General features: G+C 41.4%; 6 protein-coding genes and 1 long non-coding RNA gene across 12 annotated transcripts; 4 read left to right on the forward strand and 3 right to left on the reverse strand.

Annotated features, from left to right (window-relative positions):
* Window positions 1-20,791: 20,791 nt before the first annotated feature.
* insb (preproinsulin b) lies at window positions 20,792-23,350 on the forward strand. The gene is made up of 3 exons (XM_061048961.1): window positions 20,792-20,899; window positions 22,249-22,446; window positions 23,101-23,350. Exons 2-3 carry the CDS (start codon window positions 22,257-22,259, stop codon window positions 23,238-23,240), a joined length of 330 nt encoding a protein of 109 aa, XP_060904944.1. The 5' UTR covers window positions 20,792-20,899; window positions 22,249-22,256; the 3' UTR covers window positions 23,241-23,350.
* A 233-nt stretch (window positions 23,351-23,583) lies between these two features.
* Window positions 23,584-32,645, reverse strand: hmmr (hyaluronan-mediated motility receptor (RHAMM)). Of its 4 annotated transcripts, none has more exons than XM_061048958.1 (21): window positions 32,513-32,645; window positions 32,244-32,342; window positions 32,083-32,156; window positions 31,902-31,979; window positions 31,542-31,730; window positions 31,330-31,416; window positions 30,716-30,827; window positions 30,560-30,625; window positions 29,030-29,103; window positions 28,880-28,950; window positions 28,432-28,799; window positions 28,184-28,332; window positions 27,886-28,100; window positions 26,642-26,758; window positions 26,336-26,536; window positions 25,552-26,241; window positions 25,398-25,470; window positions 24,413-24,589; window positions 24,169-24,331; window positions 23,807-24,014; window positions 23,584-23,744 (listed from the first exon to the last, which is right to left on the reverse strand). In XM_061048958.1, exons 1-20 carry the CDS (start codon window positions 32,556-32,558, stop codon window positions 24,001-24,003), a joined length of 3,063 nt encoding a protein of 1,020 aa, XP_060904941.1. In that variant the 5' UTR covers window positions 32,559-32,645; the 3' UTR covers window positions 23,584-23,744; window positions 23,807-24,000. The 4 variants fall into 4 exon arrangements, with proteins under 4 accessions (XP_060904941.1, XP_060904942.1, XP_060904943.1 ...); XM_061048959.1 differs by having other exon boundaries at window positions 23,584-23,732; window positions 23,799-24,014; XM_061048960.1 differs by having other exon boundaries at window positions 23,799-24,014.
* Window positions 32,646-33,334: 689 nt separating this feature from the next.
* Window positions 33,335-63,271, reverse strand: cyfip2 (cytoplasmic FMR1 interacting protein 2). 3 transcript variants are annotated; one of them, XM_061048964.1, is made up of 30 exons: window positions 62,982-63,214; window positions 55,282-55,431; window positions 55,079-55,168; window positions 53,874-53,951; window positions 51,664-51,765; window positions 51,303-51,484; window positions 51,110-51,206; window positions 48,531-48,659; window positions 48,329-48,433; window positions 48,139-48,227; window positions 47,780-48,017; window positions 46,990-47,142; window positions 45,603-45,742; window positions 44,562-44,709; window positions 43,460-43,613; window positions 43,200-43,356; window positions 43,018-43,114; window positions 42,856-42,932; window positions 42,657-42,765; window positions 42,440-42,559; window positions 42,139-42,338; window positions 41,969-42,056; window positions 41,193-41,336; window positions 40,948-41,038; window positions 38,702-38,832; window positions 37,013-37,085; window positions 36,828-36,922; window positions 36,467-36,705; window positions 35,335-35,482; window positions 33,335-35,237 (listed from the first exon to the last, which is right to left on the reverse strand). In XM_061048964.1, exons 2-30 carry the CDS (start codon window positions 55,396-55,398, stop codon window positions 35,070-35,072), a joined length of 3,759 nt encoding a protein of 1,252 aa, XP_060904947.1. In that variant the 5' UTR covers window positions 55,399-55,431; window positions 62,982-63,214; the 3' UTR covers window positions 33,335-35,069. The 3 variants fall into 3 exon arrangements, with proteins under 3 accessions (XP_060904947.1, XP_060904945.1, XP_060904946.1); XM_061048962.1 differs by lacking the exon at window positions 33,335-35,237 and having other exon boundaries at window positions 35,342-35,478; window positions 36,463-36,705; window positions 62,982-63,260; XM_061048963.1 differs by lacking the exons at window positions 33,335-35,237; window positions 35,335-35,482; window positions 36,467-36,705; window positions 36,828-36,922; window positions 37,013-37,085 and adding an exon at window positions 37,193-38,289 and having other exon boundaries at window positions 62,982-63,271.
* Window positions 63,272-65,460: 2,189 nt separating this feature from the next.
* itk (IL2 inducible T cell kinase) lies at window positions 65,461-72,390 on the reverse strand. The gene is made up of 17 exons (XM_061048965.1): window positions 72,184-72,390; window positions 71,931-72,035; window positions 71,711-71,792; window positions 71,472-71,597; window positions 71,165-71,202; window positions 70,481-70,632; window positions 70,335-70,400; window positions 70,181-70,235; window positions 69,613-69,692; window positions 69,279-69,421; window positions 69,085-69,159; window positions 68,596-68,767; window positions 68,300-68,516; window positions 68,157-68,221; window positions 67,945-68,063; window positions 66,306-66,463; window positions 65,461-66,208 (listed from the first exon to the last, which is right to left on the reverse strand). The coding sequence occupies exons 1-17, from the start codon at window positions 72,319-72,321 to the stop codon at window positions 66,143-66,145; spliced, it is 1,857 nt and encodes a 618-aa protein (XP_060904948.1). The 5' UTR covers window positions 72,322-72,390; the 3' UTR covers window positions 65,461-66,142.
* Window positions 72,391-74,249: 1,859 nt separating this feature from the next.
* On the forward strand, window positions 74,250-75,834 carry med7 (mediator complex subunit 7). The gene is made up of 2 exons (XM_061048968.1): window positions 74,250-74,401; window positions 74,785-75,834. The coding sequence occupies exon 2, from the start codon at window positions 74,794-74,796 to the stop codon at window positions 75,550-75,552; it is 759 nt and encodes a 252-aa protein (XP_060904951.1). The 5' UTR covers window positions 74,250-74,401; window positions 74,785-74,793; the 3' UTR covers window positions 75,553-75,834.
* Window positions 75,835-77,033: 1,199 nt separating this feature from the next.
* Window positions 77,034-91,931, forward strand: lonrf1 (LON peptidase N-terminal domain and ring finger 1). Its single transcript, XM_061048966.1, has 12 exons — window positions 77,034-77,853; window positions 79,418-79,536; window positions 80,152-80,274; window positions 81,445-81,633; window positions 81,754-81,880; window positions 83,061-83,136; window positions 83,426-83,540; window positions 83,904-84,025; window positions 84,148-84,306; window positions 85,515-85,677; window positions 85,803-85,952; window positions 88,526-91,931. The coding sequence occupies exons 1-12, from the start codon at window positions 77,556-77,558 to the stop codon at window positions 88,673-88,675; spliced, it is 1,791 nt and encodes a 596-aa protein (XP_060904949.1). The 5' UTR covers window positions 77,034-77,555; the 3' UTR covers window positions 88,676-91,931.
* Window positions 86,001-87,842, forward strand: LOC132982460 (uncharacterized). Its single transcript, XR_009674709.1, has 2 exons — window positions 86,001-86,827; window positions 86,871-87,842. It is a non-coding gene; the product is annotated as an uncharacterized LOC132982460 (long non-coding RNA).
* Window positions 91,932-117,522: the final 25,591 nt, after the last annotated feature.

The following is a 117,522-nucleotide window of genomic DNA, read 5'->3' on the forward strand; positions in this document are numbered from 1 at the left end:
CATTTTATAACAGTGGATTGATGTGAATCTGAAAGTGAGCGATAACCCCTCAGCTATACAAAATATTATCTCTCAGTTCATTGTTTTGCTCCAATGCTGCCAAACTTGTAATTCAGTCCCATGGCCAAATTTGACCTTTGTTTCACCCAGAAAATAGACTCTTCTGACTACTCCAAGCACTTTTACACCACAGGTCACACCTACACAGGTCACACCTACACATTCACAACGATTCACTCATGGCAGAGGCTGCTGTGTAAAGTGACCATCAGAAGTAACTAACACCATTCATACACAGTTATATACGACGTCGACGAAGCAGCGTGAGCAACATGGGGTTAAGTGTCTTGCCCAGGGACACATTGGATGTGTGGCTGCAGGAGCTGGGGATCGAACCCCCTGACCTTCCGGTTGGGAGACAACCGACTCCCAACCGGAAGTACCGAAGTAGGCATGTGTTTGCAACTGAAAATCTCCGACTTTTCTACTGGTAGCAAACACAAAACTGTAAACTATCTTTGAGTGACAATCAGGGAGTTTAAGAACCAGAGAGCCATTTTTTCCCAGGGCTTGGTGGAGACCAAAACAGAGATTAAAGGAGAGTGAATTTTGGAGTAATTTGGGCAGTGTTGGACACAAATAAGACTCTAGATTGAGTTCAATGTACATCATTTTGAATTTATGTGTAAATAAATAAGTTTTTATGGTGCAACTGGATTCAGTGTCACTTTGGTCTTAAAAGTATGGTGGCCCTGAGAGCTCAATAGTGTGCAATTTGAACAAAATGATCAAAAAACCTCCAACATTTGATAACAAATGTGACGAGATGAGATGTGCAAATATAAAACAATGCCACCAAATACTGCAACACCACCAAATACACAAACATGCTGCAAGCGGCACAAACAGAGAAAGTGTTACCCGGAGACACTTTGAAGTGATGAACATGCTGGGACAAGTATGAGGCCTTGTTGTTGTCATGGTTTGTTACTCAATTATCCATCAGTCGTGTCAGATATGTGCTGAAATCTATTTCTGGGGCTTATTTTAACCGCGTTATCACATGAGTAAGATGCTTTTTAAGACATCTGCTGTTAAACATGATCAAGCCTTATACTGTAACAAGACATCTACATATCTGACAAAACTTCACACCTGTCACTAAATGTGAAACAAGCTACAATCATGTGCTATTCTTTCCTTCAGCAGCTAAGTAAGTGTTCAAGGAAAAAAGATGAATATGTTTTTTTAAGTATTTGTTTTACAACAAGCCCCATCCCATGAGGGAGATCAAACTTCATGATGGTTTCCAAAGAGTCTGATGCAACCCAGTTTCAGTCTACAGTGACTGCTCCGCGCTACCTGTTGTTAATACAGCTTTACAACACCTTCTGGTACGTTCTTCAAGGACAGTAATGGCAGTGCTTTATAGCAATCATTGTCCCGTGTCCCAGTGGGTGACACAGAAACCCTCAAGACTGATTCTGGAGCTCCCATGGCCAGTTTGACCCTTTCATTTCCCCTTGCCCGGGGCACTAGTGTGTAAGTACAGTATAAATGTTCGTCTCATACCTTTGCCCAGCAGTAAGCTGAAGCTCCTTTGACCAAAACACTTCATGCTCTCCCCTGGTTCCCCACAGGCTGCAAAAACTATATTCAAGAAATGCATCCTGTTTTAGAAGCAGACCATCATCTAGCTCTGTAACATAGACAACAACTGGGTTTGTGTTTGTGTGTGTGTGTGTGTGTGTGTGTGTGTGTGTGTGTGTGTGTGTGTGTGTGTGTGTGTGTGTGTGTGTGTGTGTGAATGGTCTATATTGGGGACAAAAAAGCCTGTTTTGCAAGCTTTGGATTAAAAGTGGTTTGCACAAGTGAGTTTTCTTGTTTCTCTGTGGTTATTTGTCAGAAACAACAGAGTGACATTGTGAGTAAGGAAGCAAGAAATTAACCACCACTTGACAGAGAATTACTGTCGTGCCTGTTCGGACGTAAATAAAAAAAAGGTCACAGCAGCCAGATATTTAGCTTCCATTAAGAGGCTGCTACCACTGCCTGACACTTCCTTATGAGGATGAATGGGGGCCGTAAGTGAACACACACACTCCCCAACACTCAGGTTTCCACTCCTCAGTTATAACTGTAGTGAGGCACATAGACTAATATGTTATCGGACATTGCCATGTATTCAGGGCGATTGGATTCTTATACAAAAGCAAAACAGTTCATTTTTAGAAAATGAACAAAAATTCACAGAGACCAAATAATCACAACAACTTGCATTTACATCCCCTTATTTTTAAAAACGTTTATAGGATACAGTAGAGATAAAGTTGAGATAACTGAGCACCGATTAACTTTGATTGAGGAGGTTGTCACTCCTGATTGTGTTCTTTCTTTTTAAGTGCTGCTGAGAGCCACTCAGCTTTGGATGGCGTGCTCCGCGAGTGCCAGCCCGCCTGCTGCAGGAGTCAATGTGGATGCTGTAAGTGGCTAGGTGTGACTTTTTTTTTTTCACCTGTTCACATTTTAACTCATTTTAAAACACTCCTGTTATTTACATAATTTTTTGGGGGGGGGTTCTGTATTTGTAACAAGTCTAAATGCTCCTCAACTGAATAAATAAAATACCAATGGTTCATCCTGTAGTTGTGACATTTCTATATAGCAAGGCTGCTGTACCTGTCATCCTGAATGGCTTCTGATAGACAACACTCAATCCAGGAGGTCTTGTCCCGGCAGCAGAAGCCATGCTCTCGAGTAGGAGCTCCCCCAACCTTCAGCGAGGTGATCTGGCACTACTACCACCCGGGCCTTCCCAAACCACCACCAGACGGTCAGCCTCCACCATCAGACTGTGTCGTCCCAACCACCACCGCCGTCTTCATACAGTACATACTGTGACAAAGTGGGTGAGATGCTCTTTTGTTATTCATCACTTGTCACTTAAATCTTCATTTAATATCAAATCAGTTTATTCTTTACAGTTGTGTATTTTGCTATAATGTATTTTTTGCTTGTGTAACATTGCAGCACTTACTATCCCAGGTTTGTTTGTGTTAGCATTAAGTTACAGGTCACATCAAAGTATAAATCGGCTTAAAGCAAACACACAGTCTTGATTTAGTTCAGTCATTTCTATTTAGTTTCTGCAGTATATCATTGTTTGTCTGTTTTCCATACTTACTTTTATTTGTTCTGTCCAGTTCTTCATGTGGTCCCATGCAGTTAAAGGGGCTGGCCCAGCACTTCCTGGGTATTCATAGGGTTAATGATGTCATCGCTGACATCACTGGGGCAGACCATCTGAAATAAATGTTTTCTGTCTTATCATTTCTTTCTTATGTAAGTTACAGGTAAAATATAATTGAAGTATTTGAAGTTCATGTAGTTGAGTAAATGATCTGATGTTAAAGGTTTAAAGGGTTTATTTGTATTTCTTTGTGGTAAGAGAAAAGTTAAACTCCCTATGTGAGTTGTGCTTAACCCAAGTGCGGCCATTTTTTTAATGGGGCAGTCTATAAAACCAGGAGACATTTGTTCCTGCGGGGGAGAAGAGGTGAGGACGTGCTGCCTTTAACACGGTCCTTTATCTGATTTAGGTATGCGTTAATTTACCTGATTTTTCATTGAACTTTTGTTGTTTTATGAAGTTAACATGTGTTTGGATTATCACTGTAAATAAATGCTCACCTCTGGAAAACCGTCATCTGCTGAGTTTGCCTTCCTAGACACTTGTGTCAAACTACTTTACACATACACGGCCTCCTCTGAACTCCACCTCAAGGAAGTGTGGACAACAGGAACACGGGGAATACAAAGGTATTCCTCGTGATCGGTGGCACAATGCAAAATTTCTCGTCCCTGAACATAAAGGCGTTGTATATTTCAGCTTTCACCACAAAGGCCTGCATGATTATGAAACTACCAAAAGAAAGTGTGATGAGATGAGCTGTGAACATTGTTTCTGTATGTAATTCTCAGTGCAATCAAGTTGTATCACAAGTATCAAGTAGCCATTTAATTTAAGCGGTTCACTTTGTATCAATTACATCATAAGTAATATCAATACACTGATAACAATATTTTTAGAAAGTGTCCACCATGTAGCATTTACTGAAAGTTAGCACAGCAGAAATCAAAATATTAGAACTCTAATTAAGCATATCTCTTAGCAGGTCACCAGAAGCTGCAGAGGTTTGTGTGTAGGCAGAGGTGCTGGTATTCTACCGTCTTTGCGAGTAGCCGGGTGTAATGAATCGCATGCCATTTAGAGAGATGCTGTTTATGAGCGTCTGGATTGACGTTGGAGGCGACAAGGCAATGTGGAGAATTAAGGAAGGAGTGTGAGCTACACTTAACAGAATGTGACAGGCACAAAATGACAGGATTTGGCCCAAGAATCGGGCTGCAATGTTGTCCAAGCACACACACGCCTAAGCCTCACACACACACACATGCACGCTCTGCTATGGAAAAGTGGGTATGAGCACAAGGGGACAATTTGATCTGTTCCACCAAACACAAATCAATGTCCATGTGGCGCTATTTTTATGACACACACACAGACGCACACACAGTCCCAATCAGTGGGGCTTTCTCAGACAGGGACAAAACAAAGTCATTTGAGCCTGCGAGTGTCGTCTCAGCCTGGTTGTGACAGCCAGGATAGTTGCTATCAGACAGATTAACCTGAGGGATTCCTGCCCATCCCCGACTGCCAAACAGGGACTCAACATTCAGTGTCCCTTTACATATTTTAGCACAAAAGTGAAGGTTATAACTCCAGTAGGAGAGCATTGTGAGGCGTGTCTGTGACTCAGTGGAAGAGTGGGTCTCCCCTTAGTTGGAAGGTTTGACAGTTGGTTTACAGATTTCTTATTACAACGTGTCCTTGGGCAAGACACTTAAAATTGACTTATTCAGAACAGACATCTTTTCTTTAATTACTTTTTGGGCATTTTGGCCGTAATTAGATAGGACAGCTGAAGAGAGACAGCGAGTGTTGGCAAGTGAGAATGGGGATGACATGCACCGAATGGTTGCTGATTGGGAGTCAAACCAGCGACCAATGTACCCATGGGACTACAGACCTCTGTCCATAGGATTACAGACCTCTGTTCATAGGACTACAGACCTCTGTCCATAGGACTACAAACCTCTGCCCATAGGACTACAGACCTCTGCTCATGGAACTACAGACCTCTGCCCATAGGACTACAGACCTCTGCCCACAGGACTACAGACCTCTGGTCATAGGAATACAGACCTCTACTCATGGGACTACAGACCTCTGTCCATAGGATTACAGACCTCTGTTCATAGGACTACAGACCTCTGTCCATAGGACTACAGACCTCTGCCCATAGGACTACAGACCTCTGCTCATGGAACTACAGACCTCTGCCCATAGGACTACAGACCTCTGCCCATAGGACTACAGACCTCTACTCATGGGACTACAGACCTCTGCCCATAGGACTACAGACCTCTACTCATGGGACTACAGACCTCTGTCCATAGGACTACAGACCTCTGTCCATAGGAATACAGACCTCTACTCATGGGACTACAGACCTCTGTCCATAGGACTACAGACCTCTGCCCATAGGACTACAGACCTCTGCCTATAGAACTACAGACCTCTGCCCATAGGACTACAGACCTCTGCCCATAGGACTACAGACCTCTGCCCATAGGACTACAGACCTCTGCCCATGGAACTACAGACCTCTGCCCATAGGACTACAGACCTCTGCCTATAGAACTACAGACCTCTGCCTATAGAACTACAGACCTCTGCCTATAGAACTACAGACCTCTGCCCATGGAACTACAGACCTCTGCCTATAGAACTACAGACCTCTGCCCATGGAACTACAGACCTCTGCCTATAGAACTACAGACCTCTGCCCATAGGACTACAGACCTCTGCCCATGGAACTACAGACCTCTGCCTATAGAACTACAGACCTCTGCCCATAGGACTACAGACCTCTGCCCATAGGACTACAGACCTCTGCCCATGGAACTACAGACCTCTGCCTATAGAACTACAGACCTCTGCCCATAGGACTACAGACCTCTGCCCATGGAACTACAGACCTCTGCCCATAGGACTACAGACCTCTGCCCATAGAACTACAGACCTCTGCCCATAGGACTACAGACCTCTGCCCATGGAACTACAGACCTCTGCCTATAGAACTACAGACCTCTGCCCATAGGACTACAGACCTCTGCCTATAGAACTACAGACCTCTGCCCATAGGACTACAGACCTCTGCCCATGGAACTACAGACCTCTGCCCATGGGACTACAGACCTCTGCCCATGGAACTACAGACCTCTGCCTATAGAACTACAGACCTCTGCCCATAGGACTACAGACCTCTGCCCATGGGGCGCCTGCTCAAAACACTATTTCAAACCAGCTGTCCAGATGTTAACTTCTTTTTAATTATACAACATATAATGCCAGCTGCATATTAACATTAGTTATATCAATCATGGTTTGTAGAGACCAAACATATGTTAGCATTACTGGGGCAAATATTTTTCTGCTTATTTAAACGAAACATGATCTCTTTCTGAAACATAACCAAGGAATTTAATAAGTTATAAAATGTGACATTTTTGTTAGCGAGCCTTGTTTTGGACTTTTTTTTTCAGTTTAGTTTTGGATACTTTTTATAGCTGGTTTGGTTATTTTTTTTAATTTAATGTTTTAGTTTTATTAGTTTTAGTGTTTTTTTGTTCTATTATGGGATTATTGTCAGGGGCACAACCCAAAAGGCCCAGACAACATGTATTCATGTACAAAAGTTAACAGCTAATGTGGTGTAAAACAACTATTAAAATAAAAAATATATTAAAAAGGAAAACAAACTGGAAGATGGATTGAATAACTTTATTCATAGAGCTCTTCTCAAATTCAAGTTATGAAATGTTTTTCATGCTTATTAATCAAACCCCGAAAATACCAAAATGTATAATTTGTTGATATAACACTAGCCTTATTCATACTGCTGATTCAAGCCATGATATTTACGCCCTTGTGTCGCTTTGCCTTAAATCTGAATGTCACAGAGGTGTACTGGGGGTGGGGGGACCAAGTGACCCCAACATCTGTACCATCTATGGAGGTAGTAACAGAGGTGTTACAGAGGTGTGAGTAAGTGGCGCTCCCACTGTGCCGTGCCTCCATGATGCTGGAACACAATTTGAATTCACAGAGTGGGACTCCAATATTACGCCATTGCAGAATCAGTATGAATATACATAGCAGTGATGAGCTTAGTTACGGCACTTTTGCAAGAAAAGCAGTCTGAAAATGTCTTTGTACACAGCTTCATTTGCACATTTTTGTGTACAAGGCCATGCTGAGAAAATTCCCAATGAAACACACTTGTTATTTCATCTAATGTTAAAGAATGTAAAAGTAAAGAATGACCACACAGGTTGGGGTAGTCTAAATGATAAAGTGACTTTGGACAAGACACTCCTAAACTGTCCCTGAGAGCGCACAGCATGTACGGAATGAATAGGTATAAATTATTATATCGACACTGATGGGAAGATTGGCACTTTACATAGCAGCCTATGCTTTCAGTGTGCCAAGGAAAGGGAGACATGTAACACAGAAATCCCTTTAAATGGTCTGAAGAATAGCAAAGTGTTCAAGTGCAGCCCATTTATGATTGTTTTCAGCCTAGCTTCATGGTGTTTGAATCATTTTCATTTGTTGTGTTTTTACGGAGGTGGAAACACAAACCCTAAAGAAAAGAGAAGCTGTGCTAGTCGTCATGTCGCTCCTTTGATTTCTAACATCTTCAAACCGCACTACACCCACTCGTACTATAATACACCCAAGATCAAGATGAAGTACTCTGAATCATCTGTTCTCTCTCATCCATGTCACATTATATCCGATCATTGTTTCAAAGAAAGATAAGTGCGTACGGATAAGGCTGCTTTATGCTCGAGCACTCCCCTTACACTTCCAATGGAAGAAATAAAAAAACACTCACAGGACCACTTGTGCAGTGCCTCGTAACTCATGACATAATAGTTTTAAAGGCTAGGGGATAAAGAATTTAAGTTTATGAGCAGGACATCAACGTCTAGGTAGGCTATACTTTACTTAATTCTCACAAATCTGCATGTATCAGCATTTATCACAGCACCAAAAACCTGCTACAGTAAATCATTACTCATCATCTGTGACTCTTATTGTGAAAGAATGTCTAGTATCGACATAGTTTGTAGTTTTCTATCCCTAATCATTGCGGCTAGCAACCACTCTGAACATAATATAACAGAAAATGACATTAAAAACATGTCTTTCTCGTACAAACACAAAGCAGCTTTTATTTGGCAACTGGCAACTGCGGTGGTCTTCAAACGTCGCTGTATGAGTCTGTCAAAACAGTGACTGCAGCTGTGCGTCATTCCCCACGTGCAGGATGATCTGAGTGAGTGTGAGACGTTCGATGTAAATCAGTGTTTTTAAAGAAAGGTAAAGTGAGGGTTTAAGACGTGTGAGAGCAAATATGTGACAGAGGGAGAAAAAAAAAAAAGAATGCACAAAAGTCGGTTAAGGATAAGACGATGCAAAGGAGGTGAAATAAGGAGGGGAGGAGAAAGAAGGTTGAAATGCAGCAGGGTGACAGTGACAGAAGAGAGCCAGAGTTGACAGAGCACTCAGCGATGGCACTCTATCAGCATCTGGTCTGCGGGGTCACTTCAGCTCCTGGACTCCCCTCTCTCATCTATCTCCATCCCACATCTCCTGACCTGACTTTATCTCCCTCTCTCCCTCCATTCCTCCCTTCATGTCTCTCATTCAGGATCTCGACATTCCTGAAACAGCACCAAGAGAAAGACAAGCTAATGTTCCTTTTTTTTCTTTCCTGTATCAACAAAACCACGACAACCACACACCAATTAAGACAGAGAAACACTACTCACAGTGTAACAGTAGTTGTCAATAACCTCGGAGATAGATGAACCAAAGACTTTATTGCTTTGGCATTAACATATTTTAAATGCCATCCCTCCTTGTAGAAGACCAGAAGATTTATGCAGACATCCCCCAGCTGATTGAATGTGATGTTTCAGAATAAAATACCGCCTCAGTGAAAGGAAGATGAGGAAGTCAGGGGAGGCGGGGCTCGCACTGCATGTGTACGACACCTTAATTGCATCAATGATTATCCCTCCACATTACGCTTCCCCCGCTCATATTTATAGTTGTGTCCAATTTTCATTATGCTCTTCATTATAGAGCATAAATAACCCGCATAAATGTGCCGGCACACCTCGGCAAAACCTATAACATTGCCAAGTGAGATCCATCTTGTCCCCCAGTGATCCAACATTACCTGGCTGAATTATGTCTATTAGTGGCGCTTGGCCCCTCCCACTCCATCAGGACAGCAGTGTGCGGATGACAGCATTAACTTCAAAGACTTTATAGCATCTTCTTTACCCAACACATACCATTAATCCTCTTAATGGCCACCATGACCCCTTTCATCGTGTTTCATAAAATAAAAATATGAATAAAGCCCATTACGGTCTCTATTGTGGAGAGTCCCGGTGATAAATCAGAGCGGCTCTATTAGAAGGATTGCCTCTGTGAAGTGTCAGGTTGTTCCACATTAAATCATCAGTGCTGTTTGCTTTATTAAAGCTCTTCTTTTTTTTTGCCCCTCTTAATACTTTAAGCTGGAATCTTTAACTTAACGTCTGGGTCGTATTTTAGTCTCTGTTTGTCCTTTAGCCAGTAGCTACTGCAGGAAACTGAACTAATATTTACCCTTCTTGTCTCTCACTGTTGGGAATCTTTGCTTGTCTTAGATAGATGCTCCTTCTTGTTTACATCTGGTGCAGCAGAATCTATTGAATCCTGCAGCTGCTGCACTAGTAAATGTCATGTGTAGTTGATTTGTAGCCGCTTTATGAAGTTGATATCTACATGTTAGATATCACTTTCAAAGTACAATAATAGAATAGAATAGAATAGAATAGAATTACTTTATTGATCCCAAACTGGGAAATTGTAGCGTTACAGCAGCAGGTTAACACAATATTAGCAAATATACACAATATAATATTAAATACAAAGTAAATAAGCACTAAAAATATAAAAACTAAGAATGAGAATATATACATCCAGGATTTAACTTCTACAATCTACATTTCTCTGGTGTTAAAAACATGTGAATAGTAAGGATTGAACTAGGTAGCACGTCCAGGCACAGTATAAATGCTAGTCTTAAGCCGTTTTCACATGTGCACTCCAGAAAATATCTAGATCATTTCAGGAAGTAGCAACGCAAGACAATATTTGCCTTTATATCAATGCTATGTGTAGTCCAGCGGAATGGCAACATCAACAAAAGAGCGGAGAACAACATACTGACGAACAGAAAACGTAATGCAGCCGTTTGATTAGATCATTTAGATAATTTAATTAGAGATTGTACTGGTTGCGTACAGACACTCTATGAGCAGCAGTCACAGTATAGAAACGTCACTCCCCCTCCTATTGGCTCGAGGTGAATTCTCCGGAGAATAACCTGCGGCGTTCTCACATCAGCCCACTCGGACTTGCTGCGGAGAAAATGCTAGGAGTCTGTCAGGAGAAACTCCAGGTGAAGTCCGAGTGAAAGATTCTGGTGTTTGGGTTCACATATACAGCTCCTCTGGGAAATATCCTGAGTTTTTCAGGAGATTTCTGCTAGTGTGAAAGCCCTATTCATGTGTCTGAAACTAACATATCTAGCTGTAAAAAGCTCTTCTTATCAATATTTTTAACCCATCTACTCCACCCCTTGCCCCTGAACGACCTTTCATAAGCAGCTTTAGCTAATGGATTAAAGGTTCAGCTTTAAAGTAACAATCTCTAAGATAACTGTTTTGTTCTCTTTGGAGGCACCTTTGGCGCTTAGCGATAATTGATTGTGTGTTTTCCGGCGTCTACGTACTCACTTCCCACAGATCTGTATCTGTGTCTGTAAGTATTGCTCATCTATTCGTTTCCCCATGATGAGCATAGCTTATTATTTCTTCAGATACTCTGCACTTTGACTCTTCTTGCTTATTCTATTTTTTAATCTATATATATTCTATATGTCCTACTTCTATATTGTGTTTAAAAGCAACTGCAACAATACAATTCCCCCCTAGGATTAATAAAGTATTTCTGATCAGTTTGTTAATTTAACTCTCTGTCTTTAACTCTCTCTGGGGAAAGTGTCACTAACTTTGAGCTGCTTCATTTTATTTTAGCAAAGATTGAGCAACGACTGAGCTGGAACAATCTGCTTCAGACTTTCAGACAGGTGTTAAACATAAAAAATATCCATGTTTGTTTGTGAGTGTCATCAAGTCTGTGTTGCGTTCTTCTTTGAAAGAGAGTACAACACAAAAAAACAAAAAAAAGTTTTCACTTTTATTTCACTTTTGTCAAAAACTTTACTTCTCCAGACCCAGCAGTGAACTTTTGGCTCAAACACCAGAGACCCGTCAAGTATAATGTAGGGTTGAAAAGGAAGCCCCTTTTTTAACCTTATCAAAGGCAGAGTTGTCACATTCTATTAGCCATGTCTACATTTTGTTCTATTTTGCAGGTTAAATCAAGACCATGATGCTGAATCTGCATTCAGAAGGATTCACATCCCGAGGCAGCCATCTTCTGGGCCAGGTCAAAGGTCATTCACTCAGCGTACAGGGTGAATGTGTGTGTGTGTGTGTGTGTGTGTGTGTGTGTGTGTGTGTGTGTGTGTGTGTGTGTGTGTGTGTGTGTGTGTGTGTGTGTGTGTGTGTGTGTGTGTGTGTGTGTGTGTGTGTGGAAATAGAGTGTGGATGAGAAGCTCAGGTCTGGATCCTACTGAATTATGAAGCAAGTCCTTCTTGGAAAGAATGAAGTATTCTTGCACCGTATATAAAAAAATCCTGTTTTCACCTCTCTGCATTCCCACCCTGCCTCCTGTTCCTTGAAGTTCTTCTTTGTGGAAACTCAGAGGGGAGTTCTCTGCTTTCACTTCAAAGACTTCTCCTCTCCTCTCTCTTTTCCTCTCTAACACTGAGCAGAAATCTACTTCCATTAATGGGTAACAACCCTTGTGATTGAGCGTCACATATGGTTTGTTGTTTGCGCAACACAAGCTAGTTTTGTGCGAGGACACAGTAATGATAAATGGAATTATGCCTAACAAAAACACTATCACTGGCTGTGGTGCAAAAAAAAGAAGCCTTTCAGTAAATTCTCAATTTGAGGATCTAACACTGCCCTTGAATTGTTTGGGAACAAAACTGGGAAAGGAGGAGGAATTAATGTCAGATATTACCAAACAGTAGGATACGCAGCTCCTCGGGCGCCTCGGACAAAATCTTTCATCCCCGTTAAGAGAAAAAATTGAATGGGGGATTTAAGGAGAACACAAGATAATTCAATCTTTATCTGCGGAAAGCCACAATGAAATGTTAGGTTTCCCTGGGCTCATCGTTCCTCAAAGAGGGACGCTGGACTAAAAGGACGAGACATCTGAGGCATCTCCCTCCCTGCTTTTGAGCAAGAGGAGTAAAACACATGCTCCCTAAGACATAAAAGGATCTCATCATCATATCAAAGCTGCAGTGCCTCCTGCTACATGCTATATGTGAACTCAGTGGAAGCCAACAAGGCGACATACATCCCCCTCTGTGCGACTACACACCACTTATATATATATATATATATCGCTCTGACAGCTCCTGCAGATAGCAGACAGTTACAGATCGAGATACCTCTCTCCGGTGTCGGCTCTACACGCACACACCTAACACACAAACAATGTTTGGCATTCTGCTCCACAACCACCACGACACCTCTCTTGCTCACATTCACACCCGTATGAGAGAAAGTTTCTGAGGGGGAGCGAGGGCGCAGGAAGAAGTGAGACGAATAGCTCGGGCTTAGTAACATCCACTCAAACTCCCCGAGATACACCAATAACCACATACAGGCACTCCTACAGAAAAGCTCCACATAGCATTCAAGTTGTCAACATGCATCTAATCCACCAGTTTGGAAGGCGTTACACTGAGTCAATATGCAATTTGAGGCAGGTTGGCAGAGAACATTGGATTGATTGATTGTGACATTTTCCCTGACAGTACCTGATGTACACATTCTCCACAAAATAATGAAAAAGTGTTGAAATCGTTCAATCTGCAGCTTTTTTTTTACCTCTTTTCTTCCCGCAAATAAGCACTTGGTATTAAGCCCACTCGTACGTCTGGCTGTGGGTCTGCTTTCTCTACTTAATCTCCAAGAGCAGGGGGGGGGGGATGGACTCAGGGGGGTGATACCAGCCCTATCGATTTGTGCACACACAGGCAGAGCCACACTGATACACACACTAACACACGCATTCTTACAGCAGGTGGCTGTTCACACTTCAGCTATAATCCTCAAGATTTACCTCCATCAATTCAACCCCATAACTAGAAGGTTATCCATGAAACATTGGAAACCGTTTTTCTATTAGCCAATATGTACACACTGAAACCATATAACCAGCAATATTCTCCAACAGAATGCCCTTTCTTGGAAAGATACTGTTAATATACTGTAAATGGTAGGGTGAAACAGTTAGACTGAAATAACTAGAATTGGGATGTAGTCATGAACAGCCATGTTCCCCTTTAGGATGCATTGTAGCAACTTTGGGGAAACATTACTACCATCATCAGGTTCTATGATTACATGTTTAGGACAAGGGTTTTGACTATGGGGCTCAGTTGGTAGTGTCAGTTGTCTCTCAACTGTAAGGTTGGGGGTTCGAACCCCAGCTCCTGCAGCTACATGTCAGATGTGTCCTTGGGCAAGACACTTAACCCCGAATTGCTCCTGCTGCTTCGATGGCGACGTATAAATGTGTATGAATGGTGTTCGTCACTTCAGATGGTCTCACTACATATCAACCTCTACCATCAGTGTGTAGGTGTGACCTGCAGTGTTAAATAACTTTGAGTAGTCAGAAGAATAGAAAAACACTTTTACCGTCCATTTACTATTTACTAAGTACTAAATACCAACTTGAACAAACTTCCTTTCAAAATGACATTTTCATCAGCCTTAGCTGTGTTAAAAACTCACAAGCAAATGTTCGTGGTTATAGACTCATATTTACATCTCATTTCTAATAGAAATCTGGTTGAGACCATAAGATGATTACAGTAAAAAATACAAATCAAACGCTGAGCTGGGGAAGACATTTGCATATGTATGATGGGAATTTTCACAGTATGGCCTTGAACACAAACATGTGCAAATGAAGCCGTGTACATAGACTAAGTGATTGCTAGCCACCAATGAGTGTATATATATATTTAGCCATGAGTGCAGGAGCTAAAGTTAGATAATCAAAAGCACTGTGTTACACAAAATATCAAACATGGAGCTTGCAAGAGGCCGAATGCATGTAAACGTCACCAATACTGTCCTGTAAAAGTTTTTTGAAACAAGACTTGTTTTGAACATGGATGCAGCCAAAAAGCAGTCAGCACCAACAATTGAAAACTGTATCGTGCCAATCCCAAGCTTGAGTGAATCAACACCTGACTCCATTGAGAAAATGAACGAGATCAAGCACATTTCAAGCTGATACTACTACTCATTGGGGGAATCGAAGGGTTATAATACCCAGATGGGATGGACACAACAATCTCCTCCCGTCAGATATGGTGTGAAAAAAAGAGTGAGTAAGCGAGGAGGCTCTTTCATCAATCCATCACACTGAACAACGGCTCACACAGACTAGAAAAAACGGCAATTCCAAATTGAATCCTCTTGTGACGCGCTGAGCTCGACGGGAAAAAGGGGGCGGTCATATGAGTGTTTAAATAGAAATGTCTGAGAATCAAAGTGGCCGTCATTCTGTCTTGGCTCACCTCTCTCTTGGGGACGTGTCACATTTATAACATGTAGTCATTTTCTTAGCTGTCAAAGCGTGCTCTCACCAGCGTCTGTTCCTGTCAACCTCGTATTCTAATCTGCTCAAGTGTCTCTTATTGGTGCTCTGAATGAAGTGGTTTTAACAGAAAATGTGCTCAGACAAAGAGATTTCCATTATTCATTACTAATGTGTGTGATCTGTAAGGGTCCAGGCAGAGGTGGCGCAGCAGCATATAGGTCGTGACAGAGGTTAGTATTGCATTAGCGACTGTCACTAACCGGACAGGAAGCGCAGACACCAGGGCAGCTCTCTAACTCTCACTCACAGTCATACACACATTTCACACACACACACACAGATGCAGCGAAGGTTTTTTAAACCTCTATGGCGTTCTGTCATGAAGCTGAGCCAGCAGGCCGTGACACACATGGAGGTCAGTGTCTTGAACAGGCGGACATGTCCAGCCTGTCTCTGGTGTCCGCGCACACACATGCAGGAGACAGTGTTTGCATATGACAGGGTTGCTCGACCTGCCACAATCCAAGTTTGCCCTTGCAGAAAAAAAGTTAAAAAAGGAGTTCTCGTCTTTTTTTTAACACTTTGTGTTGGTTTCTCTTGCTGTGATTTTTGGGCATTGTCCAATATTCAAATACTTTTACACTCTTCACAGAGCTCTTGTTTCTGTTACTCAACGTTGACTTATGGAACTCTGTCTCATTACAGTTCAAACTTTCTTATAAAAACATAATGATCCAAGCTGTTTCTGTTGTATACTGCGAAAGTCAACGATTCCCCCCCCCCCCCCCCCCCTTTTTTTCCGAGGTTCTAAGTCTCTTTAGTTTCCATCCTCAGAAAGAGGAGGATAATTATGGGAGTAAAAAGGCTCACTATCAGAGCAGATTAACAACATCTCACTGGGATGAACTCCTCACTCTCTTTTATCTCCTCAAACGCTGCAGAAAGAGAAGACGAGTTATGCAACCCTCCACCTCAGGGACCCAGCTGACTTTCCACCCAACTTCTGTCTGTCTCTGCATGTCTAGGGCGTCTGCTAGTCCTCTGTGCTATTTGATGTGCCCTGTTTGAAGCAGCTGAGCGACCGGGGAGGAGAGGATGTGCCTGTTGTTCGCAGCTCTTTGCCGCTTTGCTCTGCTCCCCCGAGGATAGACTTCTAAAGCGTGGCAAAGTTGGACCTTTCCTGGTTCTCGTTTAACACCTCAAATCGCGGTGTCAAGGTGCTCCATAGCTTTCTCTTACTCTTTCCCTTTTATCATCCCTCCAAAGAGACCCCCCCTCTCATTAGCAAAGACCTGCCCTCCCTCTGCTGTCATTTAGCTCAAACGTGTCATTTAAAGCAAATGAACATCTGCTTCAGTGCCCAAAAGTCATTTGAACACACATATACCCTAATGTAATGTTAATTGTCTTACTTCTTGAAAGACTGTTTGATCATGACAGCTTGACAATATTTTATTACAAAAAAATGCTTTAAAGTTACAAAGGCTTAACTGTCAACTTGTTACAAACAGCTCTTGTTCCCTTCATGGAAAATAAATGAAAAACAAAGTTCAACTTTGGGTTTGTAAGTTCTGGTTTTTTTCTGGCTTGTTTCTGCATCAAATCACCACATATGGGATTTTTTTAGAGACACTTATAATTAAATCATCAGTCAGAAAATTGAAAGCCCAGCTCTCAGTCCATCAGAATGTTTAATGTAAAACTCAAAGATATGGATAAACCCCAATATGTTACAAACGATTTTACCTGTAAACCTGTGTGTAGGTTCTTCAAGAAGGCTGTGTGTGTGTGTATGTGTACGCAGGTTGCCATGTGAAAGACACTGAAGCTTCAGTGTTTAGCCTGCTCTTCTTCGGTCTTGAAGCCTTTCTGCGTTCTAACCTCTCGCCAACATTGATCCTAGTTTGAGCATGTTTCTGCTCGTGGAGCTTATTAGAAACATGCAGAGGCTTTTTAGGTCGGGTACAATCACTTCTATCTGAATCACTTCTATCTGAACCACTTCTCTTGCCCACTTCCATCACTGCAACACCTGTTGGTTTGCTGTTTACCTGGCTGTGTGGGGGGGGGGGGGGCCTTTAAACTGCCTACCTTCTCTGGTCAAAACAAATCCAGACCATTCTGGACCGGATTTGACACTTACAAGGAGGACATACTGGCTGCGAAGTCAGCACTTCAGCATGCATGATTTGATTCAGTAGATATCTTACATATTGGTCCTTTAACCTCTTACGTCCTAACTATATTTCATCATTGATTATGCTTGTAATTTCCACAACAAACATGAGGCTCTTTACATCCTCTATTGTGGAAGCAGAAGTTTGAAGCTCTGAGGTTTAAAACCAGGAAAAGCAAACCCTGTTAGTTAGATTGGAAAGTAAAGCTTCTTCTGCTGCATGAAACTTTATCTTTCTAAAAAAGTGACATTATCCAGCAGTAATAATACAGATTGGAGCTCTCTTTACTCAAAGTAAAATTTGGACTGCTTTGGTGTGAACCTCTTTGATATTTCATTTCTGAAATGTTCAGTACAGATAACATCGAAGAGATCAGAATCCAATTAGCATGTTTCCCTTTCAAAGGGTGTGTACACACACTGAAGGAAAACACACATCAGAAATACGAGTTAAGAAGATTTCTTTCTTAGACAGGCATGCATGACCCTGCTGGCATTCCTACCAGAGAAAAACATACAGTGGATACTTTTGTTGTTAGTGGGCAGCTTCGTATGAAAAATGAGTCAAACAGATTCAACTAAAAGCAGATTTAACTTTTAAACGTACAATAAGTAGAATTTTATTTAGATTTTATTCTAAATGTATTAAAGATGTAGTTAGCTCAAATATTTCCAACAGTTATCAAAGCCTGAGAAATCTGTTATTTTATAGTTGTAACGGGATGTGTCTTGTCGAGACGGTGGCCATGATGAGCCACCATGACAGACAGAATGTTTATCGTTGCCGTCAAAGACCTCTGCATAAGGATAGTGAACTGCTGCTGAAATCTGCCGTACTCTTGATGTATGTGCTGCTGGGATAAAAACATCATGTAAATTATACTTGGATACATCATCGGTAAACATATTCTCTTCCTCAAGCCAGTTTCGCCCGTTCGTCCTTACTACGGTCAACGCGAAGAGAACTCCCATGATTCCCTGCTCACCTCAACATCATCTTTTGTTATTGTAGTATTGAATGAGAGCCCCCTGGTGGAGGAATCTACATATTGTATCTTTAAGTCAAGACAATTTGTACCCTTGAGTGTCTTTACAGAAAGGTACTCTACCCATGTGATCCTTCAAAAACATGTCAGTATGCAAATATAGATCTTCATGTTCATATGATACAGTAAATAAATGTGTCAGGGGAATCGTTATCAGGCCTTTTACAAATGACAGTTTTATCAATTTAAAGACTTTTATGGTTTAAAAGTTCATAGAGAAATCTGTCTCTTTAAACTTTTAATGACCACTGGATGTTTTTTCAAGGTGAGTTGAAGCAAATGGAAGTAGATTTAAGTTCAGTGCTGCAATGACAGCTAAAATGGGAATGTGACACATTTTTTGAAACCACCATTCCTGCCTCCAGGACAGTTCAGCTGAAGAACTCAAGATCATTCTCCTCAATTTTCTGAATTTAAAAAGTGTGAAACTCGACCTCTGAGAGGCAGTGAAAGATAGAATATCAGCCTGAGCTCCACTCACACTGAGTTTGTAGGATTTGTTCCTTTGTGCCCTAAAAGTAAAGTGAATCTTTTACAAATATGTCCCTGATATAAATTATGGTTTAGAGGTTCAGTTCAATTGTGGCCCCATAAAGGATGAATTGTTTCTATAAAATCAGAGCTGCATGTCTGTGGTAGAGAGCTAAATATTCATCACATCCAAGTTTTACAATACAATATTATAAACAATATTTCACATGTCAACCAATTAAGAAACCTGCAGAAAGAAATGAAGCAGATCCATAATCACCAAGCTGTTTACATACATTTGTTCATCTAGATCAGTAACTGTCTCCCAGTGTAATATCTACAGTACTTTCAATTATAAATAATGAAGTGAGTTATACCACAGAGACTTAGAGGTGATAGTACCGAGGTGTGCTTCTTCCTCAGGGCCTGACAGTTGAGTCATCACTTGACATAAAATTATACAGCGTGTCACCTCTCATCTAAATTGGCCCGCCCCCAGATCCTGTCGGTACGCTAGAACTAAAAAGAACAGCTGCTGCACATGACAAAGGGTGCAATAAAACACCGCTAAAACAGAAGGCAAAAAGTCATAAAGAACGCTGTCTTTCATGAAATAAGTTCAAGATGAAATACATTTTGCACACAGAAGAGATTTGTAAAAGTAACTCATGCAGTGACCTTTGAACCCTTTATTATCCAAAAAGGCCAATTTGATCTGCTGGGTTAGGCCTGCTGGATGTCAAGGTGAGTCAAGGTGAAACACAGAGGGGGACCAAATGTTGTCCTTAATGGCACCAATGCTGTGGAGGTCTACCAGTTAGTAGAGGTGGGAAAAAAATCGATTTATATAAAGATCGAGATTCTTATCTTTGAATCTTCCAAAAATCGATTTTTTTTTTTTTGGCTAATCAGTCACTCCCTGCTAAGTGCTAAGGCTAGCTCTTTAACTCAGAAGAATGTGAAATGGAGCAGCAAGAAATTCAGCCAGTCTCACAGATGACTCTTCTTCATAGATCCTGATGTATGTACGCATTCAAAAATAGACTTTGAATCATGAATCCAGAATCATTCTGAATTGAAAATAGATTCTGAATCAGATTTTGACCACATAAATCAAAATTGAATCGTGAGACACCAAAATGATTTCCAGCCCTACCAGGTAGTACTGGATCTGCTGGAAAGTGTCTTACCATAATACAGCTGTTTTTCCAACCACCTCTTCTTAAGCACGTTTAATAACCTCTCCTATTTAGCTTTTGATGATATAAGAATGAATTTCTTTTATAGGTGATTTTACATTGTTTGCTCTGACTTTAAGTGTGTCATTTCTTTTGTGATGTTTATGAGGGGAACTTTGTAATCTTGCTTTAAAAGTGTTTTCCATAATAAAAACTTTATTTTTCTGCTTATTATTATCTTGGTTATTGAAAATTAGCTTGCTTTTACACCGCATGTCACACCTACCCATTCATATCCATTCACACACGCTGATGGCAGAGGTTGCTATGTAAAGTGAACATCAGAAGTAACTAAGCTAATTCATACACATTCAATCACGCTGACGTAGCAGGGGGTAGAAACTTTGGGTTGAGTGTCTTGCTCAAGGACACATTAGCCATGTAGCTGCAAGAGCTGAGGATTGAACCCCTGACCGTCCAGTTGAGAGACGACCAACAACTACCAACTGAGCCACATAAGTACTCAATGCATACAGGAATTTCTAAACATCTCATATAATTCTGAACATAATATTGTTCTGTTTTTTTCCCCTCCTGATTTATGCAACAGATTCATAATAAAAACGGCTTAGTCACATAAGTCACTGTGCACACAGCTTTGTCTTTAACACACCACTAGTGGTCACTGAAAGGCCTGGTTGTCCTCTAATCTACACTTAAATTGCCAGAACGTGACATATGGTGTTTGTCGATCAGTGTGTAAACTGTGTCAGACAGGCCCTCTCACAGCAGGGGTTGAATTGAGATTCTCCCTGGGTGACAGCGTTCTCAACTCTATGTCAACTCTGCTGTTGGTGCACACTCAATTAACTGACTTAGTGCCACTCAAGAGCGGATAAACAGGCTTAATGACCTGTGAGGCTGATACAGGCCAGGTGGAGGTAAGGCGTTACAAAGGGGAAAGGTAGCCAAGTGGAGATGTTCTCTCTACCTGTATAATACTTAAGGCCAAAAATCTCATCAGTGACTACCAGTCGCTCTGCCGCACTGAGGCCTCACACGCAGGTAAGCAAGTTTCTCTGTATACCCTCAAGATTTCAACTTTTTTTTTTTTAATTTATGCGTATAATAACCAGAGATGAAAGTAAAGAGTAGCCTGAGCAGGATATATAATTCAACCAGTCTACCATGCCAAGGAGCCTGGCTTACAGCCAAGAGTGATAGAGGGGTGACAGGCCAGATAGAGTGCTCTGCCAATGTTGTAATGCTGGCACAGGTGCATTGTTAAAGACACGCTTAAAATGATTCATATTGGATCCAATAATCTGCAGTTCACCATAAGATGTCCACAGAAGGTCTGTATAGTTTCTAAATGACTGCTAAATATGTTTTTCACCTTGAAATTGGGGCTGAACTTCCGCCCCAGGAGAACATCCATCAAAAAAAGGGATTTAACTAATAACTCTAATAAAAAAAATTCAATTTTTGAGCACTAGAGCTGCTAAACTTGACAGCAAGGTGAGGACTGACCTTGAGGATACAGCGACAGTATCAACGATGATGATCAGGAACACAAGGCTTTTTCTTTCTCGCCTGGTAAAGATGGTGCTTTGATAAAACCTGCAGGCTCACCGGGGGGATGAAAGTAAAGCAAGAAGGAATCAAAACAAAATCAATTTTCGATTTGCTTCAATCAGAGCTGTAAAGGAGTAACATTAAACATAACCTTGGGGTTGGCAAATCTCTTAAAACTGTTGTGTTTATGATGAACTATAAAATGTCCAACATCAAACAGGGGTCGGTCTTAACTTTTAAAACGATGCGTTCTTACAGGAGTTTAGAGGCATCTTCACTGTAACCCCCTTTAAAGGGTAACCTGAGGACCACCCCCGGTCATCAATACGTACATTTAATACTCATCACTCTTCATAATCATTCTTTGACTTTGCTTGCTTTGGTGCATGATCAGCTTGAAGATTTTTAGAGTTTTTAATCAAATATTACATGACATTATTTCCCAGCTGCTCGTCTCTTGGCCCTCTGATTTACAATGACAGATTGATTTCCTTAGTTTTACTTTAAAGCCCTTATTTTGAGTTGGGGGTATTGCTGCTTACCTTCAGTGTTATTTCTAAGAAACTATTTCCACAAAGCCTCGGGCGATCCAGTCAGGAACATCACAAAATATCTCTATCAAAAGTGATTAAAAGAAAGAGGTCTTGTAATACCCAAGTGTTGTCAAGGAAGGTCTGATCAAATTTGAACATCTCTTCATCCTCTAGCTCTCAACCTGCCGGCCTCGGGGTATTAAGAATTGATGGGTGGATTCAATTTCAGTGTTTGTCTTTGAAAACCAAGTTTAATACTAAATTAATCAGAAGGGTTCCATATTTGTTTTTTGTACTCTGTCATAGAGCGCCCCATGGCCGGAGTATCATGGGCGGTGTCTCTGCTGTTACTACTGGCGCTCCAGCCTCCGATGGTGTCTGCAATCCCTGCCCAACACCTGTGTGGCTCTCGCCTGGTCGATGCCCTCTACTTCGTTTGCGGAGAGCGAGGCTTTTTCTACAGTCGCAACCGACCCTACAAGCGGGATTTAGATCATCTGCTCGGTAAGGCCACACTGACTCTGGGAACAGTTTGACGTCTCTGGTTTGACTTGTGTGCAGAATAAGTTTTTAATTGTCCCCTTGATAGCGGGAGTTCAGAAAAAGGACCAGCATGACATTGCCCCGAGAGCCAGGGCTGGCTTTGTGCTGCTGCCCGCCATGTTCAAAGTTTAAAGTCAGTTTAATGAGAATGCCAATTTGGATACTAGCTGGAGGACAAATGTTTACAGACGACATACTGGAAAACCTCCGGGATGAACCGTTGTATTTGTCCAAGCCATCATTAGTGTGCAAAGCCGGTCTTTGAATCCAATGGTGTGGCCGGCCTTGTGGCGTCCTATTGTTGCTTTCAACATCATGTGACAAATCCAGAGATCACAAATCTTGTGAGATCCCCCCAGCTTCTTTACGTCACTCCCAAAACGCATTATTTGGATCTTCCACCTCAAACAGTCTACTCGGGGTTTTGAAGTGAACTTCAGGCTGCGTTATGCCTCTGCTTGAGCTCCGCCTTATCTCCTCTTGAAGTAGAAAGTCAAAGCATGAAACAGAGTGTGCTGATGAGATTATCTAACTATTAAGTGTGAACGGTATAAATGATAGTTTGACAAACTCAAGACTAAACACATGGCTGTGGAAACTTTCTTCACTTCCAAGGGTTCCTGTCCAAAAGGGCCAGACAGGAGCAGCAGCGGCCGACGGAGGCTCATAACGAGCCCAAGGTGAAGAGAGGCATCGTGGAGCAGTGCTGCCACAGGCCGTGCAGCGTTTACCACCTGGAGGGCTACTGCGACTGACTCGTCCCTCCTCACACACCATCACTCATACCATGTAAAGTCCACTTCCACACTACTAGTCCTGGCTATGTCTGATTAACTGAAGGAAAATAAAGCATCATGACCCATAACCTGGGGCTTCTTTGTGCTTAAGATGTGATATTTGATTTATTTTTTTAAGCTGGTATAAAGAATGGATGAAATGTGGCCTTTTGCTGCGCTCCACATTGTGGCCACAGTCCTTGAGTGCTCTCTACTGGCTGAGGACCGACATGGCCAAGAAGATCTCATAAATGAATAAATAAAAAGGCTTTGTTCAAAGAGTTTTTACACCTGGGAAGTCAATGAATCTCAGCAACACATGTTTAGAAGAATGTTAACATCTGTCTTTATTTACAAAGAAGAAAGGTTCACATGAAAGGGTTACAATGACTAAAACAGATATAAAGATCTAACTCAATGACACATTCAACACTTAAAAGCATCTCATCTTTAATGCTCACTCGACCTTTGCTCTCTTCTGGACTGTGTATTTCAGTATTGCAGCTGTTTCCTAATTATTTTTTCTCAATCCTGTACACACACACACACACACACACACACACCTAATATTTATTAGAAAAATTAAAACAGAAAGTGTAAAACTTTAAGAATGATGACCTAACTGTTTAGTATATAGAAATAAAAAGAGTCACAGTAAAATACTAAATATTCTAAATACCATTCTAATGTAATTTGGGACCCGATTAGTTGTCGGCTCTTGTGAAGACAATGAGCTCCATCACGCATGATTTCCTGACAAAACAAACACAGAATTAGGTTTCCACTCAGATGTCATGAAAAGAAATGAATAACGAAAAGTTATACATCTGTTTTACCTATGTTTATCTCCAAAGTTCAGCCTCTCTTTACACTTTGGTGTCTCAGTGAGGTTGTTGATAGGACTCACCTTCTTTAAGAGGTTGAGTCCGGTCAATTTGCCTATTCTCTTTGTCGTGTTGGAAAGCTTTGCTGGGATCAAACTTGCGGCGGGCGGCTCCAGGAAGGCTCGACTTCAGCTGCTGCAGGTCAGTCTTCTGTCGGCTCACCTGAGACCGCAGCTTAGACAACTCCTACACACACACAGCATGCAATGTGTGGGCGCTTGAGACAAAACATGTGGATTGTTTAAATGTTCTGAATGTGTGTATCACCTGTTTCAGAGAGGTATTCTCATCTTTTAGCTGCATCACGTGTTTGATCTTCTGCTTCTGGTTCTGGTGTCCCAGCAGACGAGCGTAGGCGTCAGACAGCTTGTTTAACTCTTCCTGGTTCGCTCCGTTTTCATTGAGCAGTGCATTGCGCTCCGCTGCAAACGCATTGAGCTGTTCCTGTGGGCCCGCACCATCAAACATTGAAATCATTAAGATTGCATGAATTGATTGTTTTGACTCATTCTGGGGCTTCAAGTGCAGTTAATGAGACCAGACCGAATCAAAACTTTGAAGGTGCAGCCTTTTAAATACAGAAGTCCTGAATGGACATGCATCCATCTATTTCATTAACTGTGTTTTCCTGAGATAGCAAGTCATATCTGGCCGTTTTCTTAAGATCTCAACTTACTTTCACTTATTTCCCCGAGTTGCAAAAACACAGACATAGGCGTACCTCACCGCATTAGAGTGGACAACAGGAGTATCCTCCTGTCAGTGACTAGTCTAGTGTTTTGTAGATTACTAGAAATCAAGTGTTATCCATTTCTCACAAGAAAACAAGCTTTTTTTTTTTTTTTTGAGATAATGAAAAACATTGAATCTGATAGTTGCAGGAAAACCAAATTTGATATCCCCAAATAATATGAAAAATATGTTGAGATCTCAAGAAAACAACTGATAATAAAATGTTATCAGGGGAAACCCACATTTGTTGCCTCGAGATCTATTAAATTGAGATCTTGAGAAAACATCCGGAAGTTACTGGTTATCATAGGAAAGTATGCAGCATGTCCACTTAGGGCTTCCGTAGTTAATCCCAAAGCAGAAACTGAACTAAAATTCTCCATGAAGCAAAGTGCAACTACAGTTACTGCAGATACATATCTGTGGTCTTTGTCACAAATGTTTTCCTAAATGTTACAATAAAAGATATTTGAAAAAGAAGATAAGCTGGAGTATGAGGATCATTCTGGAAATGACTGACCTGGAAGGGCTTGACTTTAGCAAAGAGTTCCTCAAACTGTTTCCTCCAGCGTTCCGCCTCTGAACTTTGTGAGCTGAGAAAAAAAAAGGGATGCTTGTAAATAATAATGTTAAAACTCCTAATAATACACACACACAAAAGAAATGGTGCTCACCTTTTCTCCTGGGCTTCACTTATTTGTTTGTGGAGTTCCTGTCGCTGCTCCTCCATCTCCCACTGAAGTGTGACCTTTTCCTGTGTCAGCACTTCTACCTGCTCCTGTAGAGCCCTTCTGTCATGTTGTTGTTCTTCCAACATAAACTGAAGAGCCTGCGTCTTCTCTTCCATAAGCTCTAATTGGGCCCGGAAGCTTGCACCACCTTGTTCCACCTCACCCAGGCGAGATTGAAGTCGATTCCTCTCCTGCTCTGCCATGTTCAGCGTATTCTGGAGAGCGAGCCTGGCTTGCTCTTTGAGTTCTACTTCAGACAGAAGACGTGTCCTTTCCGCGTCTACTCTCTCAAGCTGGGTTTGTAGTCCGAGCACCTCTGACCTGACCTGCTCGTGCTCTTTCCTTTCAACGTCCAATGCTCCCCTTTCCTCCTGCAGGGCTGTCTTGATCTTCACTTTCTCTTCTCTTTCTTGTCGGAGCTGTTCCATTATTTCCTCTTTTTCCTGGCTGACCTTCTCTAGCAGTTTCTGGGCTCTCACACTCTGACCTTTCTGCAGCTCCAGCTGCTCCACTGCCTCCTCTCTCTCTTTCGTCTGCAGTTGTAGATCACTGATCAGAGCTGTGCGACTCGCCTCCACTGCCTTCATCTCCTCCTCTTTTTGTGCGAGGGATGTCTGCATCTCCAGCAAATGTCTATGAAGTCAAGAAAAAAATAAAGGGAAATATTAAAAGGTGAAAAAGCTGCATCTATTTTAACTCCGAGACAGAGAGTGAATTTTAAGCACACCTTGAATCCTCCTCCCTGGCTTTCCCCTCAGCCGACTGCCTCTCCTGGTGCTCTTCTAAGGCCTCCTTCACTCGGTTGATCTCCTCATCTTTCTGTTGAGCCACTTTAGCCGTCTCCTCTTTCATCTGGTCGGTTACTCTGTCCACCTCTGCTTCCAGCTCTGTCCGTCTCGTCTCGGCTGCCTTCAGAGTCTCTTTAGCGCTGAAAGGTAAGATAAGCCGTCTGTGAACTTTCTATGACAGAATTTTTAGGGTAACCGCCAACACAAAAAAGACTTGACAACAAGAAACACTTAGTACAACTCACCTCTCCAGCTCCGAGACAACGTCTGCCATCTTGCTCAGTGAGTTTGTGAGTGCTTCTTGGAGTTCCCTCTTAGCAGCTAAATGTTCCTCTTTTAAAGCGGTGACATCATTGCTCTTACTAAAAATACCAAGAGCACAGTTTAGATGTGTTGAAAGCAGGTTTCTTGACTTTACTGCAACAAATAATTCATGTTATACTTGTCATGACATGGTGAATGGACTCAAAGCGCGTTTAGACCTCATGTCACACATTCACACCCTGAGGGCAAAAGCTGCTGTGTCAAGTCACACACATTCATATGCCGCCGAGGAAGCAGCGGCAGCAACTTGGGGTTAAGTGTCTCGCCCAAGGACACATCGGCCATGTGGCTGCAGGAGCTTGGGATCAAACCCCTAACCTTACAGTTGAGAGACGGCCAACTCTACCCCTGAGCCACAGCCGCCCCCAAAAAATCACCACTGGAGCTCTTTTTGAATTTGTTTTTCTAAAATGCAAAGACTTTAATTACTTGTAGAGATAATAATTAGGAACATTTTCTGAAAGTTATTATATATTTCAAACATTACAAAATCTGTCTGTCAATGGTGAATTACATAACAGAGCAACTCTTTGACAGGTTTAATTAACAGATTAAATAACAACAGATGAACTGATGGATGGGTTAGAAACAGAAACAATTTATCAAGTATTCTCTTTCGTTTTAGAGAAATTGTGCTTGGCCACTTTTGTGCCTTTATTTTATAGGCAGGACAGTGGATAGTCAGACATCAGGATGAGAGAGAGAGGGGAATGACACGCGGGAAAGGAGCCACAGATCGGATTTGAACCCGGGCTGCCTGCTTGGAGGACCACAACGCACTAACCACTGCTCTACCATCGCCCCTAATTAAAAGTTTTTAATTGCAGCCAGAGCTGTAAGGTGAACATCAAAAGGCCGCCTTTGTTCAAAATTATGACTTCAGTTTAGTCTAGTTCTCATGACTACCACTCTGCACTATTATTTCTCTGTAGGCTAGCTAGAACCTCATTCAAGAAAAAGAACATGCTGGCCTCGTAACTCCAAAGACAAGGTTGAGAGATAACTTGCAAAACTGAAGTTTGTTAGAAACGGACAGCGACCCCGATGTCTGTCAACATTGTGATGTAGCTCTGAGCTCTGCATTCCTGTAAGTCACAGCACAAAGACAGTTCCTTCTTTTCCTTTCCAGTAACACTTGTTATCAGCATGTTTGGTTGTTACTCACCTCTCAGACACTGCCCAGGTGTCACTCAGCTGTTTTTTCAACTCTTCCTTCTCCTCCTGATGCCTCTTCAGAGCCTCTTGCCTCCCCTCCTCCTGCTCCTCCAAGACAGCAAGCTCTCCCAGCACCTCCTCCATCTCCTCCTTGAGCTGTCTGAACCTCTCCTCTGACTCCTCCCGCTCCTGCTCCACCAGCACGGTCAGGGAGTCTACGAGTGCCTGCAGAAAATCAGCAACGGATCAGTTACAGCCAAAGTGATTCAAATTCAATCTAACAAATGAAGACAAAACTTCCGTGCTACCTTTTCTTTCGTCAGCTCCTCAGTTAGAGCGGAGTGTTCTTGCTCGAGCTGAATCAGTCTGTTGCCCTCATCTCTTTTAGCCTCCTTTAGCAAATTAAGCTCCGTCTTCAACTCCTGCACCCTCCTTAGACCCTGCTCTTGAGTCTTGCCTAAAAACAAACAAAAAATCCACAATACATCCATCAAATGACCGTCAACTTACTTTTTCAATTATTTAAAACATTGCAACAGGATGTTGGGGAACTTACATCTCTCTTCCTCACAGAACAGATACCTCTGTTCAAGATGTTCCACCCTCTCATCAAGCTCCTTCTCTGTCCTCCTGAGCACCTCCCTCAGCCTCGCAAGCTCAGTCTCCTGCTGCCGGACCGTTGCTCGAGACTCTTGGACTTCTTGGTTGGCTGTCTTCATTTGCTCCTCCATGTCGCTCACCGACCTCTGTGAAGACTGAAGCTCCAGCTCCTGATCCTCCAACCTCTTCTCCACTTCCACTAAAGCATCCTTTGAAGACTGCAGCTCTTGTTTGAATCTCTGAGCCTCCTCCTCTTTACCTCTCAGCTCCCCTTGAGTGTTGTTTAACTCAGCAGTGCACTGCTCTAGTTCTGTCTCTAGCTCTCTGTAAAAGAAAACAAGTGAAGGAATAGTTTCATGGTATACAGGTGAGATCGTACTTGTTTGAAGGACCCAGTGGCTTACTTTGTTTTCTCCACCTGACAACCAGCGACAGCCTTCTCCCTCGTCTGCTCTTTGAGATTCAAGCGAAGATCCTAGAAAAGCAAACAGGTCAAGCATGTCCCAGAATGAGGTCACATTTCCAAAGATTTTTCTTATAGGCCTAGTAAATACCTGGATCTTGTCATTGGCCGTGTCCAGGTATCCCTGCAGGGCTCTGATCTCCTCTCTCAGCTCCCGAATCACAGCTGGAAAAGAACAGAAACACAATCAGAAAAACACAGTGACATGTATCTTTAATTTTTTACATCAAGGTCATAAATACAGACATACATCCACCTTTACCCACTTTTCTTTTTTAGTATTATCTCTGACCTCTTGTGTCTTGTAATAATGGTAAAAGTCATCTGTTAGCTTAATGCCGTTTAAATCTGCCACATCCACAATTTGTAAAGTAAATAATCCAATGCAAACTATAAACCACATTTAGCCAAACTCAGAGGCTCATGTGATGATTAGTCTGTTATTGATAAGAATATCAATCAAGGTAGAAGGGCTGGGCGATATAAAGTTTTTAAGATCGATATATTTTCGAACAAGATATAGGGTAAGACAACATTGTTTATATGGATAGTTTATGTAGCATTAAAATAATGTTACACGTGTCATCCATAGAGCCTCCAGTTCAGCTACTTTAGTTTATATCAGAATCAGAAATGCTTTATTAATCCCAGAGGGAAATTCATTTGTTATAGTTGCTCTAAAACACAATATAGCAGAAATATATCTGTACAAATATATATAGAAATATAGTTCTATACAATAAAATATTAATCAAAAAGAATAGGAATGTAAGATATCAAGAAATATTTACACAAATAAGAGTAAGTATATAAATATTTCTCTCATTGTTCATGTACATGTTGACATTGTGCAGCCTATTGTTAATCAAACACCAGTGTCAAGTATATATAAAAAAATAAAAAATAAAATTTGTAGAGATAGGATAGTGGATAGAGTCGGAAATCAGGGAAAGAAGTCATTTAAGGATACCTTTCTGATAGAAAAGGACAGCTGTCATTAAAAGTGTGTCGCCGTGTTGGCTTGTCCCCACCCCCCCAACGCTGTAAACCTAGGGGAAACACTGAACACATTTGGCCGTTGGCCCATGTGTTTTTATTTTTAGAATTAAAATATCGATAAATATATCAAGTATTGCTCATTCAGCAAAACAATATTGAGATATACGTTTTGGTCCATATCGACCAGCGCTAGTAGGAAGTGTTTTTTTTTGTTGCAAGTTTTCCCCCTCTGCTTTTCCTGTTTTAGAACAATAAAAGATGGGCTTGCAGTGAGAAAATCATTATTTTTTAGTGACTAATTCAGGTACCTCAAAGAATCGTCTGCAAGTATTAGGTTTAAGCCGATTTTTATTCATGTTAAGAAGCTAATGCAACATTGAGCCTTGACATTATATAGGGAGAACAGTACATGTCAGTAAATATTTTCTGATTCCATGTTAGTGCAACACACAACCGAGGGGGGGTCATTATCTAAATCACATAAGGTCTTAAGGTAACTCTCAACCTGTACAAAAAGGGGTCTGGACATGACACAGACTGAGACCTTGGAAATAGTCCAGACTATGTTTTCAAACAGTTATGGGTAATAATGACTCAATGGGTATCAAAGTGAAAATCTCACCTTGCAGTTTGGCATTCTCATTCTCAAGCTCTTCATTCAGGGTTTTGGTTACATGATGAAGGTCCTCTGTGAAAAGGTGAAAACAGTGCAGTCCGGGTTAATTTATTATCGTTGTTCATCTCACTGGTAGTCCTTTCAGCTGAAGGTTAATCTTACCCAAGTCTTTGTTTCTGTCTTTGAGTGTAGTGACTGTAGCTCTGGCAGCATGCAGGTCAGTTTCTAGCAGCTTCAGTTGGCCTTTGGTGTTAACGTGCAGTACATTTAACTCCTACACAGAAATACATAATAATAATAACATAAGAAACAACTGTTGCTGCAGCTGGAAATGTGCTTATTGACTCATTCACCATTTAGCTTAAAAGCAGGGTTGGTAATTTCCTCCAGATATACTTTTTAAGATTTGGGTTGAAATTGTCTTTAGGTCCTGACAGACATTAATAACTCATGTACTCTGAAAAAAAAAAAAGTCTGTCATCTGTATTAGTTGTAAGTCTGTAAAAACTTCGACCAATGTCTGCCACGCGGTAACAATATGATGAACCAATCACGGCTCCCTGCTCGTTCTCTACCCCTTGCATGCACGAGTCCACACTCAAAGCTATGAGCTGAGGTCCGCTTCTGGGGCTACGGCGCTTGTGCATGTAAGTGAGGGGCGTGGCTTTTGAGGGAGCACAGAGGGAATGCTACTTTCAAAATCATGCTAGTTTTCAGAAATTACCAACCCTGTCTTTAAACCCTAAATAAAGGAAGTATTTGCATATATGTTGTACCTTGTTTTTCAGATCCAATGTGCTCCTGGCCTCCATCAACTCCATTGTGAGAGAATTGATTTTCTTTTTTGTAGTGTCAGCAGACACCTTAAAAAAAAAAAAAAAAAAAACAGCATTCATCCCACAATGCTAAGACAAATTTCATCCAGGTCCTGGTGAATTCAGGAAAATAAAATAAATAGAGAATCATCTGACATTGAGGCCAAGCACACCTTGTTTTTTAAGAACTCGTTGACTTTCTTGAGCTCAGCCCGCTGTCTTTCAAGGGTCGTGACATTCGCAGCAAGGCCCGTCTTCTCCCGAACTGCAGCCAGCAGTTTGGCCTCCACCTTCTTCAGCTCTTCTTCCAGAGCCAGTGAGCGACGATCCTGCTCCCCTCGCTGTTGAACTAGGGACCTTATCTGGAAGCGATAAATGCTGTTGTTATGACTTCTGTAGTTATAGGAACAATACAAAATGTAACATCTGTTGTCATTGGCTCAGTTCTGACTAGATGATACACATGCCACAGATTACAGGGGGATTCAAATGTGGAAATCCTGAAACACAAATGTTCCTTCGATGAAGTGTACCTCTTTCTCCAAGAGTTTCTGTTGTTTCCTCTCCATAGTCATGGCATTCTTGTCTTTTTTTACACTTGACCCTTCGACCTAGGTTTGCACAAGAGAAAAAGAGGGGGGGGGTTAGTCTAGGAACAGCTGTAGGACTACCAGATCTGTTGATGAGTGGCATTTTAACATGCTGAAAACTCACCAGCCCATCAACCGACATAGTTCTGCGAACAGGTGACATTAAAGATTTGGAGGGGGACGGTGGAGGCAGTAGAGCTGGGGACAAGAAGAAGTGTTACAAAACATTATGTTAAAGACAACAAGCTGACTCTCCTTGTTGCACCGTGCCTCACAGTTACTCACCTGTCTTAACAAGTTTGAATCGATCAGACCTGTCGAAGGAAGCAGCTCCCCTCATGTCTCCAGGTTTAACCTCATAGGATCCCGGGGCAGGGGCACAACCTGTTAGCAGAGGGACTGTGTTATTTATTTGTATTTCTTAAATTGTAAAATTTTAAGAAAAAACGTTTTTTTACCATTAGCAATTATCTGTGTTTCAGCTAGCCCAAGCTAACAAACGATGGATAAATTCACCATATAAAACAAGCTACGACGTTGTGGATGAAACTTACCTAAGTGCTCGTTGAACCTTTTCAAAGGGGCTCTTGAAAAAGACATTTTAAAAGCAGCGATATATGAATAACTCTTAACTTCTAACCGTAGCAATAAGGCTGCGGTGCAGCTCCTGACACACAACAACAAACGCTTCACCGCTGAAATTTCAAATTTACGTCATATGCACGTTTACGTACGTTTGACCAATGAGCATCCAGTCCGGATTTACGTCATCCGTCCCTTCATATTTGGATTTTGGAGAATCACTTCTTTTTATTGGTTTCAAAAATACAACGGAGGATTAGGACCACGTTAAAAAAAATTACGAGATTAAAGTCGTAAATTAAAAAGAAAAACGTTTTTTAACGTGGCCCTAATCCTCCGTCGTACAAAAAGTATTCGCTTAAATTCAAATATAAATTCATCATTCATTCTGTTTCCACTTTGTGAAGTTTATCAGTTTTATATATTAACGGTCTTTGAGATATTATACATTTTTTTGAATCTTTAAGTGTCTAATAATCTTTATTCATTACAATTTACGGAAACTATAAAGTAATCGAGATCAACCATGTGATCAATGGTTGCATGCTTTCAAAAATTGTTAGTCCACAGGATGCGACATTAACATTTCAGAGAAAGATGAGATAACTGGACCATACAGACATTTCTGACTAGCTACTCATTTTATTTAACTGCTCAGAAAATGTTATTTTCTGAAACAAGCTCAATATTTCAAAAACAGGACAACGCTGGATCCTTTCAATTTACCTGTAAACTAAGAATAGCATAATTTCCACATTAAATTAAAAAAAAAAATGTAAAAAAATAAAACTTCATTTTTCAGTTAAACATTTTTTTTATTTCATGGAAATACAACTGAATTTTAAATCCTTTGCAGGACCATTGTTGTACATGTTATATTCTTTTTCTCCACTTTTTTTGTACTTCAAAACATGGTCACTTGTACAACAATATCATAAACAAAGCCTCATGTCACAAATGGAGCCATTGTTGACAATAAATTACACTTGCCATGCTAAGGTTTTGAGATGATACATGGATACCTTCATTTTGACTAGATTAACCTTGAAATGAACAATACGTCAGAGTTGAATAAATATGATAAAAAGACACAGGAGTTACAAAAAGAAACGGTCTTCATTCAAAACGGAGCAGAAAAACGATCGCAGGGCTGTTTGATGAGGGTTACGTCATAATTCATTTGTTTCCTTCATAAGAAAAATAAGGACAGATTTTTGCATATTTTGATAACACTGCTATATCTAAAGAAAAATATCCAAGAATAGTAAATACTGACTATATTAAGGAAACTGCCCTTTAATTATAACTGACATTTTAGTTATGTTTTCCTTTATGTGCAGTATAGGTCTGCAAGACCAACATCATCCACTCACACTCAAAACAGGTTAATCTAGTACAGCACTATCTTTATACAACCTAGAGGTATTTTCTAATCTTGTTTCTTTTGTTGTTTTTTTACTCTTGAAAAAGCAAAAACATTTACCCAGATGAAGATGTTTTTTTTTCTCCAAACTGTAAATAATATCACTGTATTCATTTACAGAATATAAAAATCTTTCCAGCAGACAAAAAAAAACAGTTAATGAGGTTTCCAGCCAGTAGTAGAGAGGCAAGTATACCAAGGATGTGTAAATTAAAAATATTAATTATTAAAAACAAGAACAATTACAACACTCAACACTTCACTTAGTTCAACAGTGAAATTTACAGTGGGACTGGTATCGAATTAAAATGTGTTTTAAGGAGGAAGCAAGAAAAAAATCAGATGCAGGGGAGGGTTAAGATAAATAAAAGCAAATCAAGAACGCTATGCATCTTCATTCCTGTGAAAGCAAGCAGGTGAAGAAAAGGACGAAGAAGAAGTACTGAAATGCATCATGATAAGACGTTATGCTTCATGGACATGGGCAAGCCGGATTATGATCAACATGAGTGAAGAGGCTGAAATGAATCATAAGAAACAGGTTTGGGTCATAACAGATGGCATGTATGACAGTATGTAGGTGTACTGGTGCCTGTGCTAGTACTGTTGAGAGCACCATGTTTCCCTCTTTATATGACTTTAAGAATCGGTTATTTATCTTGTTATTTAGTAGTTTATTATGATTTAGTTTAATTTGTTTGTCTCAGCGTTTCATTGTGAATTCTGAAAGGCATTTAGGCTGTGAATTCAAACAAGTTGCTTCAGATTCAATGAGAGTTACACTTTTGGCAATTGAGTCAGTGGTCCACAGGTGTGCAGCAGAAGGAGGAAGCAAAGGCATGCATGAGTTTGAGTGAGAGCCACACAGAGAGTTAAATAAAAAAAGGAAAAGGTGTGAGTTTACACTTCTGCCTCTGGCCTGGCCCACTGTTAGGCGGCTTTGAGAATTAAAAGACAGTCACGTTTTAGATATAGGAACAGCTTAAGATTTGTCCTTGAATTCTAAAAGCCTAATCTTAACCTCTATGAGACCAATGAGAGGCAGAAATCAGTTTCACAGCTCTGTGTGTTCGCCTGTGTTTGTGCACTATGCATGAAGGCTCTTTTCAACAGGTGGTAGCCAGGGATTGGTGTATAGGAGGCTGGAAACAGCGGACATGCTCCACAGTAGAACTGTCCGTCTCCACTGCCTTCATGTACTTGTTCAGGATTGCAAAGATCTCGTTGTTTAGGATCTGGTACTTCCTAATGCGGTCGGCCATCTTTTTCAGGGGCTGCCAAGGAAAAAAGACAAAGTAGAAGAAATGATTAGTGGGACGATATGGAGAACTGCTTTTGTGCTCGGACATGTAACACATGCAGTCTACCCACCACGTTCTTGATGATCTCATCCTTGCCGTCCTGCCTTTGGACTTTGAGCAGATGGTAACAGAAGTCAAAGAGGTCAAAGCGGCGCTGCTGTCCCAACAGCACGATGATGGCACAGCCGGCCCAGTTCAGGCCGTCCCCAAAGCACTGCCTGGAAAGAGAGGCACAATGACGCATGAGTTGTGCTTCCATATAATAAAAATAATAATATTACATTAGACTTACCTAGCGCTTTTCTGAATACTCACAGACACTCAACAAACAACATCAAGAAAACAAAACAATGAAAACAATACAAAGATGTGTATGAGAACAGAGTTTGTTAGTGTTGTAGATGATGTAGAAGGTGGAGAGTTTGGGAGGGAGTTCCTGAGGGTGGGAGCGGCATTGGAGAAGGCCCTGTCCCCCCAGGACCGATGGTTAGTCCTGCAGTGGGGGGCAGGAGGTTTGCATCAGCAGACCTGAGAGTGCAGGTGGGAGTGTGCCGATGGAGGTAGGGGGGCAGGGTATGAAGGGCTTTGCATGTGATAATATGGAAGTTTGAAGTGGATACACTGGGGGATGGGGAGCCAGTGGAGGTGATGAAGGACGGGGCTGATGGGATCACGGGTGCAGGAGTGTGTGAGAAGACGAGCATCTCGTCTCTTCTGATCTCAGTGTAGCCCATCCATAGTACTTCATTATCTTTTTTTTTCTGGTATAATGTTCCTTGTCTGGATTTGAACCAAGATGTGGTCACATATACCACCTACAGCTTCCCCCCCCTTTTTTTTATTTGACTTTAAGGCTCTCCTTCTGCAACAGGGCTAGTCATACACGTGCTTGAAATGCTTTGTCTTGTGCAGAGGGAGCAGAAGCCCACACTGCAACATCAAAGTCTACTGAAGAAGTCGGCTTCCCTTGTGCTTTTTTCACATCTTCTCTTTCTACTCATATCAACTTTTCCACATAAGCAAAGTTTTTGCAATATTTTGCATTTCTTTTTTGGATCAGAAGAAGTCTGCTTCCCCCTGATAGAAAAGATATAGGAAACGCTCCTTCTGGGAAAAAGAAGCCAGGCTGTGATATGTATGTTTCTCAGAGTTCATTTGCATTCGATTTTAGACATTTTATAAAACTATCCTGTGCTACTTACTCTGCCGTGAACTCGTGCGTGCCCACGGGGATGCAGTACACAAACTGCATGGCACTCCACAGGCGGTGGAACTCCATACACTCGTCGACGTGCATCACCCCGTTGGTGGGAGGGGGCCCGCGCCACACCCCGTCCTGCAGGAAACTACGGATGCGCGTCAAGATGACCTCGAACATGGAGAGGCCACAGCACAGACGCTCTTTGGTCAGCAGGTCCCCCTCGCGGGCAATGGCAATTTGCTGGTATGAAAAAAACGGCAACAATACTTTTAGCATTAAGATTTGAAGAAAAAAAAAGTGGATTATGGATAAAATATACAGAAAATCAAAGTTGGGCAAACATAGGATTCAGTTGGTCTCACCTGGGGGGTTCCCAACCTCTCAATTAGAGGCACAAGGTGGAGAGGGGCGTACTTTGCTTCCAGCCGTTTCATCCTCACCTCCAGACGCTCTCCCTCTATAAACCCACAAACACAAGCAGGGAAATTACATCAGTAGGTACATGACTTCACTTTTCAAGCTTCCTGCCTGTAATGCTTTCGTTTACCTTTGATGTAAACTCGAGGCAGAATGTTCTGGAAGGGCGCAGCGTGGAGCAGGTCACACACTTCCTCCTGCGACTAAGATTCAAACACATTACAACAAAGGGTCACTCAAAGTTCAGCACCCACTTTGCACCGTGGACATCCTTTTACAGAGCATGCTGGTGGCCATGACGGGATGGTGATAAAAAAAAAAAAAGATGCTGCTCGATAGTTTTTAGATGAGTTCCTTTAACTCTGTCACAAAACGTTTGAAGAGTTGTGCTTTTATAAAAGGAGCGACATCATCTAAAGCTAAATGTTATTCCAAAGACAGACATGGGATGGATTGATGGATTAGTCAACACGATAGTCAGCTTATGCGCAGACTGAGATAAGTGTATTTGTCCGTTGCTATGTTTATCAGGGCGCGATGACAAGCCACAGTTAGCAGGTGATCATTTGTCACACTCTTTAAGTACAACATCCCATGTAATCTCTTTTAGCAGCAAGAGGTCATGTTTACATCGCAATAAACGCTGATCCGTCTTTGTGAGACGTTAGTGTGTTAGTGTATATATCTGCCACGTGAAGTCAACGTGCTAAGGGATTGGCATGGCAACTGTTAGTCAACACATGCTGTGAATCAGACTCAACTACAGGTAAAGGTGATGGAAAACAGAGGCATGCAATGATTTAAGAAGGTAGAGACACACACACACACACACACACACACACACACGGAACCAACATTATGCACACCTGCCTGCACGCAGACACACACACACACACACACACACACACACACACACACACACACACACACACAAGTGCAGTGAGAAAGACATGGTAGAGAAAGTGACAGCTGAGTAGTGTTATCTAGACAGGTAGACAGGCAGTCTCAGGTGCCCAGAACCAGAAGAGTTCAGCACAACACTGTACCAACAACCAACCACATGAGTTCTATCAGCTGTCTATCGACTTACAAATATTAAAACACAGGAGCAAAATCTGTGCTTTGGGTAAGAAAATAGTTTGGATTCAAACATCTGATCCCAATGTCAGACATTTCTTGAGTCTTTAGGGTCCAAGAAGTGACATTTCACTAATCTGTGTCAAACAAAAGGACTCGTCTCAGTCCTTTGTCTTTTGTGGCCGGTTGAAGATAAACTGTGTGTGCCGAACCAACAAAGACAGAACAAAGAAACAGAAAGACAGCAGCCCCCAAATCAAGAACTGGTAAGAAAGAAAGAGACATATTCTGCCTCTGTGATTGCAATAACAAAACCTAAATCCTTACCACCTGAGGACGATGCCAGCGTGTAATGAAAAATAGAGTTTTGTTTCAGAAAAAAAACCAACAACATCAAATGTTAAAACATTCTTCAAGGGGCACATGGAGTGGTTGTGTCCACGACATTTTATTTCAGATGTGGATTCACAAGTTATTGGTCACCCACAGAAAAACATGGCAGTCAAGACAGTTACTTTAACACATTAGTGGAACCCTGTCACTGAGCGTTGCCAGGGACAACAGAGAACAATAACATAAAAAGGTTGGGGAAGCAGGGTTGTAAAAGGGAGACAATGGATTTGTCCAGAAAGAACACAAGTGACAACAACCACAGCAGACGTTGATACGGTCAGGGGGTTTAATAACAATGAAATAGTTAAAAATAGTCATCAATGCTTATAGTAAAAAAAAAATGTCTTACCAGAGCTTGCTCGATGAGCAGGCAGAAGAGGATGGCATTCCCTACCTCCCTTAAGCTCTGGAAAACATCTGTCTTCAGCTCAGCATACTCAATGATGTCCTTGAGCTGATGGTGGAAGAACTCCAGGATACCTGGAATGGAAAAAGTACAGCTCGGATTCCCTTCTGGTGACACATGTTAAAATAACGCACAGAGGGGGTGCTGGTGGCGCAGTGGTTAGTGTACGCCACCAGCTATGGAGGCTGTGGTCTTCCAAGCGGGCGGTCCTGGTTCAAATCCAGCCTGTGGTTCCTTTCCCTGATTTCCATTTCTATCCACTGTCCTATCTCTCCATTAAAAGGCACAAAAAGCCCAAAAATAAATCTTAAAAAAAAAAAAAAAGAACACACACAAAGTCGATTATTATGCAACCACTTCATTCCTGCAGTCTAACATACTGCACGGCTAAGCGGTGTGTGTCCTCTGTTACTTCCTTATGTCTAATCTATTGCCACCTGGATGAATCAGGAAGGTGTCAGCATGTCTGCACAGCTGCCCTGACCCACATTTGGTGCGAGCATCAGGCCGTCGCAGCAGACGACGGGAGGATCATTAACCGCTGACAGTAAGATCACAGGCAGTAAGCCAGGTACAGAACTCTGGGTACAGAACATCAGTAATCTACAGATTAACTAAACACTCCTCATACAGAGCGACCATCTGACCGACCTCTAATCTGTACGCAGAGATCTGTGCTGGAAAGTAGACAAGAAGGGAAAGCAGCGTCTGTGACTTCATGGAACAAACATGTGTGCCTGATCTCAATGTGAGGGTGTTAGTCTTCTTTTGCAGAGGTAAACATGATTTAAAAATAGATCATTTGTATGTCTTAATGTATTTGTTAAATCTCTCATTTTCCACATTAGCACATCTACTCCCCCCTCTCCTGTTTAAACTACAGGCTGGCTGATTCTGGTGATGCAGTGGTTCACATGATGTCAGCGTTTTCCTCTGCTGACGATGTGCTGCGAATGCTTCACAGCTGCTCCAAGTGATTTCTCATTCCAGTTAGATTTTGTTTCCAAGCCCTGACTTGAAGAGGTGCTCACAAAAGACTAGAGGGGTAAGCCAGGAGGAACGCTGAGCTGGCGTTTAAACGGGGAGGGAATAGCTCGATGGTATCAATGGAAGGATATTGACTAGCATAAAAAATATGCTAACTTGCATAATCATGAAAGTGTTTTTTTTTCCACAATGACAAAAGAATGTCTTGTTCAGAAGTAAGGGGAGAAGCTTAGAGTCCATGCAGCTATGTGAGAGTTGATAGATCAATGCTAACATTTGAATGATAATCTGCTCACAGTGGTGATGTTAGCATGCTGTTGCTAAGCAGGTCAAATATCTGAACGTCCAAGCGCTACTTAAAAAAACTACTACCAGACCAAGATAAACGTGTTAGCACATTTAGCACATGATAGCATGCTAACATATGCTAAGTAGTTTGAAAAACATAAATACAGCAGAGGCTGATGGTAATGTCATTATGTTTTCATATAGTTGGTCTAAATTTGGTAAAACAAATACTGGTATTTATTACATTTTAAAAAGCGATCACCCTCAGTAACTTATATGGGTGCTGAATCTTCCACCAAATAATGTATCGATGTTTTTTCTTTTCTTTTCTTTGAATGGTAATTTAAGAGTTTGGTGTTCTGTCCAGAAAGACATTCTTTCAAAACTGTTTGAAATGAAGCATTCAGAGAGTATCTATCTTAATGAGACAAAGTATGTTATGTTTTCATGACTAAAAGTGTAGCCCATCACCCTAAAACATTTTTGGTACCAATGAGCATTTACACCGTCTGTACTTCTGATGAGAAACTCTTTATTTTTACTCACCTGGAATGCACTTTAAATAATAATATATTTCATGTTTTGTTCATTGTAGAAAGAAGTAACTTCATGCAAGATCAAATTAAGCTGATACGACAAAGCGCCTCGTGTCAGGTTTGTTCATTTTTTTCCCTCTCATTATCACTAACACAGACAGAGTGACATGATTTACATATTCTGATTATATTATTGACTAAAGAGATGACATGACATCCACATTTTACATTAACCATCTGGTCTGCCACTCGTGTAAACATCTAATCAAATAGAATACAGCGTAAATGTCGTGCAGTGGGTTTTGTGACTGATACAAACACTACACATTTTCCCAACATGCCCTCTGTTCACAGTGACAGTGGGGATTGTAGTCTCACCTGGTGAGCCGTACTCATGGCGCGGTAGGCGACAGATCTTCGGCATGACTTCGATCAGTGTTTTTACATACTGCAGTATGGTGCCCTGTAACTGCAAAGTGACAGGGAAGATGGATAGAACGCAGCAGGGGGAAGAGTGGGAGCGGGCACAAAGAGGGAACAAAAGATTTTACCGTCAGAACGCAGCCCACTGAGGGGGAAGAAAATGTGATTTCAGGGCTGCGATGGAAAATGAAGATAAATACCAGGCTCTTGACAATCTTCAGCAGCTCCTCCATCACGACTGCAATGCCTTGGTAACCAAGGAGACGGCAGATGGTCTTGAAGTGAGGCGGGCCAACAAAGTTTCTGTAGGAGCTGTATATGTGGGAGTAGGCGATGTTCAGAGGCTGGGAAGAGAGAGAAACAATGTCAGTCTGGAACAGTAGGAAGAGGGGTTTCCTTTATACATACTGCTCTAAGATTTAAAGAGGACATATTCTCCCCCTTCTCCACCTTTTCAAACAGTCCCCTGTGGTCTAAATGAAACATCTGTGCTGTGCTTTGGTCAACATATAACATGAATCAAGCACCAGAGGAGGTTTGTGACCCTGTATAAACCAGCTCTCTCAGAACGCGCCGTTTTGGTGTGTGTGTCTCTTTAAATGTAATGACCCCCCTGAGTTTCCTGTTAGACATCACTCCTCTGTAGTGAGAATAAAAATGGTTGACCAGCACAAAAGTTTTGCTCTAGGCTGGAGGTGGAGTCTATGGGTGGAGATATCAGGGGAGGGGAGGGGATTTTTTTTTTACCAGAATCCCACTGTGACATCACAAGGAGAGCACATTTGAAACAGAGCATTTCCCACTGTGTTATAAGACTTATGCAGACCACAAACAAAGGACTGGATCGTTTATTTCACATGTTGTGGGTCAGTAGACACTCACCCAAATATATGTTCAAAAACACTGTACAAGTGGATTTTTCATAATATGTCCCCTTTAAGAAAATCTCACAAACATATCAAATATAGCACCATACCTTGGACCCATACAGGTAGTAAGGCTGCACATTAGCTGGCTTGTCTCTTTGAGGCTCCTGGGTGAAGGGAATGGCTGTGCGTACGAAACTGAAGAGAAAACAACATTTTAAAATCAAAGCAGGGACAAAAAATGTATCTACACAACGATTCAACGCAAAAAATAACCAACCGGTTTGTGGATCCGTTGTAGCAGTAGTTAGGCAGGAAATCAAAGTTGAGTTCCCAGAAGACGTGGAGTGTGATTCGTCCGTAGGGAGCGGACACATTGTGGTTGGCCTCGCGGAACATGGCGTCGAAGCTGTCCAGGGTCATGTGCTTGCACAGAAGCCGGTGGGTTAGTCTGTTGATCTCCAGCAGCCACTCCAGCTCCTGCCAGAGACGGGTGTGACATAAGGATGATGAAGCTCAGTTTGAACTGATGTTAGTGTGGGAGTATCTGTGTCCCTGGTGGAGGGGGGGGGGGGTCTTACCACTATGGAAGTGAGGTCCTCGCTCTCAAAGCGGCTGATGGCGTGGTCCAGGGACTTGTACATCGCTGCTGAGATCCTCTGAGTGATCAGACGGTTCAGGTCAATAGAGCGACCCAGCAGCTGCAATACAAAGAAGGAAGAGTTCAGCAATGGTAATGGTACGAGACAGAAAATCAAATACACAGGCTTTGACACCTGATCTCATGGTGTCTAGTACCTGAACGTGTCTCTGTTTGAGCAGGGTTTCATAGCGGTTTGAAGGAGGGTACGGGATGATCACACCATAGTTTTTACACTCTGCTCGGAAACGCTTGTCCAGGAGGACGCTGTGAAACACACAGGATTTTGCAGATGAAGTTTACTGCCTGCTGCAGCGCTTCAATTTAAAAAATGTCAAACAAGAAAGTCACTTCTACCTTCCAGCCATTGCTTTGTAGTAGGCAAATATCTGATCCGCTAACTTGTAGACAAACTGGTCAAAGCAGAGGTTCACCTAAAAGCAAGGGGGGAAAAGAGAAGGTGATGTAGAGATTGCAGCATTTTAATTTTGAATTCAAGAGATGGCCATTCAACGTTACCTCAGCCTCGATTTCATCATACAGGAACTGTTTCTTGAACTTAGTGAGAGCGTAGTAGCCACTGTCGTTGTAAAGGTCTAGAGGATACAGCACATATCTGGAGGAGAGAGAGTCGTAGTTATAATAAACTCTCAAAGTGAAAAATCACAATCAAAGTTCAGCCCTCGATGTGTTTGTCTTACTCCATCATGGAGGGCTCCTTGGTCTCCAGGATGTGGTCGGTGAGGATCCAGGGCATGGACATCTCAATGGGGAACTGGATTCTGCGACCCATGGTCAGCTCCAGGAAGAACTCTCTGAACCACAGCTGGGAGAGGTCACAGCACTGCTGCAGGGCCTCTGGACAGGGGGGGAGAAGAAAAAGGAAATTCTTCAAATACCTACAGATCTACTAGCAATACGATTCAGATGAAACAGGGTGGCTTCAGTATGGTCCACTCACCACTGAAGTTGAGCAGGTGTGTGAAGAAGAAGGAATGTTTGTGGAAGTCCTCTATAGCCACCACTATGGGTCCATCCAGGCTGCTGCGGAGCGTCTTCTTAGAGCCGCTCTTATCCGCTATCAAGGACTCCAGCATGGTGCGCACCATGTACAGCTGCAGGAGGAAGGCGAGGGTGAAGACACAAACAGTGATGAAGCTAGTCTGAGGGAGGGTTGCTCACAAATCTCTGTAATGAATCATTGATCATCAACAGGTACCAAAACATTAACGTGGCTGTGATTTCCTGTTTATACTTTTCATTAGCATCGAGTTGATTCAAAGACAAGAAAGAGCTCTGTTTTGGGGTGAACATTCAGAATAAAACCTTTTACTCTAGGAGGTGCGACATGTAGTGTTGGGATTTAAAAGACCGCACCAAATTGTGTTACATGTTACAGTTTCATTCATCCAAAAAGGCATTTGAATCATGGAGTACTGGGTGCTGGACACAAAATATAAATACAAAGGCAAAAGGAAGATTCAGAAGATTCACATTTAGTGGAATGTATACTGGAGCTCTATCCTTTTATCAGACATGAACAAGTGAGGAGACACGCCTCCATATATACGGTTTCATTCATTCAATCGTCTTCTACTCAGCCTTCTCTATCTTCCTTTGAGGTGCCAACATGATCCAGCTATGGGAGTGTTGCCTTACTACAACTTCCACTAAAACGCTGCCTGATCTCACATCTCAAGAATCTAAAGGATTGTAGACAGGATTCTGCTCTACAGTGGTCAAACTGTTGAAGCCACTAAAAGACATTCATAACTATTATTATCATCATAGAACTAACAGCAGTGAAGCCAATATGGGAACTTTTTGGATGAAGTCATTTAGCCGTTTACATTCAGGACGAGCAGGGGGCAACAAGATGTCTGTGGTGGTGGTCGTCATCATTATAAAATATAATCTTCACATCATCTTTGCTCTTTGTATCTGGGTTTAAAAGGCCTGATGCAGGATGGTTCAAACTGTTAACATCAGGCCTGTACTGTAACTCAAACATCAAGCCCACAGGCCAGTTTAAAAGCTCTGTAAAGACCTGTCCCATGACTCACCTGTGTGCTCGAGGGTCCTACAGCCCTGCGCGGCACTTTGATGTCAAATCCACCTTTGGGGTCCTTCTCCCCCCTCAGACAGGGGTCATTTGGAGGTTCCCTCGCCCCCTCCCAGTCACAGACCGTCTTACGAATGGCCTGAAGAACACTGCAGAGAAGAAGAGAGGATTTTAGAAGAGCTTCCTGTCTTTAACATGAGAGCCGTCAGATAATTTTTACAGTATTATCAACATCCATCCTGGGTGATCGGACACAAGAGGACATTCTTAATGCTGGTTGTGAACTCACCACAGGTATGAGAGCTCAGGCTGCACATGGAGCTGGAGGCTTTTGTTCACATTGTTTTATTAGTGTGTCCTCTCATGTGACCACCCTCTCTCCCCGTATCCACACAATGATAACACACAGTAGTATCACGGTTTGTTAACATCATTTAAGGCCATTGCACACTGAGTCCGTTTTTTTCGTCCAAAATTGAGGCACGTTAAGAAATAAATACGATCCCATGTTATTTCCATCATGTTGGCACACTGACTCTGAAACTTTCGTCCATCATTATTTCTTTCGGAACTTTAACTACCTCAAACTGTCAGCCGCTGTTCAGGATCAGTTGCATCGTGGAAATCGGTGGTGTTCCTTTAAATGTGTGGTTACTCTTTGATTGACAGGTGAAACTTTGCTCACTCTTGTCTTGTTGTTTTGGTTTTTTTTTTCCAAGGAGTGAAAGAAGCAGAAAATCATCTTCTCTGCTGGATCACTCTGCGTGATCTACGAGGCATTTTGTCTCATACTGCCAGTTTTCAGAATGTATAGAAAAATAAACGCATCGGGCTCAGTGTGCAAAGGCCTTTAATGTTAGTGTAATGAAGGTGAATGAGGCTCTGTGTTGTTTTACATATGAAGGGGGAAAGTGAGATCAGATCCAGAGTGGTCACTGGGGACGCTTTAGGAAATACATGTTGACTCAAAGTGTGAATAAGTGTGTGATCGCCCAGGAGGAGGGATGTAAAAGAAGGTGTAAGTTGCCAGTTGAGAGTGTACCTAATGAGGACGTTCTTCTTCTTGCGTACAGCCTGGCGCAGAGGCTCTCTCAGGGTCATCTGGGCAAAGTCCTGCAGCGCTGCGTAGATTGTATTCCTGATGGCCTGGTTGAACACTGACTCCATTCGGCCCATCAGAACCTTCACAGTTTAAAACAAAGTACCATATATCAACATCCTGACCTCAAGCACTACTGATCATCAACATGCTTTCTTTATAGAGCTAAACATATAATCCAACCCCCATGTTTTAAGACTTAAAGAAATACTCAGCATTTAAATGTGCGTCTTAAAATGGTTTTAACAAACCATCTCTAAGAGTATAAACAGTAGTACAGGGTCTTCTGCTTCCCTGGTTTTTAAGTCTGATGCTCAGAGCTACCAAGCTGTAGAGTCACTAAACTCAGGTATATAAAAGCAGGAACTCTGATCAGGTCTGCCCAAAGAAATGCCTCGGCACCTGAAAAGCGGACTCAATGGGTCCTCTGCAGACGCCATTTAATCATATAAGTGCATGCGTATAGGATCAGTAGCCTATACGCATACGCTAGCCTCCTAGCTAACATCTGCATCCACTGCCTGGATCCGAACAGCTATTGGAACTGTTTGTTAACAACTTATTGTTGCCTTGGGGTCAAATGCCCGTGCATTCTTTATGTTCTGCCATCCTTATTCGTGTGCAGGTCGTGGTATGGGTGTACAAGGTCCGACATTATTGGTCTAACCTTTAAGTTCAATAAAAAGTTCAATAAATGGGGCGCTGGTGGCGCAGTGCTTAGTGCGCGTATGGAGGCTATGGTCTTCCAGGCTGGCGGCCCAGGGTTCGGGTCCGGCCTGTGGCTCCTTTCCCGCACGTCATTCCCCACTCTCTCTCTCTCCCTCCCTGATTTCCGACTCTATCCACTGTCCTATCTCTTCATTAAAGGCATAAAAAGCCCAAAAATAAATCTTAAAAAAATAAAATTAAAAAAAGTTCAATAAATAAAAAAGGTTAACCCTTTTAAGAAATGGAAAGGAAGGGGGTTGTTACATTTTGAAAAAGGCAGCTATAAACAATATGTGTTTTCATTGTATTAAAAAGAAGGGCTGAGTATTTCGGTGTAAAAGAAATGTGTTTTCATTGCTTTGATTTAGGATGGATTTTGTTTCTGCTACCCGTCACGGCCCCTCATGAAGCTGGGCCCTAGAAATCTTTCCCCATACCATCCCCCCCCCCCCCCCGGCTCTAATCGACATCATTGATATGAGAGTGTTTTTGATCTTCTTTACAAACTCACTGACGGATAGTTCAAAAAAATGTTGAACTATCCCTTTAAGGTTGAATGAATGGCAATATACAGAGCTTTCAAAGCACAGACTTCAAAGAGTAATTGTTATTTTTTTTATACCTGCAGCCCTTTGATCATGGCAATGACCTCCACCAGGGCAAATTTCTCCTCGCTGGTGTAGTTGTAACGCGTGGCTCGTTCATACTCCTCTGCTGTGCCGGGGCAGTCCTTGTTGCAGAACTTATCTGTGGGATGGACCAGCTTCCAGGAGTACTGAAAAAAGACAAAGAGAGCTATTAATACTTTAAAGCTACCAAAAATATGTCATACCTGAACCCACACGTTTAAAGGGGAAATATTATGAAAAATCCTCTTATACAGTGTTTTTCAACATATATTTGGTAACCTGAGTGTCTACTGACCCACAAAATGTGAAATGAACCCATCCAGTCCTTTGTTTGTGCTCTGCATAAGTCTTACAACACAGAGAAAAATGTGCTCTCTTTGTGATGTCACAGTGGGATTCTGGTAAAAAAAAAATCCCCTCCCCTCCCCTGATATCTCCATCCATTGACTCCACCCTCAGCCTAGAACAAAACTTTTGGGCAGGTCTGCCATTTTTATTCTCGCTACAGAGGAGTGATGTCTACCGGGAAAACTCAGGGGGGGTCATTACATTTAAAGAGACACACACACCAAAACGGAGCGTTCTGAGAGAGCTGGTTTATACAGGGTCACAAACCTCCTCTGGTGCTTGATTCATGTTATATTTTGAACAAAGCACAGCACAGATGTTTCATTTAGACCACAGGGGACTGTTTGAAAAGGTGGAAAAGGGGAATGATATGTCCTCTTTAAATATCCCACATTTATCTATCCCAGCCTTCACTCAGTAAACTCAGTCACTCACCACTTCCATGACATGTGTGCTCCACTTGGACAGCAGCTGCAGGCCCCTCAGAGCCAGGTCGAACAGCTCTCTGTACTCCTCGTCTGACTTCTGGCTGTCCAGGCCCGAGCCCGTCACCACCTCGCTGTTGCTGTAGCGCGCCAGCTCCGAGATGAAACGGATGTGGTCCTCCCTGATCTGCACCATCTGCTCACACAGGTTGTACTGAGGCGAGATGCTGCTCTGGGTGCACGTCCACCTGGGCACAAAAATGGAAGACGATGGAGGGTTGAGGGTGAGCGAGCAGATGGTGCTGTGGTCAAGAATACCTGAGCGTATCTGTAAATCTTTAATACAGTTGGCTAGACAAGTCTGCTTACTTGGACTTGTTTTCTTCATAGTGAGCACTCGTCTCGATGTAGCGGGACAGTTCTATCTGCATGTCTCCAAATAGTGGCACCACTTGGAGCTGAGAAACGCAGCAAAGAATGGTTCACAGTCATATCATGCACACAAAGAAAACTGGATCACAGAGCTGCTGAAGAAGCAAAAAAAAAAAAAAAACCTTACTTTAAAGAACTTGTCGATCTTGCTCAGGTTGATCCTCTTCTTGGCATCTAGTTTGTAGATATTACTCACGTTCCCATCCATCAGGTACAAACCAAAGCCCATCACCTGACACAAGAAGAGACGGATTGTTTAACATTAAAGTAAAGGTCATTTAGCCGGCTACAGTGTGTGGGTAAGCAGCAGGAGGTGACAATGCATTTACCTTAAGCAGCATGTGTTTCTCACTGGGGGTCAAATACATCTTGTTCTCATAATAGTCGACACAGATGTTGACGATGTCGGCCAAAAGCTCCTCGTAGCCAGGAATCACCTCCAACTGTTGGTGTAGGCACTACAGAGAAAAAGAGCAGGAACAAGAGAAGGTGGAAAAACAGGTCACCTTCAGATAAATTCTAATTAAATTGTAAAATGACCTTACTATATGATCAGACATTAAGGAAAAATGCTATGTTGAAGGCTTCACTGACAACAATGCAGCAGCCAGTATGTCCTCCTTCTATGTTTCTAGCAACAGATGCTTGCAAGCAAACTGGTTGACCTAAAAAGCCTCTGCATGTATCTAAAAAGCTCCACCAGCAGAAACGTGCTCAAACTAGGATCAATATTGGAGAGAGGTTAGAATGCAGAAAGGTTTCAAGACCAATGTAGAGCAGGCTAAACACTGAAGCTTTAATGTATGTCACATGGCAACCTGCTTTCACTTCGAGGGAAGAGGGGGACGGGGGGAGACAGCTCTCTTCAATGTTTCTGAATTCGGACTGAAGATGCTTTTGAAAATTGGAGAGAGGTAAGAACACAGAAAGGTTTCAAGACTGATGTAGAGCTGGATAAACACTGAAGCTTCAGTGTCTGCGACATGGCAACCTGCGTGCACATTGGCTCTAGGGAGGAGGGGGTGGGGGGGACAACTCTCTAATAATTTGAATTTGGACTGCAGTACCGATTTTAAAATCTATGTGTCAGAGTTACATATTGCTCCTTTAACTTTTAAATCTCTGATGCTTTTAAGTGGAATTCCAGTAATTAAAATTTTTCATGCAACCTAAGAGATGCAATCTTTTAATTTAGCCAAAAGAAAACATTCAACCCGACTCGGTGTCTGTGACTGGACTTTGCTCACTGACATTTTAAACAAACTGTAATCTTTTACTTCTTTCTTCTTTCTTTCTCTGCAGTTATCATCTGACAACAAAGAGTAAAAAACTTCAGTTTGAAGGCTACAAACATGTTTGTTCAGCAGGTCAGATGTTCATTTTTTTAGTTAATTGTTAAATTGTGCTACTTTGCCACTTTTTAATTCCACTGCACACTTTGTCACATGTCATCCTAAAAGCAGTACATGCATAAACGTGAGTCATTCTGCTCTATTTGTACAGCAAGTCACTTCCTGTGGGTTCAGTAAGACGGTGGCTGTAATCCTGTGTTAAACAGAAAACAAACATTTACAGCTTCGTTTCATGAAACGATTTGGAACTGTGAAATTGTGAAACTGTTGTGTGGCATACAAAGATTCTAGTCAATAAAAAGACTTCTTTTATCGGCTTCTCTGTCTGGTCCAGGGGTCTGCTACCTTTTCTATCAAAGAGCCATTTTTTCATGCACCTCCACAAAGAAAAATCTGTTTGGAGCCACAAAACATATTTGAGCCTTTCAATTAAGTTAATGCAGCCTATAAATCCATTCACTGTACTAATAGATGTAAATCTGGTTTGGTTGATATCTTTTACCACATAACATGCAGCAACTCTGCAGTGGTTTTTCCTCCATCGCACACTGCTTCCTGTCTGTCTATATGTATAACAAACAGGAATGCAGTGGGATCGTATGTGCACTGGTTCGCTAATTAAACAACAGATGGATAAAGAGAAATGTGGTCCATATTATAAAACATCTTTATATGAGAAGTCACTACCGAGGCTAACTTCTTACTAGGAGTTAGAGCTCCTCCTGTACCCGAGTCATCTCACCTGCTGTTACCAGGGTCGGGCGGAGCGAAGTGAGAGTGGCTGTAAGACTTAAGAGAGAGCGGGAGCAGGAGATGGGAGGGGAGCGGAGCAGAGCAGGGATGTTGACAATCTGACAGTATGGTTGTATTTCACATCACATATGGGGGACTCATTCAAAACATTCAGGGTTAAAAGCAGCACCCTCCAGTTCTGTACCCCGAAGCTACCGCCTATATCACCTTCGTCTTTTTGTCTTGAGTCAGCCAGGATCTACGTTTGGTTTTTGTGGTCTGAGGTCCGATGCTCTAATTTTTTTTTTTTTTGTGTTAATTTTTGTTCCTTTTTGCCTTTATTAGATAGGACAGCTGAAGAGAAACAGGAAATGCTGTGTGGAGAGAGTGGGGACTGAGCTACCACATAACTTGAATCACTTTCTCTAAAGTAGGCTACCTTTGCTCGGTTCAGAAGCTGCTCCCTTTCTCTCAACCCAAGCAGGCTGATCATTTGCAGTGTCACACTCTGCAGTAAGCGTCACTGAGGCAGGATGTGATACGTTGTCAAAGAATTAAAAATTGTAAAAGTAGCCTAATAATTTAATAAAAAAGGCTGCACATTTATCACAGTTAGAGAATGTAAAATATTTTGAAACAACATCAATAAATTACATTTACATTTTGTAAAAAAGGTTTTCTTTATCTGCAATGCCACAGGAAGCCACTGGAGGGCGACAAAAGAGCCCCATGCATCTCCGAAGCTGCAGGTTGCCGACCCCCTGACCAGGCTCACTCATTTCAACATTACACCCTGTAATGATGTCTGGACTCTGCATACCAACCTGAGTGATCCTGTTGTGGTTGGCTAAAAACATCGAGAGGTTCTGAGACTCCTGGATGGACTGAGGGTCGGCCATCTTCCTCAAGAATTGGGCAGCCCTGGAGGCAGAGGAGGAGAGATACATATTAAACGGCTTTAATTTAAGGTACTCTTCAATGTTTCCACTCATTACTTCTTTAGTCTTGGGTCACCACCTTTTGTAGGCAGAGTGATCATTCTTAACGCTGCACTTCATGTTCTTCAGCTCGTCCAGCACTGCGAACATGTTGATAAATTTGCCCAGGGTGAGCAGGTAGGCCTCAGACACAAAGTCCTTCCTCCTCTCAGCGTGACACAGACGCTTCACCTCACCGCAGAAACGCTCAATGGCTTTCCGCTGTGGAGACAAAGAAAAGACACAAAATGTTTATTACATCAATTTATATTTAAATCCCACTTGACATTAAAAACTAATCTCAGGTGATATGTATGCCATCATATGAATCCAATGATAGTTATAAGCATGTGTCATAACTCAATTAATAAAAAAAACACGGGTGGGCAGGTGAGTCTTACCTGGAAGTACATGAACTTCATCAGCTTGGTCACTTCAGGCTCTAACACCTCCACCGTTTTCTCGTAGATCTCCACTCTGTTGGGCTGCTCGTTGCATTTCACCTAGCACACACAAGAGGGCGCCATCGCACGACTTGGTTTAGAAACAGCAGTTTACACTGTGTTCAGTTCAGCCGGTGCATACAACAATATAATGGCTCAAGATGTGACTTTTGCTTTTGGTGTTTTGTTTTTCTTTCTCTCTAGATTGTTTCACATTATATAAGCGGCACCAGTGTAATAATGTAAACATTATGTGCACTAATGAAGTCACCCAAGTGACACTGCAGAGCTGTTGGGATACATTTAAAGGAAGAATTTGCAACATGTTACACATAAAAACAGCAGAATATCCAGTATATTCTCTGTAAATGTCTCTCTGAGTCATGACTGTCTACAATGAGGGAGAAGCTCAAGTCCCAGAAAGAGACAGAAAAGTCAGCACGCAAATGTCCTTTTAGTTTCTTTTATGCGGGTAAGAATAGCAACCCAACAACGGATGTGTTTAAACACTAGGCCTTCATCAGCGTTCAGCTCGAGTCCCGCCAGCTGTATTGTTGTCTGAGCTGTGTTCACATCATGTTTACATGGACGGGACGGCCTTGAGTATAAAGCTGTTTCAGTCAAGGACTAAAGAAAAGAAGAAGAACATACTCACTGATTATTATTTGGATGTAACTTAAGCGTGCAATATGAAGCTACGAGTTAACCAAAGTGTGCTAACATTAGCATGCTAACACAACAATTCAGGACACAGGCGACTGCAGCTCGAAAAATTGACAACTTAGTCCGCCGCTCGCGCTTAATGGTGCTTAATCATGGTGCGTTCTGATTCATAACTCCTTTGTGTGAACCTGAGTGTAGTGGGGTTGGAGGTGTGCTGCTGGAGGAGAGAGGAGGCTTCAGAATAGAGGAGGTGTCACCAAACAGCAGTTTGTTTTGGTTTCATGCTGGTGCTCAAGGGCGACATCTACTGGAGCAAAAAGTTGCACATTCTTCCTTTAATAAAAGTAATAATAATAATAATAGTAAAAATAAATTTTATTTATAAAGCGCTTTTGAAGAACTCAAAGACCCTGTTCAGACATTGCAACATTACACACAGGTCATACCAACTATTACATATTAAAAGAACACGCAGCACAATCACACAGTGAAAGCTTCTTTGAAAAGGTGAGTCTTGAGTATTGATTTGAATGTCAGTGTGGTGTTGACTACGTGAGTTAGAGAGGGAGGAGGCAGCTATATAGTAAGGCTCGATACATTTCAAAAACAGGTTGATATCTGATTTAAATTTAATGAGCAATCAATGTAGAGATCAATGAAGAGATCAATAGATGCTAAATACTGACAACTGTGTTTCTTATTTGGTCGTTAGAGGATGCTGACTGGTTTGATAAAGGACCAAACAAACTTCTTTTTCAACAAGCTCTGCTGCAGTCATCATGTTTTTCCTTCCCCAGCATGGTGCACAGGGAGAGAGAACTGATGGTTCAATTTACAGACGATACTGAGCAATTGATACACCAGCTGCCAGGCGGAGAGGAAGCAGCTCTTTTTACAGTTGCTGTGAATCCAGACTCAACAGATGTGATACCAGTTATAACCTCTTTAACTCAGCGTCCTCCTCCGGTGAGCCAGCCCGAGCAAGAGCTGTCCAGATAAAATAACACTCTCTGTCCAATCCAAACCTGCAAAAATGACCCCAGACACCTTTCAAAAGCATCTGGGAAAGTGTGTCACGATAGCCCTGGACTGATTTAACCCTTTATTATTATTATTATAATATGTTGAAATATTATTTACAGACAATTCTGTGTTTCAATTCACACAAACGTGTAGTTTCTGCCAGGATCCCTGTAAAGAAACCCTCTATTATTAACACACTTTCTGTGTTTGGCTATTAGTGGAAGAGTTTGTAAACTCTTAGCATAGAAGGGGGGGTCTATTTTCGCGCTGAATAAATGTGTATAATCGACTTTAAATTGGAGCAAACAGCACCAAAGCACCAAGGTGCTTTATTTAAAGAAGCTCTTAGTCTGCTGCAACAAGATCAGATCAGGGGGAGAAAAGACAAAATTGTATGTGGTGCAATAAAAAGTGAGAAATAAGGTGTCCTATTAAGCCCAAACCTGTGTGTGTGTATAAGTGTGTTACTGAGTGTGTCCTACCTGGGGAATTGCTCGAGAGCAGCTTCTCCAGGTGTAGAGCATCACGGCATACTCGTGTCCTTCCTCCAGCATCTCATTCTGCACACAAACACAAACACAGAACACAGAACACAGCGAAGACGTTATTCATTCCCAAAGCTCCAGCGAGGGACCTTTAGGTGTGTGTGTCGATTTTGTGCAAACCCTTGTGGACTGAGTGGATCCCTTATCTCTGTGCTAGTCTACTTCTGGGAATGTTTAAGATTTGTGTTTTTTTCTGGCAACAAATCGGATTATACCTTTCTGTGAACAGTCAAACAAATCACTCATCAAGAATCTTTGCCATGGAAAATGTGAAAATAAAGGCTGATTTAGGAGCATGTTGGTAATCCCCTCATCTGATGCTTACAGCAGTTACAGACATTAAAATTGCATACTGCATTCAAATAATAAATCTTCTTGCTGATGGTCTGGCTTGTTTTGTACGTCTTATAGAAGCATCAGTTTTTAATGCACAGATACAGCATGTTCTCAATTAACAAAGCCATGATCTGATGACCTCATTTCTTATTACTCCTTTAACATGTTTGTTCCATTGGTAATTTAAAAGGCATTTAGCTACAAATATTTGTTGACATCTCAAATATTCCCCGATGAATCAGGCTTGATGAATAATTAAGGAAGGAGCATTTCTTCCATTCAAAAAAAAGGACGAGACAGTTTTCTCCATCCTGCTGGACAAAGATAGGAGCATCCTCAAATAGACCTGCTTCAACCTCGATGGGACTTCCTGTTTTAATGGGGTTAAATACAGCACTACTTCCCCTCTTTGCCAGGCAGATCACACTCTCCATTCATTCACCATCGGAGGAAAGAGGTTTTACTGGTCCATTGCTGGCTGAATCACCAGCGTGTGAGTGAAGGATGTGTCTGTATGAGTGTGTGTAAGTGTTGTCTGTGTGTCTCGCCCAGGGGGCCGAGCCAAATCCCAACAAAAGAGCCAAATGATAATCAATTCACAATTAAACAAGGCTCTCTTTGAGGGCATGAGGCTGCTTCCCACAGTCGGCTTTGTGTTCACTGAAAGGGGAACAGCAACTATTTACGATGGACAACAAAAAAATTGATTCAGCCACTCAGATGTAAAAACTAATATGATGGCAAGCCTTGGTGTCTGTGTGTGTCTGTGTGTCTGTGTGTGTTTTACAGTGGTGCACATTTCTCACCATGCTGGAGTGGACTGTAGCCTGCTCTATATAGCGTGCAATGCCGGTCACAAATGCATTCCTGTCTTCAAAGTTGGTGTCAAAATTAGCCTGCAGAGAGAGGGAGAAAGAAATGGAAGGGGTAGAATAAAAGGGTCTGTAGTAATAAACAATCAGGAGGGGACAGTGTGTGTGTGTGTGTGTGTGTGTGTGTGAGTGTGTACCTGGTACATGATGGAGGAGGGTGGGGGCTCGATGCATGGCTGCTGGTCTGGGAGGGGCAGCTCCTCCAGCAGGTCCACGTTGGACAGGGCATCCTCCAGGGTAACGTGGGTCGTCATGGTAACAAGGCGTCACTCACACAACACCCCAGTCTGAGAGACGTAAAGAAAAGAGAGCGTGATGACATAAGAAATGGGCTCAGAAGAAGACGCCATTACAGAAACTTCAGATGCACAGAAGAATCACTGTGAAACTTTTACACCATATTTTTAGTAACCGTAAAAACTTCAATTAAAAGCCCACTCCAATTGAAGGCCCAGTCCTTTTTACTAGCCTGGTGTTGCCTCACATTGTGACAAATAAAGGTAGGTCTCGATTAGAGGCTCCATGCATTATTTATTGAAATAGTATGCAGGTTGACATACAGTAGATGGTCTACTTTCAAAAAAAGATCAAATTAGATTTGTGATTTAATTTGTTTATCCATAATTTAATTTTGTTCACAGTAAAATATTCTTTCTGGTGTAAATTTACAGTTTTATGGTCTCTCCCATCTTTGCTGGGCATCAGTTTTGTTTGAATATAATATATAATATATGATAATTAGAGACCCGTCTCTTAGGCTCTTCTCCTGTCCCAAATGCCTGCTGGGTAATTTACTGTAAATCGACTAAAGTACCCAAAAATGAAACCTGGGCTATTATTTAGAATTTTACCGTATGTCTTATCATTTCAATAAAACTTAAAAATAAATGTTTTTATTGAAGAATTACATCCACACATAGCATGTCAGGGACTGCTGTTGTTATGAAGAATGTAAGAATGCATTACACTTCAATGAAAGCTAGCAAAGACTTTGAAACGTCTAGCTAATAGTTACTTGTTGAAGGACTAGTTGGAGTTGATGGACAAAAAGCTTGATTTGATTAAATTATTTTAAAAATGAAATATTCTGCAAATGAAATGATATACGGCATAAAAGTTTAAACTAGCTTAAAAGCTAGCTAAAAGCGTCAAATACGGTAAGTAGCCAATTAGTCAGCTAAAAGTAAAGGACAAATGGGTCAAATAAATAGCTATATAGTATGCTAAATGTAGCGTATAAATGGTTTAAAGTCTAAGCTTAACAGTTTGGATAACTGGTTCAAATAGTTAGCTTAATAGCTATAGTTACCGGTTAAGTTAGCTAAATGTAGCGTAGGCCTATCAATGTTTCAACGTCTAAGATTAACAGTTTGTTAAAGTTATGGTTAACTGGTTGGAATAGTTAGCTTCATAGCTATAGCTGTCGGTTAAGTTAGCTAAATGTAATGTGACAAAGAATAATGGGCTGAAAAAGTTAAGAGGATCCAAAATGAATCAAATAAATTAAAGAGAAGAGTGAGTGATACAATTTTAGAAAAAAGAAACACTAACTAGAGTCACACTTTTGATTTTCCTTCAGAGAAAATATGCAAAATATAATTTTTGAATGTCTCGACAACCCCACTTCCTCTTAGAAGACCCTTTGTGGTCTTTGCAGAGCGGCGGGTTCACCCTGATACTTATCCGCCTCTATAAATGTCACTGCTCAGAGAAAGTCATGGGCAGAGGCCTCTTACTGTTTCCTTTATCTTTGACTCCAGGCCTTTTGAAGCATAAAAAATGCATAAACCTGGAAATCTAACTTTCTTGAGAGAGGCAGAGAACTGTCTGACAGTGAATGATATTTGATAACTGGCTCTCTTGCACTGGACTCGCTGTCATATGTTGTTTTTCACAGAAGCTCCCCTGATATGTTCTATTAAACAATGTAGGGCAATTATATGAACAACCAGGTCATGTGTATGCAGTACACCAAGTGACAACCAAGCCAATGAGGAAGTGCAAAAAACTGCACTTCCTTGAGTGTCCACTTGAGTCTGGCTCCAAGGGCCCCATGGAGCCCCATGCGATCATACCCATTGTGACAAATAAAGATGTTTACAGCATGGTAAAAAAAGATATTTTGGTCCATATTGACAAACACTGTCCAGTGGTGAAAGTAATTATAATTCAACAGTTTTTAATTAAAGAAGGATAACAGATTAGGGCATGACTGATCTCACTGCAAGCAGACGTGTTATAGCTGTTTGCCAGGAGCTTCAGCATCACCTCTTTGCCTGCTACTATGTCGACCAAAAGTTAGGTTGAGACAGCATCCCATCATTTGGCTTCAAAACGCCTATTCAGTAACCAATGGGTGACGTCAATGCTCCTACGTCCATGTTTCATACAGTCTATGGTTTGCACCTCTTGCCCCATGTATACAAATTCACTGCTATTCTAATTATTTTGCTATCCTGATATATGAATAGACCCCTTTAGCGGTGCCATCTCCCTCAATAAACAAAACAGCAGCCCAGCCAAAGCAGAGTGTATGTGCCCACCAGTACGTCATGTGCCTCTGAGAAATGTGAGTTTTACGTCTGACCTGGCAGATGGGGCTGGCAGGGCTGATAATCAGCTTAATTTTCACAGCCAAAAAGAGCACAACTTAAGCTCAGAGCCAAATACCAAAGAGAAAAGAGGCATGACCAAAGTCTGTCTTTCTTCTCTTTGCCGCCATAGGTAGCAGCTCACAGGTTAAGTGTTGAATCAAGCAGGATGTTTGGTAATAGATTCTGCCATAACAAACTCCATATACATAAGATAGATCTCATTAAGGTATCTTTGATAGTGAAACTGTTTTTTATTTGTTTTGGATGTCAGCCACTGACTGAGGATCTGATGAACAGATAGGTGAATATAATTACAAGAAGCTGTTTTTACAATGCTTTAAATAAGCTGTCATATTTGCCCGCAGAAGTGCATGAAACATTATAATGCAATCTTCCTGTGCATGACAGACAATTTCACTGAGACACATCGTCGATGCACACATGTGCAGGCACACCACCAGCATGAACAAACAGAGTGAGAGGAAGAAGGGAGGTGTAGTTTCCTGTCACATCAAACTGACAGAGTTCACATACACTGAGGTTATATCTGCAATGAGGTAAGCCGTCAGGCTCAAGGCCAAAAACAGACCAATGGCTGAGTCATCAAACTACTAATGAAACTGAAGTGAATGACACCTTCGTGTAATGGACCAGAAAAAGACGTTAATATCTAGACTGTGAGAAGGGAAATGTATCATGGGAATAGTTTATTCTTATGTGACTTGATGTCGACAATTAATTCCTGCAATAACGTGCATTATTGATGGTGGAATTGTTTTTATTCCAAAGTATTTTTCTATGAGGCAAGGTTTGAAGATTGTTGTATTCAAAATATGTACGGTAAATGAAAAGACAAACAAAATCATGCAAATTTGATTTCTCTGCGTCCATATGCTAAAGTTATCTTGTTATATTAAGGTTTAAAAAAAGACAGTTGTTTTCTGTGTTCTTCTTTCCACAGCTGTTCGACACATCCTTGATTCGCATATCTATGTGCTTCCTGGAAGACATGGTTGATTATTTTTATCCGTTCAGCTCAGAAAAGGAAACATGCAGCTCACTAAAGAGCTTCTGACAGGCAGACAAGCATGCTCAGTGCTACTTAACTCCCATCTGTGCTCCAGCATACAGGCACAGACTGAAGCCCGGGTCGGCTGAATAAACTTTCCCACCCTGTACCAGATTCTGTTCAACAGTTGGTGTGTGTGTGTGTTTGTGTGTGTTGGTGTGTGTGTGCACTGTGTATCTTTACAAAGCAAAGGGCCTCTTCATTCCCCTCTGGACACTTGGTAACCGAGCCGTAGGCCTGTTTCACACCGGAACGACCAAGTGACACTTGGACTCTTTTTTAACAAACCCAACAGTGCAGTGGGACTCTTGGGAAAATAACCCAATGAACATCAATGATAGAGGCATAGCAAAATCCCCTGATGTCGGGCTATACATCAAATGGAAGGGTCAGAGCACCTCGTGACCTACCATGAGGATCCAATGAATAGATAGGAAAAAGGATCAAATAAAAAACAAAAAATATACAAGCTACAGCCTTGACAATATTGTTATTTTGTGACTTTTCTTGATACAGATTTAAGAGGGGAAACAAAGATTACTGATATGGTAGATAGGTAGATATAAGGGGTGGGAAAAAAATGATTCATGTAAAAATCAAGATTCTTATCTTCTGAGATTTTAAATAGATTCATAACTTCCAAAAATCGATTTATTTATTTTTTGGTTAATCAGTCACTCCCTGCTAAGTGCTAATGCTAGCTCTTTTAACTCAGTGGAATGCCAAATGGAGCAGGAAGAAATTCAGCCAGTCTCACAGATAACTGGAGTAGATCCTGAAGTATGTACTCATTCAAAAATAGACTTTGAATCCATGGATCAATGGATTTTCATCGAAAATGTATTCTGAATCAAATCGTGACCACAAGAATCGAAATCGAATCGAACCTAGTAGATATGCAGCTCACAGGTTAAATGTTGAATCAAGCAGGACATTTGGTAATGGATTTAGCCAGAACACATTTCATATAGATACAATCTTGTAAAGGCATCTGAAATACTCAAACTGTTTTTGAATTGTTTTGGGTGTCAGCCACTGACTGAGGATCTGATGATCAGAGAAGTTAATAGTTTTGAGACAGTGTCTTGAAATTGTAAAATCTAATCATTGTTTTTTTAAGCTAGAGCCTGACAAAACTGGTGGGGGGGGGGGGGGGGGGCATCACAGATGGTGGCTTTTTTAATAAATTTGGTGGCTATATCATGAATTGTGGAGCTGGAATGATAAAAGACTTGAATGTATTTGGGTACTCAGTAGTCTGATGAATATGTAACATTATGTGAAAATCACATTCTGGTCAGGTGTGATGTTCTGCTATGTGCTGCAGACAGTCCTGAGACGACAGTGAACTATTAAGTCAGAGCGTATCTCAATCACATCAAGCATTGTTTTCTGAAGTCTATTTTGCATATAAAACATGCCAGTCAACCCGTGTATCGGTCAGGTTCTTACAGCTGGATAGAAATATGGGAATTAGACAGAATAGGCAAAGTGATAGATAACGTAAAAAAAGCAATGATACAGATGATACATCATTTATCAAAGACAGTCACTATACCACTACAGCTAGGGCTTTGTGTGATACATGTTGCCTGAAAGAAACAGAGAGTGAGAGAAGTGTGTCAACTCCAGGGCCGCACTACTCAATGGGATGTCCCCCCAAGGCGAGCTTTGGAAGATACATTCATCCCCTCCATGAGATGAGATCTGATCAGCGCCAAAGAAAGGGAATCTTTAAGCATTCAGACACGCACATACCCATGACCATAAAACACACTAGAGGTTTAACGTGTCAGCGTGCAGCGTCCCTGCGGCCCGCCCGGTGTTACCATGTGTAGGACACTGTGCTGGGTGAGGTATTTAAAAAAGGCTAGCTGTGTTATTTCAGAGGCGAGTGTCCCAAAACTGTTGTCATCTCATGAGCCCCATGATGTCATGCTCTCCTTTTAGACAAACAACAATGACCATCACATGGATATACAATGGGGTCAAAAAATACAGAAGCAGGCTCATGTGACCACGCCTGAAAAAGGTAGAGGATAGTAAACAAAATAGACACCAACATCGCCTGCCTTGACACTTTCAGGATGTTCTCTTTGTAAAGATTTTAGTACTTAAGGAAGTGAGAAGTGTTAAAAAGTATGCTTATATAGTTTGTCTGCGTTGTTAACCTCTACTTCTCTTTTCTGTGGCTGTTTGGGGTTTTTTGTCCACATGCACGTGTTTTCTGTCATTCCTTTTCTAAACTGAAATAAACCCACAACAATATTACAACCAGCTGTGAAGACCTGCCTATATTAATAAATGTCATGTGATCTGACTATAGTTACCAAATGCCAAATCATGGTGATACCACCCTTTCTTACCTGATTGTTGTTATATGGTAAATGGACTAGTCTAGTCTTCTGACTACTCAAGGTGCTTTTACACTGCAGGTCACACCTACACATTCACACACTGATGCAAACATCTATGTAGTCAGAAGTAACTAACCCCATTCATACACCGCCGACAAAGCAGCGGGAGCAATTCAGGGTTAAGTGTCTTCCCCAAGGACACGTCGGACATGTTGCTGCAGGAGCTGGGGATCGAACCCTCGACCTTCCAGTTGAGAAACGACCGACTCTACCAACTGAGACACAGCTGTCATTATATCAACATGAAGTGTGAATTATCTCTGGTGTAACGGTTTACTCATTTGATGTGTAAAACAACTAACTAATGTCCATCAGTAATCCTCACAGTCCAAGATGAACTCTTGATATTTCTGCTTTGTCCAAAACAGCGGTCCAGAGAGACGGCTACTTTAAGAGAGAGGGGAGAGAACTCTTTACGTTTAGGAACCATGAAGGGGTTAATGTGTGGCATACTGATGTAAGATTTTAAATTAATGCTAAACATAATCATACCGGGCGGGTAACAGCTATTTCTTTTTCTTTTTTTACGTACTTCTGACTGATCTACAAATGAGTCTTAAATGATAAATGATTACAGTAATAACAGTGAGAGAAATCATTTTTACATCTGAGCTCCCCTCACAGCCAATGACAGACATCTCTTACATAACACACCTATCACATATCTGTGCCGGGTTTTTTTTTTTTTTTTTAAAGGATGCTTACTCTGATGCTCTCATCGATTCTTCCTTTCTCGAAGGTTACAATTAAATGATTTCATTCCTCAAACCGAGGCTGTGAGGGAATGTGACATCATGTAGGCCTGCTGAATGTTCAGCACTTTAAGATTCAAACATTTGATTAAGGGATAGAATAATAAACGCTCTCTACATGATAGAACAGAAATATGTTGGTGATTTTTTCTTTTGAGTGTGGGTCAGTATCAGAGAAGCACCCACAGCCTCCTCATTACATCACTGCTGCTTGATGGTGAGGGGCTGGCAGAGAGATTTACAACTCAATGAGTCTGCAACAGCGGCGTATTTATACATCGACTCTTAATAAGTGGATGGATTGCTCCTGATCCAGTGGAGAGGCTGTGACATGAGACATGAGAGTGAAACGGAAGTGGGTGAACCTGTCATTTGAAGCTCATCAGTAACGAGCCGGGTCCGCCTGCAGCTGTGCAGAAACGTTGCATGGAGCTGTGCACAATCGGCTGCTCTCATTTAACATGCAAGTGCCCTGCTGGCCGGATGGGTCAAAGCGGCGATACATGGGGAGGAGGAAAAAATGATGAAAGGGTTTGAAATGAAACCGGATGAAGCTCTATTTCACTCGCCTCCTTCACATAGCGGACATCTCCTTAACTCTCTAGACGGTGAAAACGCTGCGATCAGCTCAGGAAATCGCCCAGTTCCCCCCCATCTGATCCATCAGAGTGCACTTGCTACACAGGCACCCTCTCCTCACCCCACCCATCTCAGCGTGAGCTACGGTGCCGATGTAAAAGCTAACGGGGGATCCCATTCATGTGTCAGATTAATCCGCTGAAAACCGGGACGCTCTAAACTCTTTTTAGGTGCGATTTCTCCACGATCGACCCTTTTCCACTTGTCTGTGTGCACCAGGAAATAAGTAGTGGGGGGACGATGCGGGGAGGAAACAGAGAGAGAGGGAGATGGAGGAAAAAAAAAACAGCTCTTCGGTTTCCAGCCATCATCAGTAACCCAGCGCACATCCTCTGTAGCGCTGCGGCTCCATCCATCCACACATACCTGTAAATTACATGTCCGTCCGGCGGCACACGGAGACGGTCTGCGACGGCGGTCCAATGTTTGCTGGTCCCTTTTTTTTTTTTGCTCGTCTTCTGTGCCGATTGATGCTCTAGTTTCGCCCAGTACCTACCCAGTGCTGCTAATCCACCCCACACAAAGAGCAGAAAATGGCTGCAAGTGCATTTTCTTAAAGGGACAGTCACAGCCGAGTGATGGGGGGATGATGATGATGATGAGGGGCCCCCCCGACATGTTGATTCCACTCCATGTAGGCTTCGGTTCGTATGCTACATCTTTTAAAATGTAGGTTTATCTGTTAACTTCATTAATACATCCAGTTTCAAAATGCAGTAGTAAATGTGTGTGTGTGTGTGTGCGCGCGTGAGATGGGGAAGGGGTGATCACGTGACCTTTAAAAACCTTTATAAACCAAAGGGCATTGTCATGTTAGAAGGAGAACTCATCTGAATTGGCTTTTAGCCTCTGCTGCCAATGTAGTTTGAAAGTGTATCATTACCATACACTCTTTTTAGGATCATTTACTCATTTGTCTCATTATTAAAGATACAACACCAGGTCATCTTTTGAATTAAACCAGTAACATGTTATAGCCAAATGAAAGAGGTCAAATTAATTAAATTCATCTTAGACCATAGTCGCCAAGACATAAACAGTGCCATATTGTCCCATTAGTCATGGTGCAAAAAGTGAAAAGCAAATGTTAATGTGTGAAACGTATTTAGGCCTAGAGCTGTCATGCATGATATTACATTGCAGATGATACATTGTATGACTATTTTGGTTAATGGACTTGAGCTTGTATATTTATTTTCTACTGACTACTCAAAGCGCTTTTACACCGCAGGTCACACCTACACATTCACACACTGATGGTAAAAATTGCTATAGTGAGACCATCAGAAGTAAGTAAACCATTCATACACATTCATACATTGCTGCAGGAGCTGGGGATCAAACCCTCGACCTTCCGGTTGAGAGACGACGACTCTACCAACTGAGACACAGCCGCCATTGTGAGCCATGTCTTCAATTCTCATTATTAAGCTGGAATCATTGTAGGTTATAGTTGTCCGGAGGACTTACTGACTTGGTGAATGTTTTCAAGACTTGAGGCCAAAATGCTGAATTTTATAGCTTCTCTTCAAATGCAGGTCCTTACCTGTCTGCCATTAATATGTTACATGTTCTTTCTCTCATTCTACATATTTAGATCCACATTGTTTTTGGCACCATTTTATTAATCTGTGTGTTGCTTAGCCATTCAATGGTGTATAGCAGCAGAGTCAAGCTAGGGGGGAGACTTAAACCAACCTATCAACTAACTGGTGCATTAAACCTGTCTCATGTTGAGAAGTGTCCCTTTGCAAAACAAAATAAAACATACTTAAAGCTCCTGAGAGGGACTTGTGGTTTGTGTTGATTTTGGCGACCCCTGTGGACAAAGCAGTAAGTGCTATCTCTCTGATGATTAAACCTGTACATTTTTAAAGACACATGTAACTCACTTTTTACAGACAAATGTATCCTGACAGTATATGAAGATATCAGTAGGGTCTATTCAATGCAGCTAAATCTCTTCATTGTAGCTTTAATTAAAGCAGGGCATGTTGGGACGTGTAGTTCTTGATGTGCACTATGTGGTGTGTAGTTTGGTTAACTCACCTCTTACATTATGATCCCACCTGACATCGGTCCTCATATTTTATTACATTACCAGTTCAATGGAAATATTACTGAACTGCATTTCAAAGAAAATATCATTTCCAACATTTGTTCAAACTATGATAATTTCAGTCTCAATGGGATGTGTTTTTGAATGGTTTTCCAGGAAATTGTTTAACCTCACAATTCAAACTGATCTGAATTCAAGCTGAAGCTACTTTTACATGTAAATAATAAAAAGCTTGACATTAGAATAGGATGATTTTTCTGTCAACAACAGGAAACGTTTTCATCTCTGATAAGTCAGTGTGTCACATGGGAAGTTGAACTGAATTTAACTTAAAAATATATACTATTGAACATGTAACAAAAGACAAAAGGGGAACACACACAGACGGAAAATCAATAATAATTACAAGCAGTGTAAAGTATAATACAGTCAAACTCTGAGCTCTGTCTGAAAAGGAATCCCCCCCTCTATTAAAACTTAACCATCAGTTTCTCATTTATATAATTGAAATATTAATTTAACATAATACAGAAATATACATTCATAGACTACATATGTATCTTAATTAAAATGATAAATTCTATATAAATAAATGTGAACCTTAAGGTATATAATATATGATTATGGCTTGTTCTTATAGAGACAATACATCAGAGGCAATCTATAGTTGTACAACAACATGGAAATAATGAAAGAGAAAACACGCTCATCTCCCTTTCAACGTAAAACAAATTGGTGCTGAATCCTAAAAAAATTATCAAACAAGAAAAATAATTAGGACAGCACTCCAAAATTATATTTTAATTGCCACACGAATGTTTCCAGCAGATTCTCTTCTTAACAGGAAATCTTCTCAAACAAACACAGGTAGGTACTCGTCCATCCCAGCAGAGGGAGTCTGTACACCTACATATCCCTGACAATGTAAACACATTTACAAATGGATTTTTGTCAATTTAAAAATTGTTCAAAATGTATTCAAATAAAGAAAGAGACGATTTTAAATAACAAATAAATCCCTGCAGACACCGTGTGAAAGTCAAACCCCTTTCTCCTCCCTGCACCTCCTGGAAACCAGTGCCTTATACTTTATATAGTTTTGATGTTTCAACATTGCTTCAACATGATGCATAGTTTTACCCTACAGATAGATGAAATGTTTCCTTCCTTTTTCAAATGAATTCATTTATTAACAGAGGGTTAAAAAAAATCATCTTCTCAGTAGTTAAACACAAAGATCTCAGATTGAACCCAACATAAACCTGCAGTAAGCAGTGAGTCGCTGAGTGAGTGGACTGTGTGAGACTTAATGTGTACAAAGGTATCAAACCCATAAAGTGCAAATCACCATCTTGTCTTTTGTAATCACGTTCATCAAACATTTAGAAACTAATGTGTGGAATACAACAATCAATAAATAAAATAAATACAGCTATTTATTGTTATCCACTTCAGATCTTCTCTTGGCTCACAGGTTTGAGAGCGAGGCCAGCTCGTGCAGGAGGAGAGCGAAGGAGGGCCGATCTTCTGGTTTCTGAGGAAACAACACGACATGAAATAATCATTACATCCACTTTATACTGTCTATGTGTTTAGTGTGTCATTATTTAACTCTTCTTCCATGTGCCCACCTCCTTCCAGCACCACTCCATGAGCAGGTGGACAGCGTCGGGGGCCAGGCGAGGCTTCAGGAGCCTCAGGCCCGAGTTCAGGGACTCGACCACTTCAGCGTTAGTGCGGTTCTCATAAGGGAGGCGGCCCTCGGTGAAAACCTCCCACATGAGCACACCTGAGCAGGAGAGAACAGACACAGAATAAATATAACAATTCAATTAAGTGTATTTCAATGTTTCTTAGCATCCTGTTTTAGCGCCTTATCCCTAATCTTAGTTTTGTTGTATTTTTACATGAAATATATACACATCCTTGTACACACGTTTTATTACATCATGCAGGTATTTCATCTGTTAGCAGTTCTCTTTTGATTTCTCATCATGCAGACCGTTATGTTCTCTACTAGCAAAGAACGATCAGAGACCTTCATAAGGTATTTACGTTCAACTGCATTCTGGTTTCTGTTGGAGAACTTCAGATAGCATCCCACTTTTCCCTCCACCAGGATGCTAGTTAGCATGAAACACACTCAGACTGTTAGTCAGTCCTTTACATTATGATGACTATAACCAGCATCTGATTTTGTAATCCTGTTAATCATTGCTACGTTTTGTGGATGTTTCATGTTATCTCTGTTACATACATTTAAATGGTTATATAACCTTCATCCAAAGCTACATACACTCGTGCATTGTACGGTCAGAAAATGGAAGGTTCCAGGATTTTCATTTCATTTTCATTTTCATTTTAAACACAAATTCACTAATTGTGTGCATTTGTTGGAATAATATACGCTATAATGTAATAGAAGAAAAGTGAGAAAGAGGTAGGGATATATAAATTTGACCTCTTCTCCTTTTCTGACTTTTGCTTTATTTGTGGATTACATGGATTTAAATCACCTTCAAATTATGCTGCATATCACTCTGATTTTTATTTTAAAGATTCTTCTTCTATAACTCAACCACCCTGAGCTGCTTTAGCTAAAGGAAAGTGTTTGTGCAACCAGAATTATAAACCTGATATCCCTTTTTTTCAGCCTGATTTGTAATTCACAAATCCATTTCTATCATCTATATATTTTGTATCTCTTGCATTGAAGATAGTCACAGCTTCTGTGATGTAAATCCATTTCTTGGCACTGCACAATATAAGAAGCTATATAGCAATAATGGCAGTTTTTGGCACTTGTAAAGAGAAATGCTTCCTATCTGTCCAGACATTTCAAGAATGTGTGTCCCTGAAACACTTCTGTAACGTCTGCTTACACAACATGTTTTTCAGGGAGGTCAAAGGGCGTTTTGTGTGTTTGTCACATGACCCTTAGAGAGTCTATGGAAAATTGTTACCAAACTGTGTTCTTGTTTAATTCCAATTCCCCCCCCCCCACCCCCCCCCCCCCCCCCACACACACACACACACACACACACACACACACACACACACACACACACACACACACACACACACACACACACACACACTCAAAACTAGCTGTTTTCATTCAAAAGTTATACACAGTATTTTGAAATGACACAAATGGTCAAAGAAAAGGAAACAAAGCTTGTTGTGCTGTATGACTACAGAGACAACAAGTGAGGCACACAGATACAATAAATAAAAAGGTATAAAGAGATGGACCCATCATGAACACACCGAATGACCAGACATCTGACTTGCTGCTGAACTTAGAGTATTTGATGACCTCTGGGGCCGACCACTTGACGGGGAACTTGGAGCACTGGGAGCTCGTGTACTGATCATCCAGCACAAATCTACAGAGAGCAGACATCATACAACAGTTTACATATACAGCTGAAACATTAGGCTGGGCAGGGCAAAGAATGAGTCAGCATTGAAAAGCATACCTGGTCATTCCAAAGTCAGACACCTTCACCTCATTGTTCTTTGAAACGAGACAGTTCCTGGCAGCCTGGGGTAAAAGGGGAAGGATTCACTATTCACACAGTTCATGCAAAACAAACATGTATTGATATGAAGTTTGTTTTACCAGATCTCTGTGTATAAAGTTGGAGCTCTCCAGGTACGCCATCCCCTCACTGACATCCAAACACATCCCCAACATGGCGTCCTGAGACAGACGGCCCTTCTTGGCTCGCAGGTAGTCTGACAGGCAGCCCTTCTCCATGAACTCAAACAGCAGACACATGGGGGAGCGCTGTGTGCACACGCCGTACAGCTGGACGAGCTTACAATGAGACAACCTCCTGATAAAACACACAAACAAGTGAGATTAATGGAGAATTCATACAAAACAATATGAGTGCATAGAAAACAACACTTTACATCATGACTCTGGCTTCCTCTTTAAACTCCTCGTCTGACATGCACTCCTCTCGGATCATCTTCACCGCCACCTTCCTCTCCATCCATCTCCCCTCCAGCACGAGGCCAAACTGTCCGCTGCCTAACTCCTGACCCAGCGTCAGCTCCTTGGGGTCCACCTCCCATTGATCCGCTGAGAATCAAATAAAATGAACAATTAGATAATAACAGAGGCAGGTCATATGTGAACAAGAAATGTGCACGTTTAGACGACGACTTTTAATAGATTTCTTACAAAGTGTGTTGCAGCAAGTAGATGACAAATGCATTATCATGTATGACAGACAAAGCGTTATGAAAGGTTCAAGTTTGTTGCACAACAGAAGCCCTGAGCAGGCCTCTGTGAGGACCACTAGAGGTCAGCAAAAAACACCTTTTTTAATACAAATATGTAAGTAAGTACTGCTTGAAATCCAACTCAGATCCAAATAGAAAAGAGAATCATCAAACCTTGGGAGGTATCAGCAATGTCCTGGGTGCAGCCTCCCTCTAGAGAGACAGGGTGTCTCAAACGGGTTATCAAGCCTGTCACAAACGCCACAATGAGACAAGCAACAGGCATTCATTCATTTAGAAAAATAACTCCGGGCAGTGCCCTTCCTTTCCACAGTTGTTTGAGACTGTAACTGTATCATTCACCAAACCTGCAGCATTGTGTTGGTGATAAAGGATGAGCTCAGGAATGGTGCCGAACAGGTACTTCTCTGCCAAGTAATATGTTGCCTCTCCTGTTTCTGCCTGTCTGATTTGGTAATGTTTCACACGCGGGTTCTTCTCCCCATTTGACCTGATGAGAAAACGCTTTAATGCGAATAGAATCATGCAACACTTTCAGAGGAAGTGTGTGTGACACAAAGTGTGAAATGTTTATCACTCTGCCAGTATCTAAAGGCTGTACTACACGATTCAGTCAAATGTTATCAGCTATGATCGGATTATTTCATATCAGTAAAATAAGCATGAAGGAAGTCAAATTACCCCGGTGCCTTGGTGAAGACTGACACGGTGTAGACTCCCGCCTGCCTCGAGTCACGCACCATGAACGCACCTTCTTTTCCCTAAAAGCACAGCGTTGAATATGCGTTAAAGAATCACATGAAAGAAAACATTTCTAATGCACACATCACATGTAGACACACACTGAGTGTTCATGATGCAGTTAAAAGCTGCCTGGTGATATTCTGGTGTTGTTGGAAGGTTGTTCTTCCTCCTGCTTACAAAACGCAGCAAAGCATTTTTTACAGCAGGAAATTCAGCTTTGGGGGAAACATTGTGGTTGTGAGACATTTTTTATGCCCTATGTCATGTGTTGGATTCTCGTTGAGCAGGTGCGTTTGCATCATTTTTTTTTTGCAATTGCAACAGTGCTGTAGGTGGTGCACAGTCAAAGCAAAACAGCGCAGCGTCACACAGGAGCAACATCCTGCTAATTATCATCAGAATTATTATTTGGGACATTTTTTTTTACTGTCAACCCGCAGCTGGAAGCTCAAACAAATCAATTTGAATAATTACTGCATCCTTAAACAATTAAATTATTTTTTACCTCTTTCATTAACAAACTCTCGGCTTCCCCTCTGGTTATGTTTTTGTTGTACCATCTGTGAGAAGACAAATGAAACCACAAATAAATCCACTCTCTGCAGGAGTAAATGGATTAGCAGAGGCTCACATAAAAGAAGATATTAAATCAAACTCACCCAAACCGCTCAAAGTTGTTTCCAGACTTTATGGCTACATATGTACTGGGTACGAAGCCTTTGTTCCTGATCAGGGGTAAAGAAGAAGTTGACATAAATCACACACTTACAATCATTCTTCTATCATTCTAAGACTTGTATTTCACCTTCTGTCATCCTCGACAGCCCACCAATCAGAGTGTGAGCTGTTTATCAGTTTGTACTCCTGGTCTTTCTGAAGAGGCAAGTCATCGTCTCCCAGCGGCGTGTAGTCTTGTAAAGCGATGACTGTCCTCTGTGCCTCACCATGAACTTCCAACTGGTGGACACAACAGAGAGAAAAAAAAAATCATCTACACACGGGCATTGTGTTTTCAGAACACATAATTCTTCATATTTTACTACACAAGGCCGTTTTTACACTTTACATGTTCTTTAAGTGACACACAGACCAAAACATGTACATAGGATGGAAAACAATTTAAATTCGGTTTTGCAACTCATATTTTATCAGCTAAAGAGGAGGCCTATAATCGTCACATATGAGCAATAAAATATAACTAACAGAGCAGCAAAGACACATAATCATTTGTTCTCAGACCATTCGTACATTAAAAGGCAATGCACATATTTTAAAGAAAAAAAAGTGAACACATGTTGTCTAATCTAATCTTATCTGAGGTGAGATGTCTTAAAATGTTCATCACATGTGGAGCAGTTCTGATAGGCTTGAAACTTGTAGCAAAAAAGCAACAAAATAAATGTAAAAACAGTTGTGCTGTCTTGTAGTTTGAAAGTAAGAACTATAACTTTCATATTATTCCATCATATTTATAATTAACAAGCCGTACCTCTGGATCGGGAAGGAGAGGAAGTGGCTTTTTAGAAGCTGTGGAGAAATGAGACAGACTAATTTGAGAACTTGTTGGGAACATTCATTTGCGGTAAGCGACACTTAAAGAGGATTTTATAGGACACTAAATCACGCAACAAACACTGAATTAAGATCATGATACAGATTGTACCCCGTCATGTTGAAGAAGTGTCTGCTTGTATGAGATTAACTGTTACATCCAGATGAGCTAATAAATCAAGAACAAACGTTCAATACCTCCCAAAAGAAACAAGGAAACAAGTTTTAAAAAAAGAAATACAAACCATAACCCACTGGGTCGTACACATGGCAACCTGCTGCCAGTTTCTCTGTTTGTAGGCAACATCTCCATTTCCCATCCATCCAGAAGTTTGGGTGAAATTTAGCCACTAAATTGTTATGCTTCGTCTCTGTTGTTCAGGCACAATATAGTGAAAATGTCAAAGGCATGATTATGAATTCTGTTCAATCATGGGTTTACAATAATCTGCTTTCTGAAGCTTGATGTTCTAATTGTGCTTACCTTCTTTGAGAGCTCTGACCCATCTCTGACGGCAATCATTATCTGGAGCAAAAATGTAGAGGTAGTGGTTGTCATGAAAAACCTGCAGAGACAATTACATTTGAGAAAATCCCTTCTTTTGGCATGTCATACCCATATAGCTTGTTTGTACGCTATACTTACGATCAATGACGCTTTATTTAATTATCAGCAAGCGTGCTATGATAAAATGTCAACTGACCTGAAAAGGGTACTTGTAGTTGCATGGTATTGGGACATCACTGAACACAATCTCGGCACACTTGATTGTGTTCAGCTTAATGCAACCTTTCACCATCGGCTTTTTCTGAGAGAACAATTATTCCTTTAATAACCGTATAAAGGATATGGATTCAAATGAACATGCTTTACAGAAGTCAAAGTGTACAGAGCTTCTAGACTGTAGGTTTTTTAATTTCTAAAGCCACCGTATAGACAAAAGGACAATCACTCACCCCTGTGCGGCGTTCAGAATACTTTAATTCCTGCGTGTCCAATACAAAAAGCCTCTCCTTGTAGTTGCTCGGCGATGTTCTTTTCTTTTGTTGAGATTTTTTAATCATCGTTCCCTTCAAAATCACCCTGGGGAACATAGTAACAGAAACAAAACACACGGTGTCAGATACCCGAGGGGTTTTGGCTCCCTGAGAGAGAGAGACTGAGCACTTGATAGAAGCTGTGGAGCTTCCGGCACAAAGCTGCACTCTGTAAACCACATCCACGGCATGAAATTGGTTGTGCAAGCAAACAAACACACCTGCGTACGCACACACACACACACACACACACACACACACACACACACACACACACACACACACACACTTATACAAACTACACATGCACTCACATGTACTTTCACTGATGTTGCAATAAGGCAGAGTGTTGAATGTGCTCGTGGGAGGTGGATTTTATTCAATTTCTTTACTTTTGAAAATATTCAATCAAATTAAAGCACTTTGGGGACAAAAGTCTAATCCAGTGATTCAAGTGGGGCCCGGGAGCCCTAGGGGGGGTCGCAGAGTTATGACGAGGGGGTTTAACAAAAGCAATTCACACCATTTTTCACTGCTAGAAAAATGTAGGTACTTCCAGGTAAACGTAAGGCTAATAATTATTTTTTACCAGACGTCACAAATTTGGAGGTTTAATGTCACAGTTTAACTTTTAAGTTGCTTCCTCTTTAAAAGTGGATTGTAAATTATTCCAGTTTGTTGTCACACATTAAAGTTGCTGTTCTGTACTTTTTTCAGCCAATGTTTGAGATCAATTCTATAACTACAGGAATATAGTAAAGAGCGTGACTAACACTATGTTTAGTGTATGTTGATATATATTAAAACGTTTTTATCTGCCAAAGGGCCCGGCAGAAAAAAGCCTAATCTATAATAATGCAAAGTTTTGCTCTGGACATATTTGCACTACATTATATAATCAACAACCGCTTTATGCTTATAACTAACTAACACAAAAATAACTCAATGAAAGGTATTTCCAGGTATATTCTGAAGACTTGGGGTCCCATATTTCGTAACATTGTTTTGCCTGTATTCTTTTAGAATTTGCATTGTTTATTGAATGCAGTTTGACTGTCATCATACATCCTGATAATTATCACACACAAATTGTAATTGTAAATTAAATGATAGATTCTGTTGAGCAGGGGTATGGGGGAAACTTCTCTTCACTTCATATGATCATATAGTTGCTTTCAATAAACCATGAAGGGGAGAAAGAGCGATTTCTGTTCTTTTATTTTAGAGAAAATGATGTTGACTGAGAGTTAGTTGGGATTGTTGTCTTGTAGGTTTGATTAATGTATTAGTGTTAAAGTGTTAGTAAACAGCTATGTGTTTCAACAAAGCAACACAACACAAAAAGGTGATTGCATTGTGGAAAAGATCAAAAATAAGTTTGTATCACATTATTATCATGTATGTAGGGTCAGATTTAAAAGAATAAGAACTGTACCCTATCCATACAAATAATACATTTTTTCCAGATAGAAAAACAAGGCTTCCTGATGGCCTAAAAAACAACATCCCTGTTGGCATCCACAAACAATAAGAAGTTTGTAAGTGTTTTATTTTTTATTTTGTTGTTGTTTGTTTGTTTAGATGATTTGGCGCAACAGGACAGTGTTTTTTTATTTCCCTTGAGCAGCATTTTTTGTGACTTTTAACTTTATAAGGCCTACATAGATGACGGACATAAAACAAGGAAAAAACAATTGTTCGAATAATATTCGAATGCTGCCTGTCTTTTATTTCCCTGACTCTAATAGTTCTTGTTGAAAGTCTAGTGTAGCTTAGCTTAGTAATAAAACAATAAAAACACAATATCTTAAATGTGATAACATGATTTTTACACTGAGCATAAAGTGAGTATACCTTTTCTAATAAACCGTCCAAACAAAAATAAAAAATCATCCATCATCTCCCGTCCAAAAATTACGACCAATCAGATCTAGGTTTGTTGATCAGACGCGGTCCAATCAGAACGATGGAAAAATCATCACGTGTGCAGTTCAGCCAATGGAATGTGTGACAGAAACGGCCGTCGTTCATGTCAGCAGCTAAGCTAGTCATGAGCTAAAAGTCCGGTTAGATACCTCTTTTACATTAAAATACATCAAGTCTACGCTCAACAACTGAGAGGAGATCTCTGTAAAAGGTGTGTAGTAGTATGATCGCTACATTTTGGTGACCGGAAATTCGAGTTTTATTACGTTACTCGTTATAGCATATTAGCAGTAATGCTGCTAGCCGCAAACTAGCCGAATAGCTAAGTACGTTTCAAACACGCTCCTAATGACCAATAAGTAGAGTATTCAAACAATAAACAGTATTTTTTTTGGAGCTTTTGATATTAAATTAAACTATATGTCCTTATATAACCTTTTTTTATTTTACTGTAAGTCATGTAATGTTTTAAAAACCTGTAAAACAGCATATTTAGCGTTTGTTTTGCTACCTTCATGTATTGGTTTCTTTTGCTCATGATATTGCAGATGTTTCCAGAAACACACTGGTGATCATTTTGTGTCCTTGTTTCAGGTCAGCATCATGGGTGAACCACAGCAGGTGAGCGCTCTGCCTCCTCCCCCTATGCAGTACATCAAAGAGTACACAGATGAAAACATCCGCAAGGGCCTGGTCCCTAAACCCCCTCCACCCATCAGAGACAGCTACATGATGTTCGGCAACCAATTCCAGTGTGATGACCTCATCATCCGGCCTCTGGAGAGCCAAGGTATCGAGAGGCTCCACCCCATGCAGTTTGACCACAAGCGTGAGCTCAAGAAGCTCAACATGTCCATCCTCGTGAACTTTCTGGATCTTCTGGACATCCTCATCAAGAGCCCCGGCAGTATAAAGCGTGAAGAGAAGCTGGAGGACTTGAAGCTTCTGTTCGTCCATATGCACCACCTAATAAATGAGTACAGGCCACACCAAGCCAGGGAGACACTAAGGGTGATGATGGAGGTGCAGAAGAGACAACGGCTGGAGACGGCAGAGAGATTCCAGAAACATCTGGAGAGGGTGGTGGAGATGATCCAGGGTTGCCTTGCTTCCTTACCTGACGACTTACCTCAGGTAGAGGGTCAGGATGTTCCCGGTGATGGGACAAGGACTGCAGCAGCCAGTGTGGGTTGTTCCTCTGGACAAGCCCCCAGGCTGAAAACTGAACCAATGGATGTAGAGGAAGCAGGGGGCAGTTGTATGGCAGCAGTTCCCCAGGAGAAGAGCATCCCTACCTCAAAGAGGGACAAAATGTTGGACAAGGATGCTGCCATGTGTAGTATTATCGATGACATTGCTTAATTATCTGTTGAGTGGTCTTGTTTCTTGTTGTACAATTGAACTGGTATCAGTGTTTGTCTTTTATTTGCTGTACTTATTGTAAGTGTGGAGAGCTTTGCTATGTTTTCATTAGGTTCGACATCCTGTTACCTTTTATTTAACCTACCGTGCAGATATTATAAAGACTTTCCTGAGTAGACATTTGGAGAATTTTGAGTGATTGAACAGATTACCTTGGATTACTTTACTTTCAGTTTTTTGTTATAAAACCAATAAAGACAGTGAAATTGATTTCCAACAAAAGCCCGATCGTGTTCATGAAATCTATGAATGTTTTTAGGGAAACTTCATCAACATATTATGTGCGCTGACATTCAGTTATGTTCACAAAGTATTCTGTCACTATGACTCATACGGTCTTTAATCCAGATTGAGTTGTAATGGTAAGGTCATCGTGTGGACTGTAGTTAAATAGTCACTCCTCAATCCCTTTAACCTCATGTTTTTATGATAGCACTGTGTTGTTGCCGTGTTCCTTTGAAAGGTTATTGTAGAAACTCTTGTTAAATAATGTTTACTCTACCAAGCATCCCACTCCTTAAATGATCCTCATGTCTTTATTGCAATGCAGAGCAGAGTAAAGCCCCTTATAGCTAAACTTCTACATCTTCAGAAGACACACTCAGGACAGTTTTTAAGGCACTAGCCCCTGAGTATTGACATATTACATCTGTGACTACAGGTAGATTGATCCATCTCTTCAGATGTGTAAGCCTGACACGTGTACTTCAGTGTTGTACAACAGAAATAAGCTGCTTTGCAAGTAGAAGCTGTTCCAACATGTAAAAGAGACTCTCAGGAAGGCTATGTAAGAAAAATGTGTCATTTGTTTTTTGTACAGACTATTTCAAGTGTGCACTAAAGGTTATGGATTGTTTGGAAGCAAACTAAACAAATGTGAATCCAAGAACGAACACCAGGCTCCATCAGCGTCTCTTTGACCAAGGCTGGTGTCTTCACTTGACATGCATATATATGTACTGTTTAACAAATATATTAGATTTTGAAACACTCAGGTGCTCCACAGCACTGTGGCCTGACGTGCCTGAATGTTATTTCTTCTAAATAGTTGCAAACTAATGTGTAATTAAGCCGCCGTAAATTCCTTGTGTAAGCATGTTAAAAAATTAGGATATGGGTTTATGTCATCACTCTGCACCCCCCCCTCCCCCTCTGCTGGGATTCCCTACATACACTGTGGGGTAGTTTCTACTCACTGCAGCAACGCTAAATCATTTATTTTCTTGGACATGTCTCACCACACTACCGACTAAGTTTCTCACATGTCATTTAATTTAACTGAATTAAAAAGAGAAAAGTTTTGTCGCAGAAATGACGTTATGAAACTCGGCATCCTTGTGTTTCACAACAGGGCGGAAAGCCATCGCTCCGTCCAATCGGCTGGCGCGCTGCTGCGTCACGTGGTCTTTATTTATGTAATGTAATGGTGTTACATAGTAACCCAGCTTTGTGGTCGTGGAGACGTCGCTAGAGGGGTTAAACGCGGACATGGACTACTAAAAAGGGATTCATACCAATGTGTAGATATTCCTGCGTGAGTCGCGTTGTGTTCGTTGAGTTAGGAAAGCGTCGCATTGAACTGTGAGCTCTTTTTTATACAACCTGTGCTTAAGGGAAGACGTTATGTGTCTCAAACCAAAGTCTATTGGTATTGAAATTGATCATTTCAATGGATAAATTCAACACGAAAGGGACATTTGTGAGGTGAGCATTAGTGAGCTCAAATTACCCGTATCCTAAGCTTGACAGAATCGGGTCTGGTTCGAGCAGATGTGATCGGAGTGGGGACACATTCACTGTATCGCTTGTTGTCAGCGTGTTATTTAAATGGTCCATGCAGCACTTTACGAAACAAGCTCCTACGCCCGCGTTGCTTTGACGAAAAAAAAGCCACACATTCGTCCCCACTTGGACGTTGTTTTGGTGACATAACCCCATCCACCATGGATCTTCTGGAGTGCCCCCTCTGTCTCTTCCTGATGTGCGAGCCGGTGACCATGTCGTGCGGCCACACGTACTGCCGGAGGTGCGTCGGGGGTTTCCTACCGTCCAAATGCCCGTCGTGCAAGGAGAGGTTAAAACAGCGAGAGGTGAAGAGCATGAAGAACAACGTCCTGCTGATAAGTGTCGTGGAGAAGTGCTGCCCCGAGGAGACCAAGATGAAGTGCCATGTACAGGAGAAGCTGAAGTCCAGCGAGTTCACTGAAGCTTTACGCATCACGAACGAGGGGCTAGACATAGGTAAGGGTTCACGTGCAAGACATCTCTTTTAATGGTGAAATGCAACTTTGTTTGGCTAATTACACAGTGCGTGAAAGGATGCCCCCACAGCTGTTACACATTCTTTACCTTACATCACACTCGAGTCAGGGGGCAGGCGGGCCGGAGTCGCACTTTTACGCACTGCTCGCAGTTGTCTCGGCTTGTGTTCAGTGATGGTGACTGATAGTGCATCCCATCCTGCACTTCTTAACACTGACATATTGTGCACAGCAGTGAGATACTGGAGGTGTAATGACAGGAGGGAGCTGGGATGCAATGGGACTCATTTGTATATGACTGTTTGAGGCTATTGATGACCTAAATGTATAAGTGGGTCAGTAAACAATCTCCAGATGCTCGTTTTTGTTTTTTGCCTGTGTGCACTCTGAAGCATTTTAAACAACTCCAAACAATGGTATAAGCAGCTAAAGAAAAGATATGGACCTATAGCATAAAACATTTAAGCAATAATCTGGTTTCACACTTTAACTTCTCACCATGCAAACACACAGTAGGATATAAGATGCAGCAATAACAGATGTTTTCTGTAAAAAGAAAAAATCTATCGGATAAAGGCAGAGGAAGTGCATCTTTCTGAGCAAGCTCTGTGTTTGTTCTGCTGTTTATGTTCATGTTTATAAAAGCATGGGATGTCTAAGAGCATGTGTTGTAATAATGCCACGGCTAAATCCCTTGATTGTAACAGAAACTCTTATCTGCACAGAGATCCTCAACACTTGGAGTTTGCCTTCGTGGCACCTGACCTTATTTTCTTCAGGCAGCAGCAAGGACGTAAAAAAAAGGGACTACTTCTGCCCTACATGAGTGTATGTAGTCTGTAGGCGTCCTCGGGTTTGGAGGAGTGATTGTTGCCGAAGTGAATCAGCGCTCCATTAAATTACCTTCATGTTTGCCATCTCTGCCAATCCAATTAAACACTGCTGCCTCGCTGCTCCTGCCCTCCTGCTTCTTGTGTAATGATATCCCAACACATTTGTGTACCTCGGTTTTTTGTCTTATGTCATCAGTGTTTTGAGGCTGTGTCCCGATGCTTTTAAGTTCTAATGTTTCAGCGTCTAATGTGGTGCATTACTAAGCACATGTATTGTGTCTCTAAGGTCTTAATTATGTCAGTAAACATGACCAATGACTGGAGCAACAGGGTTTAGGTAATAGTCACTTTCTGAGCCTGGAATGCACTCATGCATAATCTAGTGACTGTGCAACTTTCAAAGATATTGTTCTAGAAAGCTTATATAGAAATAGGATGGTTACACTTTTATAATAACTGTGACTCATAAAATAAGTTAATATGGATCAGTCGTGACCTGCAGTGGCATGATCCTTTTAAATAAGGTCAGTATGAATGTCAGGTCAGTCAAAGCAGAACTATTGGTGATGCAGGCTCCTCCGTGGCCGTCATTACATGTTGAATGTTTGCGTGCGCATTTTAAATACAATGTAATCTTTGAAGCCAGAGCTCTGCAGCGGTTATTCAACACTGTTCCTTCCTCTCTCTCTTCTTGTTGCTTTGTGTCCACAGTCCCAGATGATCAGAGTTTAAAGGTGTACAGAGCCGAAGCCAACAGGGGACTGATGTGTTTCTCCGACGCTCTGACCGACCTCGACTACCTCTGCTGCCTTCGTCCTAACTGGACCGAGGTGAGGGATGGGGAAAGTGTTAGTTAAGACACACTACGTCAGGCGTATTTTCTGAAAATCAACAAAAACACTTAAAATAATCCATCAACAACCCACATTCAACGGCATCATTTCCCTTTTTTTACCCAACATCCACTCGAGTGTTTGGTTTTGTAACATGCATGTAATGACACTCACATCCATAAAGAAAGTTGTTTTTTAATTGTGTCTTTTTATATTATTTGGCCCAGAAAGCTGACCCCCTTAAAGTAATTACCTCTGCTTTTATTGATGTTATGTCATTCACAAAGTTATGCAAACAGCTACTTATGTCATAATGTCATTTATTCTCTTGATGCCAGTGGGCGGCTCACTGCAAATGCATAAATGTGGACTGTATGGAATCACTGTTATTGACATGAGGGTTGTGTTATATCACTCTGAAAGTTTCCATATGTTTCACTGTTCACTTGCTGCTGTTGGCAGCTGGCCAACAATGCATGATGTAAGTGACATTTAGTGCAAAAGAAGTGAAACAGATAAGCTGCCTTTAGTTTTTTTTTTTTTTAATGCTGTAGAGCTGTCGATCACTCTTACAGGCAGCGATGTGCTGATCTCATGTTTCTCTTTGTGCAGGGCTTCTTTCGTAAAGGGAATGTGCTGCTGGAAATGGGTCAGCAGGCGGAGGCCCTTGTCCAGTTCCAGCGTTGCCTAAATCTACAAGCTGACTTTGCTCCCGCAAAGAGCCAGATCAAGAAGGTTTGATCATCTTGCTGAAGAATTTATGATGTAGAGTTCATGTATTAGCAGTCCATTTCTGCTCGAACAGCAGGGCAGCGAGGTTTAGTTTAAAGACTTTGGCCTTGTAGAGTGAAGGCTGCAGCATTAATGGATTGACCTATAGAACACATCGTGAACAGCTCTCATGGTCATCGATCAACTCTGAATGAGAGATGGCATATTCACAACATCAGGAACGTGGTATTTAGCATCACAGGTGACATAATGTCTCGCTCGTTCAGAAGCTTTCCCTGTGATTGTGTACTCTCACTTAGGTTGTTTTCAGTGTGAGTGTTTGAAGTCTACAAAGAGATCTTTTGATTTGTGTACCTTTCTATTATGCTTAAACATTTTTCAAGTTTAGTCTTAGATTGACTAAAGTTTCAGTTATGAGAATGTATTCTTCTACTTGTTTTTTTTTTATATTTAAGGAGTTCAGTTCTTATTATCATTAGTGGCGACTCCAAGGTGACCACATTTTCTCACAGATGACCTCGTATGTATATCTTAGTCCATTAGCTTGATGCTAACACATACTGAAAATTGCCATTAACTGGCTAACGTAATTAGCATCACTATAATTAAAACCTAGTAACTAGGCACTCGTACTTACAGGCATATGTTTCCTAAACTCTGTGGAGACAAACTTGAAAAAAAAAAAAAAAAACAGCTGACTCATGCTAGTCTGACCCGCTGCTCTGCTCTGTCTTTATAAACAGTCAATGCTCTGATCCAGTGACACTGCATGACTCGCTCTTTACGGCTCAGTTCATTGGACATATCCCTCCGCTGCCTACTTCTGGTTGGTGGTGTGTAATGCGTGCATTAGCTCATTTTTCCTGCGCTCCTCGATGCTCCTCTCTCTTGTATTGAAGAAGAGCAAATGTGGATGTGCAACTTATGATGAGAGTCAAAGGAGGACAAGAGCGCTGGATTCTTGCACTCAAGACCGGAAACACTTCAGCAATCAGTAACTTTAGACATGTAGAACATTTTATTTCAGATTAACTGATTGACTATAGTTTGACTCAATAACTACATCATATTTACTTTGCTGTTTTAAAATTCTTCCTCCATGTGTAGCCTCTATTGAAAACTAATTTAAAACATCGTATTCAGTGAAGGTCTGTCATTCTACTCGTGTCTCAGATCCTGGAGGCAGAGGGCATGGCTGTTCCAGACGACGTGTCCTGCATCTTGCAAGTTGTGTCCGAGTACTTGAAAGAGCCCTGTCCCATCACCAGCCTCAGTGTCTCTCAGGGGCCCACTCACCCCGATGGCCTCAGACATCCACATGGGAATGAAGGAGAGGGAAAAGGGAAGAAGGGGGCTCACCAGGTAAGCTGCTGATATGGTCTTAGGAGAGCATGTACGGTTCTACTGTGCACTGAAAGGCACATTTTTGGGATGTGTTTGAATTCAAGTAAAATTCTAAAAGATGAATCTGTTCCTCTTCAGGGCTCAAAGGTGAAGCATGAATCAGATACGGAGTGCTGCCTCAGCCTCTGCCAGGCTGTTTCCTTCCTCCCTACTGCTGAGGAGGACGAGGAGATGATGATGAGGAAGGAGGATGAGCGTGGCAGGGGTATGCATTTGACTTAGTCAATCTATCAGAGAGACTTTAGACTTTATTGTCCCCATGGGGAAATTCCTTTTCACAGCAAAGCCCTCCAAAGAACAGTACGTATCAATCAATCAATCAATTTTTATTTGTATAGCGTCAAGTGTTATCTCGAGACACTTTACAAAAAGCAGGTAAAAGACCTTACTCATTGTTATGTTACAAAAAGCAGGTAAAAGACCTTACTCATTGTTATGTTACAAAAAGCAGGTAAAAGACCTTACTCATTGTTATGTTACAAAAAGCAGTAAAAGACCTTACTCATTGTTATGTTACAAAAAGCAGGTAAAAGACCTTACTCATTATTATGTTACAAAAAGCAGGTAAAAGACCTTACTCATTGTTATGTTACAAAAAGCAGGTAAAAGACCTTACTCATTGTTATGTTACAAAAAGCAGGTAAAAGACCTTACTCATTGTTATGTTACAAAAAGCAGGTAAAAGACCTTACTCATTATTATGTTACAAAAAGCAGGTAAAAGACCTTACTCATTGTTATGTTACAAAAAGCAGGTAAAAGACCTTACTCATTATTATGTTACAAAAAGCAGGTAAAAGACCTTACTCATTGCTATAGACCTACACAAAACACAGTGAATAAAACAAACAATCAGAAGTTCCCAATCCTGCCTTTTGTTCAAGGCAGTTTTTATGATCACGCTCATCCTAAGGCGAGCCCTTCTGCACCTCAGTGCTCTGTACCTCCGTCCTGAGGGGAGTGGGCTGAGCTGGATGTTTAGTGGATGTGGCCCTGTTGTTGAATTCTGTTAGTTTGGCCGTGGGGAGACCAGTTATTCTGGCAGCTGTGGTTGTGATGCGTGTGAGATAAACTATATAGCATAGCAAGCTAACAAACTGGCTAGCTTTTAAAACATTCACAGTTAGCCTTTTAACCAGGTCTGTGCCTAGGTCTAAACCTCTAACCCTTGTTAGAAGTTTAGACATCCAGACAGCGTCCCTTCAATCTCTGAAAAACCACATGTCGTCATTTGCAAAACACATTCTTCCCTCTCCCAGTCCCACAAAACCAACGAGCTAATTTCTTGATTGAATATCTCCAGTTGTATAATGTGTTCCTGTGGCGGCTCACACTGAATGTAAACATTGCTTTCTCTCTCTCTCTCTCTCTCTCTCTCTCTCTCAGGTGAAAGTAGTCACCACAGAGAGAAAACCCTGACTGTCCTCACTGTGTCAGACTTTGAATGCCCTCTCTGCATTAGGTCAGTGTGCTGGAGTGCTTGCTCTGATCAATAATGCATTGCTGCCCTTTCCTTGTCCCCTGCAGAGTCATGCAACAGGCTTATCCCCCCCCCCCCCCACATCCACACACACACTCACACACACACACACACACACACACACACACACACACACACACACACACACACACACACACTCTCTTTCTCTAGTTAATGTTTTGCACAAATACAGCTTTAACACAAATACTCTCAAGCCTTACAGCTGTTCTGTACTAATAGCTAAGCTAATGTCCTTGTTTGTCGTTCATAGGTTGTTTTTTGAACCTGTCACTACTCCTTGTGGTCACACCTTCTGTAAAAACTGCATAGAGAGGAGTCTGGACCACAACCTCCGCTGCCCACTCTGCAAACAGCCACTACAAGAGGTAACCACCTCCGGACACTTTCAAACATCTATTTTAAACCTAATGGAAGAGAGTCCTGTTTTTAGCACTTTACAGGGTGTTTCATTTTCACAGCTTTGCTATTGCCAACACTAAACTTAGCTTGTTGTTATCATAGTGGATGATTACACTCTTACCTTATTACATATATCTCAGAAATGATAACTTCTTGGTTTCTCTTTTCTGTATGTTGCTTAGTGCTGAAAAATCACCACCATGTTAAATAACTGCTATGTCAGCGTTGTGTAATCATTTCTTTGCATGTTTTTTTTAATGTTGTATAATACCCTCGGAGCGTCATAATATTGCTTTGACAGCTGATGTCTGTGTTTTCTTTCTTCCCAGTACTTTAAAAACAGGAAGTACAACCCGACAGCTGTGCTTCAGGAAATCATGACCCGCCTTTTCCCCTCACAGCTGACGGAGAGGAAACAGGTCCACGATGCTGAGATGGCTGAACTGTCCAAGTATGTACCTGCCTCACAATAATCTGTGATTTTGATTTAGCTTATCCTTATTCTTTTTTTGAAATACTTCTCTCTTTGCCTTCATCTTCCTTTTGTCTCTCTTTCTGTCTCCTGCCCTGTAGTCTCACTAAGGACATCCCTATATTTGTTTGCACCGTGGCATACCCTGGCGTTCCCTGCCCTCTGCACATCTTCGAGCCTCGGTATCGGCTGATGATGCGACGCTGCATGGAGACTGGCACCAAGAAGTTTGGCATGTGCAGTTATGAGCATGGAAAGGGGTATGCTATTTATCTGGAGTTTTCAACCATTACCCAAAGAAGCGTTTTTATTTGAAAATCTGGATCTATCTGTACACAGACAGTTTTTAAAAAGTCGAGGCAATGACCCGGTACAGTTATCTTGAAGTTTACAGTAATCTAAAGAGGCTGTTTTAAAGAGACTGTGTTTGACTTTCCTCTAACAGAGACGAGCAGGAGGTTGGAGCCTGATGGGATAGAGAGTGATGCAGTAGTAGCAGACAGCACAGGGGGCAGAGTGTAAATCAGTCAGTGTTACCTTGAGAGAGTGACAAGAAGAAGTAGCTGCATGGTTATAAATCTGGTTTGAGTTCATCTGTTCATTTTAATCTCTCCCTCATATATTTTCTCCTAGTTCCACTCTATGTCATCCTGTTAAAAAAGGCCAAATTGTTGTATTAAAGAGTCATTTTCAAACCTCTCGTCAACGTCGGCCTCACAATACAGGTTTACCCCTCTTCAAGAAATGATTCATTTTAACACACGAGTATAATTCAACTTATAAAGAATAGTCCGCACACAAGAAGCTGCTCCAATTAGATTTAATGTAATGGAAAAATTACCACCTGTAATGTTTCAGGCCCTCCCTCTTCAGACATGAACAAGTGAAATGGACACACCTCCACATACATACACAACCCTGAGGTCACCTGACAGGTCATGTGATACAAAACCAACATCAATATACAATATAAACTATGCACAACATTCATATTTAAAGGTCCACAGGACCTGCTCAAAGACATCACAAATACAAAAAAAAAATGTCATTTGTATACAACTCCAGCAGAAATAACCCACAGTAATCGGAGGATTACCAGAATAACTTACATTTTTTGACTAAACATAAGGAGAAACCATCATAATGTCATGTATAACAAGGAAAGAACGATATATTGTAGAGGCGGCTCTATAGTTTAGAAAAGTGATAGAGATAGATGAAGAAATCCTAAAAAATTAAAAAATATCTAGTCTAGAGAGATATGTAATGTGAACATCAAACCCTCATATGGACAAATACATCAAATATAGTATAGAGCCATCCACTTGGAGAAATAGTTCAAGTTCTCACTATAACAGAAACTCGTTGCTGACTTTACCCCTGGCAGGAGTCTCTCGTGTGTAAAGATAAGTGATACCTGTAGGTGTGTATTCATGTGAACATGCCATTTCCTGTGTGTGCTCTGCAGGTTTGCAGACTACGGCTGCATGTTGGAGATCAACTCTCTGGAGCTGCTGCCTGATGGACGCTCCTATGTGGACGCGGTGGGCGGCAGCAGATTCAGGGTGATAAAGAGAGGCCTGAGGGACGGCTACCACACCGCTGACATAGAGTACCTGGAGGACCTCAAGGTCAGGGTCACTGACATCAAACAGAAAGTTTTCAAAAACACACACACCCTGACGATATAATGAATAGTCCCTCAGTTTCTCTCCTGACTTTTTTCCTCTCTGCGCGTCCTCTCTCTCTCTCCCAGGTTGATGGCAGTGAGTTGGAGCTTTTGCAGCGTCTCCATGACAGCGTGTACCAGCAGGCTCAGGACTGGTACCAGCGCCTTGGGAACGGTATTAGCGAGCAGATCACCAGGCAGTACGGCCCCATGCCAGATAAGGATGACAACATTCAGGTTGGGGACTTTGAATAAATAAGATTATTACTTTGACTTCACAACGTCCCAGAACCCGTGAGCATCTCATCACTTGTTGTGTTTTGAAAGTCAGTCAGCGGCGACTCATACTGTCCACCAGTGAAGTGATGACTCACTTTTAAGTGCTTCCTAGCTTAAAGGTTTAATGGAGCCAATGTCCTAAAACACTTGTTGCAGCTAATTAGCACACTCAGTTCACTTTCCAGAAATTATATGCTAAACATTCCTGAAAAAAAAAAACTACAACTGTTTTGTTATTCCTTTAGTTTTGTTTTCTCTGCGCAGCATTTGTGTAGAAATCTGTATGGCATGAAAAATTACAACAATTTAAAATCCAGCTGTTGACACATACATGTAGGCTTGTCTTCACTTGAAACATAATGTCTGCCATTTACTTATTGAAGGTTCGATGGTTATGCAGTACAGATTGTTCCGGTCAAACTGTACTCACAGATGCGTTAACTCCTGACTTCAATGAAAACATCCGTCAGGTTTAGGCCGTGGCTATTGGAGATCTGAATAAACGAAAAGGTTCACATGATTAAGATTCAAAGGAGGGAATAGAAAACACTTGCAAGGAGAGAAGTATAAAAGAATCCCAATTTGGTCTCACTTCTTTAAATCGTTTGTGAATGAAATGCAACTCAAATGTTTTTTTACTGGGCCGCCAGTAACCTAGTGGTTAGTTTGTGCGCAACATGTTAAAAGGCTGTCAGGTAGTCCTCCAAGCAGACGGCCCTGGTTCGAATCAGACCTGCGGCTCTTCTCCAGCATGTCATTCCCCTCTCTCTCTCCCTCTCCCCAGTTTCCGACTCGATCCACTGCCCTGTCATGAATCGATAAGGAAGTATGATGTAGACTTAGAGCAGAGCGAGGGAGAGAGAGAGAGAGAGAGAGAGAGAGCTCATGTTAATGCTTAGGACAGAGGGAGTGTGACACTTTGGAGTAATAGGTTGAAATATGAAGTCTTTTGTTACCATACAGTTATTGAATTAGTGCATGTGTGTATAAACTACACAGTAGACTTTTGATATGTTACACAGCATCCTGGGTTTATAAACTCTTTATATAAACAGAGTCTTACACACAGGTCTTTGTAAGTGTTAATTATAAGACATAACACTTTCTAACTTTCTGGGAGATGCAGGGTTTCTGTAGTAAATGTTAAATCGGCATGTTTTCTGAAGTTTCATAGTCAAAGACAAATCGATATTTTGCACATTTTTTACTTTTTCATCAATATTAATTCAATTACCGGTAAACTTTTTCTTGAGTGATGAACTCTTTTGGGTTGTATTGAATATGTTTCCATAAATAACATCCCTGTAAAGCAGGAATCCCCAATAAGTTTTGCCAAATGAACTTGGACTTCTTCAACCCTTTCCCTTCATTTCTCTCCTCATCTCAAACACAGTTACACACTAACACCTCTGGCCTGCCTCTCATATTCACAGACACAAAGACTCCCACTCGTACACTAAGAGAGACAAGGAGACAGGCCGAGGTATTTTCAGCCTGTCACTTAATTATAGGGATGAATGTTAGAATACACAACAGACCTTTCCTAGAGGAAAAATGTTTCTATGCTGCAGAGCCATCTGTCTGTCCCTGTGAACATGGACTACAGTCTATAGTGAAGTTAAAACCTTTCTCTGATGAACCACAGAGCTGTAGTATGACATACAGGTCTTCTGACCCCTCCATGTTTATTCAAACATGATCTATCTTATTAATCCACAAACAGTAAGCTCAGTGGTTCCCTCTCTGCTTCAAGCCTGTTTGACATCTCTTATCAAATCATGAATTTATATTGACCATAATGTACACATCAACTGGTACATGAGGTCTGATCACATATGGTGACTTAAAGGGGACATATTATGAAAAATCCACTTGTACAGTGTTTTTGAACATATATTTCGATGACCTGAGTGTCTACTGACCCACAAAATGTGAAATAAACCCATCCAGTCCTTTGTTTGTGGTCTGCATAAGTCTTACAACACAGAGAAAAATGCTCTGTTTCAAATGTGCTCTCCTTGTGATGTCACAGTGGGATTCTGGTAAAAAAAAAAATCCCCTCCCCTCCCCTGGTATCTCCATCCATTGACTCCACCCCCAGCCTAGAACAAAACTTTTGAGCAGGTCCGCCATTTTTATTCTCACTACAGAGGAGTGATGTCTACCGGGAAAACTCAGGGGGGTCATTACATTTAAAGAGACACACACACCAAAACGGCGCGTTCTGAGAGAGCTGGTTTATACAGGGTCACAAACCTCCTCTGGTGCTTGATTCATGTTATATTTTGACCAAAGCACAGCACAGATGTTTCATTTAGACCACAGGGGACTGTTTGAAAAGGTGGAGACTCCTTCTAATGCTCAGTGTGCACTTTGAACTGATAGACCTTAAAGCTGTCCACTTGAGATTAGTAGATATCCTCTAAGGCATGACACAGGTGGATCTATGCCAGTATCATAAAGTATAGATTATGCATTCCCATGATACCCAAAGTAAAATGTTTCCATTCTACATTCTTTGAATCCTCTAGGCCTCATCCAACGGTCCGGCCTGGTGCTGGTGGCTGCTGTCTGTCCTCCAACTGGACCCCGCCTATCAGACCACCGTCCTGTCCCTGAGCTCACTCCAAGACCGCCTGGGACACCTCCGCCTCGTCCTCGAATACTTCTCTCAGAGCTAGGCTCCGCAGCACCATGCTTTTGAGAGTTAGATAATACAGTACATACAAATGGAGAGGAATCAACAGACGCACTTGCACCACAGAGAGGTTGACTTTTGGACTCTGAATCATGAAGGGATGGTCTTTAAAATCACAGCTCGAGGCAGAATGATGTGGTGAAAAGCAGAAATATATAGTGAGTGAATTACTAAACGCAGAGCAGTTCAATAGAATCGGGTTTTTACTGTTTGGGTTTGCATATCTTAGACCATTATCTTCCCCGGGTGTTAAAGGTTTTAGAATAGTTTCAGTAGACTCACACATGTTTGACCAAAGATTCTGCTTATTAAGATCCACTGACAGTGGTTTATTATTATTAATCGTGTATTCACTAAATCAGTTATTTTTTACAAATACTGTTGCTGAAAACAGGCACTAGGTGTCACTGTTTTTCTCCAGCAATAATTATGAGGAACATAAAAAAAACAACATCAGCCAAGCTAAAGCAGTCCACTGGACTTTCATGTGTTGCCTGTTGAGCAGTTTGGAGTGAGATTGAACATTCGTGGCACACTTAATTTGCATTCAGGACTATGCATATTAGAGGATTAAAGTTCCTGTTGTTTAAAGTGATCATTTTAAGGAATCTGGGTTATTTAGGTTTTGTTAAAGGGCAATACTTGTAATGCTAACATTTTAGCTGCATCTATTAGCCTTAGTAGCCTTTGAAAATGGCTCATTTTATACTATTGAATCATCTTTTAAGATCCCTATTTAGTATTAGCAATTATTGCAATAATGATTTATATCTTCACTAAGAAGGGCAGCCGTTAGAGGATCTTTTTTTATTGATCAAAAGCTGCTGATGTGGCTGCTGCTTTTGGATGCTGTTTGCTATCTCCCACTGGACAAAGGGGGTCAGAGCTTCAGGACGGACAGTACCAGCACCCCATTCAGAACTATGTGGGTTGAATCTGATTTTGCTGGCACAAGCTATTTAGAAACCAAAAGTCCAGTTGTTCACCCTCTCAGTGTTTGAAGTGTCAACACAGTTGTTTTTAACAAAAAGCGTTTTATGAATGATTTACTTACTTTTCAGATCTTTGTTTAGCCGCGGCTCTGCTCACACCTCTCGTAGACCCACAGAAGAGATTCAAAGAGAGGCAGCTTTGTGATGTGAAATTAATTTATTTTGTGTCTTTTTCTGGTTAACTTAGCTTTGCCCGTTTGTTTTCGACGAGGAGGAGGAGACCTTTGCAGATAACTTAGCCCCCTGTCAAACATTGTGAATGATGATTCAACATTTCACCCCTCCCTCTCCACGTTTACAGACTGCTGTTGCTCTCAGCACTGATAAAAACGAGTCGAATCAGGTCTTCTCAACTTATTATTCAAATGGGTAAATTTGAGGAGGCAGCCTGAGTACCACCTTAGTTTTTACACTATGAACCTGTGTGAATATGTATGTTGATGGTAAAGTGTGGATGTCAGCTGTAAATAGGGAGTCAGTTTTGTAAGTCGCCATCATCATTATCTTTTTCTTTGTTTCTTGTAGAGGACAGTACATATGGTGTGGTGTCGAGCACTAAGGTTCTAAAGGAAGCAGCAGTCCCAGGACACAGTGTGTAACATCTCTTGTGCTGCAGGAAGCTCTGTGAAATAATGAAGCTGGGGTCTGACGATGGCTATCCTAACCCCCCTCCCCTGTGGTGCCTCTGTGTAGGCCACATCACCTACATTTGGCACCCATGGTGTCTCCCTGTCACGATGCCTTTGAGTGCCTGGGCCGGCTCACCAGAATAGTGTGTGTCTTCAGAGTCTGTACAGGAATGAGTGTGTGATTCTTTCGATTGGTTTTATTGATGTAGTGCTACATTCCATGGAATGTTGAACCTGCAATGTTACGTACTGTGAATTTACTAACCGGGCTAAACTGGGTGAAGCTTAGCGCTCAAGATTGTTTTTTTGTGGTTTTTAAACTTTGACACATGTGCCATAGATATTTCTAAGTTCTTTGTTTTATTGGGAAAGTGTGCTTAAATAGTCTCACTTTGAGTGTGTCCACATCATGGACGTTGTGTTTAGACTTCACGCCTTCATCTTTTTCATGGCCAACATATCACTTACAGATAGACTTTGTACGACACAGAACAGAAGCACTGCTCGTTCCATATGGCATGTAAAGCTCAGAATTAAAGGGGAAATCATGACACTCAATACGCACAATAAATACCCCACTAAGGGATGACACAGCAGACAGGCTGAGGGGTTCTGGGGCAGCAATGATGACCTGATAACACAGGTTACACACTTAACTCTGAACGGGGAATTTACACTTTACTTGAGGGTAAAAACACAGTTTTTTATCAGTTTATATGCTGAGCTTTTCGAAGCCATTGAGATTGAGATTTGAGTCAAATACGACAACGTGCAAGTTATCATACCAGTCTCCTTCTGCGGTGTGAATTTCACTGATTTCAACTGTATCCTAGAGGTCAGTTTCCTGATAGCTGACATTCTTAAAGCTGACACGAAAAAACTAAAAGGGATCTAGATTCTTATAGAATTTTGAAATGATCAGCTTCAGGGCGAACGCATGAACACAAGCCTGCAGCCACTAAGGCGAATCTCAATCCCCTGTCCTGTTTCTTTGCAGAGAAGACCAAGATTTTTGCACAGTGAAATAATGTTGTGTATTCTCTGATGCTTAGCTGCCATGCCTCACATGTTTTACTCTTCTTTCTTTTTTTCCACACATCATGCATATTTCCCTTTGTTACTTTCTCACTTTCAGAAGCCATTATTGAATAAAATGTTGATTCAGTCTGCAACACTCAATGTCCATTTGCCCTATTTACCATCTCATTTGATTTTGGGACAGTTTGTACCAACTCCACATTGTCTCCCAACACAGAAAAGAGAGCAGAAGAAGCAGCACGTTCTTGGCAGTGTTCCTCCCGTGAGAACGAGTCTTAACACTTGGGGACTCGGGGGAAGGCTGTGAAAAGTGTGTTCTTGCTATGTGCTGCAGCTTGCAGGAAATGTTGGCTGATGTGGTCTGGTGGTCAGTGGTCTCCAGGCAGTGGAAACTACAGACATGCATTCTCTACCCTGTGCTCACATACCACAATGTTCATAAACGAGTCAATTTAAACCCACAGAAACTGAAACCCACCACCTCCAAAGCAGTCACTTATCTTGATCTGATTATTGTTTATTTGCTTGCCCCCCTGGATGACTTTTTCAATGTTATTATAAATAAAGCTGTTTGAAGCAAGCTCTGCATTGTCTTCATTTAAAGTGTCTGTTGTGTGGCTATTTAGATGTTATGCTGAGACGTTTGTGGTCATTAAGGTGACATTTCAAGCTCAAAGTATGTCAGAAATGAGTAGAGAGGAGTAGTTATGGGAGTGTAACATGCCTCACATACTGATAATGAGACACTTTTGTATGTTAACAGTTATAATTAGATGGAGAACTGAGTGTATGGTGCAGCTGCAACACACTGAGAGGAACCTCTGGTTTCATTTATTGTTTCACATTAAAATAAGACTGGGTATTTCCTGTGAATATTTAGTGCTCATTTAATATTCTATAACATCATTTTTTTGTATCTATTCAGCCTCAGAGAAATATAGTCATATAAGATGTCAAATACCAATATTGTCATTTTTATGTTTTAAAGTTTTGTCATGGGCCAACAACGGAAAAACATTGTCTCAAATGTCAAGTTGTTGTGTAACTACTTTGCATTCAATGACCCATATGTAGTTTGAGAGGAAGTGCCATCCTTAACAAAGCAGAATCAATCCTGAAAATAATAATTTTAATACAACAAACAACACACAACAAAGTCTTGCAATAAATAAAACGTCCACCAGGGGGCAGTCTGTAGCTGTGGGAAAAAAAAGGAAAGTGGTCTACAGCTGGAATCATACTTGATGAAGTAGGAGAAATCTCATCAGAGTATTCCTTTTTTTTCCATTTCATAAAGGCAGAAATGAGCCATTTGGTGGGAAAAAAAGGGTAAAAAAATACATTTTAGCAGCTCAGCGGAGAGAACCAATCATGCAAAACACGCTGGAAGGAAGTAGATATTCCCATGCAGCTAAAGAGTGCATCAATTTCTGACTGTACAAGATGTTGTGTGAGTGTAGGTGTATAGGCAATGAACTGCACTTCTGTATGCCCGAGACGAAGAAAAAAAAAAGCATTGTGGCAGAAGTGAGGCACGTTTCCTGCCAACGTCCTCTGCATAGGAAGCAGGCAGATGAAAAGAGGTTTCATTGGCTTCAGTGGGGTGCTGTAATGCAGCTCAGCGTCTACATCAAAGCCCATTACATTTGAAGAATGCCACAGCTTTTCTGTACTAAATTGATCCATCGGCTTGCGCTGACTCCCTGCTTGTGTATGACTGAGTAAGGATGACAGGCGTTTTGTAGGAGTTATCGCAAAGGGGGAACCGGCTGTGGCTGTTTGTGTGTGTGTGTGTGTGTGTGTGTGTGTGTGTGTGAGTGTGTGCGTGTGTGTGTGTTTGTGCTGTTGAGAGGACCATTCCTCCTCTCAGGAAACGAGAGATGAAGAAAATCCTCTGCAGAGAGGATATTCTGGCTAGTTTGGACTTTAAGGTTAAGGATTAAAGTTGGACTTTATGTAAGTGAAAGGTCAAGCTGCTGTGAAACACAAAAACATTAGAATAGAAAAATGAGCATCTCAGTCCTGAAAAGCATACAAATGAAAATGGGTTTGTGTTATGTGTGTAAAATCCTTAATAATTATCCCTCTTAATTATGGAACAACCCAACAGGGCCTCCACTAAAATAGACTACAGTCCTCTCTGTGCGAAATAGCACAACAACAAGGCAGTCACAGAGAGCATCAGAGGATGAATGCAGCTTGGTTGTCATGGCAACAAAACCCAGTCTGGCAAAGCTCAATGTCAGGAGTCGATTTATCAATTAGAAAATTGAGAAACTTTGTCTTTGAAGTGAAAGGCGCTTTGTTTACTTTACAGAGCCTGAAAGACAACACGCAGGGAGCTAATTCCCACAGATATGAGTGTGGTGAATTGAAGCTGACTGAGGGGGGGGGGGGATTGGGGGAAAGAGCTGAAGTTCTCTCTCGCTATTTGTGTGTGTGTCTCTTGTCTAGAATATTTGTGTCTGTGTGAGTGCACTCGTGTGTGTGTGTGTGTTTGTGTGTGTGTGTGTGTGTGTGTGTGTGTGTGTGTGTGTCCTCCCATGAGTCTCAAGCTGATAAACCTTTCTCTGTCTTTGTATAATCCCCTTGAGTGTCAACACGATGATAAACCCATGAGCACCTACTCACTTGTGTGACAGTACCACAGAGAAAGGTAAACATATGGGCCACCTGCCTCTATCAGCACAATGGCACATCATAAAAACTTTACAGAAAAACAACTCAAAGATATCCAGCCCAGGAAGGGCTGCAGGATTAACCAAAAAAACCTCCAAAGAAAGGGGACACATGATGATTCAAGCCATAAACTTGTGTTTTGTGAGAGCAAAAACAGATTTTGACCCTCTCTGTTGCATGGTCGACAGTTTAACATGAAAAAGGAGATGGATGAGATGTCCCTTTGACCCACTGTAAAGCATCGTCTGAGGCATCACTGGAGCAAATGGGGGGGCACAGGTGTCCTTTTTAGTTGCAAAAAATACAAAAACAAATGATGCAGAGAGGGGATCACCTGCTGAGAGATGAAGGACAGGAGAAACAGGAAGTGGGGGGGTCACTGCAGGAGACTTGATGTCATCCAAGTGGCTCAGTGATTTGGAGAGAAACCACCTGATGAGACACACCTGGCTGTGGGCAGCTTTTCTATGCTCTTCACAGTTGTGTAAAGTGGTCTGAGAGCATGCTGTGTTGCTCATGTACATTTGTGTGTCTGAAGGACAGAGGTAGAGATCCATGATGGGGATAAAAAGGAAGGTGATGTGTGCGAGCTTGATTCTTTGATGTTTGAATGTATGTTTTATGTGTTCAAGGCCAGCCACATGTTCTGAGCTAAGCTTGATTAGCTGCACGCGAAAAAGAAAGTTTCTATGTTTTACTGGGGTGGCAGTGGGGTCTCCTGAGACTGAGCAACAAAGTGAGCTATATGACGCTATATTGAGAGTATTTGCCTTTATTTCCATGCTATGTAGGCTAGTTTGACAGAAATATGATATCAACCAAAGAGCAAAAAAGAATGCTGGAAATCATAATGAAACAGTTTAATTATGTGCTTGGAGATCGCACCGGTCGCATGCAGACAGTCTATGGTCGTGCATTGATCGCATTGGATAAACGTCCCCACCAAATCTGACTCCCTTGAGAAGAATTCTTCCAATTATATCTTGGTGCTTTCTCACACTTTCTACAGAAAAAATACAAGGGGGCTGGCAAGTTCATGTAACAAATTTGGCTGATTACCTTACACATGCAGCTCACTCCGAAAACTTCAGTAGTTTTGTTCAAGTGTGAACAACGCTAAAGTACGATTCAGACCTGCTCTGTGTGAAGAGATTCATTTTGTCATGATTTAATATTAGACAAATAACAATTAATTGATTGAGTGATTTGCTTGGTAATTTATGCCCGTTGTCTTCTAAACCTGAAACTATGAATGTCCTATCTGAGGGCTCCTCATTATCCTCTCAAAACTCAATGACTCAGTCGTGATGAACTGGATGAGTCATGCCCTACAGGAAAGCCCCCTTCAGTTATTTAAATGTCACATGGAAGACAAAAACCAACCAAAAATTTCAGACTGAATTAGAAACTAAACAATGCTCATTATGAGATGAATAGCCAATTAGCAGTTTAGAAGTGAAGTACATTCAAAACATTGGGTAGGTTATTGTTTTACTCAGAACACATTAACATTTAAGCTACAGAGTCAGAGCTAGTTATCAAGCTAGCTAAGGGCTTTACATTTTTTCAGACAAAAGATTTAAAAAATCACTCTAACCAACTAAACTCTATACTACTGTAACACTTCTGATATTTTCTGACTGAAGTTCAAACTTATTTTAATGTCAAACCTTCAGTGTGGTGTACACTGGACTACCACAGTAGTATGGACAAGCACGCTAGCAGTTAGCTTAATTTGGGGCAGCAGTGACGTTTTCTGCCATTTATCTCATATTTGTGAAGCACAAAACAAAAACAAAACTATCCCAATGACTTAAACATGTCAGATGACCAAAATCACAAATCCATATGAACGCTATGGTGTCTTGAATTATAAAAAGGAACTGTTTGCTAACAGGTTAGCAATGTCGACTTCGTAAGGGAGGCTATAAAAGATGGAAACTCAACGGCATCGATTGTGTTAAACCAGTCACAACTAGCACAGGCTAGTGATCTCTGCATTTGCTACTAGTGTTTGTTTAAGTATTTTTTCTATGTTTCAACTCCTTGTGTAATCTGTTGCTTGTATGTCAACTTGTCCTTGTTTGTGTTTCTTTCTCATGTGTACGAGCTGCTCCACACCAGTTGCCCCAAGAGGGATTAATAAAGTTGTTTGAATTGAATTGAATTGAATTGAATTGAAGTATTTAAAGGCTACTTTAGAGGTTTCAGTGACTCCTGTCTGATGAGACATCTAAAAAATAAATCAGACAACAAAAAGGAGAGCTCATCAAACTTCAAAAGAGAGATATTTTTTCTTTAAGGATGACAGGAATCAATGGGAGACATATGCAAAAGATAACGTTTGACTAACTGCCGTCTGAATGATAAAAAACAATGTGAAAGATCATATCAAGTACTTGGAAAGAAAATGGAGAGTATAGGCTACTGATCGTGATAAAGATGATGAAAGATGATGAAAGAAGGAAATAGGCTAAGTAGCTGAAGAAAAGTGAGATGATGCAGAGGAAGTGGGGAGAAGGGATTCAGGGAAGAAAACAAGATAAGAGAACAGAGTGATTCAGAGGCCAGTTCAATTTGACAAATACTCACATTTCGGTAAATACAGTAATATCAGTCCATTTCATCTCATCACCCAGTGGTCATAATTTTCCCAGCAGCAAGTCATCAGAGCGTTCTCTCACAGGAGAGCGTGACTCACCTCGGGTGATTTCTGAGATTTAAGTTTGTTGCAAAGCAAAGGTGTGTGTGGAAGATAAGGCGGCGTCTGAATAGTAACAGCGCAAGCCGAAGCTGTGTGTGAGATCGTATTTCTGTTCAGCCTGTGGGTCTTATCATTACACTAAGTCCTGTTGTAAAGGAACAATATACAGCAACAGGAAGAAGGGAAAAGTTAGATGTGATGAAGGTGAAAGAAATAAAGAAACTAAGTGGATTTTTTTTTTTCTCCAGAAACATGAAATATGAGCACCATCAGCGTCAGCATTTGAAGCAGCCCAGCATCACTGAGCACAGCAGTTTACTCAGATTTTGAGGTTTGGTTGTCATGGAGGCAAAGCAGTTGGCCTTGGTTACTGTTACATTAGTAATCTGCTCCATGGGCATTTCTTAATTAGATGAGCATTGGACACAGACATCCTGTATTCTCAAGGACAATATTTAAAGTATGTTTGTATGTGTGTGCATAAAATATTAATGTCTGTCTCGACATCGCCATACATCCATTAGTGTGTGTGCATGCAGAGTCACAGCAGCCTGTATCTCCCCTGAGCCTCCCTGAGACGGCTGTAAACACTTAACGTCATAATCTATCGTCCTGCAGTCTTAAATATGCAATGAATGCTTCTAATAAGAACCCTTTATCAATATTTACACTTCTTCACAACATAGACTGTATAAAAATTTAACAAAGCCATCTTGATCACCCATTGGTCTGTGATGTGGGGGAGTGCTAATGGACTTGGACAAGAAGGTGCGGTCAGACAGCAGCAATGGCTTAGCAGCTGCTATTTTAGTTATCAGACTATGCAGTCTATGAAGAAGGCAATATCCTCTAGTAGACCGCTCACACCCTTAATTATCTATAACTTTAAGCATTTATTTATTTCATTTGGTGAAATATACAAAAAACACATCCCCTGTGCAGTTTTTTTTCACAACTCATTTTTTATTTAAATTTTTGGCACAGTACAGAATAAAGAAATAGCATTAAATAATGATAGAACAAAAAAGAAAGAAAGATAAAGTACTCAATTTATTTGTCTCATTCCAGTCCATTTCATGAAGATACTCATTACTGTCCTTATTATAATCAATTCATACCACATTGTCCATGTAGTCTACCTCTTACGACCATATTATTTGAGAGTTCATTACCGAACATAATATCAATGTCAACGTACTCATCACATACCATAATATCAGTATACTCAGCACATACCATAATATCAGTATACTCATCACATACTACCATATCTAAGATCTAAGTACTCATTACCGACCCGGTTATAAAGGAAGTACAGGTTGTATGAGAGAAAGTGGAGGAGTACATTCAAATTATATATATTAAAAGAAAAAAAAACAACAACGACAACTACAAAGAAAAAAGCAGAAAAACACACATACAAGACATCCTGCCCTAGGTAGGTTAAGATAAAGGCTTTTTTTAAATTGATTTTTTATTGCATTAGCAACATCATGGCTGGACTCCTCTCTCTATCCATAAGTCATAGGTGACTCATATATAGGATAGGTACCTTCAGCCAATTCAGCGTGATACATTTCAATGCTGCTGTAAACAGAATTTGAAGTAAATAATTTTCCCTGTGCAGTTTTAAAGAAGAAAGAAAAACACTTTCTCTTTATTTATCAGTCTGTCATCTCTATTAAAATCTACAGTAGAGTCTGGCATTTCAACATGGAGTCTACTGGAGATTGGCATTGGAGCCAGTTTCAAGTGGCCACTTTGCGAACTGCAATTTATAGCATCTTCCATTGGATTTATTTTTATGCCTGCCCATTAGGTTGCCACTTGGTTTTGTAACAGGCCCGGCTGGAGCAATAGAAAACATATTTTTCACTGAATTTTTATGAACCTTTATTTTTTATATGCAGTGCAATGAGTTTTCCCAAACACCGTAAGAGCTGTACAAAGAAAACTCAACTCAACTCAACTTTATTTGTCCCCGAAGGGTGATTGGTTTTGCAGCAAGGCATAACAGGACAGAAAAAAAAAGAGAAAAGTCAAAATACATACATAAATACATTTAAAAAGCTAACACGGTCAAATGTTAGAGGCTCTGAATATAGCAACAGTGAACTTTGCCTGACGCTCTTAGAAACATTGTTAGAATATAAAGTGCTGAGTCAACATGAAATATAAACTGCTCACATAAACTACTCATCACTAGTAATACAACTCAAAAGTACACATTCCAACACACACAAATACATACTGAAAGGAAACCACAATAATATTAGCCTATACATAACAAACGCAAATACAACCATTAACCATAAACCAAATAGGGACAAATATACAAACAACAATTCTATACATTTTTACAATATAAACACATACCAGTGGGTAAGCTATATAAAAAGACAGTTCAATCAGTTAACCTGGATAGGTATAGGTCACATATTATGCAAAATATTCTCCACCATGTTTCTGTAACACTAATATGTGTCCCTAGTCCGTCTACAAACTTATAATAAAAGTCCATCCTCTCCGTCTTTTACCTGCTCCACTTCTTCAGAAAATGTGTGCTCAAACAGGCCGTTTGGAGATTTTCCCTTCATGACATCACAAAGGGCAGTAGCCCCTCCCCCAGGTGGGTGACACTCCCACAGCTAGGTGTTTGTTCTGCCCTCTGAGTCTGCCTGCTCACAGTAAACAATCGGGCATGGTGCGAGAAAGCCGAGCCACATCCCCTGAGAGGGGCGTTGTGACTGACAGCACCCATTGTGCGCTCATTGTATACGTGTTCTAAGGAGGAAGTTTACATTTTGTCATGATTTGGTCTTATTTAGTTTTGTATTTAGGTTTCCATGTTTTGCTTTCTCCTGTTCTTCCCTAGTGTTGCTGGTTTTTCCCTTGTGTGTTTCCTAGTTTAGTCTTCAGTGTTTCCTGTGTTATTTTGTAATTTCAAATCCTTGTGTCCCTCTTGGTTCTAGTGTGTCTTGATGTTAACAGTGTCTTCAGTGTTTCATGTATTTGTCATAGTTGTCCTCAGTGTTTCTTGTCCTGCCTCTGTGTGTTTCCCTCCAGTGTTGATTGCCCTGATTGTCTTCACCTGTGTTGTTAGTCTCACCTGTGTCTGATTACCCTATGTCTATTTAGTCTCAGTGTTTCTTCCCTTCTGTGTCAGTTCATTGTATGTTGTATGTCGTTATGTCAGATGTCAGTTTTCTAGTGCTTCCTTGCGTCTCCTTGTTTTCTCCTGTTGGCTTTTGTTTGTAAGTTTTGTTTGAAGAATAAATAGTTTTTGTTGATTCTGCATCTGGGTCCTCCTCTCGGTTTTCTCGATCCGTGACAGAATGAACCAGCAATGGACCCAGCAGATTTTTAAAATTGTAATTACGAGCCTTCTCCCTGGGAGGGGACACTGCTCGCAATTTTTCCTGGTTCCCGTGGCGGGAGGAGGAAGAGTCAAAGGGGCACAAGATGTCCGGAGTCTATCTCTTCAAGCTCTCTAGTGGCTTTTCTTCTGGACCTTGCCTTGGAGCCGGGCAACTCCACTGAGCCAAGGCCTCAGCTCAAGTCTCAGACCAGGTCTCAGCCCAAGCATCGGACCAGGCCTCAGCCCAGACATCAACCCAGGCCTCAACTCTGGCCTCAGCTTCCCTGTGTTCCTGTCCCTGTACCTGTTCCTGCAGAGCGCCGTCTGCCTCCAGTTCCGGCGGAGCGCCGTCTGCCCCCTGTTCCTGTTCCCGCAGAGTGCCGTCTGCCCCCTGTTCCAGCAGAACGCTGTCTGCCACCAGTTCTGGCGGAGCGCCGTCTGCCCCCGTTCCTGTTCCAGCAGAGCGCCGTCTGCCACCAGTTCCGGCAGGGCGCTGTCTGCCCCCTGTTCCTGTTCCAGCAGAGCGCTGTCTGCCCCCTGTTCCTGTTCCAGCAGAGCGCTGTCTGCCCCCTGTTCCTGTTCCTGTTCCTGTTCCAGCAGAGCGCTGTCTGCCCCCTGTTCCTGTTCCTGTTCCAGCAGAGCGCTGTCTGCCCCCTGTTCCTGTTCCAGCAGAGCGCTGTCTGCCCCCTGTTCCTGTTCCTGTTCCTGTTCCAGCAGAGCGCTGTCTGCCCCCTGTTGCTGTTCCTGTTCCAGCAGAGCGCTGTCTGCCACCAATTACGGCAGAGCGCCGTCTGCCTCCTGTTCCGGCCGAGCGCCGTCTGACTGCTGTGTCTGCATGGGAGGTTCTGCCCACCCCCCTGTCTCTGTGGGAAGCCCTGCCCACTCCTATGACTCCTGTGTCTCTGTGGGAGGTTCTGCCCACTCCTGTTTCCTGGTCCTGCCCACTCCTGTGTCTCTGTGGGAGGCCCTGCTGACTCCTGCGCCCTCGTCAGAGGTCCTGTTGACTCCTGCGCCCTCGTCGGAGGCCCTGCCGACTCCTGCGCCCTCGACAGAGGCCCTGCCGAGTCCTGCTCCCTCGACAGAGGCCCTGCCGAGTCCTGCTCCCTCGACAGAGGCCCTGCCGAGTCCTGCGCCCTCATCGGAGGTTCTGCTAACTTCAGCCCACTACTGTGTCTTCGTTGGAGGCTCGGCCTCTCACTGGTTCCCTGTCATCTGGTCGCCCTCCTGATCTGCTCTCCGTGTTCAGTCGGCCTCCCGCCTGATGGTCTGGCTTCACCTGTGTTGTTAGTCTCACCTGTGTCTGATTACCCCTTGTCTATTTAGTCTCAGTGTTTCTTCCCTTCTGTGTCAGTTCATTGTATGTCGTTATGTTAGTTGTCAGTTTTCTAGTGCTTCCTTACGGTTCCTTGTTTTCTCCTGTTGGATTTTGTTTGAAGAATAAATAGTTTTTGTTGATTCTGCATCTACGTCCTCCTCTTGGTTTTCTCGATTCGTGACACATTTGACTTGTTTTTATTCATATTGAGAGTTTTTGTCACGAGGTTGAGGGAACTTTATGAGGCTATATTAAGGAGAGCTTCAATAATACATGCTCTCCAACATCTGAGGAATCCTGTCTTTCATATTCTCCCACAAAGAGAAGTGGAACTGCAGCAAAGCTACATCTCACTGGGATGAGAGAGAAAGAGGAAGCACCCTGTCCGTCTTTCTTTGTGTGTTTGCAAGCATGCTGTGCGTTCCTGAGCACATTTGTGCCTGAATATTAATTTGTTACTTAGTGTACTTTTTCTGTTTTGCATTTGGGAACACTTACAGAGAAATACAGCAACACTCAAAAAAACTTAAAAGCACACAACAAAGATGTGCAATGACTCAGAAGTGAGAGACAGTTTCACATGGGCAGTCATATATCACTACAGTATATACTCACAAGCATGTGCAGGATCTGTGAAAGTTTAGTGTGTCTCCCGTGAGGCATTTGCAGAAGATAGCAGTGAACATAGCGTAGGATTTCTGCCGTCATAGAACACATGGGGAGAGGAGTCTGCCTAGACAGCAGCATTGACAGATTGCATGAATAATTTAGGAACAAAGTGAGAGGCCTCATAGACCTCTGAATCACTACCAATGACAGCTGCCTGCTCTGACTTTGGCTCCTCTCTCATCTTTTTTAATGCATATTATTTCCATAAATTCCTCTCCTTACATCTCTAAGTTGGTCCGGACGCAATCCTGAATCCTTACATACATACAGAGGCTATGACCTGAGGGAGAGGGTAAAAATGACATTTAGAAAACAACTGAGGTGATAGCAGAGCGATCAACTGAATAAGCAATCAAACCCAGAGTGGCTTAGCTCCTTGGTTAAATTTATCTGAAGGATGTGTTCAGGAGCTCGACCGGAGATAAATATTGTAACAGGGTTAGATGATAAGTAGGACATTAAAGGAAGAATATACAACTTTTTGATCCAGCAGATGTCACCCTTGAGCACCAGCATGAAATCAAAACAACTCGAGCTGCATTGTTGTGTTAGCATGCTAATGCTAGTGCTCGTAGCTTCACATTACATGCAAATTTGCACGAAATGACCGTGATCTAGAAACACTTACGTGACATTCAAATAAGCAGTGAGTACAGTATGTTATTCTTCTTTTCTCTAGTCCCTCAATTAAACAACTTTTATACGTGAGGGGATGAACCGGCCGGCGTCCTGGCGATGTAAACAAACTGAAGATACGGCTTGAACAACATCACAGACAGTGGGAGTCGGGTGTTACACTCATTGTAGACAGTCATGACTCACAGAGTTATTTTCAGAGGATATACTTGATTTCTATTACATTTAAGTGTGAAAAATCACATATAAAGCCTTTAAGAAAGTACATTTTACAGATTTACACAAAGATCATCTGCACTGTGTACAGGGTAGCAAGAAGTTTTTGTTGATTTGTAATTTTCTGTTGGATAAAACTAGATTTGTAATGGTGATTATTTGACCTGTTGATCTATTAAGTAGGAGGAGAAGAGTGTTCTAGCAAACAATGGAAACATGGAGGCTGGCAGTAGAAAGAAAGGACCTTATGAGTCCAGAACAAGCTTCATGGCAGCGGTGTGTTAAAACTTTTAAACAAGCAGACTCCTTGCATTCCCCTGGAGATAAAACTTTTTAATTTTTGCATGTATTGAATGATTATTGACATGTGTTTCATCTCCACTTCTTGGAAAGATTATCTTTGTTTGTTATGTCATCATTTTGGCCAGCAGAGGTACTTTATGAAGAACAACTGCAACTCTAAAAACCCTCTCTATACTTTGACCTGCCTTGTTTTTTATGTAAAGTTTTTCATTTAAATGGTAAAATGGTAAATGGACTTGAGTTTAGTGCTTTTCTAGACTTCTGACGACCCAAAGTGCTTTATTATACCGTTTTCAAACAAGCAGAAATCTCCTGAACAACCCTTGATATTTCCCGGAGAAACTGTATATGTGAACGCTAACAGCTGAATTATTAGCACAGACTTCACCCGGAGTTTCTCCGACCATACCCCTAGTGTTTTGTCCACAGCGTGTCCGAGTGAGCTGATGTGAGAACGCTGCAGGATATTCTCCGGAGAATTCAGTTTGAGCCAATAGGAGGGGGAGTGACGTTTCTATACTGTTACTGCTGACATAAAGTGTCTGCACGTGATTGCTACGATCTCCGTGCACATAATTAAACGGCTGCATTATGTTTTCTGTTCTCCAGTATGTTGTTCTCCTCCCTTTTGTGGATGTTGTCATTCCATTGGACTACACATAGCATTGATATAAAGGCATAGCGTCGTGTAGCGGACTCTGTTGCTTAGTTCGCTACTTTCGCATTGTTTTTTTTACGTCACGTCTTACCTCAGGAGACCCCCTGCCCCCCCTCCCCTCTGACAGGGATAGTTTCCAGCTGTGAGGAGCATATGTGAACAGCTAGGTCGGGAGAATGTCCAGAGAATACCTCCTGAAATTATCTAGCTATTATCCGTAGTGCATATGTGAAAACGGCTTTACAGTCCAATATGCTGTGCATCATAGCTGGACCCTTTTATTGGCTGTTAAAAGCTCAGTGCACATATTTATAAAAGGGGGCTGGGAGTTTTACCCAAATTTCCCCACAGTACCTTTAAGGGATCTGAATATTCGTCTCCCTCTGAATAGTTATCTCACCTACAATAAGTGACCTCTTAAAGATTCTTATGGCTGACTGGTTGGGTGAACATAAAAGGATGATGTCTTTATTTGTGCTATTCTCTGGTCAATTACATGAAAAACAGGCAGATTTATACATCACAAACAAACAATATGGATTTGTAAGGCCATGTGATGAAGAGACTTGAAGCTGTACACTGCAGGGGTTGAAACTTTCTCTTGAGCTCATGATTTCAGAAGGTTGGCTTGGTTTGGACAACTTTTCCCTATGAGCTGTGACTTCAGAATATTCGCATCCCCACGGCAACCCAAAAAAACGATCAAGGTGCATACATCCTTAATCCCCAAAAGAACTCTGTAATCCCAGTATCCTTTATCAAAGAGTGACCTTTTTCAATATGGATTTAACAAAAAAAACACCAAACCCAACGATTTTCAAATAGTCTTTTCCCACTAGGAGTGATTTAAAATAACATTTCTGTTCCCCATGTCACGTACAGAAGGACACCCCCCCCCCTTTCAAAGAGGAAGTTGGAGGTTTATTAGAGTTGGTGGCCTGTGATTGTGTTTTAATGAGAGAAAGACTGCTGAAGGAAGATAAGGCACCCAGTTCAGGCTGAAAGGTCCTCGCTGGGATTAGAATAATCATCAGAAAACGCCATGTCTTTAAAAAACACACAAAAGGATCAGGGCCGCTCCTGTCAGCCTCCACTCCTCTACCCATTCATCCCTCCACCTCTCCATCCCTCCGCCCTGACACCAGTTGGCCAATTGACATTCCAGTGTGATGGTCGGCTGCTTGCAGTGGAATGTGACATTTCCTCTCATCGCTCTCTGTAGCGAGCCAAATGTGCGGTTTTACAGATTAGAGAGGGACAAGGAAAAAACGTGAAGACAGGTGTGGGGGGTGGGGTGGGGGGGGGGGGGGGGGGGAGGAGAGAAGAGGAGACGGATGTGAGAGAGTGAGGGGGCACAGATGTAGAGAGAGAGAGAGAGAGAGAGGGAGATCGAGAGAGATAAAGAGGCATTCAAGAAGTGAATTAATGCACACTTATGATAATGAGGCATTCAGGCACAGGCAGCATCATTAGACATCATGATTTCACTGTTCCTGTCTTCCTCTGTTCTCTTTTTAATATCAACAATCAACTCCTGGCTTCAAGGTGCATTATGGAAATGATCAGTGTGAGGGGGATGAGTATCACAGTGCTTTTCATTTAGGTTACCTATAAATGTCACATGTTAATGTGGCATTAAGACTCGGGATGTGCTTGCTCTTTAGCATTGCATATGCATGGACAACAAACTGTGATGCCACAGTGTGTTTTTTCTCTTGCTGACATTCATTGTGTGTACCTGCATGATTATAAGTGAATAAATTAAGGGACAGATGAGGTTTTGTACAAGGCGAGCATGACTAAACATTAATTTATTCTCCTCAAGACAAACTTACAAAATCATTTCTTGAGCCTCTTTGGGTTGCAGAACCAAGCTGTAAAGAAGACATAAGCATTGTGTCAATGCACTTCAGCCAAATGTTTCATCCTGATTGTTAGCAGACGCTTTTGTCATCAGCGTGGTTGTAAAATTTCTGCAAGAAGTTGTGGTGAGCCGAGAGCTGATGAATCAATGCAACAGGAAGAATGCAGGAAGAGGTTTAAACGATTTAAAAACATTGCCAGGCATTACTGTGAGAAAGGGACTAAGAGACTTCTGAGGAAAGGTATGCAACTGAGCGCCAACATTGTCTGCGATAACATCCTTTTAAACTTGAACAATAGTTTACTTTATAAAGCAAAAGCAAAACAATTGAGCTGAAAGAGGCTAAACTGCATCATAGGATGAATCGATGATATAAACCATAATGATAATTCTCAAGGGTTTCATCACTTTGAACCACTTTGTTCACTTTCATGTATTCATTTTATCTGATGATATCAGCTGAAGTGCAAGAACTCCCTAAGCCTATTTTTCTATTCAATTTTTTATCTGAGAAGACAATAAGAACAAATTTTGCAGCAGTATGAAGCAAAATGAAAGATAATTCAAATAATTTCCCCCGCCCTTTAATCATCTCTCTGCAATGTTGAAAATGAGATCAAGTGGTACACAAGTGGTGTGAACTTCTTTATATATGAACAGTGCACCAAAGGGGACATTCAGTTAGATTATGATTCCTTAGACTATAAGTTTATACTGTACTTATAAAAGTAGATGCAAAGAGTGGAAAATGATAAGCATCTGTTTTGAATCCATCATCTTTCATCTCAGTTATTTTAGTCATCAAGATCTGGTTTTAAAGTTTTAGATTAAGTTGTGTTCTCCCAGGAGAATGATGTAATCACCCGATGCAAATACATAAATAAATAAGGAACAGATTCGGCAGAGAGTGTTGTGGTACTTTGATTCCAATGATCAAACAGATGGACCCTGGTTGTGATAAGGTGACAGATTTAAAAATACTTTTTTACCTTCTGGTATTGCACTTTATAACGACCCTTTAAGTAAGGACAGAAGACATTTAAACTTTTAAACTTTAGCCTGAGTTGCATATATCATATATCAAACTGTATTGTGGGCTCATGTTTTTATGTATGGGTGGGATATGTATGTATATATGTGTTGTGTTGTGTGTTTGTATGTATGCTGGCTGCTGGAACACCTAAATTTCCCTGCTGGGATGAATAAAGTATATCTTATCTTATCTTATCTTATAACCCTGTAGGTTACATGGATATCGAGCTCTGCTCAACTGGAACTCTCTTTAAATACTGTTTAAATCACAGCAGCTAATCTGAAAGGCTTTACCACTGTTGATGTGTGTGTATACACTGTTTGACAGAGAGGTGTGTGTGTGTTTGGTGGTTGGTGGGGAGGGTGTAGAGAAAAAGAGAGAGAGAGCAGGGGAGAGTTAGTTTGCGGCCTCTCTCTGGGAGAGGGGATTATGCTCCTCTGCTGTCATGTGTTCTGACATTCAGAATGTTATTAAACTTCAATAGGCTGAGCTCAGGGTTCACTGATTACTCTTACTGGGGCTGAATCCATTATTCAGGGTTTACTTCACAGCGCGTGTTTACCAAAAATCACACCTGCACTCTTCACACGCTGGTGCAGAAACACCTGCACATGTACTCATGTATGCACACATGCATATATGCATGCTCTCTGCAGATGCTCACACACACGGAGTTACACACAAATTCAGACAAATGCATTATTCCAAATGCGCCTTTTCTGCAGTAATGCGTTTAGATAATGTGACTGTGTGGGCAAACTTGATTTGCGTACCTACTATATATGCATTGGGCACTTGGAGAGGCTGAACTTTAGAGGTAAGAAGGTTTCTACAGTGATTTGAGTGTCTTTCAAGGGAACTCTGACTCTGAGCAGAACAACTGTCTTCTAAAAGTGAAGAGATTGCCCACTCACAGCTCACAGCTAATACACCGGCATGCACAGGCTGGCAGGATGGAAAGTGTCTCTTTTGGTCAAAGAACAGTTCCTTTTCAACAAATGGAAATGGAAATAAAAACATTGTTTTCCAGAGGAGACATTTGAGTAAGAAATTTTGGCCTATATTGAAGGAAATATTACATTGAAATGGAGGGTATTTCCTGCACCTTGTGTTTTGACCCCATCCAGCACATTGATTGGCTCACAGTCGACCCGGGTTGTGCAGGGACGCTCCCCAACTTTGATCACTGTGGAAAGTAGCCCTGCACCATAATCCCCTCATCTGTCATTCTGTCTGAGCTGATGTGGGCCGTCATGCATCTCTACCTCACTCTCTCTCTCTCCTGCTCTCCTGTTCTTTCTTGTCTCCAGCGCTGGTTTACTACCTCCATCCATCTTCCCTTCAAGGCCGTCGTCTGCCTCCGTCCGCCGAGATGGACGGATGGGAAACAGAGGAGGAGAAGTAGGGTACAGGGGCGCCAGCTTTCCCTTAACTTTAGGAGACCTGGCAGCAGAGCAGCTATTCAGTTCCCTCAACAATGTGGAAGCACATATCTCAAACAGGGACAGTTAATCTTCAGGGTACGGGACTAACTGGCTCTTGCTCGTGATTGACTGTCCTAGTCTGTCGGTCCCTGGGTGACCCTCAACACCACAGAGACGACGGAGGACCAGTGAAGCTCAGACTGGATAATAACTCATCATAACCTCGTAGGTTTTCATTTACAGAGCGATATAACGGCATTACCAGCATAAATCAACAGCTAATAGGATAAGTGGAACTTCAAAATATGAGCCTTGATGTGTGTACTGAGCACTGAAGTGCTGAGGTCGTCTTTAAGGCTGTCCTGTCTGAGGCCAAGGGGTCTGTGTCTGTCCTCCTGGACTGTGCTGTTTATGTTGTGTTGCTTCTGTACTGCAAAACAACCAGTTCACAATAAAACAATGACAATAGGGTAAAAGTTTGACTTTCCCTTTAGATTGAAATTTATAGCATGAATCTAACATACCTCAATGCCACAATGTGCTGAGAAGTGTTGCAGGAAAAGTCTCAAAGATTGTTTGAACATTTTACAAGTAGACAAAAAATGTGAAGGAATGAAAATATTCAAGAAAGTGTTTTTTTGGCCTTAAAACATAAATGACAAAATAGATCAACTCTAGGTACATTTTCAGATTCTGCATAGAAATGTGAAAGTTGCAGGACCAGATTTAATTATAGGAAGAGCTCTGGTTGTCTTTGTATCCCTTCCAGTATCGTTTGTTGGGGGGGGGGGGGGGGGGTGACAGTATGTATGGGAACCAAAAGGCAATACTCTGGTGTTATAACAATTATGTGGTTATTTTCGTCTTAAAACGTCTGCATGCATTTGCTAAAAATCTGCTCTTGTGTCCCAACACTGTTCTAAATTCAAACGTTACCAATCAGATTTTTGACAAAGGTTTGTGTGAGAAAGTCTTGGCTAGAAGACATTTCAGCTCACTGCTGGTAATACTTCTCTCCTGTTGGTAATGTTGTTGAAACCTCTTCTGTTGGATGTAGATCTACATAAAACATTGTTAGTTAAATGTATTATTTTCAACATTTGTATTAGCAGAATAAATCCCTATAGTGCATGTTTAGCTTCAGAGTTGGAGTGAGCATCCCTTGTGCAGAGGAAGTCCTCACGGCAGACCCTCGACATTTACTGCATGTCCTCCCCCGTCTCTCTTCTACCAACATTTCTCGTCTCTCTTCACTGTCCTATCCAAATATACAGTTAAAAAATACATACAACTTGGAGAAAAGCAGTCGCACTCTGTGGGAAACACAGATGGATAACAAGTCGAACGGTTGGCAGAGACAAACAACTACAAGGTGGTAATTCTAGTTTAGCAGTATTTTTTCTAAATTATAATTGCAGTCAATAACTGGCAGGCTTTAAAACCACAGCTATAATCTTGAGAAAAGTGTTGCCAGGTGTTGCCTGGATTTTGCGAGCTCTTTTTCTGGTTACAGAGTCTTGGTTGTGTCTATAGCAACCACTACACATGCTACTCAGAGCAAGTCCATCAATATCTTTTCATGTAGCAATATGTGTGTGTGGTTGAAAAGCGTGCAGGAATGTATAGAAGGAAATGTTCCTGGGTAATCAACCAAGCTCCAACACTGTCCTGAGGCATTTCTCTGTATTGTCATTGTGTTGTTGGAAGCTGTCTTTAGATCTGGTCCTGCTGTGAGTGCCAGTCACTCAGACTGAGAGAGAGAGCCTGAGGGCTGGATAGACGAGAGGTGTAACATCCCACTGAAGAGGGCTTCAGTCTTACAGCATCTCTGTAGGAGGAGAGTGTTTGTGCTTGAGGTTTTAGTGCATCCATAACCATGTCTGTGAACATGTATTTCTTCATATATGAACAAGTACAGAAACGTGTGCAGCAGCTGCCTGAAGCAGCTTGTGGGTGTTTGTAACACACATGAATGAACAAGGGTCAGGCTCAAGACAAAAAAAAACCCAACAACACAGAGAGGAAGTGAATTACATGTGACTAAAAGTAATGAGGAAGAGTCAACAACGTTTTGCTCCTGAGCCAGTTTACTCCAGCAGTTTTAAAAAAGGAACAGCCTTTTCCTCCCTGATGGCTGCGAGACTTTAATGCGTCCCTCCAACATGAGCTGGCAGCAACGTCTTCACCACTATCGATTTCCTTTCCTCCTCGATTTGGAAAAACATGGCTCACATGCCAGTAGGAGACACTGCAACAAAGTTAGACCGCCTTGTCTTCATCACAGCATCATTGAAATGCAAGGGAAGACAATAAGAGGGTTTGGGGAACCGACCTTATTTAGAAAACAAAAGGCCTCCAGTGAAAATCAATAGCAAGCTGCACAATGACACACAAAAACAATGTTTTTAACCTAAGAAAAAAAAAAAAGAATTACAGCCTGATGAAACTATTCTTGCAGAAGTGTAGCCTATAAACTTCTCCCATTTACAGGATAACGGGTAACATCCACTCAGAGTTCATTGCTACATCTTTAAGGCCCTCCTCCCCACATGCCCACTTTCCTCTGAGTGACCAGCTCTGTTTGTAGTCGCAGGGACATTTGAGTGAGCTTCTGGATGGGCCAGTCCTTGAAAGAGTTTCTGGGCTGGCCAAGTCCTACAGCTTTGCTCTAATATGTCGGCAGAGAACTTCAACGTCAGGTTCTGGCCTTGTCTCGCAAAGTTCTCGCGAGAGCAGCAGGAAACCACGTCCAGGGACTACGCCAACAACTGAGTATCTTGTGTTTAAAAAAACTTGTAGTTTATGCACTTTATGGAGGTAAACCTTATTTAGAAAGACAGGGCTGACAGCAGGGAGACACAGCCAACATATAGCCTGTTTGGGATCTGTGTAACTGAGTGCTATGCTACACTGATTAAGTCTTGGTATTATAGAAGTCTTAAAGATCAGTGGGAGTAAGCAGGGGTCCTTGGGGATTGGTTTAGTTTAGTTTATCAGTTTATTTGAATCAGGGGAAACGGGAAAGTGTACATAAAAACATTAGTATCAGAAGAGAAGAGATGCTTTGTACCAGATTTAGCTAACTAGCTAACTTCCATCTGTTGTCCCTGGGCAGGTGATGGCAAGAGTAAAATACAAATCAACCAGCCATGAACGCACACGCACACACACATTTCATAAGAGAGAAGAGAGACATCGACGATATACAGATATTAAAACATAATGTACAAGTTTCCCTGAGATGTAAAAGGTTGTCGAGATGACACATTAGTGCTGACAAGGCTGGTTACTAAAAATCATTTTTTTTACATCATGGGTGAAAGTGGAGAAGTTTGTGCAAAGTTTCAGACTAGTTGGAACATTGTCCCTTTCTTTAATGGCTTTAAAAGAAAAAACAGATTGTGCTAAAGCGGAGCCAATCTCCGTCTGAGGCAGACCTTGAAGCTGTGCTCATGTGCTCAGAGCGAGGTTTCACATGGTGGTTCAACTGGGCCTCTCAGAGAAGAGATAACTTCTCTTTTGCTAAGTAGCATAACGTATGTTAAGTGTTATCTGTATTGTGCTTAAATAATGACACTTCTCTATATTTGGAGAGCTCATCTCACAAGACTTTGTGTTGTGTGAGATTCAATGCTCTGCTTGAGTAAAGAGATGCTGAATTCAAAATCCTCATTGGGAGTGTGATGTTACTTTTTCACAGAAGCTCAATGTGTTGGTACAGAATGCTTTTATTCTGAAGTTGTTCATGGACAGTTGTTTGGTAAATCAAGTTACTCTCAAGGCAATTTATTTGGTCCACAGGAAAATATTTTAAATAAACACAAGTCACAAAACACATAGGCTATAAGACAATGAAGTGCATAAACTAATTAGCTTAAATAACACTAGGTTTTATGATTTCTTTTAGTTAAGTTTAAACTTAGAATCAGATTTTTTAAGGTGACATAAGGCGTCTGAACAGATCCATCAACGGGGCTAAGATAATGAAGTACCAAGTGTTTGGGAGTCCACACCTGTGTTTGTCGAGCGCTCTTGGAAACTAGCCCTTCTGCTGATCATCTGTGGAAATCTTGAGTAGTGTGGGTATGTTTGTGTGTGTCCACTTGTGTAGGTACAATGCTGCTGCTGCTCATCATCAGCTCACTGAGAAACAGAGACTTAGTGAGCAATCTGCACCTGGACACAATTAGACAGCATTCACTTACTATGACTCTCCAGACTGGAACCAGAGCTCTCTCTCTCTCTCTCTCTCTCTCTCTCTGTCGCTGTCTGTCTCTCTCTCTCTCTCTCTCTCTCTCTCTCTCCCCCTCTCTCTCTCTCTCTCTGTCTCTCTGTCTCTCTCTCTCTCTCTCTCTCTCTCTCCCCTCTCTCTCTCTCTCTCTCTCTGTCTGTCTGTGTACGTCCACACGATGTTGTCTGCTTTTGAGTTTTCTCATCAAAATATCTCCTTCATGACAACATCATTTTTCTGCTGCCTTCACCATCATTAGCACACCTCTGCAGGTGTTTCTGTTCTGAGAGTGTCCCTTTACTCCTCAAAAGATGACTTTTCTTTTTAGGACATCGTCATTTTAAAAGATGTGATTTAGGGGTCCTCATAGGAGAAGACAGGTGACGCATCCAGATTTAATTTGAGATAGGGACTGATTACTTGCTGGCTCTTAAATGTGAGGACATGATTTCATTGTCAAGTGATTCATTTCATACATGGTGCAAACTCATGAAGTCTAGACTTTTACAACCTGACCTTTAGACGGGGCACATCATCTTTATGCCTGCTGTTCTATAAATAGTTATTCAAGAAGTCACATGTTGTATTGTACGTTTTTGTTTTGTTTCAAAGTTACATATAACAACCAGAACCCTGACAATTAGTAGAGAAGTCAAAAGAAACAGTCGTGTTGACGTAGTTCTGAAAAGAGACGGAAAGAGAGTGACAGAAGAAGAGAGATGTTAATTATACAGGAGGCCTCTGGCTGTCACAGGGAGAACGAGTGGGGGCCTCTCCGCTGGTTGATGTCACTAATCATGGGGGTGTGACACAGCATGACACCCTGCTATCTCTATGTAACACACACACACACACACACACACACACACACACACACACACACACACACACACACACACACACACACACACACACAATACACGTACACATTAGCACCACAGTAGACAATGACACCTTCTATATTTGCATCTCCATCATAATAATTATTCTTCCAGGCTGAACAATAAGATGAGAAATGATTGGTGCATGAAATGTGTCTTCCAGGTAACGAACGTTATTTTTTTGTCTCAGCCCTCGTGCACACAGACGGATTGTTTGAATGTATGTAATACAAGTTTATGGACATATAAAAATAACTATATCACAACTAATTATTCTTACAGTAATGCAGAGAAGAGATACCTGTGAGGATTTGTCGACCACCTCCAGCTCACATGTTACAGTCACTCTGTGTATGGAGTAACACCCCTCTGCAGATGCTTGGATTAACTCGGAATTAGGATTCTAAAAGTAGCATCTCTGACATTAAGTGGCTCAAATTGGAAAGGCTTTAACCCCCCCCCCCCCCCCCCCCATATTGCCAATAAGCAAAAAGATATACTCGGGAAATATGAGTTTGCAGTAGAATTGTGAGAATGACTTTGCAAAAATGAACACAAAGCTTTGTCTTTGTTTCTCACGCTATGAATAAGAGCTTCTTCAGGCCACTGTATATCCCTCACTACACCCACATGACTTACTATCAGTCCTTTAACCCAGTTATTGCTGCAGATTAAAAGTACTTTTCTTCTGCACACTTGTTACTGCTGCTGGTCATAAAGTCTTTAATAAGACCCAACTCAACCCAGGCGTCCACCTTGAGGCTCTGGGTTTACATTTCCCTGCAGGGTAACCGATTAGCCTGTCTTCAGTCCCTGCTGTGCTGAGCTTGCTGCTTCTTGTGGGGTCTGATGGAAACAGTGCCTAGACACCAAACACATGTTCTATATTTACATAATAATAGATTCCAAATGACTTGCCTGAATGAAATGCATAAATTCATGACACACAGCCCAACTTTTTAGAGAACTAATTTCTTGTAGTTTTGGATTTGGGAGGAAGCAAAATGTTTGAAAGGAAACATTGAAGAAAGAAAAAGCTATTTATTTTAATGCATTCTTTCTTATATCTGCTGTAATTCTCTAAAGCAGTGGTTCTCAACTGGTGGGTCGGGACCCAAAAGTGGGTCGCGAGCGTGTGCCTGGAAAAAGCCTGGTCTCAAACAGTGTGTCAAGCGTTTTTTTAAACGTGTTAGTTTTGTTAAGTTTATCGCCTCCATCAGATGTTTTGCACCATATGAGGTACAAAACAGTTGCAAAGTGCAAAAACTGCACAATATTTGATTAAATAAATTTGATTGGTTGAAAAATATCTACATTTGGGTCGCAATTTTTCAGGGAGGAGCTGGTGGTGAGTCCTGAGGCTAGACGAGTTGAGAACCACTGCACTAAGGATCCTGAAGGGGCAAAGAATATCAAGAGTGCTCTGATTCATCCCACCAACACACTCTATAGGACAGGTCATAAGTGAGAGAGAGAGAGGGTCATGTGTTTGGCTTTGACATTTCAAATATAGCTTACTCCTGCTGCTCTATTTATTTCCTTTGCAAAAACCCAGAGAGCAAAACCTGAATTGTTTAGGTCCAAACATGAAGAACTAACTTGAAAAGAAGTGTTCACTTTATGTTTCTGATCCTAACATCCTTAGATTCCTCTTCTGAGTGTCTTTTAGCTCAGTGTTTTGGTTTGCAGACTGATCTCCTCCCTGACCAAACAAACAGCTGTACAGACTAAGTTAGCATCTAGCTAGCGAGTGGTTAATTCAGCTAATAGCCAGATACAACATACTCCTCTGATGCACATGGAGACCAATAGATTCAGACTTTAATATATATATTTTTTCTGTATCTGTAGGTTGATTAAACAGTAAATTTGTGTTTGAAACGTGTTGCACTGCCCTCAAGTGGCCACTTTAGTCAATGCAGGTTGAAGCCTAGTCCCTTCAAGTATTTCCTGATGGTGGAACTTAGTTAAGCTAAGTTGTAGGCTAATTAAAGTAAAACTGACCATCATCTAGAAACTCGACTCCTGCTGTCATGCTTCAAATATGTTTTAGAAAAAATTAAGATTAGTGGCAAATATTTGAGTTTGGATTTAAAATAGGTTAAAGGTAGTGGTGATTTAGTTTAAAAATCAAGGTTAAAGACAAGTACCACTAATTGTGAGTGTCTGACAAAAGACCTATGTTGCATGTTGTCACCACCCGGTCAGTCAGATGGCATGGTAACTTAAAACCTGAAAATCTGAGACCTTGAGCACTAAATATGTTGATTTGTGACAGAGCTTAACTCAGACAACAGAGAGAATAAATCTGAAATCATAGACTTAATATACCTCTTGATTTGATTTCTTTGTCTGACCCTGCAGACCTGCTTTCATAAACAAAAAGATGCATCTTGGTTTGAATGCACGGCATATGTAGGTGGCGTCTCCTGAACTATAGGTCACCACCAGTTGACGGTTCTTAATGACCTTCCAGGACTGCTAACAGATGCTTTTTCTCCACACCTGACAGACGACCATTTTTTGGCTTAATGCACCTCTTTGTGACCCAGGCGGCGCTTTATTCTCCTCTGCTTGTAATATCTAAACTCATATCCCATAAAGCCCGAGGCACAGAGCAGGATATATGACTCCAGTGGAAATAACACTGAACAAATATTCATGGTTTATTTCTTTATTCCGTTACAAAAGCATGATGACTTCCTTCCAAAGCACTTTGGTTAGAAAAAAAAAATATTTCTGACTTCTAATAGTTATACTCTTTAACATCTCTTAAACTTAGAAACCATTTATTGACCTTTTTTTATTTTATTTTGAAACTTAGCAACACCCTTTCCATATTTAAAAAGAAAAAAAAACATGTGTGATGTTTTGTGGTGATTAGATTCCAGTAGTAAAATACCGTGAAAAAAGGAAAACGACAAAGAAAATATTCAAATGGTGTTAAACTTTAAGCACTTAAAAAAACACAAACGAGAAGTCATTTTTGAAAATTTCAACAAAATAAAACGAAATGAACAGTAAAACAACATTAGCATCTACGAATTATTCCACACCAGTGTGTCTCTTTTGATTTTTTTTTACACTCGTAAAAGTGTATAACACTTTCATGGCACCCCACTCTCCCTTATATTACAAACATTGGGTGTCTTTTTATTATTTTATTTTATTTTTTATAAATCTGCTATGGCATATAAAACATCTGTCTTAAGGTAAAGCCTCCACTGTAGAGTGCTGTGCTGTGTTCTCATTAATACAACATCAGCAAAAGAAGACGCAGAGATGAGGGAAGAAACGGCAGGTAACTAATCCAGGTACACCGAGGCTCGATGGGGAGGAGAACAAACATTTTCACTGGGGAAGAGAGAAGCCTTTTATATACAGAATAGGTGGAGATATGTATGATTCAGTAAACTCGGACTGCCTGTTTTTCCTGCTCGCATGACGCCGTAGAGAAAGAGAGAGGTCATACTTTTGATTTGGTTCCTTTTTTTTTTTTTTTTGTTTAAAGCAGAATCTCAGAGAAGGAGGAAATGAATACAGATACCAGCTGTGGAGGTGGAGGAGGAGGAGGAGGAGGGCTGCCTTTGTTCAGGCGCTTGGCCTCCGCTGTGAAATGAAAGGTCAGAGAGAGTGTGCGGTACATAATCTAAAGACGACCTCTGGCCTCCAGCAGCAGTGGAAATCCCATTTCAAGCAACGACCTTCCCGTCACCTCAAAGTAAAATCACACCCTTCAGACTCTCAGATATCTGCCATGGGTGATGATGATGTCCGCTGCATTTCAGGACACATGCTGTGAGGAAAAAGTGCAATTTGACTTCCAACCTTAAATTAATGTTCCCCTGGATTTGGATGATTTCCTGTGATTTCTTGAATTATTTTTGGATGCTGACCTTGATAGGATTAATATTTGGTCTCTGAAAATAAAAAGAGTCCCATCTGGCTTTTGTAAAGTGTCTTTAGATAACAAATAATTATGGTTAGGCGCCATACAAATAAAATGAAGTTGAACTAATAAAGCTGCATTAAGTCTATAGTTCGCTTATTGTTGACGAAAAATCTAAAATATAATTTCCTTTTTATTTACAAACCTCCCTTACATATTGCCAATCCTTAAACGTCACCGAGCCACATCGTTGCGATGGCTAACATTTTCCTTCATTACCATGCACATGTGCAATGGAGGGAAGTAAATCC

Source organism: Labrus mixtus, chromosome 10 (assembly GCF_963584025.1).
Source record: "Labrus mixtus chromosome 10, fLabMix1.1, whole genome shotgun sequence".
Classification (NCBI taxonomy): domain Eukaryota; kingdom Metazoa; phylum Chordata; class Actinopteri; order Labriformes; family Labridae; genus Labrus; species Labrus mixtus.

Coding starts and splice junctions, on each gene's coding strand:
- hmmr (XM_061048957.1), bottom strand. CDS start 32,558: ATGTCTTTTTCAAGAGCCCCTTTGAAAAGGTTCAACGAGCACTTAG. Junction 31,731..31,901: donor AGAAACTCTTGGAGAAAGAG/GTACACTTCATC, acceptor TATCGCTTCCAG/ATAAGGTCCCTAGTTCAACA. Junction 25,471..25,551: donor AGTGAAGCCCAGGAGAAAAG/GTGAGCACCATT, acceptor TTTTTTTCTCAG/CTCACAAAGTTCAGAGGCGG.
- med7 (XM_061048968.1), top strand. CDS start 74,794: ATGGGTGAACCACAGCAGGTGAGCGCTCTGCCTCCTCCCCCTATGCAG.
- itk (XM_061048965.1), bottom strand. CDS start 72,321: ATGTTCCCCAGGGTGATTTTGAAGGGAACGATGATTAAAAAATCTCAA. Junction 68,768..69,084: donor CATTGCTGATACCTCCCAAG/GTTTGATGATTC, acceptor TTTGATTCTCAG/CGGATCAATGGGAGGTGGAC. Junction 66,464..67,944: donor GTCAGATGTCTGGTCATTCG/GTGTGTTCATGA, acceptor TCTCCTGCTCAG/GTGTGCTCATGTGGGAGGTT.
- cyfip2 (XM_061048964.1), bottom strand. CDS start 55,398: ATGACGACCCACGTTACCCTGGAGGATGCCCTGTCCAACGTGGACCTG. Junction 42,766..42,855: donor TACAAAGCAATGGCTGGAAG/GTAGAAGTGACT, acceptor TGTGTTTCACAG/CGTCCTCCTGGACAAGCGTT. Junction 35,483..36,466: donor ACGCACGAGTTCACGGCAGA/GTAAGTAGCACA, acceptor CTCTCTTTCCAG/GCAGTGCTTTGGGGACGGCC.
- insb (XM_061048961.1), top strand. CDS start 22,257: ATGGCCGGAGTATCATGGGCGGTGTCTCTGCTGTTACTACTGGCGCTC. Junction 22,447..23,100: donor GGATTTAGATCATCTGCTCG/GTAAGGCCACAC, acceptor TTCACTTCCAAG/GGTTCCTGTCCAAAAGGGCC.
- lonrf1 (XM_061048966.1), top strand. CDS start 77,556: ATGGATCTTCTGGAGTGCCCCCTCTGTCTCTTCCTGATGTGCGAGCCG. Junction 79,537..80,151: donor TTCGTCCTAACTGGACCGAG/GTGAGGGATGGG, acceptor CTCTTTGTGCAG/GGCTTCTTTCGTAAAGGGAA. Junction 84,307..85,514: donor AGTTATGAGCATGGAAAGGG/GTATGCTATTTA, acceptor TGTGCTCTGCAG/GTTTGCAGACTACGGCTGCA.